The sequence below is a fragment of the Parambassis ranga genome, chromosome 4, assembly GCF_900634625.1.
Source record: "Parambassis ranga chromosome 4, fParRan2.1, whole genome shotgun sequence".
NCBI lineage: Eukaryota > Metazoa > Chordata > Actinopteri > Ambassidae > Parambassis > Parambassis ranga.
In genome coordinates this window covers 19,394,432-19,534,231 of record NC_041025.1, presented here as the reverse complement: position 1 = coordinate 19,534,231, position 139,800 = coordinate 19,394,432, and the positions used below count along the sequence as shown (strand labels likewise).

The following is a 139,800-nucleotide window of genomic DNA, read 5'->3' as shown; positions in this document are numbered from 1 at the left end:
GCAAACGAAAGCTGTTGTGTCTGTCTGGTGTAGACTCAAAGGATTTAAAGAAACAAATGTCTGCACAAAGAAAGGAAGATGAAAAAAACACAAAACCTCAGTGGGGTTGTTAAGAATTAATACTTATGTGTAGGGTTACAGATTTTTCCATTAAATAAAATAAACTAAAGGGAGAAAGCTTTAAAGTTCAGTCTTCAAGTTCATAGTATTCGCAGTGTGAACTTAAGTGGGATAAATTAAAAAACTGTGAGAAAATAAACATCTAGAAATCAAACTGAAGCTTCAGAACCTACCTAAAAATCATCAGTCAGATCCTTGTTTGTATGACTATAGCTACACTGTAGAAATGCAATTAAGTTACATAATATTACAAAATATAATTGTATTGTGTGTTGGCAGGTATTTTTGCAATGCATTGTGGGTAGACAACTCTGTCCCGAACCAGTCAGACTACGAAGGACATCAACCTGCATCGCTATGATTATGCACATATTATGATTTTTATTGTGCTCGGCCTGATTGCACATTTACTGAATTAACTGCTTGTGTACGTATTGTTGATTTCATCATTGTTTTTTAAGCTTAGATATGATTTGTACAGACACTGTGACATTGTATTACTCCTCATAAGTTGTATATTCAAAGGCAATTATGTTCAAGTACCAAACACATGATGGCCATTTTGTTAGACGTCACTTAGCTTATTCAACACCATGCAGTGCTGGTGACAGCTAATCCAGCTACAGAAACACTGCAGAGATGACAACGATGTGTAGCAACACAGGAGGTCATTTCTGCAGTAATTATTCATTTAGGGAGCAGATAAATAGACAGAGATGTAACACACTACATTTTAGTTTAGCTACAGCTGTCTGTGATGACATGAAATGATGATAAGTGAGAGTCTGAGGACCTTTTTCTCTTCTTCTTCTTGTTATTGTATGATAGTGAATGCCAATGAGTCAGACACAGCTTTGGTATAATGGCTTGCTTTATTAAGCAAAACCTCAACAATAACAACAAAGCTGGATACTTAACAGATAATCCAAAGTAAATGTCAGCTGTGATTGGTTGCTATTAGCAACGAGATGTCCAAATAAGAAAAAAAAATACAATTTATTTGCCACAGATTTTTTTTTTAAAAGCCTCCGGAGACACGTCAATGAGCCACTATTGCACTTACTGTGAATTATCCCACTCAACAATCTGCAGCTAAAAATAGTCCCCAACAAACATTTCAACACTTGTAAACATCAGACAGGTAATAACACTTTCATAAAATAGTTTTTTGTCAGATTTCCCTACCATAAAATACAAATTAAGATTATATCCCATTTAAAAGTAATTAAACTAAATAGTAATAATCCAATAACCGGAAGGTTGGTGGTTCGATCCCAACTCCTCCCTAGTTTTCCTGCTGTTGGCGCTCTTTGCTGGGCTGCTTTAGGCAATTTCCCCATTGTGGGACTAATAAAGGTTTCTTAATTTAATTAACATGACACTGTGCTAGCTAAAATAAAATATATTTGAAAAAAATACAAGACAATGTTAAAATTGGCAGAACAATTCAGCAGTGACCCAGAAAAGATTGATTGACTGTCTAACAGAGTGGGGACAAAGCTGCTCTCTGTCAGAGTGCAGGACCTACAAAGCACCAATGGAGGTTCAGCACCTTGGACAGCAACCCACACACACACCACGGTTCCCCACATGGGAAAGCCGGACGTGCCTGCAAACACCTGCAGGCCCGGACACAGCCGGTGAACCGCAGACAAAGCAGGGGAGACCTTCCAAGGTGAGACGCAGCGAGCCCAGCCAGTGTGAATGCTGCTCTCACCATTGTTGAATGTCCTCCACGCTCAGGCCCCAGCTGATGTGCAGGGCGCTGCGGTCAGCTGTGCTGCCTGTCCATCATCCACTGGACTCCCTCGGCGTCCTGCACGCTCCACCGGTCTGTTCCAAGGACTTATTTTTTTTATTAAGTGTGGGTTGCTGTCCAAGGTGCTGAACCTCCATTGGTGCTTTATTAGTCCCATTTTTTATTAACTTCTCTCTTTTATTTTCACCTGAATAAGGTGAGAATTCCTGTCGTTGTTTAGTAAAAGCTATTCTGAGAAGACAATTACCGCTCTTTCACACCACGACAGCAGGAGCTGCTTGTTTTTTAAATGCCTGGTTAATTTAACACTGCATTTATTAGTCAAACTAGTAAAATGCTTTCATTTCATTGAAATGATTTTTTTTTCCCATACTTGTTTCTTACAATGACATTGAGGTACACAGAGCAACATGTATATGAAACCCTGTGTCACATGTCCAATGCACATGTCCAGTGGTAGAAACTTCGCTGCAGACAATACCCAGAGTTCAACTGCAGGTTTGTGTTCTCTCTGTGTGGTCTACCTCTTCTTCTCCTTCTCTATCCGGCCAGCTATTAGCAGGAAGGTTCTCCCTCATGAGCCGGGTCCTGCTCAATGTTTCTTCCTGTTAAAAGGGAGTGTTTCCTGCCACTGTTGCTCTTAAAGGGGTTCATGCTCTTGGTTTCTGTAAAGCTCCTTAAGACAATTCTGATTATAAAAGCTGCTATATTGATGAATTAATGGGTTTCTCAGTGTTAAGCAAAAACAACTTCAGACAAACAACAACATATCATTTTTTTAGTGTGCAATTATTTTTTATCAAACATTAAGCCAAAAAGACAACAGCATGAGCATGATTCAATAACTTGTAGTGCCACCTTCAGTAGCAATAATACTTTTTTGGCCTTTTAACATGTCCCACCCTAACAACATGCTACCCATGGACTGTATATAACTATCGACAGACTGTCTGTGGCATCACCCATAGGTTCCTAAAGAGCCCTTATGAGACCTTATGTCCCTTTAGTCATTTGATTGGCAGCTCTTCCTTAACTCCAATACAGGCAAACAGGTCAAAGTTGCACTGGCTGTCAGCACCCACCTGTCACTCTATCTACATAGACATGTAAACTGTAGAGCTGTAAACATGATACCTGCATGTTCTTGATTTCTCAGCCTGCATGTGTGGTTGCTGCTGATTTAACACAGATGACTAAATATTGATTGCTGCTGCGTGTGCAGAAGAAATAACCTAAATGCTTCCTCTTACACGGCATGTATTGTTGTAGGTAAGTCAAGAAGTACTTAAGGATGTGGATTTTATTGATATTAGCATAATATTGTTTCTTGCGAGAGAGAAGAAAATATACATACTAAAATGTTATCCTCATGTTTTTTCTTTAAAGAAACAGATTGTTTGGAGGGAGACAGGCTGCTTTAAAGCCAGAGCACACTGGAGCGGATTTGAGGTGTCGTGTAATTGCGAAAGAATGTAAAGCCGACCTCGTATTGTCTGAGAGAAAAATAATGGCATCGCTGACACACAAATCCACTTGTTTGGCGGTGCAACTTCAGCCAGGAGAACATCCAGTAAATGTGCGTAAAAAAGGCCACCTCTCCTTCTTTCACCACAGGCTTGTGTTTACACACACATAGACACAACACAACACACACACATCTGCTGAAACATTCTCATCCCTCTCAGTTAGGAGATTGTCTGGATCTTGCTTATTTCATGGATTAGTTGCAGGAGGGGGCTTTAAAAATTGTATCTGAGTGAACATTTTCAGGGGAAAACCTCTGTATAACCTTGCCGCTTCCACACTGTCTGGCAGACTTAGGCTCATCTTCTCTGTAATAAAGGCAGACACAAAGGAATATCCTTGCTCCTGCACTGTATGCTGAGAATGCTGCACTTCTTTTCTTTGTCCATCACTTTTGCCTGTGCTGTTTGGGAGACATTTTTTTGGGGGGGGGGTTTTGCAAAATGTCTAATTTGGTGTGACGAGAGCTGTGAAAAGGACAGAAAATGTCATGCGTGGAGTATAGAAAAGAATAAATGATTAGTTCTTAAATGGAATAATGAATTAGGAAGGAATGGAATGCATGGAATGCCATAAATATGGCATTGCAAGGCAGAAAATGTGAAATATTGATTGCAGAAGTGCAAAGCTTCTAACTCCATCTGACATCCGTATAGGTGAGATAAAGTTCACACCTTTCAATCTTTAGATTTTTAGGAATTTGAAGCAGGATATATAAATAAAAGGAGATTATTTCTCACAACCAAAGTTCTTGGTGTGCTCAAAATATGGCTGCTGGAACAAATATTAGCCATTAAGCACATCCCCTGTCACGACTCCTGGTTTGGTTTTTGTAGTTTTTTGCTTTTTGAGATTTATTTTCCTTGTATTGTAAAGCCTTGCTCCCTGTGTGTGTGTTTGCTTTTGTGTTTCACTCGTTAATTACCTGATTGTTCTCATCTGTGTCTTGTTACCCCTTTGGTATTTAAGTCCTGTGCTCCCTTGTGTCTTCTTTGTGTTTTTGGTCTAGTGGTTCCACCATGGTGCAGTGCTTACCACTGTTACAGCGAGAAGGTTCCTGGTGTGATTCTGACTTGAACATTTGCACGTTCTCCCTGTGCCTGTGTGGGTTCTCTTCGGGCACTCCGGCTTCCTCCCACATTCTAAAGACATGCTTGTTAGGTTAATCGGTCACTCTAAATTGCCCGTAGGTGTGTGTGTGTGTGAAGGGTTGTCTGTCTGTGTGTTGCCCTGTAATGGACTGGTGAACTGTCCAGGGTGTACCCGTAGATAGCTGGGATAGGATACAGCCCCCCTGTGACCCTGCACTGCAAGACAGAGCGGGTTCACAATATGGATGGTTCCACATTCTGGTTTGTTCCTGTTTTATTTTTGTATCTCTTTTCTTTTACTTTAATAGATTTATTGCCCTTGTGGCTTTTGTTTGTCTAAGATTTTCAGTTTTTCATTGTTTGCGTTTGGGACCTTCAAACCTGACTCAAATCATGGACAGTTGCCTAGGGTGCCATCTGCTGAAGGGGGTCGGCGAGAATTGTGGGTTCTGAATTGCCATTTTTGTGCCCTAGACTAGATTATGATTTTTTTTTTTTTTTTTAGATCTGACTGCTTTATGTGGCTAGAATGTAGGAGAGGTTTGAGGTAAGAATACAAAAAATAAAACATCTGATCTCTCATTAATTAATAGTGAAGTGAACATAGCCAGTAGCTTTCACTTCAACATCACTTTCATTTAAAACACTGAAATCTGACTGCAGGTGAATTTCTGAAACTGGCTTCATGGCTCCATAAAACATTTTTTTTTTTTTAAATGATGAAATGTCCCAAAAGCTGCCGTTCCTCGCCCGTTTATATTTTAAGAATCAAGACACTGCTGCTTTAATGTACATCAAAAGAGTTCTTTGTTGACAGAGATGCGGTAACATTAAAAATAGATGTCCCTTACCTTTAATGAACAAGTACAAGCCTCAGGGCTTTCTGTTAAAAAAAAAAAAGTCTCACTTCAAAGTTTGCCGGCCCTGTTATGAAAGAAAACCTCCAGAACTCCTCCCGTCCTGCAGGACTTCGAGTCAGTTCACCTTTGCAGAACCTGATCACAGAGCAGAACACATCGAGAGGAGTTAGATTACGGAGCCCGATGTTTGAGTGATAATGAGCGATCACTTCTTGAACTGAAGGTTTATTTATTGTTAACTCTTTTGCCCTGGAGTGCCAATTATAAGCTGCTTCTTCTGAATGTCACTAATTATCAGTGATGAAGAGGAGGGGTTGGGCTGAGGTTTGGAGGGAGCAGACTGGCAAACAAAAGATTGCATAAAAATCAAATGGTAGTCAGAGAAAACAGAAGCTATGCAGTAAAATGTTTAAACGGTCCTATAAAAAGGAATGGACTGTAATGTACTGGGTGAGTTATAAAAGGACTCCTGCAACATTACGGTATAAACCTCATGTTATTATATTGAAGCCATTCCCAGTGTATTCACTTTGAATGGAATCCTATTAAATACGCCTACAGTAGCAACAAATAGAGCGTTCTATTACAAGACTCCTGCAGTATATCCTCCCTCTGTGAAGGTTGCAATGTTTAGAGATGTAACTGCGTGTTTTTAATCAAAGACACAAAAAGCTACAACCTCAAAAAAAACATTAGAAAAAGCCAAATAAACTCAGTTTAATGTGCTCTGCATACAGATTAGGTTTGAATGTCTTACAAGAGAAGAGAAGATGCAGCGTTCACCATGCAGTGTAGTTAACATGAAATGTAACATGAGAAACTTGTGTTTCTTTCTACAATCACCCAAAAAAAACAACAAGTATGATGGGCTGCTTGTTGAGCTATCGGTTTAGCATCACCTGATGTTAGGGTCTATACATAAATGCAAAACACACAACATAAACACAAAAAGCTGCACCACAATAGTAACGTGTCGGTCACGAATGTTTTATTCAATATGAACTAATCTTTTATATGACTTGGGAGTAATGAGTCATGTCAGTGAGTGACTAGTCACATGACAGGAAACAGAAATGATTGGGTCCTCATTCTTTTGTCACGTGACAGCCTGCACAGGCTGCACAGATTCGTTCACGTTCATTTGTTGTTCAGATGCTGAGCCCACAATCCTCTGCCTCCAACATGAATGAACAGAAGAAATTCTGAACATTTGAACAATGTTGTACCGTATAAGTCGCACATTTTTTCATGCTTTGGCTAGGTATGCAACTTATACTCAGGTGCAACTTATGAAAAATATACAATTAGTTAGCCTTGTGTCCTGACGTCCCATTACAAATATAATGGCAGCTGTTCTGTCCCTCTCCTGACGGTTCTCTTCCACCTCCAGCTTGTCCACACTTTGCACTCCGAGCATAGGTGACGCGCACCTTCATGGAACGTGTGCTGGCAGCTGAGCCGATGTCAGGTCGCTAATAGTCCGGTGTGACTCTGTGACTTTTTTTCTTCATTACGCATTTTTTGGCTGATGCGACTTATACTCTGGTGCACAAGACCACCTTGTGTCAGGCAGAGATGCAGTTCTGTGTGGTGGCACTCATTTCACTAGTTTTAGGCTACTGGTGGAGTAGTGGCTCATTTCTGCTGTCATGTCTTTGCTCAGTATAATGATACAAAAATGCACAAAAGAATAGGATAGAATAGAACCACAAAATTTGACCTATTAATTATCTCATTTTGGAGGCCAAACCAAGCAAATGTGTATTTACAAAGTTGGTTATTGGAAATCTCTTGTTAGTTACGTTTGTACATAAAATATGAATTTAAATTTTACATCACAGAAAGTGGGAATGAATGTTTCTGAATGAATAATTTCTCTGATTTAGCCTCATAATTCGCAGATTTATTTATCTGTTTATATGTTTCTGAGCTTTGACCGCAGAATGATCACAGCAGCTCGGGGAAATCTGCTTTGACTCAAGAGTTCAGCAGGATCAGCAAAAAGGATAGATGTATTTTTTTTTTCTTTTTATTATTATTTAGATCTGCCTGAGCCTTTAGAAATGACAGAATAACACCTGTGAACAGCCACATATTTAAATCAAATCCCCTATTCACAGCTGTTGTAGCTTGCCACAATATAGTTTTGAGAGCTGGAAAATATGAGTACCCTGTAAAAACAGACAGCATTCCTCGCACAGTCCCAGGCTGCTGTATCCATGCCAGGGTTTTATCGCTCATACTTTCCCCAGGGCCCTTCCTTTTATCTCTGGCGGCGCTCTGATGGAGCCCGCTCACTGAAAGCAATATGCAGAGAATGCACTTCTGTTTTTTTTCTTTCTTTTTTTCTTTTTTAAAAAATGGACTCCTGTTTACCTGAGATGACACTGGCTGACGTTTTAGCTGCCAGCCTGTCTTGGCTGCTTGTTAAGCTGAACACCATGCTAGGTGTTAAACAAGCTAACAGTCTGCAGATGGCCACACTGTGCAGAGCTGCCATGCAGTTCAGGTAAACTGTCTCAGAAATGAACGACTCCTCTGCAGGAGCTGGCTCCTAAGCACACTAGTGTTTGTGTTGTGTTACAGTTGCTCTCATTACTGCTTCTTGTATATTTGTCTGTGTTTGCAAATCTCAAATTTTGTATTTATGTCTGTGCAGCAGAGGTCAAAAGCCCCAAAACACACATGCACTTTTGCATCAAGACAGCAGCTCTGCTACCGCTTGGGATGCTGACCACCACGGTAGTTCCTCCTTTTCAAGCCAACAATAACAAATTAAATACAAGTGTGACAAAAACTAGCTAACATGTCATAAACCATCACTGGGAAAAATTATTTTAGTCGATTATTTTAGTTTTTAGGAGCTATGTCCCATCCACTAACATCGAGGAGGCAAGGTTTATAAAGTATACTGCAGCCAGCCACCAGGGGGCAACTAAAGTGTTCTGGCCTCACTTACATAGCATCATAGCGTCCATCTACTGCTTGTTTGTTTCACTGGATTGTAGTTTTCCCTGTGGCCTCTAGGGGCAGATTTCAAAAGTGATTTTTTTACACCTCCATGTTAAAAACTTTACAGGGACAAACATGTCTATTTAGCTTATCATGAAAAAGGCAGCAGTAGGCTCCCACTGCTATTTAACAGAAACAACAGCATTGTAGAGTCGACGAAGAATTAGAATCGGATATTTGAGCTGACAGATGTGGAAGTTACATCAGTCATAAATCAGTCTGCCAACATGACGGTCAACTTAAAGTCATCTGCTTGACTTTATGTTCACACATTTCCTGTCATTTGCTGACATGTATGTCACCCTATAGTGCAGCGCTATGTGTCAGTATCAGAGGACCAGACGGAAACACTACTGATAAAGCTGCGCCAAAACTAAAGAATCACAGGTAAACAGATTAACCTCTATAGTTATTGCATGATTTGAAATATGTTTCCCTGCATGCTTTTGTGTGTATGGTTAATGCTGTTGTGTGTGTGGTTATCACTGAATGACAGGCGGTTGCTGCCCCGCGTCAGGTGTTATGAGTTTATTGCTGCCAGTATTGGTGAATTAACATCATTGTAACAGATGCCAATTTCAGCAGAAAATACCCAAGGCTCTTTGGAAGCGGGCTGAGTGCAGATTGCATCAGATAACTGGCTTAATTCTAAATGAGTAAACTTGTTCCAGTGTAGCAGCACTTTGTTGTTTTATTTGCAGTGATGATCAGAAAAGCTTTTCTTCTTTGTGATTTACACCTGGATTGGACTAGGAGATTTGTAGGGTCGGTTTTTCTGTTAAAGAGGGCTGTGTTTTGGTGAGATTAGCTCACAGTCATACAGTTTGCTGTCTCATCAATGGTACATGTATACAAATGATTACACAAGCCCGTCTCTGGCTCAGAAATATAGTCAATTTCCATAGGCCTCGATGTCAAAATGTTCATCTTAATGGCAGAAATAAGACATTTACAGCCTTGTTCATGATATTAAGTAGTTTATATTACAGTAAAGTTATGCACATTTATGGCATGGCACGCTTTGAGTGACATTTTTGGATTAGCTTGTAGTCAGAAAGATACCGGTGCTGCCAAGGTTGCGTCAACTTCTGAAGGCTCCTCAAACTGTGTGCACAAACCGTTCCTGACATCACTGAAGGTTTGTGAGTTTTTGTTTACGGTCCAGACTCTTGTCAAATATTGATGTAAACATGAATTTGATGCCACAATCATTACAATGTTGCTAGATAAATATCATATTTTACCAGCTTGTAAAATTCAGTAGGCTACTGGCAGTGCCGTAAAACTGCAACCCTCCTTATGAGAAAGTTTTGTAGTAGAGGCCACATGTTTCCATTCTTCATTGTACACACTGTAAACCCCTCCCTGATGCTCTCTGGATCATTAGAGTGTTCTGCCCCTGAGGCAGCAGACCCTCTGGGAACAGGTACTAAATTTACACACTCAAAATGTTCCTGGATTCCTGGAAAGTTTCCTGCTGTTCCCTGTCTGTAGAGCGCCCAGTCAACTGGGTGGCAGTGAACTACCCGTTGCCTGATCAAAATTCATGTCACACTTTTGTGGAACGCGTAATCGTTCAGCTGTGCACTCTACAGGTCAGGGTCTGACTCCATGCTGTCTTTATAGTCGTAACCTCAGCAGGGTCGCTGCTGAAAGAGGACCAGTTGAGCACACATAAAAGAGGCGGCAGTGGGGTGGTGATGAGGATCTCTGACAGTCGTGGCCCAGCAGTTGTGAAATTTAGATAAGTCTGAACTTTTTGCTATTAAAACAATTTTGCACTGAGGTGTGTGAGTAGAGATGTCAGTACTTTCTTTTTTTGCCTACATTGTTATTTGTATGATCCATGGAGCTCGCAGGTTATCAGACTACACGAATAGAGACATGTATTCACCACAGATTACATGACAGACTGCAACATGATTGACTGCACTGCAGGTTGTGCACAGATGTGTCTGTGGTTATTTTTAGGCCGACGGTAAATCCCCCCCTGCCCAGAGGTAGGTAGGTATATATACAGCGTATACCTGCCTGTACGCACTTACACTTTGAACTTAAAAGTTCAAAGGTCTGTGGACGAACCAAAGATCGCAACTCCGACAAAAATAAACCAAACTATCCACAGTCCCTCAGAGCTCAGAGCTCAGACCTTCATGTGATAGCTTGCAGTGATGATTAGGGAAGAACAGATCTGTTCTTTGTCATTTACACCTGCTGGACTGGAATTACAGATTTGTAGAGCTTTAGTATTAGAATTAGTATGTAGATGAAGACTTTCTGTCATCCAGGTTATTTTCATTCATCATTCATTGTGTTGATAAAGTGCATTTTTAGGACCAGACTTGACAATCTGGCCTCCATTTGTTGGTCTATTTGTCGGCTGTATTGGCAATCGGAGATGTTATATAGTGTTGTCAAAATATTACAGGGAGACAAGCTAATGTGTTTTTTCATTTACATTCCGACCAGTGGCCGACCAAGTTAACAGCCTCACTATGCTGCCTTCCTCCTGTCTCCCTGATCCAGAGAGTAAGCAGCTATAAGCCAAGCTAGCAGGAGAAACAAGTCCCTTAAAACCAGAAAATACCCTCTTGCGGCACGGAGCCACAAGCTTGGGCGTGTTGACGTAACGACCAATAATACACATTACATTACTTACATTATTTACATGTGCATGTATAGATTGACATGTAAATATATTTTAGACCACGAATAATAGACCATTGTTTCAAATGTATTTCATAGAAAAAGAAACTCCTACATTTGGAACAATATACTGTCACATCAATCACAGCATGCTGCATGGAAGAAATACTCATATATTGTTGATGAAGATTCTCAGTCATCCAGGTCATCATACGTAGAGAAGAGCAGCTTCATCAGTTCTAACTGTTTGTCACCAAACAGTTAGAACTGATGAAGCTGCTTGGATGAGCAGCGAAACGTCTTCTAGAAAACTCTACAAGTCCAGACGCCTCGCTTCAATCTTCTCTACGTATGATGACCTGGATGACTGAGAATCTTCATCAACATGTTGCCAATCACTTTGGGAAGGACACCCTACGATTGGTGAGGGAACATGAAAAGACCTCTAGGAAACTGGCAGACTACAGGAACCACCTACGCTTCAGCCTGAGATGCAGACAGGAAAAGTTAACCCCGAAGAGCCTACGTCTCGGATCCACTGTCAAGGGCCACAGAGCAGACACCATCCTGCAGAAAGCCCAGAACCAACTCCTCAACGAAAGGATCAGACAGATCAACTTCACCATAGACACTCTCATGGTCACCACGGAGCAGACAAGATCACAGCTTGCCACCCTCCTACCCAGCGAAGTCATGGATGAAGTCATCAAACTGACTGAAAAAGTCCAGACAGCACAGCACACCAGGGGTAAGGAACGACAAAAACGCAAATTCCATAAATTGAAAACTGTTTTCTCTGTTAAAAATGCAGCTAACCTTCACACATGGAGGAGGGAAGACCACTCACTGCCACAGCAGGACACCCAGGACAAATGGGTAAAGAACCTTTCAGACAGACAACTGAGCCAGCCGGAAAAAGACGTGTTGGCCAAAGGACTCAACTTTGCCATCTCGCCAGAGCAGATTCCAGTGGTGGACCTCATCACAGCCACAGAGTCAGCCATCAAGAACAACAACCTGACAGACACAGAAGCTGAGCAACTCCGCTTGAAGGTCACAGCCACACTCTCCACTGCTAAAGCACCGCCATCCAACATCTCCAGTGATGAAAGGAAGGCCCTGATTGCACTACAAAAGGACCGGGACATCACCATCTTATCAGCAGACAAAGGAAGATGCACAGTGGTGCTCAACACACAGGACTACCACGCCAAAGTGACAGAACTCCTCAGTGACACAGCCACATATGAGACACTGAAGAGGGACCCCACCGGAAACTACAAGAAGAAACGATTGTTTGATTCACACCACCCACTGGAACACAAACTGGGAGTCATCAGGACCCTGCAGCACAGAGCACAAACTGTACCCACCAGCTCAGAGGGAAAGAAGAAGGAGCAACACCACATCAGGAAGGCCCTGCAAACATGTGGATACCCGAAGTGGGCACTCATCAAAGCCACAAAAACAAGACCCCCCAACAACAAGAAGAAGGACAACACCAGGCGGAGAAAGAACATCTCCATTCCATATGTGTCAGGAGTATCAGAGAAACTCTGCAGGATCTTCAACAACCATGACATCCCGGTCCATTTCAAACCTATGACAACACTGAGACAGAGACTGGTTCACCCGAAGGATCAGATTCCCAGGGAGAAACACAGCAATGTGATATATGCAGTCCAGTGCAGTGAGGAATGCTCTGATCTGTACATTGGAGAAACTAAACAACCACTCCACAGAAGAATGGCTCAGCACAGGAGAGCCACCTCCTCAGGACAAGACTCAGCTGTTCACCTCCACCTCAAAGACAAAGGACATTCCTTTGAGGACAACAATGTTCACATTTTAGACAGGGAGGAAAGGTGGTATGAAAGAGGAGTCAAGGAAGCCATCTATGTTAAGCTGGAAAAACCTTCCCTTAACAGAGGTGGTGGCCTCAGACATCATCTTTCTACCACATACAATGCAGTGATTCCATCCATTCCCAGGAAGTTTGCACATACTCACAGCAAGAACAAAGGACTGTCAACCAGTCCACCTCCGGCAGTTTCATAGTCGTTAGCCAGTCATTAGACACACCTGGCCCAGTCAGCCAGAACATCACAGGTAAGTATGGAAACATTTAGTGCTATTGTTTTTAAGTTTTTTAAGTTTTACCCAGACCCACCCACATAGGTCTGCAACCACATATAAACCATGTTTCCCCACCAAACAGTTAGAACTGATGAAGCTGCTTGGATGAGCAGCGAAACGTCTTCTAGAAAACTCTACAAGTCCAGACGCCTCGCTTCAATCTTCTCTACTCATATATTCTGACGACCTAAAGATATTTGGCTTGTTTTGAAAACCTGCAAATCCAAAACTGGAAGCTCACCTGTCAGTGAATGTTTGTTACGTGATGTTGAGTTATTTTGACTGAAGGAAAAAAAGAAGAGACAATTGCCGCCATCTCTTCATCAGTTGCTTGTTTGAACACAGTTTCGTATTCAGCCTTAATGTGTAATTTCACTAATTAAACAGGAACCCTTTTAAGATTTTGTTTCACAGAATCAAATCAGAGAGGATTGTTTTCTCCTGTCAAACCAGGATTTTTTTATTTATTTATTTTTTTTACAAAATGACAAATAATACATTTGTTCCTAATTTGGCTCTGATGTGACTGGAACACTGATGGCTGTGTGTGTGACTGGCTCTTCAGTGCCCACGGGGGTCTGCTTGCCTGTGTGCATTTCAGCAACCAAGAAATGAGCGTGTGTGTGTGTGCACTTTTGTAAATATATGCTAAAGCTTTGATAAGCTTGGAGACACACTGGGGAGCCTCTCTCTTTTCCTGCGTCCCTCATTCTGGCAGTGATCACTGATTAGAGATGCGTCCGTCTCGCCGCGTTGGAAAGTTTCTCTCCTGGTACATAAAACACGTCTCCTTGTCTGAGCTGTCGAGAAGAGTTTTATACCAGGACACAGAGTTCCTAGTGAGCCTGGATGTGTTTGTGAATATGTGCTTGTTTCTGTCACACAGATACAAAAGTTGGGTAATATCTTGGAGGTCAGAAGCTCAATTTGTAGCTACAGGTATGGATGAAGCTCCTGTGATAAGCCATTTTGAGTCTCTGACCATCATCGTTGTTGGCTGCGTCACAGTCTCCCTAAACTCCAAGTACAGGCACACAGGTGGAGCGTGAGTGGAGCTGGTGTGGGTTTCTGCTTTTCAGTTGGTTATTTTAACATACGTAGGAGTCTATGGGGATTGACTCCTTTTTGGAGCCAGCCCCTAGAGGCTGCTGAGTGAACTGCGATTTTTGACACTTCATGGATTTCATTTATAGCCTGTCCTCACTGGGAAAATGTAACACGAGTTAATTAGTTAATTGCAGTGATGTTCCCTAGACTAGAACAACGTGCATGTGTTTGGTATAAGGGAGGAAGCTGGAGTACCTGGACAAAACCTCACAGTCATGGGAGGAACATGCAAACCCCACACAGAAAAGTCCAGGAGAGTTATGATGATGTGATGACACAGAGTGACCCTTACCTTTTGCATTATTAATTAATCAACATCGTTATTGTCTGCCACTGTTTATCCAGGATCCAAGGCAGCAGTCTAACTAAAGAACCCAGTCTGATCAATTCCTCCAGCTCCTACTGAAGGATCTAGTTGCCCTTAGATTGTTCACCATTGTTGCAAAGATTGTGATAAACATGAGTGTATGAGCAAGATTTCTAGAAAATCCTCTGAGCAAAGAACTCAGTCCTAACCTTTAGTCCGTTCATCACAACCAGTATCTCCACCGCTCTCAGGACTGTTGTGTCCCTTTTTACTGATGCAACAGTAAAATTCCCTTAGAGACTCTTTGACTGGACACTGTGACATTTATCAATGATCAATAAATGATCTCCTAATAAACTGCTCTGTAGGCATCCTGAGTATTATTTCAACATCACATACTTATCATTAACAATGTCAGCTGACCTGGACTTATCAAAGTCAAATGTGTCTCCTCCATTGACGACATTGATTATTTTTCATTAAGGCCTTTAACAAAACGGACTGAAACCTGTTGTTGTAGGTCAAGACACCCGGTGCATTCATCAGGGGGGTCAAGTCGCAATTACCTCAAATCTCCTGGAGCCAAAGAGAGATTTGTCTTGGACCCTCTATCATTTATTATCAGCACGTCTGCAGAGCTCTGTAATAAATATGAGATTAACTACATTGTTAAATCCTTTTGAGAATACCAGTGGATTTGATGGATGCAGCAGTTGTTGAGATAAACCACTGATTGTTCAGCTAACATTTAGCCCCCTGACCCTGTGGTCAGAAGTCCCAAGTGATCGACTAAAAGTCTTTTATTAAAGCACAAGGAGCCATTGCAGCTGGACTCTGAAAAGACATTGGTCCTTTATGCTTTAATAAAAGGCTTAGAGTGGCTTGGGCCTCTTGGGGTTGGTTGTTGTGACCTTTACAGCAGCCACTTCCTCCATTTCACTCTCTTGCTGCTCTTTATTGTTTTAGACCCATGACAGCATCTTTAGACAAGCACCCAAAGGATGGGTCACCATCAACACCATAATGAGGTCAGTTTGAAAAGTTTTTTTTTCTTTTTCTTTGTTTCTTTGTTTATTTTTTGTTGTGTTTCGTTTTGTTTTTTTTAGAAATAAGAATTCTTCCTGAGAGGTAAATGAGAACTTGATGCTACTTCTGTGTTTATTTCATTCCACACAGCAGTCTTTTCATTTCAGAATTACTTAGAATGGTTCTTTTTTTTTCTAAGCTTTTACAAACAACACCTGCTCCTAGCACCTGCAGTACTCCTTTTAACCTCGTCATTGGCTGCATGGTCCAGACGGCTCATTGGGCTTTATGAAGATTACCTTTTCTTATTTTCCACAGATGTCTGCAATTTGAGGGGCAGTTTTCAGGTATTAGTCAGGGCCCTCTGGTTTCGGTGTGTGTAAATGACATCTCATCACCTTTTAATGTTGATCTGTATTTGAAGGTTAGATAACAATGTACATAAATACATGCATTGCATGTTAAATATTAATGGATATGTTTCCTTTTTATGTTCCACACAGTTTGTTTCCTGTGATATGTTTTGCTCCGGGTTTCTCTCTTTCTTCTCTGTATTCGGTGTAAGTTGCTTCCTAATGACCTATCCTCTCATGCATATTTTATGTAATGTTCTCATTCACATTTGAAAAGAGACTAATTCACAGCATAAATATTTGATATGGACCTTTTATATTCCCACCTCCCACATTTCAATTAACTGTAAAATGTATCTCAGGGCTCACAATTCAAAGCTTTGCTCTCCACCCATGGAAACGGCACCCCTCATTACATTTATGTTCGTTATGCCTCCATAAAGAAAGAGGCAACACAAAGCTTTAGAGCAATCCTATTTCCCCATTGATTAACCTTTCAGAGGACACACTGAACCGTCCCTGTTGAGCACACTTCACAGACCACTTCGAGTTTCCGATGATGCAGAGACAAGTGGTCACTGTTTTCTAAATGTCGTGAGGTGCCCTCACTTCCTACAGTAGCACCTGTGTTGTTTTCACAGCACAACACCAAAGGCGTATAAGGAGGCCGCAGCTCCTCATCAATCAAACCGGGAGTAATCAGACACAGATTGCTGCAAATCGCCCAGGAGGATGGGAATCAATGTAAAGCAAAATTAACCGAGGGACAAAATTGATAAAGATGAAACAACTGGTACAGAATTGGATATGAATTCCAATTATGATAAATACCACGGCTCGAGGCGTAAGGGCTTGTCTGCTGGCACTGGATTCTTTTAAGGATGGCAAGTGGAGCCGTTCTGCATGGCTTGATATATATTACAGCGTGGTCTTGGTGGCATGTAAGTCATAAAAATATACATGTTCTTCTTGGAAACTGGATCCCAGTTTTGTTTCTCAGCACCTATACACAAATCTGTCCTGACCTGGTGTTCTGTTGGTCTTATTTTCCATTTAAACCCTCAGTTCCTCGTTATTCTTGTATTATCGTGGCCTGTTTAATTTTTGTATTTATTGGATTGTATTTAGGGTTTTATTGTGGTTGTTCTGTACTTTTCTGTTTCCTGTTTTATTTTGAAGGCTGTGTTCTCTTTCTGTCTTCCTTCCTTCTGTGTCTCCCTTCTTGTTGATTACCTGCCCTGCCCTAATGTGTCTCACCTGTGTCTCATTGTCTCTCCCTCCCTAGTGTATATCGTGCGTGTCTTCCCTTCACTCCCCGCTGCTTTGTCTTGTCAGTTACCCAGAGTATTCTGGTGTTTGTACCGAGCCTTCCAGCTATTTCTAGGTTTGAGTGTGTTTGTTTCATGTGTGTTTTTTCTTCAGATTACCTGAGTGATTGACTGTAGTTTGTTCCTTGACTTTACCAGTGTTACCTCTGTATGACTACTGCATGTTTGACCAGTCTTAGCTTAGCCCCTTTGTACCTTAGCCTGTGTCTTCTGTGTATAAATCCAGCGTGCCCAACCAGCCTTAGCTTAGCCCTTTGGTGCTGTTGCCGATCTTTTGCCTACCCATGTATCGACCCTTGGATTGAAATAAAGGACTTTGTTTTTGAACCATGAACTGCCGCCTCCTTTGAACTTGTGTCCATCCACAAAACCCTTAACAAAATCAGCTTGGTGGGCAAAAAAAAGGAAGAGTGAAAATAGGGGAGAAAAAATCATGTATCCCTGACAGTTGTCAGAAAAATGGAACTAATGAATCGACACCAGGCTGTGGCAAGAATTGTGTATTTCAGCTGGGGAAAAAATGTCATTTTTTTGATCGAGGTCTATGGGAGTTGAATCACTTTTGGAGCTAGCCCCTAGAGGCCTTTTTGTGGAACTGCAGATTTTGACATTTCTGCTTCATTTCTCAGCTCCGGCAGTTGCCCCTTGCCACAAGCTTAATAATTCACCTCTTATTTTAGGCTGAAGGCTGCAGACAAAACACAAGGTGTTTAGCTGTAGAGCTGAAAGCAGAAAAACGTTTTAAAATAAGACCTCAAACAAGCAAATGATCCATATTTAAATAACCCTGGGACACAGAATGCAATATACCGCTGTCTGATAATGAAATTTTTAAAAAAGCCAATAACTGTCAAAATTTCCACACTGTTAAACGGAAGCTTTGACAGGCGTCTAAAGCCTGAATGGAGCCGAGCCGTCCTCTCTATCTGTGACAAGCCACTGAACCCCGACCAGTTTAACTGATCCTTTCTAGAGCCGAGTTCTGCCGCGCTCTTATCTGAAGGAGTGTGTTGATGTGACTGTGTCATGATAATGAAGTTAGGGCCACAGAAGCCTGTCTCAGTGACTGAGTGATCGCCTGGGGGCTTCTGCCACCACCCTCATTCATCACAGTGATGATAGTTTTCTCTCTCTCTCTCCCCCTCCACCTTCTCCATCTGTCTCTCTCTCTCTCTCTCTCTCTCTCTCTCTCTCTCTCTCTGTCTCCTTCTCCATTCCCAGACCGTGCATTTGCATTCGCACCCTTTCAGCTGTTCATTAACACTTGATAAATGCTGCTGTGTAAAAAAGGTTCCCTTAAAGTCAATTAGTTTGTGAGTCATGCATATTTTCTGCACACCCCCAATGCACCCATCATACACAGTCATTTTCTGGCTACACTGCCGCAACACTGGTTTAATGCAGGTCATCTGTCAAGACTTCTTTTCCTTATTTTCTATTACATCTGTAGAGGTGGCACAGACCTGGATGCTAGAAACGTGAAACCTTTGACTATGAATCTCCACGAGATTCATGTGGACTGACTCCTTGTACTGTACATCTTGTCCAATCATTCTTACCAGTGCACACACAGGTCAAGAGCAGAAGGGGTCGCTGGGGTGGCAAAGGCCCCCTGGTGCGTCCCCTTTCAGAGTCATTTGGCTTATTAGTATCCTGGACCGAAAACTCAACAGGTCTGATGGTACAGGCACAATGATTCTCAACTACATGAGGCAGCTATTAGAGACGATATAACGTGAAGAATGACATGAACAATACAATACATGAACAACCACAAAGTGCTGAAAAGTAACTAGAAACACAAAAAGACAAAAACTAAACGTATGGAGACAGAAGGCCCATGCTTTTCCTGCTGTCTCTGACATTTCTTTCCCTCATCCTCACTTATTTCGCCTCATACTGCTCTTTCTCCTCATCTGCCCTGATTTTGCACTTTGCAGCAGCCATTAGTCTAAAGTAGTGTCTCTCATGCATTAACCATTGGCCCACATTGGCTCCCATTAGATGTGCCGTCTCTCATGGAGAGAGGAGGAGAAGAAGAAGAAGAAGAAGAGGAGGTGTTGCGAGACAGACTGAGTGCGTGGGTTGGATGCTTTTACAACAGCGCCAAGAAGGCAAACTATTCCCTGCTTATTAACAGTCTCCGTCATACCTTTACACAAAAGTTAGAGCTCTCATATTAGGCGACGACAGGGGAACAAGATGAAACATTTTCACAAACCTAACAACTCATACGCTAAATGTGATTGGCTGATTTGCAGATGGAGCACTGATTAAGGGACCGAGGTCTTTTTTTTTTCTTTTTTTTTATGCCAGGAGTATGAATGTTAAAGCATAATCACATCAAAAGTGACCTTTACAGCCCTTCTGCACCTGTTGGCTCTGTCATTAGCAGCATGTTTTGATGTTTGACTGCATGTAAATAATTTAAATCTTCACTCCGTGTCTACCTGCACTGCCGGCACATCGTTTGTAGAGCCTGAGAGCTAAATGTTGACTTATTGCTGTCTTATCTGCAGCACTGGAGTTTTATCGCATCGCATTGCTGTCTGTCGGAGGAAATATCTGCATATCAAACACAGCCAGCAGCAGGGCCATAAAATAAACTGCATCAGGATGATTTTTTTAATTTGTTTATTTTTTTTTTCTATACACACACTGTGGCACCTGACATCTGACAATTAGCGCTCCATTGTGCGCCTGCTGGTTAAATGTGCAGCAGGTATCAATTAACTCCGATAAAGGATAGATTTGACACAGTTGTTATGAAATTAAGTGCAGGTGAGTGCCTGTGTTTTATCAAAATGGTGCATTGTAATTACTCATTTTAATCATTTGCTTAAACACTAGCTGTGTGTGTATTCTCCTAGTCAGGTGCTGTTTGTGTGGCTCTACATGCATTTTGCATTTTCTCCAATCACAGTAAACACAGGAAGTGGGAGATGTTATTCGCCTTGATCTGGCGTCCGCACGCAGCGCGTCCTCGTCAGAAAAACTTAACGTAAGGTCTGTTATCACATCCTTCCCTGCAGCATCTGATCAGGGTTGTTGATTTCCTGGTGTGTTTAGGCCATTTCCGGTTTTATTTTGAAAGTCACTCACCTATTTCTTTTTTTCAGACAACTTCACTTCCTGTCTTTGTGTGTTTCCCGCCTTTGTGATTGTCTGGTGATGTGTTTCACCTGTATTAAGTCTCGTTGTTCCCCTCCCTCTGTGCCAGTTTGTCTTTGTATCCTAGTGACTATTTGTTCCAGCCATCTAACAGTGTTTAGTAATTCTTTTGACCGTTGACTCTGTGGGGTTGACAGATTTAAACACACCCAGGAGCAGTTGACTTGTTGAGATGTGAAAAGTCATTGGGTTGTTGACACATTTCAGTTAAACGCAGATAGCCAAGCTTACAGTTAGTGAGGAAATCCTGGATTCATGAGCCCCTTGCTCATGAGAGAGTGGATGTTTAGTAAACTGAAATTGACAAAGATGTTGTCTAACGCTGTGGTCAATAACCCGGCTGGTGCTACATGGAGGGCGACAGGAGCTGGACCCACAATGGCAATACAGTAGAGGGATGTCCGGGTGGAGAAATATTGCCGAAGGAGCTCAGTAGCTGGGTACTGGTGAATTCCTGTCACAGCTTGGTGGAAGAGTGCCAGGAGAGACCAGACGAAAGCGGACCAGGACCAGGACAAGGACTCGGGCAACTTAGATGGCCAGGTGAGCAAACTGGGTGAGGGCTCGAAGCTGGGGCAGAGCAGGTAAGCTAAGACCACCTCAGGAGGCAGTCTCAGTACGGTTCGCTAAAAAGTCAGCGGTATGGTTCACCTAACCCAGTGCGCATTGTGAACACAAAGCACCGGTTTAATTGTGACCGTTTCACTGTATTAAAACCTTCTTCACTTGCCGTAGATTGGTCACATGACTGTTCCCGGGGAAAACTCAGCAGTAGAGACTTGTCGCAACAAAGTTCTTCTCTGCCATGCCAGTCTTCTCTGTAGTCTCCTCAATCACTTTTTGTGCTCATATGTAATATGAATAAAATAAAATTTTTCCTATGCTAATTTAACGAGAAAATACAGGAGGGCAAACATGTTGAAAACTACCCAGAATTCAGTGCAGTGGGGGTCTTGTCATAGTGCCACCAGGTTTCTGGTATTTTGATATATTTGCCATAGTGCGTTGCTTTTGGGTGCAGCGGTGAAGGTTTAGATCTGTATGGGGCATTTCTGTAGAGAGTTTGCACATTCTCCCCCTGTGGCGTGTGGGGGGTTTTGTCAGGGTGTCAAAGGGTCAAAGGCATGTTTGTTAACCTGGGACTCGAAGTTGGCCATTTGTGTATGTGAGTGGTTGTTTGTCTCTTTGTGTTGGCGTGGCAACCTGTCCAGGGTGATGGTCCCCATGATCCAGAATAAAACCATGTAGAAAAAAATCTTTTGTGGAAGCAGCCTTTGACAAGGAGAGCGGATAAATGTAATCATTGTTGCTGAGCGCACTTCTGCAAATCATATGGAAACTTGTGTTTTGGTAGCATTCTCCACAAAAGCAAACACAGCTGCAAATTGTGTCAGTTTCCAGCTTTTCACTTCCGTCATGGAAACCTATTCATAACAAAAGATAACTGCAGAGGTGTGAAAATGTATCACAGAATATCATTAATATATTTCTGACCTGTGATTCACAGAGGAATGCGCTAGCATATGTGCCTGTGAGCAGATGGATAAACTCAGATTTAGACTTTAATTGCTTTTGATTTCTTGTTAAAAATTTGATGTTTATCTCACAGTCTGCATTGATAACAGACACTAAAGGCCCCAGCTACGATCACAATTTATAATAACGGCAATAATAAATATGTCCCCAAGGATCAACTCCACAAAATCCACAAAACGGAGTGTAAACCAGACGAGATTGCACTTCAGGCTTTTCGTAGTTTCACATTTTCCCGGTGTGCCTGCTTCATTTAACATGTTGGATTAAGCACAGTGACCCTGCAGCCAGCCATGAAACTCACAGTGGGATGAGATATACAGACAGCTTTGGCACTCTTTGGATTCCTGCTTCATCAGAATATTTTAAACCCAAATCAGTTTGCGGAAACATTGCGAGCGTCTTGTTTTTGTGTGTGATGTCAGTGGGGTGGTGGGAGTGGAACGATGTCTCTATTTTGAGCTCTTGGTGCACTGCCTTCCTCGTGAGGAGGATGTTTGTTTTCCCTTTGCTACTAAAACAGTCTCTTTGAATCCCCGCAGGACTTGAAGGCCTCCACTCTCTCTCTGCCTTGATATTGATGCAGTTTGATGTTCACATCTGTGTATCTGCAAGGCATTTTTTTTCCTCCTTCTCTGGCTGGTTTCTTCAAGCACAGTATATACTTCAGTTTTCCTGCTAGAGAGATGATATAATTGGCCCCAACACAGTTCTGGTTGCATCCTTTTGCTTCAGCCAATCAGGCATCATTAGAGCAGGTTACCAGAGAGGGTTCTGTGGAGAAGCTGTGCTTGTTTTCTGTCTCTTAAGCGGAGGATCAAGTCTTCGGTTCGTCTTAAGGCGACATTGACTTGCACGCACGCGCACACACACAAACATAGTGTCTGAGTCAGATAGGCTGTTGACCTGCTAGCAAATGGGGGAAAGGATGAGTTTGCAGATGCTTAGATTCAGTGGAGGAGAAAGTATCTGTTTGGTTACTCTGTGGCGCAGAAGAGTGTCTTTTAATGGTAATTTATCTTAGCAAAATCAACAAAGCATTTTGTAATGTTAACCCTGCATATTTCACTTCCTGATTTATATTTAGTTACTGTGCAATATAAAAGTGTCCACCTCTATGGACAACACAGTCATGGCTACAGATCTGAAGACATTTAAGAGATGTATATTTTTGTGAGTGGACCAAGACGTTTTTGTCATATCAAGTTTAATGTTGAAGTAAACCTAACCCAGCAGCAACTTAAAATAAAATGAAAATAAAGTGACAAAATATCCTGCAGCCTGAAAGACCTGTTATCATCCTTTTTGCCATTAAACAAGCTGAGCTGAGATTAACGGTGATAGGAAGAGAAGAAAAACAACTTTCCGAGTGTGGATGCTGTTTAATTTGTTCAGTTTATTTGGCCTTTGCACCATTTTTTTATTAGACTCTCAGCCCACATTGGATCAGCACATATTGTTGTGTACATACAGCAGACCAAAGTCAAATAAACACCCCGGATGTGTTCCAGTCCAGTGGCGGTCAAACACACAGACACAGGAAGGTAACTTGGTGATGGCTGAATGCTGAAGGAGGAGGGGATGAAAAAATGACCATATTGTTGGATAGTTTTTGGATTATCGCAGGATGTCAACATGTCCGTCCATCTTGTAGAGGAGGTTCTATAAACATATTGGATTTGTTGATGAGCGTCAGGGCCTCTAATGAAAATTAAACATCCCCTGAAGTGTTTATGGGCTTGGGCTATATTCTATCTTATCCCAACAATCCTCTCTCTGTTTTGGAAACAGGGGGGAGAGGCTGATTAAGGAGACAAAGGAAATTCTGGCCTGATGACAATGAAGCTAATCTAATCTAGAACTAATCCCTTTTATTCTCTTCCTCTGAGATCCAGCCTTCCTTTACTGACCCATCACTTCCTCCGTTCCCTCTCCTTTTTTTTTCACACCACTCGAGTTTTAATACCAATTCTCAGAGGCCTGACTGTGCATATAACCCTCCACGGCTTGATAAGCCCCTGATAAGCAGTCTGTCTCCTCTCCCCAAGCACCCTGGGTTTGAGTTTTTCTTGCTGACCTCGCTTTGAGGTCCAGGTTTCCTCCCTGTGGAGAAGCCAGGCCCAAAGCTCTCATCCGGTGACCCGTCCGAGAGAGCTGCTCAGAGCTGACAGGATCAAAAGCGGAGGCATTGAGCTCAGGGAATAGAAAGCTCTTTACATGCTCAGACTGGAGAGGAGGGATGAGAATCACCACCGCTTTATGTTTTTTTTTTTTTCCCTCCTTCCTTCCATCATCTCTCGCTCTCTTATGGTGAGCGTTACTGTGTACATGTCCACGTGTCCGGTCGTGCTGCTGCATACAGATGTCTTCAGCTTTCTGCAGCTTTCTGCGTTTTGTTTTGTTGATGTTTCCTAGCAGAGGTGTGACGGGCTGACTACAAGATGTTAGCAGGTAGATGTAAACAGAGGCACTGAACCAGAGAGCGAAGTGGACGTGTTCTCCCACAAGGCAACGCAGACTAATCACATGATATTGTAGACAGCTTCCATTGGATCCCACAGCGGCAGCTGCTGCAAGAAGAATTACAACGGTCTGACACAGGCAGTGGAGCAACACATGGATTTCTGGATTTTAACTAACTTTACTTGAGTTAAAGAGCCAGTTTGCACTGCTGCAGTGCTCATCTGTTTCTGATGTAATAATTGTATGGTATATGAAAGATACTATATAATTATTAATTGTAAAAAAATGCAGTTCCAGGCCATCTCTAAAAGCAAGTCAATCCCCTCCATGTTAAAATGGCGGGGGGAGGTCCAGGGTGTTTTGAGCCTTTTGCCCATTGAGTGCCTTTCGCATCTTAGACTCTTGCCTTACAAGCTCCAAGCCCACACATGGAAATCACTTGATCCATTAGAGCAGCTGTTGACACACACTCTCATGACAAGTCTTTCATGCCGCTGAAGACGGCATGTTCAAGGTATTCAGAAGATACGACCTGGCAGAGACTTGCTCGACCCAACTCTGATGATCACCAGCAGCGAAAAAGCAGATAAGGAGTGACAACACAGTCTCTAAGATAACACTGGTCGGATTTAGGTGACAGCAACAAAGGCTCTGGGCGCTTTTTCTTTTTCAGTTTCAAGAGAGAGAGAGAGAGAGAGAGAGAGAGAGAAAAATGAAAGGTCAGAAGATAAAATGCCAGCATTGGAAGGGGTGGGCGGGTTTGACCCAAACTAGGGCAGCAAATGTAGACATAACGCATAGTGTTTCTAAAAAAACTGCAGATCTATTATTCATATACACATGCAAAGAGTAGCTACAACCATATACTAGATTTAAAGTGTATATGAATCAAGAAAACCAGGTACAAACAACAATTTACAATCCAGAAAGCATGCAACAAATCGGCAGCAGTTTTATTGACAACTAATTCATGAAAGAACAACTGAAGCCTCTTTGCAAATTAAAGTGAACAATAAAGCCAGGATGCCAGCAGTCTGGCTATGCTGTATTTTCGTTCCCTCCTCAGCACGACGTTAGGTCAAACCAGGAGCGTTTCAGAGGAGGAGCGCTCTCAAGCACGAAGCGGGGAGTTTCTTCTGGGACTCTTCTGAAACATGCCGCACTGCATGTGTTGGGAGTACATGAATTGCCTGAAGTGGCGGCAGGTGATGTAGCTGCAATGCACTGCAAATGCACCCAGTGGAACCAAAACATTTACCCCAAGATCTCTGACCTGCAGTGCTGTTCGTCCAACTACTTTATTTTGATGCGAGTTGCAGAGCGTTGAAGACATCAGCTATGTCTGTCTGAGGCTGTTGACCTGCTCAATTTCATGCAGGAAGTCCTGTCTACAGATCTGCACCACTGCCTAAAAATAAATATGACTGAACCTTAAGTAACTTTGTAGGTTTCTGAAAAGCTGGTTCCCCGCGTTACTGGATGGGATGCGGCCCAAACTACAAGCCCCCCTAAAATAACTGTTTCTTGGAGACGTTTTATGGTGTTTTATCTGAACCTTATGACACTGATCTGTGTTCAAATACTCGCTTTTTCAAAATGTTCTTATTTGACTTATGCAGCAGAGTTTGAATGGAACAGCTCCACCTCTCGACCTCTTCTGCACAGACTCTGGTTCCAACATTGGTGGAGATGTGTTGTGGAACATAGGACCTACACTTGCCAACCATGCTGCTGCAGAGAAAGAAGCACGCAGCATGTCAGTTTGAATCACTGGCAAGCTATTCTATTAGTCAACGTGACGTATGACATGATGTAGCAAATTATGTTAACATGGAGTCACATCTCAACGTCTTTCGTCTTGAGATGAACAACAAAAGAACAGTTTTTGAGTTCAGATTAAAATACCTCCATGTGTCATCACCTCGGATGCTCCATCATGCTCACTTCAATCCCTAAGCGCCACACAGGAGCAGCACAGCTGATGACTTGAGATCTCGTCTCCTGCCTGGGCTCATTAACAACAACTTCGTTAAGGATGCATGAACATATATACATGTGCAGTGACCCGGTTTAGCTGCTGTTGCTGCAGCTGAATGCGATCGCAGGGCCATCTATAAATAATATTGGCGCATCAGCGAGTTGGCTTTATTTTCTTCTGACCCCGCAGAGTGACTGATTTTAGAGCGAGTCTCCAAGGGGAGCCACTGAAACCGACTTCAGGGAGTCTGCAGAGTCCGCCCTGCGAATGGGGGTTTAAGCTGGATCGCTACAGTGGGTTCCCAGTTGTTCTCATGGGTACAGTATGATTTACAGCATTGAAGTATAATACTCTCCACTGTAGTCTTTTGCATGGGACATTAAAAATAACTGTTAAGTGCCAGTATTAGTTTCTGTTGTGTCTTATTCTGTCCAGGTACCGTGTGCACTTCCAGTGAACCAAGTGAATTGATCGCAGCTGCTTCCACTTTTGGTTGTCAGAAGCATGCCTATATAAACTGGCAGTGTGCACATGGCCGGGGTCAGGGGGCCAACTTGCGGGTGCTTGCGCGACGTGTCTTTGTTCCATCCAGTGGGACACGAGCATGACGAACAGTACTGATCCTTTCTGCTGTGCTTTTGTGCTTGCTTTGTTGTTTTGTGATTTATATTATTAAGTAAACATAAATCACGGTCACCGTTTCCATCTCCTGTCTCTTCCTCATGCCTGGGTAACATATACTGTTGCTTCCCCTCATCCCCCTGGACTAACCTGGGGAAAGTAACAATAACACTGTTTCACTGTAACATTCACAGTTAGGTTCAAACTCCTGCTTTCAGAGCAGCTGACAGGTTAAGTGCCTTGCTTAAGGGTATTATGAAATGACATACTAGCTGCTGACGGAATATAGAGCAATACTTCTCACTTGTGAGAAAACAAAAAATGGACACACAAACAATTTGTAGGGATTTCAACAGCACAGTGTAGTATTGGATCAGCCAGCAAGAACCCAAGGCTGATACCAGCACAAGGTTAAACTGTGTTGCTTTATCAAAAGCATAGTGCTGCATTATAGAATAACTGATAACAATGTTGGGCATGAACATCAGCTGTTTTTTGCTGACAGTTGAAGTTCTCAGCTTGCAGCAAGGATGTAGAAATCTCTCTCAACGATGTGGACTCACATATGAGTGCGCCGAATATGAAAAGATGTTTAAATCATCTGTTTTTATTTTCTCCAGCTACCCTGTTGTTGCCCGAGGTTATTTTCCACCTTAAAAAAAAAAAAAAAAAAACATTTTTATCCAATAACAAAATAAGCACAAAAACCTCACCCCACATAGAAAATTAAATTTTTATAAACTTGTATGTAGGGGCTGGAAAGCTATCAGCATCTTGCTCTGTGGATATTTAACTGGTTTCTAGGAGCACAATAAATCCACCGAGTGCAATTTGCCTCAACTAGGTGACAAAGCTGCAATCTTACGTAAGTCACAAGTGTTTCTTAGGGATATATATGAGGCATTCATCACATATATCGGGGACAATGTTATTAAGCTCAGTGGGAGAATCACACACAGCAATCCTTTCATTTCCTTTCAGAGCTCTATGAACTAATGAAGAGTTATTACTGAGGGTAGTGGACCACAGGAAAACCCTGTCGCCGTACCTCTCACTGAGGAATTAAACTTAATTGACTGTACCGGGGATTAGGTGTGGGCCAAAAACCGAACCAGTCCGTCGTTTGAGGTGCAGAGTGTTCCCACATCCTCAGATGGAAGAATTAGATTCAGACAATGCAACGCCACTGTCGTTTGAATTGTTGTCACTGCTATAAAATGAGCTTAGACCACAGAAATCCCTCCATTCTTTTGATTCCAGACTTGCATGATTCTAGATGGCAACAATTAATTATTGATCCCAGCTTTTCTTCTCCTGTGTTACACTGCAGACTGCTACTAATACAAGACTGCTAAATTAAAACAGTCATAGTTTGTGAGGAAGCCATACAGGTCACATGGCTGATTTTTCCTATGGGCCGAATGCAATGGCAATACAAGCTAAGCTCAAAATGGCATCACAACTACTTTTTTTCTGTAAAAGTTTAAAAAAAAAAAACATTAAAGGTAGGGTAGGAGATTTCATTCTGATGCACTTTTTGTTAAATTAGTGTAACTTCTCTTTACAATCCGATAGCAACCAATTAGTTTGGCAGTTTCGCTTTAAAACAAAGAATATTAATCATCTTTGGAAGCTATAAAACACTAAAAACGTATAGTTGGCTGGTTGTCACTCTCTTCCTGCTCTGCGCGCACCACAGAGGTTCGTGCATGATCGCCGAAGTCACAGACTGGTTGGGAGGCGTGGCTTCGGGGTGAACTCCGAGAGAACGGGGCGTGTGTTTACTTTCAAAATCTGGCTGACTCTGACTGAGTTTTCAAAATCTCCTACCCTACCTTTAATTGGCACTGCTGTGCAACAAGGAAACCATGATTAACTCCGACATGACCAACAGTTGCATAACAAATATGTAGCTAAACTGCAGGCTTTAGAGTTGATGTTTGTAACAACAATACACATTACATATTTGGCGTGAATGAAATGCAACTCTTGAGGAAAAAAAAGATAGATTGAGCTCTCAAAAACTGCTTGCTTAACAATCAAGTAGCTTTTTTGAAACTACGCTTATAGATTTATTTGAAGAAATATAGTAATTAAGACTTAACACACTGAACTAGAGATAATATAGATGATACTGCATAAAATAAAAGCTCTCATATATAATCATTTTAGGCATAATAAATCATGCTGTGTTACTTGTTCAAAGACTCGATCAGTAGACTATAATAGAAGTTCTTCCCTCTTGGACTGAGTGAGGATCCTGTTAGAAGATGGTTTCCACTTAGCACATTATATTAGCTTGTCACATTAGCAAGCATTATCCCTGTTAGTTGTCTGCTCTGCTGCTACATTCATAAGGCAGCTATTACTTTATCCTCACGTCCTGGAGTCACAGCTATAAATATTTATGCTCCAAAAAAAAAGGACCTACTTTGATTTTTACAGCAAACAACATCGATCCACATCATTTTCAAAGCAATATGTCCCCACAGAGTGCATTTTTTTTCCATCTGTCAAAGCACATGCCTTTGGGGAAATAAAGTTCATTTGGTTACATCAGCTCATTGTGATACATTGTTGAATTATTTCTAGACTGTGAGCTTTGCCATTTTTTTTTAAGATCCTCAACTGCTGACAGAGCAGAAAGACAGTGGAAGACACACACTCTGCCTCCACTGATAGGGGATTTTGAGGATGGATTTGTAGTATTTTTATACTCCAGTCAAGTTGTAAACAGTTTGACCCTTTGGATTATATAGTTTCTTTTCTGCAGTGATGTTCTCTTCAAGGCAGGAAACCCTGTTAAAAGCACCAAGCAGACCATGTAAAAACTCCAACAACATAAAGTTTACAGCTCCTTTTACTTTCATTCAGTGCTGGAGAGTAATGAAATATATCCACCATGCTTACAGAAAGTACAAGCAGTATTTGAGCATTTCTAGTTTATGTTACTGTATAATTCTATTACTGTACATTTAAGGGGAGGGATTCACTTTTTTTTTTCTCTGATACTCTTCTGCCAAATCTTTAACAACCCTGACATCCCGGTCCTGAGACACTGAGACAGAACCTGGTTCACCCAAAGGAAAAAACTCCCAGGGACAAACACAGTTCAATCATGAGAGACTCAGCGACCTGAATAAGAAAGATTTATTAAGTACAAAGTTTGAATGTGATTGGTGTTCTAGACCACATCCGAAAAGGTGGGAAAACACAAGAGGAGAGGCCGCTGGATCAGAAGATCCCCCCAAGGTCTAGACGTGGTGATGGTGGAGAGCTGGAGGGCAGGAGATAGGAGGCCTAAACTGGCATGGATCTGTTGGTGCTTGGTGGGTGGAGGAGGGTTGCCGGGTTCGATCAGAAGAAAGCTTGAGAGGAGATGGAGACTTTTAAATTTCGTGCTACGCTGTGATTGGTCAGGAGAGGGACGGAAAGCCACAGCTGATTGGTGAGGGAGGTGCTTTCTATTAAGCACCTGACTAAGAGAGCGGAAGAGAGGGGGGGCAGTGGAGTGAGGGATAGAAGGAAAGAGATTAGGAAACAGATAGGGATAAATGGTGAATGATGGGAAACAGAGTCTTCCTGATTGAACTTACGCTAAGAGCTACATTAATGTCATATATGCAGTCCAATGCAGTGAGGAATGCTCTGATCTGTACATTGGTGAAACTTAACAACCACCCCACAGAAGAATGGCCCAACACAGAAGAGCCACCTCCACAGGACAGGACTCAGCAGCCCATCCACATCAAAAAAAAAAAGGATGCTCTTTTGAGGACAATAAATTTCGCATCCTAGACAGAGAGGACAGATGGTTTGAAAGAGGAGTCAAGGAAGCATCTATGTTAAGCTAGAAAAACCTTCCCTTAACAGAGGTGGTGGACTCAGACATCATCTTTCTACAACATGCAATGCAGTGATTCCATCCATTCCCAGGAAGTTTCACTTCAAGTCACATGTTCAGCAAGAACAATGGGCTGTCAACCAATCCCGCTCCGGTATACTTGTAGTCGTTAGCCAGTCATTAGACACACCCGACACAGTCAGACCAACACAGGTAAGTATGGAGACACTTAGAGCCAAGTTCTACACAGATCCACCCAACCTCATGACAGAGAATCTTCATCAACATGTAATCTGTATTGAAGTACATTTGAAGAGTAACCTGTCCAACTCTACACCTTTCTATATTGACATAAATTGCTGCTTCAGAAGTCAGCTCTATTCTCCACTGTCTTATCTACAGGTTTTCCATAATTAATGTTGCCAGTGCATTGACAGACCGCGTTCTGGCTTTTTGAAACAAGGGGCTGAACTCTGTAGCGACCTCCTGTTTCATCACTCTGAATCATTCATTATTCCTTTGTGAGCAAAGCAGGGGGGAAAAAGACAAAGATATGTTAGACTTGAGTCGGTCAGCCGTGTGTTTTAAGAGGGCTTCTTTTCCTGACAGTCAGCTGCAGAAACATAAGGATCAAAGTAGGAGAAGCGACGCAACATAAATGAGTATCGACTCCAAGCTTATCGTGACAATCTGTCATTTTCACACATCAGTCTCTGCAGTGTAAAAAAAAAAAAAAAAACCTCAGCTGAGGAACACTCAGTTCGTTAACCTGTGAAATAATTGTCTCGCTTACTGTATATCATTAGCATTAAGCTGAACTCCTCAGGGAGGGCTCGACTGTTTGTTTGCTGTGGGCTCAAACATTCATGCTCATCCTGCTGAATAAACAGGCTCAGATAATCCTATCCTAACATGCTAACTGCATTAACTTCAAACAGATCCACTCAGAAAGGCAGCTCATGAGAAGAGGCACAATATTTGTTCTCTGTAGCAGATACATTAGGCCAGCTCAGAATTATTAATGGGACGATTTTAGGTAAATTATGTTTGATAAATTATTTACATTTCTAGAACTCTTGTGCATCATGTATATTTTATAATACTAAATTATGAACATGTCCAAAACTGTCCTACTTTGAGGTAACAGTCAAAAATCTGGATGTTAGATATGGTCACAGTGACTTTTAGCCATGAACATTTCTTCAGTTCATCCTTGAGCATAAGCAAAAAAAATGGGAGGTATTTCATTAAGGCATTCCTGAGATGATGACAGTGACTTCATCACTAAATAACCAGATCCTTTTAGGTGCATGTTTGTGCCAATGTTATGTGTGTACACACACATACACACACACAGGGGGATTAATGAACATGCTCCATTCTTTGTTGCAAAGGTTTTTAATTTGAGCATAGTGAGAAGCAAAGTGGGTACAGTGGATAATAATAATAATGATAATAAGCAAGGGAGGAGCTTAGAAAATGTGTAAAGGTCAGGAAGCAGGCGTCGCTTTCCCCCCTTTATGTACATTTCTCTTAATGTGCCTGTAAATCAGCAGGCTGAGCAGGAAACGGCAGGTCAGAAATAAGCTCACTAGAAGTAATGACACCAACTGGTCTCCATTTTTTTTTGTTCTTCTCCAACCATGCTTTAATAATAGAGACTGTAATTTAAAAATATTCAAATTGATTTCTTGTATTTTTTTTTATTTAGTTTTTTTTCAATAATTCCCCTGCTCCACTTGCCTCTTCAGCATCCTTATGGATCACCTCTGCCCTCTAGTGGAGAAATAAAGGAAGACATTTTCTTTTCATCACACATTGATGACAAACCTGTGTTTATGCTTTTACACATTTCTTTAAGTTATGAGCATTTACTAATCCTTTTACACTGTAGGTGGATAGTTTTAGCCAGTGCACATCCCTGCAGTAAAGACCTCCATACATCTCGCACAATGAACCCCTGTGGGACCTGGGATGGGAGGTGTAGGAGGTCCAGTGGGATTTGAAGCCTCCATTTTCACAGCTGTGCTATGAATAAGAATGACCCACAAAAACAATATCAACTGATTGATGTGTTTTATGAGCTCATTTGTTTTCCACATAGAATTTTCCACAGATCTATACATATCTATTTAATAAAGTCCTACAACTCTTTATCTCCAGTTAACTAAAACTCTCCACATGCTGGCAGGAGAACAGTTCCACTCTTACACCTCTGGCGTAGCAACAATGCACCGACAGGCACTCCTCTGGCACAGCTGAACTCGATGAGTGCATCATGAATAAAATATTTAGTGCCACTGGATTTTAAAGTGACATTTTGTCGGCTCATTCTGTCTCTGTCCAAAAAGCAGGGTTCTGCAAGAGGACAGAGGACAAATGGTGTTTCAATTACACATAATGACACACTTGTCAATATATTTTTTTTTTTTACTAAAATGTTGTAGTTGCATAATTCATCAGTCCTGTTTCATAGTGGAATGATTGTAGTAGCTATGCATATGGATGCTTCTCAAATGATGTGCATATACAAAGCTGCTCACTTGTTCACTGGTCCCTGATGGTGCACTCATCAACATTACCATCAGCTAATGGAGCCAATGTTTATTAATATTTCTGGATTTATATTTTTTATTAATCATTTTTGACTTATTCTCTGTTCTTCTCTCTCTCTTTCTCAGTTCCCTATACAGCTAGTCTGAGCAGCCGATGGTCAGAATGCAGAATGCAAAATTGCGCTGTCATTTTTTTGTTTTTGTTTTTTTGTCATTTTTGTCATTTTTTGAAGAAAGCCAGAGCTGAGCTAAAAGGCAAGGCTCTAATTTTTGATCAATCTGCATTCCTATCCTCAAATTTGGCCCTGAGCAGCCAAAATGAGTTTCCTCTACAGGGTGGCTAGACTCTCCTACAGAGACAGGGTTAGATGTTCAATTAGCCAAGAGGGGGTCAGAGTCACTGCTTCTCTGTACTGACAGGAGCCGGTTGAGGTGGTTTGAGAAACTGGTTCTGATGCCTCAAGGGTGCCTGTAGCTGATTTCACTATATGGATTCTAAGCACTACATGAGAAAATATGAATATCATGATTATTGGGGTCCAGCCTGAAAATACCTCTGTAGCCCACATTGCAGCCCACCTTCACTTGTTCTCCGTTAGCGTAGTTACATTACGATTTGCATAATATAGCGGCCCATTTATAAACTGCTAAACAAGAGTGCGCTCTGTAGGACAAAGCAATTCATTTTAATCATTTTCAAAGTTTATTCCAACACCAGAATAATAAATTAACAAGGCCGGGGTCTTACCTCGACTTTTTCATAAAGGTCAAAGTCTGCATCCACAAAAAGAAGATGCAGGATTTGGTTATTAGATGGCGATTTTATCGTCACTGCTATCCCAAACCACTAAACAGGTCACTAGGTTAAATATGTATGCTGAAATAGAGAGAGAAAAGCTCACTGCTTAGTGATTTACACAGATCTGTTCCAGCCAAATCAACAACTAAGATAAATGCTAAATCATTTTCATCATTTTTTTTAATGCACCCATGTGGGTGTAGTTGCCAATTCAGCATAATTTACTTTCCTGGAAATCGTTTACAGGATCCAAGAAAGTAAATATAACCCACTGCAATCCAGTCAGCTGGTCAGGGTCTCCTTTCCCCTTAAACATTGAGTAATGTCTTTGTTTATTTGTTTGTTTGTTTATGGATGGGAACATTTTCCCATGATGCAATGCACTAAGGAAATTAAGTAGAAAACGGTTCTGCCAAAAAAAGCATTATTAACTAGTTCTTTGCAACATTTCACAATTAAAATATTTTGTTTGATGAACTTATTTGCCAGTGTTTTTTCATGCCTATCCTTCCAAACAATGCCTATCTTTTACCTCAAGAGGTCACTGCTGAGCCACCTCCTGAAACAACGAGTGTCTGGTAAGACCAGAATAAATAATACATATTGACCAGTAAATAGTACACAAAAACAAATACATGGACATGCATACACATGCCAGGTAAACTGACTTAATCTGTATACAGCTTGTGAAGTCATTAATAAACAACAATGTAAGTTGTGTGTTTCACAGCATTAAGTGTGTTAAACATATTCTTTCTTTTACAGGTAGAAACACAACAAACACATCTCAAAATATGAGTACAAATATTTCTATTTATCCTAATTGACAGAAAACGTTAGCTTAAATAAAATCATCGCTTTGAATTTTATATGGCATATATATTCTGTGCCTTCATATTCTTCAGATTCAAGAGGTTTATTGTCAAATGCACAGCAGAGGTTACACTGAGCAATGGAATTCTTACTTTGCGAGTTCCCTTTACATCACTTTGTATATTATACTGGTTATGACACCTTCTTTCTGAACTATGGCCTCCAAAAGCCTTATCACTCGAGCATTACTTCACATCTCTCTCATTCTGCTTTGTCAGCAATGGGGGGGGGGGTCCAGTCTACTGTCATAATCCTCCAACAGTCAACAGAAGTGGCCCGACAGCATAACTGTCAGGTCCCCATCTGGTTGTGAAGGGCTTTTATTTTGATTATATTTCCTGTTTTATTTTGGTAGTTTCTAACTCTCCTCTCGTTTCAGGTGTCTTGTCTTCCTCTCCTCGTGTGTCCCGCCCTAATGTGTTTCACCTGTGTCTGATTGCCTTTCCTGCCCTTTATTTATTGTCCATGTCCCCCGTCACTCTTGGCCAGACCGTCCTGTGTCTTTGTTCCGAGCGTTCCAGCCTTTAAGATTTCCAGTGATTTCCTTTGGGTTTGACTGTGGATTACCGTTTGCTTGCTCCCTTTTGGTACCTTTACTGCTTTACTTTGTTTTTGACCAGTTTTGCCTCCTGACTATAAAAGACGTCTTTCCCTTTTGGTACTGTTGCGCTCTTGGTTTGACTGCAGCATACCGAACTTTGGCCTGGACCTAGACTCTAAAGACTGTCTGCCTCTTTTCTGCCGTTGCCCTGTTGGACTGCCTTTTTTATGTACCAAACTCAAGACTAAATGAAACAGTCAGTTTCGAGTCTTAACCTTCTGGTAAACCTGACAATAATAACTAATAAAAAAAAGGGGAAAACTTTATCATAGATGTGTCATAGATAAACAAAAAGGCAAACGTACACTGTCACTCCTCTGTTTTTGTGCCAGTTGTCTTTAGTGACGCATGTTCGAAATGCGTTTTACTATTAATATAAAGACATATTGAGAAACAAAAGCAAATCCAGGGTTGCACAACAGATTTTTTTAGTCACATTGTTTATTTATTAGGCTAACCACCACAAACATATTTACAATGCCTGAGGAGACCCTGACCAGATGATTGGATTGCAGTGCATTTTGTTTGCTTTGTTGATTTTTACAAATGATTACCAGAAAGGCAAAAGCAAATAAAACCTTTACCAGTAATGCTTGATAAATACAGTAAGCACCTTAAAAATATCCAGCAATGTTCTTTTGTTGAAGCAATTTCCTTTCATTAATCTTTAAGGGGACATTCTGGTCTTTTTAAGGCGTTAGGAGTTCAGTGTGTGATTTTATCACTTCTTTTTTTTGCTGTGTCTCTCTCTCTCTCTGTCTGATCTGTGGGGGCTGGAACAAACTTGAGCAAATCATTAAGCAACATTTCTCTTTTGTCCCCCCGCCCCTTATGTGACATCCAAAGTTGCTTGTGTGTATAATAGTGTTTCATTGTCAGAGTGTGTAGTTCTCTTTAGTGGTTCTGGGGTAATGACGGGAAAATGCATCTAATAACCAAATCCTGCGTCCTATTGTTGTGGATGCAGACACTGGGCTTTGTGAACAGCCAAGGTAAGATGCAGATGTTTGAGTTGAGATGATGATGAAATAATTTCAACGTATTCTTTTTGTCCCCCAGATTGCACTCTCGAACAGTTTACTTCAAGCAACTTGTACGATACAAATTTTGACATAAGTAATTTGGCATCAAGCTACCGTCAAGGAAAAGAAGTGAGAGTGCCCTGCATTGTTGGCTACAGTGGGTTTTTCAAGCTGATTTGTACTGAGAACGGATGGCAATCTAGAAGCAAAAAATGTGAACGTAAGTGTTTTTTTTTATTATTATTTAATTTTTTTGTGTGTGAAAACTACGGAAAGCAGCTTTAGCCAAAACAAAAAATAAATAACAGTTATTTGTTATTATTTATTTAATGACACATTAATTTCATGGCTTTCCATTCCTAATATACAAAAACAAGGATAAGGTTAAGTCCAGACCAAAGAGGCTGGTGCAGCCATCTTGTTGTGGAAGCAATGTCTAACAGAGACGGTTTTGACAGTGACCACCAGGCTAAAACGGGATATAAGGGCATTAAGAAATAAATATGGCAGTACATAACTAATATGGTTATTTATGTATTTATGAAGCAGCTTTCCCTTTAAAACAGGCACAAAGATTAGCATTTTCTTTGGTGGCATACAGTGCGACCTATCCGTCTAGACTGTTTTGGTATGAGATGCATAGTTTTGGTGATATTTTTTCCTATTTATTAGAACAACATGTCAAACAGCTTTTGTAGGAGAAGAGTGAAGAGAAATGTGAAAAGTTATGGGTGATTAAAAAGTAAAGTTTTTTTTGGCTCTGTTACTTTAGCTGTCTAAAGACATAGATTTGTTTTAAAACAAATATTCATCTCTATGTCTTTATGAAAATGTCACTTAAGAAAACCCCTACACACTAAACTCTAGTGTGTAGGGGTTTTCTTCTTTAAGTGACCTCTGGATTATACTCGACCAAAGCCAAAAGTCTCACCACCAGATATATAGCTGCGAAGCCTCTGAGCCAGGACCAGCAGACCTGCTCCTCTGCCCCACCTTCCACCTCCTCCCCCTACATAGGAAGCCTGACAACCCCCCCCCCCCCCCCCCCCACCCCACCCAACCGCCGTTGACTTTGAACTGTTTGTTTAACCCTCAAGCGTCATTGGGGACTTTTTTGTCTACTTGGGTAATTTTTGCCTCTTTACCTGGCCACTATTTAATCTGCGTTGGTGCATATGGCACAATTTTTTGTAACAAAGACTCTCTCTAGACACATTTTAGAATTCAAATTTAAATTTGTCAAATACATCACCAGAACATGGTGAAACAAATTTACTACCCTTACACACTTATCACCCTTACTATCATACTTACAAAAAACTGCTTTTTTCTGCATAAATATGTTGAACAACTTCAATTTCCTCAAAATGATTTAATGTTTGGTAGAAAAAATATTAAGCAGTTTTTTGGAAGTGGTCATTTTTGTCCACAAATGATACAAAAGGGTAGTAAATTTTAAAACTGCTGCTACACAAAAACTAATAATGCATCAAACTCAATATTTTGGCTAATCTTTGACATATCCATGACAGATTAAAAAATAATGCCTCAGCCACCTACCTTGTTTTGTGGAAAATAACTAATTTTTTGTGTTTTCTTCATAAATAATTACTGTGACATTAAGTAATCAAAGTTTTTTGGAAGTGGACATTTTGTCCATAAATTACACAAAAGGGTAGTAATTTAGAGCGATGCCTGAGAGTTAAACATGTTGATCTTCCACATTTGGCACTGAGGTAATATAAAAGAATCCACATATGGTTCATTTGTTTATAGCAAAATCGTGTGGTCATCCGGGCGATGCTGACTTTGCAGACTTTAGTCTTGAATACGGAGATGATTATGTCTTTGGGTCACGAGTTGTCTACACCTGCCACAAAGGGTATGAAAATAACAATCCCTATAAGTATGTATTTGGAACCTTTTTTCCTCCAAATTTGACTTCTTCTTATAATTTATTGCTATTGTTTATCTTCAGTTTTCATATGGTCAGTCGCAAAAACTACCGGCGCTGCATGGCAAATGGCTGGGACGGCAAGATTCCAGTTTGTGAAGGTAAGAGTTTGAACAACAGGGATTTCTTTATGATGTTTTGAAACTAAAAAAAAAACTAAATGCATTGTATTTTCTTCATGTTTTTTTCCCCTGCAGCAAAAAAGTGTTCAGCGATTAAGCTTGGTGACCATATCATAGTTTCTGGGGATATGGAAGAGGCGAACTATGGAAACGCGCTTCGATTTAGATGCAGAGACAGCAATCATGCCCTGTACGGCAGTGCAGAGATAAATTGCAAAGAGAACGGAGAGTGGAGTGACAGTCCTCCTGAATGCAGAGGTATGGCACACAATAAATTAGAAAATACTTTATTTATCCCAAGCTAGGGAACATTAAACACTAAAATGAGGACTGTGTGCCAAATAAGATGTTCTTGTTCTTTATACGTTTCCTGTCTGCATACTATAATTACACACACTGTGCCACATGTAGTGTAGTATTGTAAACAATGGAGTAGAAGCATGCTCTACTTAGGCAATGGTATCATGGATTGTGTTCTGTGCACCAACACAGACTCTAGTGTTAATACTGTAACTGTTTACTCTTTAACAGGAGTCACATGTAGCAGACCTCAGATCCAACGTGGACATGTGACTGGAGATACACAGGTGTACAACAAAGATCAATACCTCACCTTTGAGTGTGATGATGGATATCAACCTGTTGAAGACAGGCCGTCAAAATGCTCTAAAGTAGGAAACAGAGCCGAGTGGAGCCCCACACCTATGTGTGAAGGTAAGTATCACAAACAAAGTAATTCTGTTTTTGGCCAAATTCATCACTCTTACTATACAAAAACAGATAATGTGCTTTATTTCCCAACAAATACAGGAATCAAATGCAAAGTGAAACTGACACAAGGAACACAATATAACCCCCCTTACAAAGATGTATTTTTACCTGGTGAAACATTAAGAGTTATGTGTGGAGAAAGAGAATGGATTTCAAACCGTCAGACCACTTCAGCAGAGACCACATGCCAAGACGACGGACAGTGGACGATAGACCCAGTATGCAGAGGTATGAAACTGCATTATAAGATCATTGTTCTTTTTTTCCACCACAGTAATCAATAAATCGAACAAGTCTTTGTCTCATTGTAGAGGTTACATGTAGCCGTCCACCGGACCGATCTCTGCAAAGGTGGGATGCTAATCGTGGACAACAGATAAAGCTGGGTGACAGTATATGGTACGACTGTAAACAAGGCTACAAGAAACCATCATATAACACTTGGGCTACATGCACCAGAGATGAGTGGACACCAAACCCACTCTGTAAAGGTATTGTGATGTTACCTTTGTGTTTCTCGTAGTCTGACTGTTTTTACAAGAATAGCTTTACACTGCAGCGTTACAACTTCCAATATAAATATCTGAATGATTGATTTACTAAACTTGCTGAATCAAATATAGAATATCGACTCTGATATGAATCCTGCTTTCACTATTTTATATTCCTTAAGTAACTATATCTAATTGTTTTTCCAGAGACGACTTGCCCCAGAAAAGTCTACCCACGTGCAGAAATTGTTGGAGACATTCAGTCTGAATACCGGTACAATCAACGTGTCGAGTATGCTTGTAACAATGGGTTTGAAGGAACATTTACTATAACCTGTAGGGATAACGGCTGGTCTCCTGCGTCTCAACAGTGTAGAGGTAAGAAAATATTATCATCTGTTTGTAATTGAATTTTTTTCAAGCATACTCCACAGATAAAGAGATTTTTAACCTCATGGTCACCAGGTGGTATGACAGATAATGTTCCTCTCACCATCTTGCATTTCTCTCTTTTCTTAATATTAACAGTACATTTAATCTGAGCACTCTTGCTTCTGTCAGAACTCCAGGACAACATACGGTACCAGTTGTAGATTGTAGACTATAAAAGCTGTAGCCCTACCTTGTGTAACATCATGGGTGTTTTATTGAGTCCATGTGGAGGCACGGCTCGAGCCCCTTTCGAGCGGTTAATATGACTGAAAATGAATTTCTGCAGTTTTTGGCACTTCATTGTTAACTTCATTTCAACTTCAACTTCAACTTCAAGTTTTTTTTTTGAATTAACAAAAACTTTTTGATTAACATTATTAAAATTCACAAAATGGTCAATATAATTTATGTATACTTATAGATATAACTACTACTTTTTACTTTGAACATATTTCAGTTATTAATTTGTTTCTTTCTATTCGATTTTCAAGTTTATGGACGGTTTTGTGTATAATAACTGTTCAATTTGTTTTGTTTTGGCTTTTTTTCAGTTATAACTTGTAACAGACTTGACATCGAAGATGCCACCAATTTCAACCCTAAATCAAAATACCAACACAATGAAGTAGTCACTTACAGTTGCAGGGTTGGTAAAACTTTAACTCTTACCTGTCAGAATGGTGATTGGATTGGGCCAAAGGCCTGTTCAGGTGAGTGTTCTGATCATCTATTCATCTACAAATTATCTTCAGTTATGTCAAATTTAGATTGTATTTTTAGTGTGATCTGATGAATCATCAGTTAGATTGTTTTTCGAGTGATGCAGTGTAAATGTATCCTCCTTCATTTCTTTATTCATAACACAGCATGTCCAAAAGCTACTATTGAACATGGATTCATTGCTGGCCCATACAACGACTTACTGTACTTTGCCTGTGATGAAGGCTATAAGCCTTTCACCAAAGGCTGGTGGGGTGAGGCCAAATGTAAAGACGGTCAGTGGTCTGGACTCCATAACTGCATTGGTAAATAACAATCATCTATCTCCAGCTTTAGAGTGCAGAATACCAATCTAAATGCTTTTGGAAATTGATAAATGTTGTGTATTTATTGTTTTGTGTGTTTAGCAAACACAACTTGTGGAGAACCTCCTCGGATTCCTAATGGGAAAATAAACTCTACAAATGGAAGGATCACTTGCAATGAAGGATACTCTACTCACACAACCTCTTTAGAATGTCATGAAGGAAAATGGAATTTAATAAACCCAAAAATCTGTCAACGTGAGTCTGTTTCAATACGTGCTTTTCTATTTCTACTTTTACATAAATGACATCACCACCATTGGGTACTTAAAGCCAGTATGTGTGTGTGTGTGTGTGTGTGTGTGTTTAAGAGTTTTTTTCTCGTATGTATTGTATTTATTGTTCTTTGATAAGCTACTACTACAATACTAAAACTGCTACATCCTTTTTTTGACTCATTCATTCAAATACATCCAGACTAGAGACTAGACCATCCTTGTTGATGTTCTGGTTTGTTTCATGTCTGTTAATCATGGTGTAAACCCTGTTTTTAGGTGGTATATGAATAAAATCATAACTAATGGTATCGTATGTGTTGCAGCTATCAATATCCTTTGCGATCACCCACCAAGGGTTAAGAATGCTGTTGTTTCTGGGTCGTATAAGAAGAAATACTTGGCTGGCAGTTTAGTAACTTATCAGTGTCGTGATAAGTACAAACCAGAGAGGGAACACAGACTCAGATGCATAGCTGGACAGTGGGAAGAGAAGAACATTAACTGTATACGTATGTACTTTGAATTATTACTGCTAATATGTATATATGCATTAATATTTTAAACCATTTTCTCAAATGGCACATTTGGAGATACTAGATTATGGACATCTTTAAAAGCAAAATAAATAGAGTACAGGACAGGACATTAGCATTGTTTTCTTGTCTTTCCAGCATACTGTGAGAGCCTCAGAGATGAGAGGAAGACAATGATCTTCACCACACAGAATCGGACGTATGTGAATGGTGATGTCATCAAATATAAGTGTTTCGCATCTGAAGAGGAAGGCAATGCGACATGTATGGACAGCGAGTGGATTACAACAGTGACTTGTAAAGGTAAGGAGGAGTATGAGCAGATACCTGATCAATAGAGGCAGTTCAGTGTGATAATCCCTCTGCTTATACTATACTTAACAGTGACCTTGGACTGTTACATAAACCACACAGAATAAAGTCTCATTTTCATTGCTGTTCAACTTTGTTTTGTTGGTTTCATCAAGTTATGTGCAGATTTTAATTAAGGACATGATCATGATCTTTTCCTCTTTTTTTTCTTTTTTCAGCAAAGACATGTGAGGAACCTGAAATTTTTAATGGCTACCATTATAGTCTCAATAATAGTGAACTGATTTATGGAGTAATTATCAAATACGTTTGTGACGACAGGTATGTAAATCTATAAATTAAATATTTGCACATTCACTTTTCAATAATCATTTAGTCCAGCAGGCAGGGACCATATGGATCCCCTCTTCGTGGAAGTCTGTGGAAATTAGTCCACAGCAATGTACAAAACCTATATGGCTACATCTAACATAGCTCAAAAACTAAGCAAGCACCTCATGTTTAAAGCAGTATTGTGCATACCATAGTAACGGTACAGTACAGTTTTTTTTTTTCAAAATGGAGAGCTTTATCATAGTTTTCATTGCAGGTATAAAATGGTGGGTGAAGGTGACACCAATAAGTGTTTATTGGATGGATGGGACAAACCTCATCCCACATGTCAACGTAAGTCTTCATTTCGGCTCCTCTTCATTTCTATTTTAATGCTCTTCATGTAGAGTACTTTAATAATAATAATAGTATAATAGTAGTATAGTATAATAGTAGTATAATAATACTAATAATAATTTAGAAATAATTGTGTGAAAGAGATGAAAACCGGACACCAGTAACTCCCCCTATGTCTCTGAAATCATAGAAGAATCTTCTGTGAAGTCACCCACAGCTTTCAGAGAAGTGGGGTTGAATTCATGTGGCCAGCAGTTGGGCTGTAGGCCCGAGTCTGCTTCAACTCCCTGTTAATCCAAATACAGGCATAGCTGTGGTTATAGATTATTATTTATGACAAATAATAATCTTCTCTTCTGTAAGTGAGTGATGGGCAGGTGCCAACTCACACAGACCGTACACAGATCACCACCTTGCAGCTTTCACCTCTTTACCAACATTTGGATTAACCAGGAGTTTAGGTGCCAAAATGGCCATAGTCAGAGCCTCCCACAGAGACTTAAAATGACCCTTCAGAAATCTCTGGGTGATGTCATAGAAGGTTCCATATTTATTTACACTTTAAGGATAGAGGGCAAAGTCAAAGGTCACCAGTGCTGTCAAAGTAAACTCACAAATAACACATTAATGAAAATTCAAGTTTAACACCATTCATTTATTTGAAGCATGATTACCCCCCCCCCCTCTCTCTCTCATTCTGATCTGAGAGAGACAATGAGAGAAAAGATACAGTGTCTGTACTTGTCTGTACTTGTGTTCCTGTTGTAAACATGATGTGACAAGGGGAGAGAAGATACGAATGAGTTCATAAATAAATGTATATATGTATATGAGAAATAGCCCCAGTAGTGGCAAAGAAGAGAAATGTGATCACAGTTATCAATCATGTTAATTGATTGACAGCACCAGTGAATGATGAGCCCATGTTTTCCTCCTTATGCTCACATTATGACGTACTTGTAAGGTCATGACTTGAACCATGCTGTTTTCATTGGTTTTGCATTATTTTCAGAAATCACTTGTGAACTCCGTGCTAGTGACCCAAATCTCAGAGTAAATCCCCAACCAGATGATAATGAACCCTTCACAGTTGGACGGAAGTTGCGGTTCTCCTGCATAGATGACCTTGGCCTGACGGGCCCTTCAGAAATTGAATGCTTAAACACTGGGCTTTGGAGTGATGACGTCCCAACCTGTTCTGGTACGTTCACCTTAATGCTTTACTTTGTCTGCATAGGACAGTAATTTGGATTAGAATTATTTGAGTCTAAAATATTTCAGGTTTGTACACTGTGAATATCATCTTAAAACAGACTCTCTTCAATACAGAGAAATGCCAAGTCACTAAACCACCACAGAATGTCAACGTAAACCCCCCGGAGGGCTCTCGACTCATGAAAGGAGAACAGTTAACTTTTTCTTGCCGTCAGCGTGGACAGGTTATTAAAGGGAAGACAACGGTTGAGTGTTTGGAAAATGCACAGTGGAGTGATGACTTTCCAACTTGTGGTGGTAAGTCATTCTCTGTCAGTGTGAATGGTGGGTAAATCCACATTTGTCTTACAGTGTGACAGCTGTCACCTCCACGTGTCCACATCCTCCTCCTCCTCCTCCTTGTATAGTGACATGCATTGTAACTTTTCATCATCGTACAATCTGCATGCATCAAACTTGACGTCGTACCAAAGCTTATTAGATCCACATTGCATAGTGTGTCATGCAATGGTCTTATAAGATTGATAAAAGTCGCACAGAGTATAGAGACCATAAAACATTAGCAGATTAAAAGAAGTCCTTGGAGAGAACCTGATCAAACTGATCCACCTGACCCATATATGACCCATATATATATGACCCATATATATAATTTATTATTTTTAGAAAATGATTGAAGATTAGACGTGACTGCCAAAAGTATGTGAACCTTTGCTTTTTGTATCCGCTGTGACCCTCTATGCAGCAAAAAACAGCAACTACATATTTCCAGTAACTGCTGATCCACAACAGCTTAGATGAATTTTAGCCCATTCCTCATTCTGAAATATTTTGTTGTCTTGCTGCATGACCCATTTTCCTCTTAGATTCAGATGTCATGACTTTTTTTCATGAAAATTTGCTTGTCTAGTTTAGAAATCAATTTTCAGTTACCAGAGGAACACCATTCCAGACCAAATGCTTTAAAGCAGGCCCATTATACTACCACCACCATGCTTCACAATGGAGACAAATGTTTTCCTTTTTTCATGTACAGATCTGTAAATACATAAAACAGAACCTTTCACCATATCAAACGCATTTCATCAAGCATACCTTATCATCATTATCACCACTCTTGGCTACCATGGTTACGAGTCTTAACAATACATGCAACCTGAACTAGGCAGGAGGTTACCAGGCGTTAAAATGGTGACTCGTGATAATTTTCACACTCTAAAATATGTACTTTTTTTGTCATTGTCACATTCTCATAGACCCTTCATATTGTGGGAAGCCACCACCTCTTCTAGATGGAGACACCGCTACAATAGTTTCCAAATCACAGTACAACCATAATGAGAAGGTTCAATATTCCTGTCAGAGGTTTTACATAATGCAGGGTGAGCCATACATGACATGCCTCAATGGTGAATGGATTGGAGAGATGAAATGCCTCCGTAAGTCAACGTCCACATTATATATTTTTCATTGTGCATTAATAAATAATTAATTAAATAAACCTGCATAACACTTTTATAACCAACTTCCTGTATGAAGCTCGATCTTTATCGCTGTCTCCTGCAGAGCCCTGCACTGTGGATAAAGCGGCCATGGATGAGCGCAACATTCGATTCAGATATACAGACAGAGATAAATTGTATGCACCTCATGGAGATCATCTCACATTCTATTGTACCAGAGGGACGCCTGATGACCAAATACCTATGCGTCAGATGTGTAACAATGGTGTGATAACTCTGCCCAGGTGTATGTAAAAGTTTGTCCTTTTTCACCTGCAAATGATAAACGCAAACACATAAGATGTTATACATGTTAACCAGACTGAAAAGTATACATGTACTTCAATGTGTGATCATTTCAATAAAAGCATGTACTCTCTGACGGTCTGTGTTCTGTGTCTGTATATACAAATACAGAACTACCACATACTATAAACACTGCAGCATGGTCACATGACTACAAGGTCACCACCAATTTCTAAACTTTCAGCTCTTCAGTACAAATTCTTTGCAACAACAAAACAAGCTTCACTGGCCGAGATGAGGTTAACATGCTAACACTTTTTAAAGTTTTGGTTGTGATGCTGGTCTCTGGGAAGGAGGTAGAAAAGATTCAAGGGTGTGATCAGAGCCGTCGCAACACGGTAGGCAAACCAGGCAATTCCCTAGGGCCCCGAGCATGAGAGGGGCCCTAAGACGGACAGTCAGTTAGCCCCACCATTCAACTACAGCTGTTTTGGCCCAGCGCAGTGACACATTCAAACCCCCCCCCCCCTCGCCCCGCCCCTACGGGGCCCTGTGTCAGCAGAGAGGAGCGGCACGTTCAAAATAAAGGAGGAGGAAGCACAAAGAAAGAAAGAAGAAGAAAGAAGAAGCGAAACGGGAGAGAGGTAAGAGTCTATGACACAGCGGAGCCTCATCTTACTCCACCACTGTTTGTCTTTTTTCACATTGTATCACAAAACACTTTTAGAGACGCAGGCTTCACGTCACTACAGCCTCCTTTATACTGCAGCCTGAATGTTCACTGTGAGTCGCTCTGCGTACAAACGTCTGCTAAATGAGTTACAAACGTCAATATAATGACGTGATATAAAACGTAAATGTATATAAAAACGTAAATGAAGCTGTAAAGTAGCTTGTTAGCTCATGCAGCAACAGTGTGTAGCTGCTATGCTAATGATACTTTAGCTTGTTTAGCATTAAGCTAAGTGCTGCTGTTACAACTTACTGTTAGAGTTAATGACCTCTAAACCACAGCAGGAAAAACTAATGTATATATTTAGTAAATTTAGTGTTTATTAATGCTCAGGTGTTTCTCTGTAAATGACAAGCTAGTTAATTATTGTCATGTAGTTGTGTTATTTTATGGCTTTTTAAAATTATGTTTTTTATCAGGTGCTTTGCTTAAACACCTGTCTGTGTCTCCTCATGAAGATGCCACAACCTCCACAGATGAAGGTATGTGCATTATGAATAATCTGGATTATTTACAGTGTTAATTATCAGGCTGATCATTATGGTCTTATACCACACAGGTCATGTGGAGCCCTGTGAGGAAACTCCAGAGGACGTCCCAGCAGCAGTCAAACACCTGAGAGCCTCCACTCCTTCCTCTGCTCCTCCAGCACCTGACCTGGTAACAGAGGAAGGTTCTAAGGTGTCCAGGTCTCACTGATGATCCTGTACTGTCCTTCCTGGCCTAGCTGGGGGGGTGAGCGTCATTCAATGTAGCTACACTAAGATAATAAAATCATTTATTTGGTTAATTTACCTTCACCTTTGAAATCAGCAAATACTCAAAATGCTTTTTTAAATTTAGGGGTAAGGGGGTAAGAAAGCTATGTGACAGCACTGTGACATAAATGTAGTTTTTGTTGTTTCTAATGCCATCATACAACTAAAGAAATCAGATATTGATGTTCACCTAAGTAACAATTGGATGCATTGATCTGAAGTTGAGGTGAGGTCTGCCAAAGGTACAGTGGGTTACCTCCTGCCAGTAAAAGCTCTAGCTAACTGGAAGTGATGGACGACTATTGTGAATCATTAACAGGAGGTCAACAAGCAGTGCAGCAGTGGAAAAATTATGATGTTTAGCATTTTCAGGTGGCTGTTTTACCTTCTAGTTTTAATCACATCTTCATGTTTTGTAGCATCTTGTGTGTCACCAAATGTTTATGATACTTAGATGTTTGATTTAGCAGGACAATCCAAACAAATAAACACCACAGTCATCATTTGAATGCCAAAACACAATACTTAGCTGTGCTATGAACAAACTACAGATGATGTCAGCTGATGTCAACACATGTTTACTGCTCTTATCATGTCAACATAACGCTGTAGAATGTAATGGAACATGAAAATCAACTTGTGTTAACACAGACCTTATTTCAGGCATGTTAACTAAAACCCACCTACTGTGTGTGTTTGAGAGAGAGAGAGGGAGGTGGAGAGTATAAAGAGAGGTGCTCATACTGCTGTATGACATCTGCATGCATTTCTGAGCACACCGATGTGTTTCCAGAAAAATCTCTGGATTTTTCATGATGAGACTCTTTCACCCTCTGTGGTTTTTCATTTTGTGGCTGAAGGTGAACTGGTCTGCACAACAGAATGGTAAGAAGACTGTTGTTAAACAGCTGTTGGAAACAAAGAGAGAATCCCAAATTTGCTATAATTGGTATCTCATAAATATATATTATTTTCCATTTAATAAATAACTTGAATAAATCAGTATGAATATTTGGGATTTTTCAGAGTACATTTAGAATTCAGTTCAGTTTTTTCCAGTGACTTGCTTGTGTGTATTTTTTTAACCTAAATTCCACTGTTTTCATGTAGATGACATTAGAAAGAATTATGTTTGGATAACATTAGTGTCAGTGAAAATGAGCATAGCCTTGCTTTAACCACAGCCTGTATATAAACTTGGACTGACAGCTCCCCAAAAAATGACACTTAACAAGCTCTCATTCACCAATATCGAAGAAGAAATAATATAATAATATAAGCAGACTCTAGTATAAATAACTGTTTACACTTTAACAGTTGTCACATGTGGCAGACCTCAGATTCTACATGGATCTGTGTCTGGAGATACACAGGTGTACAACAAAGATCAATACCTCACCTTTGAGTGTAATGATGGATATAAAGCTGTTGAAGACAGGCCGTCAAAATGCTCCAAAGTAGGAAACAGAGCAGAGTGGATCCCCACACCTATGTGTGAAGGTAAGTATCATAAACAAAGACATGGCCACACTCGTCACTCTTACAATACAATAACAGATAATGTGCTCCATTTCCCAAAAAATACAGTAATCAAGTGCAGAGTGACACTGAAACAAGGAACACAATATGACCCCCGTTACAAAAATGTATTTTTACCTGGTGAAACATTAAGAGTTACGTGTGAAGAAAGAGAATGGATTTCAAACCGTCAGACCACTTCAGCAGAAACCACATGCCAAGATGGCGGACAGTGGACGATAGACCCAGTATGCAGAGGTATGAACTTCATTATAAGATCATTGTTCTTTTCTTCCACCACAGTGATCAATAAATCAAACAAGTCTTTGTCTCATTGTAGAGGTTACATGTAGCCGTCCACCGGACCGATCTCTGCAAAGGTGGGATGCTAATCGTGGACAACAGATAAAGCTGGGTGACAGTGTATGGTACACCTGTAAACCAGGCTACAAGAAACCATCATATAACACTTGGGCTACATGCACCAGAGATGAGTGGACACCAAACCCACTCTGTAAAGGTATTGTGATGTTACCTTTGTGTTTCTCGCAGTCAGCATTATGTTCACTCTCTCTCTCTCTCTCTCTCACACACACACACACAACCTTGTGTGTTTTTGTGAGGACATTCACTAACGTAATGCATCTCCTAGCCCCTTATTAAACCTTAACCACCACAGCCATCCAAACCAAATCCCTCATCCTCATAAATTTAATTCAAACCTTTACCCTAAAACTGAGTCTCAACCCATAGCTATTTAAAATAGTCTAAAGAAAAGTGAGGGAATCCAGCTTTCACTCTTTTATATTCCTTAAGTAACTATATCTAATTGTTTTTCCAGAGATAACTTGCCCCAGAAAAGTCTACCCACATGCAGAAATTGTTGGAGACATTCAGTCTGAGTACCAGTACAATCAACGTGTCGAGTATGCTTGTAACAATGGGTTTGAAGGAACATTTACTATAACCTGTAGGGATAACGGCTGGTCTCCAGAGTCTCAACAGTGTAGAGGTAAGAAAATATTCTCATCTGTTTGTAATTGAATCTTTTTCAAGCATACTCCACAGATAAAGAGATTTTTAACCTCATGGTCACCAGGTGGTATGACACAATGTTCCCCTCACCATCTTGCATTTCTCTCTTTTCTTAATATTAACAGTACATTCAATCCTGCTTCTGTCAGAACTCCAGGACAACATACAGTACCAGTTGTAGATTGTAGACTATAAAAGCTGTAGCCCTACCTTGTGTAACATCATGCGTGTTGTGTTGAGTCCATGTGGAGGCACAGCTCGAGCCCCTCTCGAGCGGTCACATGAGGAGCTGTGCATTTTGACCCTTTACTTCTCCCAAAACGTTGCCTCTTAGTACCAATATGATGTCTGCACAGAACCTCACCCGAATGTGTTTGCAACATTTTATATACTTATTACAATGAAATCAATAGCATGTTAGTGATCGTTCACCTGGAGATAACAAAGGCCAAAACTGTAGTCTGTAAACAAAGATAGCTGAACCATCTGTGACATTGCCCATTGGTTTCCTCAAGAGGGATTTTAAGGCTGTGTGTTGGGAGCGCCTGAGTGTAACTCCCTGCTATCCAGTAGGTGAAAAGCAGCGGACCTGACCTTTTTAATGCATTTTTTTTTGTCCCATGCTGTAAACATTTCTGGTGTAAAGTGTGACATTTTAACATGGAGGAATAATGATAATAATAATAATAGGTATACTCGAATTTCCCGGAGGGACCTTCCCAAAGGGATTAATAAAGTATATTCTATTCTATTCTATTCTAATGACTGAATTGCTTCTAGAGCTACCCTCAAGTGGTCTTTTGACTTTCTGCGGTTCTTGACACTTCATTATTAACTTCATTTTTCAGCTGCAGAGCTTGGCCAAAACAATCAAAGATAAATAGCTTGTTGATTAATATTATTAAAATTCACAAAATGGTCAATATATTTATATAGTTTTAGATATAATCCATACTATTGACACATTAAGAGGACATTTTCTAGTTCAAAAAAGGAGAAGAGAATAGCTCCCTTTTGTGTTTTTGCTTTGAACTTATTTCAGTTATTAATTTGTTTCTTTCTATTCGATTTTCTAATTTATGGACAGCTTTTATGTATGAAAACAGTTCAATTTGTTCTTTTGTATTTTTTTCAGGTATAACTTGTAACAGACTTGACATCGAAAATGCCACCATTTCCAGCCATAAATCAATGTACCAACATAATGAAGAAGTCACATACAGATGCATGGATGGTAAAACTTTAACTCTGACCTGTCAGAATGGTGCTTGGATTGGGCCAAAGGCCTGTTCAGGTGAGTGTTCTGATCATCTATTCAGAATTTCAGTGTGGGAAAAGAAACTCTAAAACTGGAAGATTCACTTGTATTGAAGGCTACTCACATTCAATCCTTAAATTGTCATGACGGAAACTGGAATTTACCAAATCAAAAAATCTTTCGATGTGAGTCTGTTTCAATACATACTTTTCATATTTGTACTTTTACATAAATCCCCCCCATTGGTACTTGAATTGGCTGTTGACCCTACAACAGTGACTTGTAAAGGTAAGGAGGAGAAGAGCAGATACCTGATCAATAGAGGCAGTTCAGTGTGATAATCCCTCTGCTTATACTAACAGTGACCTTGGACTGTTACATAAACCCCACAGAATAAAGTCTCATTTACTTTGCTGTTCAACTTTGTTTTGTTGGTTTCATCCAGTTTTTACGTGCAGATTTTAATTAAGGACGTGATCATGATCTTTTCCTCTTTTTTTTCTTTTTTCAGCAAAGACATGTGAGGAACCTGAACTTTTTTATGGCTACTACCATCATAATCTCAATGATAGTGAACTGATTTATGGAGTAATTATCAAATACGTTTGTGAAGACGGGTATGTAAATCTATAAATTAAATATTTACACATTCACTTTTCAATAATCATTTAGTCCAGCAGGCAGGGACCATATGGATCCCCTTTTTGTAGGGTTAGGTTTGTAGAGGTCTGTGGAAATTAGTCCACAGCACTGTACAAAACCTGTATGACTACATCTAACATAGCTCAAAAACTAAGCAATCACCTCATGTTCAAAGCAGTATTGTGCATACCATAGTAACAGCACAGTACTGTATTTTTGTTTTCAAAATGGAGAGCTTTATCATAGTTTTCATTGCAGGTATAAACTGGTGGGTGAAGGTGACACCAATGAGTGTTTATTATATGGATGGGACAAACCTCATCCCACATGTCAACGTAAGTCTTCATTTCTGTTTTAATGCTCTTCATGTAGAGTACTTTAGATTAAGAAATAATTGTGTGAAAGAGATGAAAACCGGACACTAGTAACTCCCCTTTGTCTCTGAAATCATAGATGACTCTTCTGTGATGTTACCCACAGCTTTCAGAGAAGTGGGGTTGAATTCATGTGGCCAGCAGTTGGCACAGAGGCCGAGTCTGCTTCAACTCCCTGTTAATCCAAATACAGGCAAAGCTGCAATTATAGATTATTATGTATGATACATAATAACCTTCTCTTCTATGAGTGAGTGATGGGCAGGTGCCAACTCCTTCCAGCTTCCACCCCTTTGCCTAGATTTGGATTAACCAGGAGTCTAGGTGCCAAAATGGCCATAGTCAGATGACCCAGAATGACCCTTCAGAAATCTCTGGGTGATGTCATAGAAGGTTCCATATTTATTTACACTTTATGGATAGAGGGCAAAGTCAAAGGTCACCAGTGCTGTCAAAGCTAACTCACAAATACCTCACATCGTCGATGAAAACTGAAGTTTTTATTTGACACAAGATTACCCCTCCCTCTCTCTCTCTCTCTGAAAGAGAGACTATGAGAGAAATATACCGTGTCTTGTGGTCCTGTTGTAAACATGATGTGACAAGGGGACAGAAGATAAGAATAAGTTCATTATTAAATAAATAAATGGTCAGAAATTATACTTTTATGTGTTTCTATATGTGGGAAATAGCCACAGTGCGGGCAGAGAAATGTGATCACAGTTAATAAGTTGTTAAAGATAAAGCAAACACATATGTATTCACTCTATATTGATAAAAGTATTAAAAACTCGCAAAATATCAATAAACTAACTAATCAAACATTTTAATTCATTGACAATACTAGTTCACCAGCGAATGATGAGCCCATGTTTTCCTCCTTATGGTCACACTATGACGTACTTGTAAGGTCATGACTTGAACCATGCTGTTTTCATTGGTTTTGCATTATTTTCAGAAATCACTTGTGAACTCCGTGCTAGTGACCCAAATCTCAGAGTAAATCCCCGACCAGATGATAATGAACCCTTCACAGTTGGACGGAAGTTGCGGTTCTCCTGCATAGATGACCTTGGCCTGACGGGCCCTTCAGAAATTGAATGCTTAAGTACTGGGCTTTGGAGTGATGACGTCCCAACCTGTTCTGGTACGTTCACCTTAATGCTTTACTTTGTCTGCATAGGACAGTAATTTGGATTAGAATGATTTGAGTCTAAAATATTTCAGGTTTTGTACACTGTGAACATCATCTTAAAACAGACTCTCTTCAATACAGAGAAATGCCAAGTCACTAAACCACCACAGAATGTCAACGTAAACCCCCCGGAGGGCTCTCGACTCGTTAAAGGAGAACAGTTAACTTTTTCTTGCCGTCAGCGTGGACAGGCTATTAAAGGGAAGACAACGGTTGAGTGTTTGGAAAATGCACAGTGGAGTGATGACTTTCCAACCTGTGGCGGTAAGTCATTCTCTGTCAGTGTGAATGGTGGGTAAATCCACATTTGTCACGCGTCCACATCCTCCTCCTCCTCCTCCTCCTCCTCCTTGTATATTGATGTACATTGTAACTTTTCATCATCGTACAATCTGCATGCATCAAACTTGACATCGTACCAAAGCTTATTAGATCCACATTGCATAGTGTGTCATGCAATGGTCTTATAAGATTGATAAAAGTCACACAGAGTATAGAGACCATAAAACATTAGCAGATTAAAAGAAGTCCTTGGAGAGAACCTGATCAAACTGATCAACCAGACCCAAACCTGGGTCACCTGACTTCACAATGGAGACAAATGTTTTTCTTTTTTTATGTACAGATCCCTAAATACATAAAACAGAAACTTTTACCATATCAAACACATTTCATCAAGCATACCTTATCATCATTATCACCACTCTTGGCTACCATCGTTACGAGTCTTAACAATACATGCAACCTGAACAGGTGTTAAAATGGTGACTCATGATAATTTTCACACTAAAATATGTACTTTTTCTGCCATTGTCACATTCTTATAGACCCTTCATATTGTGGGAAGCCACCACCTCTGCTAGATGGAGACACCGCTACAATAGTTTCCAAATTACAGTACAACCATAATGAGAAGGTTCAATATTCCTGTCAGAGGTTTTACAAAATGCAGGGTCAGCCATACATGACATGCCTCAATGGTGAATGGATTGGAGAGATGAAATGCCTCCGTAAGTCAACGTCCACATTATATATTTTTCATTGTGCATTAATAATAACCTGCATAACACTTTTATAACCAACTTCCTGTATAAAGCTGGATCTTTATCACTGTCTCCTGCAGAGCCCTGCATTGTGGATAGAGCAGCCATGAATGAGCGCAACATTGGATTCAGATATAAATATGATGATAAATTGTATGCACTTCATGGAGATCATCTCAATTTCCTATGTACCAGAGGGACGCCTGACAGGCAAATACCTATGCGTCAGATGTGTAACGATGGTGTGATAACTCTGCCCAGGTGTGTATAAACGTTTGTCCTTTGTCACCTGCAAATGATAAACACAAACACATAAGATGTTATACATGTTAACCAGACTGAAAAGTATACATGTACTTCAATGTGTGATCATTTCAATAAAAGCATGTACTCTCTGACAGTCTGTGTTCTGTGTCTGTATATACAAATACAGAACTATTACATATTATAAACACTGCAGCATGGTCACATGACTACAAGGTCACCACCAATTTCTAAACTTTCAGCTCTTCTTCAGTACAATTCTTTGCAACAACAAAAAAAGCTTCACTGGCCGAGATGAGGTTAACATGCTAACACTTTTTAAAGTTTTGGTTGTGATGCTGGTCTCTGGGAAGGAGGTAGAAAAGATTCAAGGGAGTGATTGGAGTCTGGTTAAGGAGAGTGATTGCACCTGTGGGTGGGTTTTTTTGAGAAGGCAGCAGAGGAGTGAAAGGAGCAAGGAGAGTGGAGCCTGGTGAACGACACAAGGCAGAAGACCAGCTAGGCCGGGCTACTTATGCACTCATTCCTTGGGGGTGAGCGTCATTCACGTGCTGTTTCGGGCTGCCGATGGTGAAGATAGCCAGCAGGAGGGAGAGGTTCCTGTGATAGGCAGGGCTAAGGCGGAGAGGGTGGAGTTAACTCTTCGGCTGGTGGAGGCCCCCCTGCTTTCTGTGGAGATACCTCACAGCACTGGACAAATGGACCGAAAGCTCAGACGCTGGGGGAGGATCATGAGTTAAGTGTTTTTAAGATGTATTCATTTATAGTCTTTGTCTTGTCCTGTGGAGACCAAGTGTAAGGGGTGGGGGAGTTGCAGCTGTGGGAGCTAGGACCCTACCGGCTTCTCCAAGGGTGCCTTAAAGTTTGCAGTGACTGTATTGTCATGTGACAATTTTTTTCAATTAATCAATGAATTCTATCTCCATGTAAAAAGGGGATTATCCGGGGGGGGGCGCTAGTGTGCAATAATGGAGTAAGACGTGTTTTGCTGAGCTCCGTGTCAATTCCCCTCAAGTGGCAATTAAACCACTGCACCCGACCGCTACTGTGCATTTTTTGATTCCTGAGCTACTTTGCAGATTGCTGTTTCATTATGCCGAAAAGGGAGGACAGCCAAAGCCAGAAATCTGCCTCTCATCACGGTGGCTCCGCGGCTGTTAGCAACGAGGATATCCTAGCCGCCATTACGAAACAACGTGCCGAGCTAACTCTCTACACTTATGGACGATTTGAAGAAGTCCATGGAGGGGCGTCTCGACTCAATTGAAGCATGCTTGTCTACACTACAAAATAAGCACACTGAGACAGAGCGCCGTATTGGTGACATGGATGAGGCTCTCTCCACTGCTGACCATCGCATCACAGCATTGGAAGCTACTTGCAGGGAGCTACAAGTGGCTAACGGTCTCATCAAAGCCAAGGTAAATGATTTGGAGGGACGCTCTCCCAGGCTGAACATCAGGATCGTCGGGATAAAAGAAGAGTCAGAAAGCGGGCGCCCAACTGATTTCGTTTCAAAGTTACTCCCGGAGCTGCTTGGCCAGGATAATTTTAGCAGACCCATCAAGATTGATAGAGCGCACCGCAGCCTGAGACCTAAGCCTATGCCTAACGAACGGCCACGGGTTATTATCGCCAAGGTCCACAACGACCGTGATGTGAGTGATATTCTCCGTCTCAGCCGACAGCATGCTCCACTTTCGTACCGCGGAGAGAAGGTTTGGATTTTTCCTGATTATACAGCGGAGGTGTCAGCTCAACGGCAAGCTTTCAGTGCTGCTCGGAAGAAGTTGGTTGACGCAGGACTTAAGTGCTACCTGCGCTTTCCGGCTAAACTCCAGGTGGTGCACAACAACAAAGTCAGTGTGTTTGAGTCACCAACGGATGCTGAGCGTTTTGCTGATTCTGTTGTGGACACAGCCTGATTTGTACTGTTTAACCGGCTGCACTACTGTATACTTTTGATTGAGAAAGGTCTTTACCTTTTGTGATTTACATTGTTTTGTTTTTGCTAAAGTAGCTGCTGCAACTCATAGCTTTTGCATTCTTTATATGCTTCTTATCACGACGTTTGATAGGTGCAGATAGTTTATTTCATCTTTATGTCTTATAAATGGGGAACACACGGGCTGTCAGGTAGAGTTAAAGAGTCGTTTTAGCTCAGCTGGCTCCGTTATCCGGCAGCCTCCAGTACAGTATGTGGGATCTGCCGCTTTGTTCTTTGTTGCAGCTTTGGGTAAGTTTTGGGGAGGATGTTGTTTTTGTTTGCTGTAGTACTGCCACTTTGTCAAATCTCATGTCGGTTTACATTTGTTATACTTTTGTTTTAAATACTGGATAAACAGTCTCAGTTGTTAGGAGCAAGCCCCATCACTTTTACTTCATGGAACTGTAAAGGTCTTGGTGGTGCCTTAAAGAGGGGCAGAGTACTCGCACATCTTAAATCTCTGTCTTCTGATATTATTTTTCTACAGGAAACCCACATTCAGCCAACTGAACGGGGGCGTTTAAGAGCCTTATGGATTTCTCAAGTATATCAGTCTACCTTTTCATCCAAGGCAAGAGGGGTCGCTATCCTCATCCGTAAAACTGTCCCATTTGTTTTCAAGTCCATGGTTTCAGACCCAGGTGGGAGATTTATTCTTGTCACAGGCTCTATTAATTCACTTCCTTTAGTTCTGTTAAACATCTATGCTCCAAATTCTGACAGCCCTGACTTCTTCTGTAAAACATTCGATTTTATCTCTGAATATACTGATCATAATATACTCATTGGAGGGGACTTCAACTGCTATTTTGACCCCCTCGTAGACCGATCTTCAACTAAACCCCCCACTTCTTTAAAATCTGTGCCGGTCCTCAATAGTTTGATTGACTCTTTGGATGTGGTGGACATTTGGAGGCTTCAGCATCCCACTGAGAAGCAATATTCTTTTTTTTCTCCTGTACATGGTAGTTTCTCTCGAATTGATTATTTTCTGATTAGCTCCAGCTTAATATCAAATGTAATCAGCATAACATACCACAGCATCCTAGTCTCTGACCATGCCCCTCTTTCACTTAAGATCAGTTTCAACATCAGGCCCCCTCAGCACAACTGGAAATTTAATCCTTCTTTATACTCGGACAATGTTTTTTGTGACTATATTGTTACTAAGATCTCAGATTTTTTATCTATCAATGACAATGGTGCAGTTTCTGATTCGACCCTTTGGGAGTCTTTTAAGGTGGTACTGAGAGGTAGCATCATTTCGTACCAGTCATTTGCTAAAAGAGCTAGGCTAAAACATCTGTCTGACACTGAGACTAAGCTTGCTGCTTTAGAGGAATCATATCGTATTTCGAAAACTGAAGATACTCTTAATGCCATGTTGAAAATAAAATACGAATATAACCATATGCTGGGGGAGCAGGTATTAAAACATATTCGAAAGCTTAAGCAAGCACACTTTGAGTTAGGTGATAAAGCTGATAAACTGCTTGCCAGGCAGCTAAAAGGAGTTCAAGCTGAAAGAGCGATCCACAAAATTTTTTCTTTATCTGGACAGTTATTAACTGATCCCAGTCTGATTAACGATACATTTTTCCAATATTACAGTCAGCTCTATGCTTCTAAATCAGATGCCACTGATGATGACATATTTACCTTTCTCAATTCATTGGAGATTCCAGTTTTGAATGAATCATCTAGGCTTGAATTGGACTCTGATTTTACTCTTGAAGAAATTAAATCTGCAATTCGCTCCCTGCCTAATGGCAAAGCTTGCGGGCCAGACGGGTTTGGAATTGAATTTTATAAAACTCATATAGACACTATTGCTCCACTCTTACTCCGGATGGTAAATTGTTCTGTGAAGGAGGGCGTATTTCCAGGAACATTATATGAAGCACAAGTTTGCCTCCTTCTAAAAAAGGATAGAGATGCAACTAATGTTGCCTCATATCGCCCCTTAAGTTTACTAAACAGTGATCAAAAAATTATTGCAAAAGTTCTGACTAGTAGGTTGAGTAAACATATTGGTACCCTAATTCATGCTGATCAGACAGGGTTTATTCCTGAAAGATTTTCCTTTTCTAATACTCAACGTTTGTTAGATATTATGTATTCTACCAAACTTCCTCATTCAGCGGTTATATCCCTGGACGCACAGCAAGCCTTTGATCAGATTAAATGGAATTACATGTTTGCTGTACTTGAAAAATTCGGCTTTGGCAGGAGCTTTATAACCTTTCTAAAAATGCTTTACGCTTACCCTAAATCCACTATATTGACTAACCACAATAGATCCCCCACCCTTTTGCTTCAACGTGGAACTCGACAGGGGTGCTCTCTCTCTCCTATGAGCTATGAGTTTCCCTAGAAACTCAAAGCTGCTGTTTAAGTTGGATTATTCGGAGTTGCTGGAGAAGGTCCGGAACATGATTGATAGGTGGAAACTCCTCCTTCTCTCCCTAATTGGCCGTGTTAATATTATTAAAATTGTAGTACTCCCTAAATTTCTATATCTCTTTCAAAATATGCCTATATTTCTTACATCTTCTTTTTTCAAAGCATTGGATTCCATGGTCATGCCCTTTATTTGGGCTACCAAGCCTCCCCGCATCTCTAAGGTGCACTTACAGAAACCCACTGCTGAAGGTGGACTTGGCTTGCCTGTTTTTCGTCATTATTATTGGGCGTGTAATGCTAGAACGTGGGTCTTTTGGAATGACACCCCACCGGGTCTAAGTGATCGTTCCAAACCTAGCTGGCCACAGATTGAATCAAGTAGAGCATTAACATTGACTGGAGCGTCATTAAAGGCTATTTTGTTTTCTCATCTAAATCCACCTACGAAACAACTGAAGGCTGATTTCATCCTCCGCAATTCATTGAAGATTTTAAAACAGATCAGGGGAGTTCTTGGCCTTCCACAGTTATCTATTCACTCGCCTATATGTCAGAACCCCTGTTTTAAACCAGGGCTTATGGATGCGGTCTTTGTACAATGGTCAGAAAAGGGTCTGTCTGTAATTAAAGATCTTTACATTAACAAAAAATTTGCATCTTTCACACAACTTCAGACTAAATTTAATCTCCCCCCTGGGCACTTTTTCCGGTACTTACAGATCAGGCACTTTGTTAGGCAGTCAGTTCGTAGTTATGAAACCATCCCCTGTCAACATGCTTTTTATGAGCTTATGTTGAGGAATCCCAACTCTAAACATTTAATTTCACATTTTGTTTCCCTTTTTCCACTGGCAACCTCCTCGCTACACATTAAGGAAGCATGGGTTAAAGAAATGGGAACTGATATTCCAGATGACTTGTGGACAACTGGACTGAATCGAATCAAAGCATGCTCCGTGAATGCTAGACTCCAACTCATCCAGTTTAAAGTTATTCATCGCCTGCATTATTCAAAGACCAAACTTAACAAGATCTTTCCTTCCATTTCTCCTACGTGTGATAGATGTAAATCGGATGAGGGTACTTTAACTCATTTATTTTTGACCTGCACTAAGCTTGATAAATTTTGGGCTGATATTTTTAATTTGTATAGTACTATTTACAATAGAAAGTTGACCCCTGACGGCCTATTGGTGATATTAGGATGCTCCAGTGAGTCATTATCTCTTCCCCCCACTCTGCAGTATGCGCTAATGTTTGGATTGGTTATTGCTAAACGAATTATACTAAGGGAATGGAAATCTGCCTCTTCACCTTGTTCTAAGAAATGGCTGAATGAACTGGTTTCCTGTTTGTACCTCGAAGAGGTGCGTTACAAACTTTCTGATACTTACTCCAAATATCATGCCATTTGGGGTCCCTTTATGGATCACATCAACAAAGGAGAAAGACATTCTCTACAGACAATTTAAACAGACTGGAGCACCGGGCCTGGCATGCATCCATATCACTTCTGCTCCTCTATGGTGGCTTAATCTTTGGGACTTGCTTTTAATTTATTTTTTGCACACTTCATTCTGTACAGACATGTTGAATTTGATTTGGTTTTTTGTGATGGCAGTACTGTTGCTGTGTTCTTGTTTTTTTTTTTGTTTTTTTTTCTTTTCTTATTGTATCTTATTTTAGGTGTCTTACTGTTGTTGTCTATAAAAAAGAAAACTTTGCATAAATAAAATGTTTAAAAAAAAAAAGGGGGGGATTATCCATTATTTATAATTTTGAAACTGTGCCTCCTCAAAAAAACTGTAACTAACTATATTTTTACAGTTCAGTGTGCTGCCGACTCAATGTGTACAAAATCTCTTCTCACAGAAGAGGATTGTTATGTTACATAAAATACAGTGTGTTGTTTGGGAAAAAAAAAATATTTTATGTATTTTTAACCAGTTCATAAAGAGGAGAAAGAAGTAATACAAGAAAATCTTGCAAAGCAACAGAAATGTAGCTACACTAGGATGATAAGATCATTTATCTGGTTAATTTACCTTCACCTTTGGAATCAGCAAATACTCAAAATGCTGTTTAGTGTATTTAGAGGTAAGGGTGAGGAAGTTATGTGACAGCACTGTGACATAAATGTAGTTTTTGTTGTTTCTAATGCCATCATACAACTAAAGAAATCAGATATTGATGTTCACCTAAGTAACAATTGGATGCATTGATCTGAAGTTGAGGTGAGGTCTGCCAAAGGTACAGAGGGTGACCTCCTGCCAGTAAAAGCTCTAGCTAACTGGAAGTGATGGACGACTATTGTGAATCATTAACAGGAGGTCAACAAGCAGTGCAGCAGTGGAAGAATTATGATATTTAGCGTTTTCAGGTGGCTGTTTTACATTCTAGTTTTATTCACATCTTCATGTTTTATAGCGTCTCGTGTGTCACCAAATGTTTATGATACTTAGATGTTTAATTCAGCAGGATAATCCAAACAAATAAACACCACAGTCATCATTTGAATGCCAACACACAATTCTTAGCTGTGCTATGAACAAACTACAGATGATGTCAGCTGATGTCAACACATGTTTACTGCTCTTATCATGTCGACAAAATGCCGTAGAATGTAATGAAACATGAAAATCAACTGGTGTTAACACAGACCTTATTTCAGGCAAGTTAACTAAAACCCACCTACTGTGTGTGTTTGAGAGAGAGAGAGGGAGGTGTATAAAGAGAGGCGCTCATCCTGCTGTATGACATCTGCATGCATTTCTGAGCACACCGATGTGTTTCCAGAAAAATCTCTGGATTTTTCACAATGAGACTCTTTCACCCTCTGTGGTTTTTCATTTTGTGGCTGAAGGTGAACTGGTCTGCACAACAGAATGGTAAGAAGACTGTTGTTAAACAGCTGTTGGAAACAGATAGAATAGAGTATCCCATTTTGCTATAATAGTTATCTTATAAATACATATTAATTTACATAATATAAATCAATGTAACATAGATCAGTATCAAAATTTGGGATTTTTGGGAGCATAGCAGTCCCCCGCCTAAGGTTGAGAATGCTGTTGTTGTTGGAATCTGTAAGAAACAGGACTTGGCTGACGCATGTATCAGGGTCGGTTACAGAGCAGGTTACTGAAAAGACATCAACCATCAGGTAAACAGGCAGATTACTAAGTGCTTTTTTTAATCTCACAGGTGCTTCTAACACACAGATACACTTCAGAAATGCATCCAGTGGAAATAGATATTGTACTTGTGACACTTAAGCTTACATGTCAGTTACACGGCTGTAAATCCTGGGTGAGAAACAGAAAGAGACAGTCATCATCATAATAAATGTGATTTGCGATAACTATGAAAGTTAACTATGGAAATGATGCAATTTATCACCAATAAACATTTTAATTGATTGACAGCACCAGTGAATGACAAACTCATGTTGTCCTCCTCATGGTCACACTATGACGTACTTGTACTTGAACCTTGCTGTTTTAAAGTCGTTGGTTTGCAATTCATTATTTTCAGATATCACTTGTGAACTCTGTGTTAAGGACCCAAATCTCAGAGTCACAGTTGGACAGAGGTTGCAGTTCTCCTGCCTGAATAACTTCAGCCTGAAGGGCTCTTCAGAAATTGAATGCTTGAGTACTGGGCTTTGGAGTGATGACGTCCCAACCTGTTTTGGTATGTTCACCTTAATGCTGCACTTTGTCTGCATAGGACAGTGATTAGGATTCTTCGGTTCTAAAATATTTGTGTTTTGCACACTGTAAATTTCATATTGAAACCGACTCTTCAAAAGAAATGCCAAGTCACTGATCCACCACGGAACGTATTATTTAAGAATACACATGTGACTAGTAAAAGTAGGTGATGTGACCTCCCTATGCGGCAAAAACAGCAACTAGATATTTCCAGTAACTGTGGATCAGTCATCCAACTGCATGGATGAATTTTAGCCCATTCCTCACTCTGACATGTAGGTGGTTTTCCTCAAAAACTGTCAGGGTTTGAGCCAGGGCTTTTATTTTGGTAGTTTGTTTTCTGATTGCATTAATTTGAATTTTACTAGTTACTTCCTGTTTTATTTTGGGTACTTGTCCTTTCCCTTGTGTTTCAGGTCTGTTGACTTCCCCTTCCTCATGTGTGCACCCTTCCCCCTTCCCGTGATTACCTGCTCCTCCCTAATGTGCCTCACCTGTGTCTCCCCGCCCTCCTGTGTATACAGTCTGTGTGTTTCCTCCCTCTTGTTGCCAGTTTGTTTTGTAAGTATTCCTAGTGACGCAGCCGTCCAAGTAGCCTTTCCGTGCTTGTGATTTTCCCTGCGAGTTTTTCAAGTGAGTTTTGGATTTCCTTGTGAGTGACCTGTTTTGGATCTGACTACTGTTTTTGCCTTTGCCCTTTTTGATACCTTTGCCTCGCGGACTGAACTCTTGTGTACCGACCATTGTTTTGGATTTGACTACTGCCTTTGCCCTTTTTGATACCTTTGCCTCGTGGACTGAACTCCTGTGTACCGACCATTGTCTGTACTAAAACACTGAGATTTGCCTTATACTTCCAGCTCTGCTGCAGCTGTCTCCTCCATCTTGTGTATGTCCTGACAAAAACTTTCTTTCTTTTGTAGAACCACTTGTGTAGCAAATGCAGGTCTAAACCATTATACTACCACCACCATGCTTAACATTGAAGACAAATGATTTAGATCCCTAAATACATAAAACGGGGATCTCACAAACAGAACCTTTCACCATATTAAACACATTTCATCAAGCATACCTGATCATCATTCTCACCGTTTGTGGCTAATGTCGTTACGAGTCTTAACAATACATAAAACCTGAACAATACAGACTCTACAACAGGCGGCGACTCATTCTGGTGAAGTCAGGATGGTACCAGGTGTTAAAATGGTGACTCGTGATAATTTCCACTAAAATATGTACTTTTTTTGTCATTGTCACATTCTTATAGACCCCTCATATTGTGGGAGGCCACCGCCTCTTCTAGATGGAGACACCACGGAAACAGCTTCCAAATTATGGTACAACCATAATGAGAAGGTTCAATATTCCTGTCAGAGGTTTTACACAATGCAGGGTCAGCCATACATGACATGCCTCAATGGTGAATGGATTGGAGAGATGAAATGCCTCCGTAAGTCAACGTCCACATTATATATTTTTCATTGTGCATTAATAATACCCTGCATAACACTTTTATAACCAACTTCCTGTATAAAGCTCGATCTTTATCGCTGTCTCCTGCAGAGCCCTGCACTGTGGATAAAGCGGCCATGAATGAGCGCAACATTCGATTCAGATATACAGAGAGTGATAAATTGTATGCACCTCATGGAGATTATTTCACATTCGTATGTATCAGCGGGATGCCCAACGACCAAATACCTATGCGTCAGATGTGTAACGATGGTGTGATAACTCTGCCCAGGTGTATGTAAACTTTTGTCCTTTGTCACCTGTAAATGATAAACACAAACACATAAGATGTTATACATGGTTAACCAGACTGAAAAGTATACATGTACTTCAATGTGTGATCATTTCAATAAAAGCATGTACTCTCTAACAGTCTGTGTTCTGTGTCTGTATATATTAATACAGAACTACTGTGCACTATAAACACTGCAGCACGGTCACATGACTACAAGGTCACCACCAATTTCAACACTTTCAGCTCTGGGAAGGAGGTAGAAGAGATTCAAGGGAGTGATTGGAGTCTGGTTAAGGAGAGTGATTGCACCTGTGGGTGGCTTTGTCTGAGAAGGCAGCAGAGGAGTGAAAGGAGCAAGGAGAGTGGAGCCTGGTGAACGACACAAGGCAGAAGACCAGCTATTCCTGTGATAACCAGGGCTAAGGCAGAGATCGTGGGGTTAACTCTTCGGCTGGTGGAGGCCCCCCTGCTTTCTGTGGAGATACCTCACAGCGCTGGACAAATGGACCGAAAGGTCAGACACTGGGGGAGGATCATGAGTTAAGTGTTTTTAATTTATTGTGGAGTCCTGTGGAGACCAAGTGTAAGGGGTGGGGGGAGTTGCAGCTGTGGGAGCTAGGACCCTACCGGCTTCTCCAAGGGTGCCTTAAAGTGTGCAGTGATTGTATTGTCATGTCACAAGTTTTTTTCAATTAATCAATGAATTCTATCTTCATGTAAAAAGGGGATTATTCATTATTTATAATTGTGAAACTGTGCCTCCTGAAAAAAACTGTAACTATATTCTTACAGTTCAGTGTGCTGCCGACTGTACAAAATCTCTTCTCACAGAAGAGGATTGTTATGTTACATATAATACAGGATGTTGTTTGGAAAAAACAAACAACAGAAAAACATTATTTATCTGTATGTATGTATTTTTAACCAGTTCATAAAGAGGAAAAAGAAGTAATACAAGAAAATCTCGCAAAGCAACAGAAATGTAGCTACACTAGGATGATAAGATCATTTATCTGGTTAATTTACCTTCACCTTTGGAATCAGCAAATACTCAAAATGCTGCTTAGTTTATTTAGGGGTAAGGGTGAGAAAGTTATGTGACAGCACTGTGACATAAATGTAGTTTTTGTTGTTTCTAATGCCATCATACAACTAAAGAAATCAGATATTGATGTTCACCTAAGTAACAATTGGATGCATTGATCTGAAGTTGAGGTGAGGTGTGCCAAAGGTACAGTGGGTTACCTCTTGCCAGTAAAAGCTCTAGCTAACTGGAAGTGATGGACAAGTATTGTGAATCATTAACAGGAGGTCAACAAGCAGTGCAGCAGTGGAAGAATTATGATGTTTAGCGTTTTCAGGTGGCTGTTTTACCTTCTAGTTTTACTCACATCTTCATGTTTTGTAGCGTCTCGTGTGTCACCAAATGTTTATGATACTTAGATGTTTAATTCAGCAGGATAATCCAAACAAATAAACACCACAGTCATCATTTGAATGCCAACACACAATTCTTAGCTGTGCTATGAACAAACTACTGATGATGTCAACACATGTTTACTGCTCTTATCATGTCGACAAAACGCTGTAGAATGTAATGAAACATGAAAATCAACTGGTGTTAACACAGACCTTATTTCAGGCGAGTTAACTAAAACCCACCCACTGTGTGTGTGTGTGTGTCTGCGTGTGCGTGTGTGTGTGAGAGAGAGAGAGAGAGGTGCTCATGTGGTACTGCTGTATGACATCTGCATGCATTTCTGAGCACACCGATGTGAGCGTTTGCAGAAAAATCTCTGGATTTTTCAGGATGAGATTCTTTCACCCTCTGTGGTTTTTCATTTTGTGGTTGAAGGTGAACTGGTCTGCACAACAGAATGGTAAGAAGATTCTGTGTTGTCTCTTCTGTGAGATAGAGAACATAGAATCCCTAATTTGTTCTATTTATCTTATATATATTCATTAACTAGATGTCACGTAGAGCAGTATCATGATTTGGGATGTTTCAGAGTTTATTATTCAGTTCATAGTATCATTTTTTTTGCATTCTTTTCCATTGACTTGTGTTTTCTTTTGTTTTTTAATCTATATTCCAGATGCTAACACAAAATGCTTTGATGATTGTTGGTGCAACACATAAAAATGCATGTTTTGTGTCATGTGCAAACAACCAACTTGGGGTCTTTTGAACAAACCTTATTTTAAGCATAACGACATATTCCCTTAAAGCCCAATAGATTATTTTCAAGAGGTGGGCCACCCCCTTAACAGCTGTCCCAAGTGGCAGAGACACTTTTTAATGTCCTTCCACAATCCGAATTAATTAATTACATAATTAATATACATAAGGATACATGCATAAGGATGGATAGGTCTACGGTACATGTTTTCTGTCTAAACTTACCATTGATGTTGTTATACAGTACAAATACCTCTTCTGTACACTAAATAAACAATGTGACTTGTCATTGAGATGATGATGATGATGAAATAATTTCAATTTATGCTTTTTTTTGTCCCCCAGAATGCACTCTTGAACAGCTTACTTCAAGCTACTTGCATGACAAAAATTTTAACATAAGTAATTTGGCGTCAAGGTACAGTTATGGAACACAAGTGAGAGTGCCCTGCAATGTTGGCTACACTGGGTTTTTCAAGCTGATTTGTACTGAGAACGGATGGCAGTCTAGAGGCAGATGTCAACGTAAGTTTTTGGTTTTGTATTTTTTTAACTTCTTGTTTACATTTATTTTGTGCGAAAACTACAGTAAGCGGATTTAGTCAAAATGAAAATGAATAAAGCTATGAAAATTAATAGACATTTATTTATTTATTTCATGCCACTTTTATTTTATAAATGCCACATTTGTTTATTTAATTTTATATTTATTTGTTTCATGACGGCTATTTCATAACGCCACAGTTACTTGTTACTTGTCTTATTTATTTATTTAATGACACATTTATTTCATGGCTTTCCATTCCTAATATACCAAAAAATACTTTCTCCAGGCCAAAGAGGCTGCAGCCATCTTGTTGTGGAAGCTTGAGAGAAGCAATAGCTAACAGGCAGAGAGTTGGTTTTTGACAATGACCACCAGGCTAAAATGGGATATGAGACCATTACGAAATAAATGTGGCAATAAATAAACGGTTATATTATTTATGTATTTATTTATGAAGCAGCTTTCCCTGTAAAACAGGCACTTTGTTGAAAAAATATTCAAATTTTCTTTTCTGTGGATGATTGTGGGTGATTAAAAAGTAATGTGTTGGCAGCCGCTTTCACCAATCTAGATGAATAATAAGCTCAGTGCACTGAGGTGATATAAAAGAATCCACATATGGTTCATTTGTTTATAGTAAAATCGTGTGGTCATCCGGGTGATGCTGACTTTGCAGAATTTCGTCTTGAAATCGGTGATGATTTTGTCTTTGGGTCACAAGTTGTCTACACCTGCCACAAAGGGTATGAAAATAACAATCCCTATAAGTATGTATTTGGAACCTTTTTTCCTGCAAATTTGACTTCTTCTTATAATTTTTTGCTATTGCTAATCTTCAGTTATGTTATGGTCAGTCGCATAAACTACCGGCACTGCACGGCACATGGCTGGGATGGCCAGATTCCACTTTGTGAAGGTGAGAGTTTGAACAAGAGGGCAAATGCAAAGATGTCTTTATCATGTTTTGAAACTAAAAATAAAAAAAACATGTTTTTTTCTTGCAGCACAAACGTGTTCAAAGATGATGGTTGCAGACCATGTCTTGGTTTTTGGAGATATGGGAGAGGCAAACTATGGCGAGGTGCTTCGATTTAGCTGCAAGGACTACAATCATGCCCTGTATGGCAGGGAAGTGATATATTGCAATGAGAACGGAGAGTGGAGTCACAGCCTTCCTGAATGCAGAGGTACAGTACACTAAAATGTGGACTGTGCACCAAATAAATTCTTGTTCTTTGAAATGGGAAACAATAACGCAGTGACAAAAGCATCACATCAGCCATTACAAGAGGAGAACTCTCATATTTGGTACTGTACTAAGCCTTATGTTTGACATACTGTATGTCACTTGTAGTGCAGAAGTGTCAAAACTTGTAGCTCACGCTGCAACCGCTGGGGGCTGGCTCCAGAAGCATGTTATTTCCTATAGACTCCCACGTTAAAATGGCCAACTTCACAGCAGAAATGAACATGTTTACAGCCTGGTACAAAAAGAACATTCTGGTCTCAAATGATAGGTTCTCTTCTAGTGACGATTGTGGGGGGGGGGGGGGGGGGTTTAGACTTAAAATTACACATAATTATGGCTGTTGCCTCTTTAATTGACAGCCGGTTGTTGTGTCACAACGCAACGCATTTTCTCCACGATCGCCCGACCTCCTCAACTCCGCTCGTGCTTCCTCTCTTTGTCCATATTTGGAGTTTTGGCGGACTGTGACGCTACCAACAGGGTGGTCAAAGTGTGTCCCGGAGCCTCTGCGTGAGTCTTAAAACAGCTCTTCAGAAACAAACGGGTGATGTCATGGAAACTTTGTCCATAGTTTTATTGTGGGTGGCTCCTATACAATGGCTGGTAACACCTGTATTCCGCTGGGCGATCAAATGTCAGTTATGACCCATTTTGTGTCATCTCATTTACTGGCTTTGTAGTGCATCATCAGCATAGATTGTAAATATGGATGAACTGTTGGCCGCATATGAGTCCACCTAAACTCCAATTTGATCCAGATACAGTGAGAAGAAGCCTGAAGAGAAGACAGCTCATAGTCAGAACCTTGCCTGTGACCTGTAACTAACATTTGAACATTTTCTGAAGGCAAACTTGAGGTCTCCCACACATTCTTGGTTACTTTCTCAGTGTCACTTCTTCGTATACATTGTAATGGTTCCGATAAGTATCTCTAAGGTCAGTACCACATCCTGAAGTGTCTCAGGTCGATTCAAAAATCAGAATTGGCAATATGAATCGATTCAGCCTGGTAGTCTGGACATAGCCTACCATCCCACATACGTCAGAGTGATTCACAGTAACATAAAGTTATTCATTATTACCAGCTTTGCTTGTCTATTACCTGTTCAAAATAATAATCACTAATCACTAGTAATCACTGGTTACTTTTCATAGTGTTGATGATAATGTTGATAATTTGATGTCTGCATACTATGATTATTATAACATTCCACAACCTTTGCCAATACATACTGTATGCTGAGCTGTAAAGCACACTGTGCCACATGTAGTGTAGTATTGTAACCAATGGAGTAGCAGGCTCTATTTAGGCAATGGTATCTTGGATTGTGTTCTGTGCACCAACACAGACTCTAGTGTTAACTGTTTACTCTTTAACAGGTGTCATATGTAGCAGACCTCAGATCCAACATGGACATGTGACTGGAGATACACAGGTGTACAACAAAGATCAATATCTCACCTTTGAGTGTAATGATGGATATCAACCTGTTGAAGAGAGACCGTCAAAATGCTCCAAAGTAGGAAACAGAGCAGGGTGGATCCCCAGACCTATGTGTGAAGGTACCATAAGTATCATGAACGGATTCATTCTGTTTTTGGCCACATTCATCACTCTTACAATACAATAACAGATAATGTGCTTTATTTCCCAACAAATACAGAAATCAAGTGCAGAGTGAGACTGATACAAGGAACACAATATGGCCCCCGTTACAAAAATGTATTTTTACCTGGTGAAACATTAAGAGTTACGTGTGAAGAAAGAGAATGGATTTCAAACCATCAGACCACTTCAGCAGAGACCACATGCCAAGACGGACAGTGGACGATAGACCCAGTATGCAGAGGTATGAACTTCATTATAAAATCATTGTTCTTTTCTTCCACCACAGTAATCAATAAATCAAACAAGTCTTTGTCTCATTGTAGAGGTTACATGTAGCCGTCCACCAGACCGATCTCTGCAATGGTGGGATGCTAATCGTAGACAACAGATAAAGCTGGGTGACAGTGCAAGGTACAGCTGTAAACCCGGCTATAAGAAAACATCATTTAACACTTGGGCTACATGCACCAGAGATGGGTGGAAACCAAACCCACTGTGTAAAGGTATTGTGATGTTACCTTTGTGTTTCTCGCAGTCTACATTATGTTCACTCTCACACATACACACTAACCTGTACAGCTTTTTTTTTGCAATGCATTTCCTATCAACCAAAATCCCTCATCCTGAAATAAATTTCATTCAAACCTTTACCCTAAAACCGAGTCTCAAGCCATAAATCGCCATTTGAAAGAGTATTAAACACACACGCACACCAATCCTTTCAGTTACTAGAATGTGCCCCAGCAGTGGCGAGTTAGCTTTACACTGCAGCGTTACGACTTCCAATATCTGAATGATTTATTTACTAAACTTGCTGAATCAAATATAGAATATCGGCTCTGATATGAATCCAGCTTTCACTGTTTTATATTCCTTAAGTAACTATATCTAATTGTTTTTCCAGAGATAACTTGCCCCAGAAAAGTCTACCCACATGCAGAAATTGTTGGAGACATTCAGTCTGAATACCAGTACAATCAACGTGTCGAGTATGCTTGTAACAATGGGTTTGAAGGAACATTTACTATAACCTGTAGGGATAACGGCTGGTCTCCAGAGTCTCAACAGTGTAGAGGTAAGAAAATATTCTCATCTGTTTGTAATTGAAACTTTTTCAAGCATACTCCACAGATAAAGAGATTTTTAACCTCTCGTGTTCACCAAGCAGTATGACCTTGATTTTCTCTAGTACTTATATGTTTTCTATGCGCAATATGTCCATCAGGGGCATCTAGTAAATCTGGGTAACGCTGCGTAGTCTAGCTGTTTAACAGGCAACAAGAAACCATCTATTAACAGGCGATATGTGCCGAAGATAAGTGGACACCAAAGCAACCTGTAACTACTTCAGTGTCATTCTTTTTTTTTTCCAGAGGTATTTTGTGACAGACTTGCCATTGAAGATGCCCAGATTTCTGGCAATGACAAGGCAAAATACCAACACGGTGAAGGAGTCACTTACACATGCGCAGACTCCGGTGAAGTTTTAAATCTGACCTGTAAGAACGGTGACCTGACCGGTAATAAGACCTGTCCAGGTAAGAACACCCAGCTGTAAACGTTACAGTTTGAAGTGTGGTCATGTAGAACTTCAGTTCAGTTTAGTTCTTCAGTTTAACTGCAAATGCAGAGATGGAACAGAGATGGTGAAAATGAGCGGAGTGGACCAGCTCCACCATGCAGAGGTATAGTAGGCTGTAAAAAGCAAAGACATAAAGCACAATTACAGTCCTCCAATCGGAGGTCTCAGGGGTTAACATGTAAACTCCAACCTTTTAAAGGGTAGGAGATTTCATTCTGATGCACTTTTTGTTAAATTAGTGTAACTTCTTTTTACAATCTGATAGCAACCGATTAGTTGGGCAGTTTCGCTTTAAAACGAAGAATATTAATCATCTGTGGAAGCTATAAAACGCTAAAAACATCAGCCAATCCTCCGGGTGGACCCTGCGCGGAAATCAGAAGATGACTGCCAACAACACCTTAAAAACATAAGACTCAAAACTCTACCTCTACAAAGAAGTAAGTACTGTTGACAAAATAAACCCATTATGTTATTTTCAGTGTTCCCTCCTTGTGAGAGGCCACCGGGCCTTGAAGATGGAGACACTAAGTACTTACTGAAAAGCAACTACAGTCATAAAGAAAAGGTTGAATACGTATGTCAGCTCTACTACACCATGGAGGGAGATCCCTACAGAACCTGCATCAATGGTGAATGGACCGGCCACATAAGATGTATAAGTATGTTATGCTTCTATCGGTTTCATATTGACCATTAGCCCTCTTCAGACCAGGTTTTAACATGCTACAATTGTGTGTGTGTGATCCCATGACTAGTAGATGGCTGTAAGTAGGTCAGATCACACCGGACATTGGAATATGACCTATATGCACAACTAATTGCAAATATGAGACTATAAACGAAAACAATGTAGCAACAACGTTTGAATTGCATGTGCACACACTGACAAGTCTGTCTTTCATTTGAACACCATTTGCCTTCTGTGTCTTGCAGAACCTTGCATTGTGGATAAGGACGACATGAGGCAACAAAATATCCTTTTAAAATCTAGCAACACAAAATACTTCACTCATGATGCACTAATCGAGTTCAGGTGTGTCAGAGGGGTACCTATGGGTGCAGCTCTGAGTCAGAGGTGTAACAATGGAGTTTTTTTCCTCCCAACATGTCAATAGTTTTAATTAACTAGAAGATATGGATTTTTTTTAAAAAAAGGCTTACGCTTTATTAGTTAAGTATATTAGCTGTTTTTAACTGCACAGTATGTACCTATCATTGTTTGCCTTGTAACAATTGACTGCAGTTCACTTTGAAGCCACAGGTGTCACTGTGAGCATGCCAGAGTTCTTATTAAACACGCTTCAGGTAAATATATCAGTACATCCAAATATCAGAGCAGTGAGCATGTGGCATGTGATGCTTACATTTAGAAGTAGTTTGTAAAAATGCAGTTTAGGAGCACTAATGAATGTCACTATATTTGATATAGTGTCTTGTCTGTATACAAATATAGTTGGTAGAAGAAGAGGAAAAAAATCATGTTAATGGTTAAGAAAAATAGATCCAGTTAGAAACATCCTAAAAATGTATTTATTAAAATAATAAAAAAAACAATACAAAAGAATATTTTCAGGGGGGGACTTGTTTTTGTCATTGTGGCATTATTTACAAAACAATGGACAGTGCGTCTGACACCATGTGAATGGCCCTGAGAGGATCCACAATGTCTTTGAGCTTGTCCTTAGCGAGGACCCAATCCGGTGCAAACCTGGGAAACAAAAAAAAAACACAGCAGAACTTCAATTAATGCTGCAAACAAATAATCTGTGTAACGTACAGCGCTGTGTACAAACACGTACTTTGGCACAGGACGAGGTTTACGAGGCGTTGCGGGAATAAAGAAGCTCCCATTTATTGACGCGTTCATCTTCTGTTTGACGATGGTTCTATCGGCATCCATCTTGTGTTTGCGAGCAGTCAGCCGGTAAATGCTGCGTATCCTATCCAAGACCTTCGGCAGCTTCATGACCTCCTGCAGAAGACAAAGTTAGCATTTTCCTGCCTGTATTTACCCATTTGTCAAATCAGTATATCAAATCAGGTACAGACCTGTGTGCGGTGCTTGTCCTGCAGTAGCAGAGCAAGAAGGAAGCAGGCCTTAGTGAAGATGCTCCCGCCCTTCTCGGCTACTTTATCCCCTGCCTTCTCGCGGTATCTCTGCAGCAGGTCCAGCAGCGTCTCCACCGAATTCTCCACCAAATAAACGGCCTCGACGGTTTTGTGGTACTGAGAGAGGAAAAAAAAACAAACATGAGTGGCAGAGAAACTATTACGTGCACCACCATGGATAATTCTGGCATTTAACACCGGCTCTGAGACATTTTGATAACCATACGGTGGATTTGTAGAGGCTGGTTTTGTGTGTGTCCATACAGTAGAGTTTAGTCTAACAGACAGTTGTTAATCATAAAACTGCAGTGTTACCTAAGAACCATGAGGCAGAATTGAATGAATTGGTTTAAGTATGCACTATTTTCACCGTGTGCAGGTAAGACAGCAGAGATGCAAAAAGAATATATAATAGAATGGCTGAAACTGCTCTACCATCATGTTCCCTTTATGGTCTACAAAATCATTTTGCAAAAGGAGTAATAAAGTCCAGTAAGATAAGTGAGAACTCAGTACATAGATTTATGATGTGAGTGGCATGCCCAGTCAAATGGGAGGACAAGCTACAGAGCAAAACTTTTGTCTCCTCTTGCTGGCTGTGAGTTATTCTGCAAATGCTATAAACTTGCATGCCTACAAACAGCTGAGGAAACCCATTGATTTGTCTGTAGAGGCTGTTATATACTGTATATTTATATATCCAGTTTTTAAGGTACTGATTCTTTACAAAGTGAAATTAGTAGTGCTGTCTGGTAGCTACTTCCTACTTCATCACCACTTAACATATGTGCCTGGGATTAATAAAATATTTCTGATTCTGATGTAATGCCACAAATGTCAGCCCTCAGACTGAACTTTTTTTTTTTGCAGAAGAGGAACTGAGGCTGAACGTCAGCAGATAAGAAAGGAACAGAAAGTTCGCAAGGACATGAGAAATGAGAGCAGACAACCTAATCTGAACTCGGGTCACACAGAGTACAGTACAGTACTGCAACTGTAATATAGTAATAAGTAATACACTTTAGGTATTAGTACTTGTGTGGCTAAAGGTGTAGTTTGGCAGTTCTAGCTAAGAGCAGCCAATGCCTGTCTGTTAGCTAAAAGAAGATTAGTGTAGCATAAAATCTGAAGACAGGAGGAGACGGCTAGTTGTGCAAACCAACATGCTTTTTTTGGTTATTCAGACCCTCAATCAAAGTGTATTTTATACACTGTGCAGTCAAAAGTAAATGGACACCATATGCAGCTTCAGCATCCTGCTGGTCTGTTTTTAGTTGAAAAGGCTAAAATTGTACCGATGCAGTCTGATGATCGTTTGCATTATTGATTAATCAATGTATTCTGACATTTTATGGACAAACGTCCTAACTGTTTCAAACTTCCATTTGTTGCAGCGTAGAGCATATGAGCATTTAGATGATACCTTTGCTTGTTTGTCGGCACAAAAAAACCCTCAAAGAACTGATCTTCTCAGTTTAGCGTAATGCCCGGTTTACACGTGCGATTTTGGGCTCGCAGACTAAAGACGAGCATCATAGGAGAATCGTGGCGATATCTTTGGTCGTGGCTCTAAATCGGGGGTCTTAGATCGCACTGTGAGACAGGTTCCACGACAGCCACTGTCATTTATTTAGAAATTTAGGATGACTGACTCAGAGTGTGACAGCTGCTACGACCTGTCACCCCGCATCTACGCCTTCCTCCTCCTCGCATGTTGACGTACAACGTAACCTGTAATCGCCTGCGATTTAGTGAATGGTCATTGTACAATCTGCACCCATCAAACTTGACGTCGTACCAAAGTTCATTAGATAGCCGTTGAATAGTGTGTCATGCAATGGTCTTATAAGATTGCTAAAAATCGCCATGTAGAAAGACCATTAAAGAATGTGCCTGTCCTGACATTAGGGCCTCCCAACAACTGACCCCATCACCCTTCATCAGATTTTACATACGGTATGCTTAATGGCCTACATGGGAACCAGAAACATGGAGGGCTGGGTGTCAGACTTTTGTCCATGGTGTGAAGTTTTATTTAGTGTTGCCCGTTTACATTATAAGGCAGCAGCACATGTAAAATGCCACATTACCTTGGAGAGGTTGAGGAGGATTTGGATGGAGTAGGTGATGATCTCCATGCAGGGGACGCTCCTGTTGCAGCAACGGATTAGTGTGAAGATGACGTCAGTGGCTCCGCTCTCGACTAGCCGCTCACAGCACTCTGGGGACAGCCTGGTAGCGGTTTCTGTGCACGTAAACACAGAGATATATAGATATCAACAACTACGCTGAATGGAAATCAAAAACATCAAAGCATAACCATTCCTTCCATGAGGCACACACTTTCTGTGTTTTAGGTAATTTCTCAGATAATAAAGTCAGCATAAGCTTTTTTTGGACTTTCGACACAAAACCACAAACAGAAAAAGGAAGTTTTTCATTCATGCTTCCTCAAAATTTTGCCCTTTTCTCATGCCCAAATCTGTGACAGATTTCACAATTACAGTATGTATACAAGTCAGCAATATGTGAGACAAAAACAAACATGTCGTACCAAGGTTTTTCAGGGCCTCGAGAATGTGATAAAACTGTTTGTATCGAAGGAGGTAATCCAGCGCAGATGAGGTCTTGTTGCACAGTTTGTCCTCCTCTTGGACGTTAGCGGAGACTTTGCGTAAGCGGTGCCTTAGCTTCACAAGCTTGGGATTGTCGTTCAGTCGGCGGGAGCGGTGTCCTCTCCACAGAGCCTGAGGCACAAAAAGACAAATATGTGGATGTCAAAATATTTACAGTTTACCTGCAAAATTCCACTCCACTGTGTCATACAGTAATACTTTCCCTTGCCTACAGATGCTCTGCATATTCATGAATGCCATACCTGAGCCTTGACAATGCCCTGCTCGACCCTCTTCTGGCGCCTACGAATGAGGAATTTCTTAACGGCTTGCTGGATGACAGATGCGGCCTTGTGGCGACGGTTGAGCCAGGACCTGACCACTCTCTGGGCTGTCGCCACTTTCCTCCTGTCCTCCAGATACCGTCTCCTCTGCTGCTTTGTTCTCACCCATCTCTATGAAAAGGCAAGAAAATTGTTTTCAGATGTTGTTCCGTGTTCTTCACCAGGATTGGCACCGTGTGCTTGGTGTGGCTGTACCTGTATGGTGATGACATAATGGATTTCTTTTTTAGCCGACTCCAAAGCCCAGTGAGCTCTGAGAGCTCGCTGGATCTTCATGGCACTGAGATGATGGAAAACCGCAGACGTAAAACGGCGCCTCCTCTCTGCCTGAGAAGCTTCATGTGCCTAAAACAAAAAAGCACAACAAAAGAACTGCAATTAATGTGGCTAGTTTTGTCCCATGCAGGCAGGTATCTTTAATTTCAACATTTTTTTCCAGTATTTTACATTACTCCAACAATCTATAAACATTACCTGCTGTCTTGCAATCCAGGCTCTGCAGTGTTTCTGAAGTGTGATGGCAGCTCGTCTCATCCGAATGAAGTTGTTCCTCTCCAATCTGCCGAGCTGCATTGCCCGGACCTTACTCTGCAGTTTCACCGCTGCCTCTTTCTTTCTCTGGAAGATACGGCGCTGCACTAAACATCTCCAGCATGACTGGATCGTTACAGCTGCTTGGTTTTGTTGGCTAATGTCCCTCCTAACACACCAGCCTCTAAAAGCTGCCTGAATGATGATGGTGGATTGTTTAAGCATCAGGTACTCTCTTCTCTCTCTTCTTTGACGAATTTGTGACCGATAGCGTCTCTGGATGATGATGGCTGCCAGTCGCATGGCCTTAAATTTGACCTCCTCTCTGTGCTTTCTGAATGCAGACTGGATCACAGTGGCAGCCTGATGCCACAGAGCAACCTCCTTTCTGACGTGCTGTCCCCTGAATGCAGCCTGGAGGATGGTGGCAGCGCTGCACATTTCCAGGTATTGTGCTCTTTGAGCTTGAGCTGCTGCAGTGGCTCGATATTTTCGCTGAATTGTCAGCACAGACGCCTTCAGTTTCAGATAGTGCCTGTGCTCGCAGTGGGCTCTGTATGCTTTCTGGATGGTGCTGGCAGCCTGGTGCCTCTGCTTGATGGTTTGTCTGGATTTCATTCCACGATATGCAGCTTGTAGGACAACAGCTGCTCTTCTAACCTCTTGATAATGTTTGACCTCGAGGTTTTTCTGTCTCTCAGCTCTGAACCTCTGCTGCAGGACACATGCTGCCCAGCGTTGTCTCCTAAAGGATGACTGCTGTTTATACTTCCTGAAGTTTGATTGAATGACAGTTGCGGCCATGTGCTTCTTGGCAATAGTATTTCTCACAGAATGACCTCTGAAAGCAGCCTGAAGCACAACAGCAGAGTGCCTCATTTTCAGGAAGTTTTCTCTGTCTCGTGTTTTAAGAATCTGAGCCCGGTAGCGTCTCTGGATGATGATGGCTGCCAGTCGCATGGCCTTGAATTTGACTTCCTCTCTGTGTTTTCTGAATGCAGACTGGATCACAGTGGCAGCCTGATGCCAAATAGCAACGTTCTTTCTGACCTGCTGTGCTCTGTAGGCAGCCTGGAGGATGACTGCTGCTCTGCAGAGTTTTTGGTATTTTTGCATTTGTTCCTTTGCAGCTGCAGTGGCTCGATATTTTCGCTGAATTGTCAGCACAGCAGCTTTCAGTTTCAGATAGTGCCTGTGCTCGCAGTGGGCTCTGTATGCTTTCTGGATGGTGCTGGCAGCCTGGTGCTTCCGCCTGATGATTTGTCTGGATTTCATTCCACGATATGCAGCTTGTAGAATAACAGCTGCTCTTCTAACCTCTTGATAATGTTTTACCTCGAGGTTTTTCTGTCTTTGAGCTCTGAACCTCTGCTGCAGGACACATGCTGCCCAATGTTGTCTCCTAAAGGCCAACTGCTGTTTAAACCTCTTGAAGTTTGATTGAATGACAGTTGCAGCCCTGTGCTTCTCATTGATGGCATTTCTCACACAATGACCTCTGAAAGCAGCCTGAAGCACAACAGCAGAGTGCCTCATTTTCAGGAAGTTTTCTCTGTCTCGTGTTTTAAGAATCTGAGCCCGGTAGCATCTCTGGATGATGATGGCTGCCAGTCGCATGGCCTTATATTTGACTTCCTCTCTGTGTTTTCTGAATGCAGACTGGATCACAGTGGCAGCCTGATGCCAAAGAACAATGTCCTTTCTGATCTGCTGTGCTCTGTAGGCAGCCTGGAGGATGACTGCTGCTCTGCGGATTTTTTGGTATTTTTGCATTTGTTCCTTTGCAGCTGCAGTGGCTCGATATTTTCGCTGAATTGTCAGCACAGACGCCTTCAGTTTCAGGTAGTGCCTCTGCTCGCAGTGGGCTCTGTATGCTTTCTGGATGGTGCTGGCAGCCTGATGCTTCTGCTTGATGATTTGTCTGGATTTCAATCCACGATATGCAGCTTGTAGAACAACAGCTGCTCTTCTAACCTCTTGATAATGTTTTACCTCGAGGTTTTTCTGTCTCTGAGCTCTGAACCTCTGCTGCAGGACACACGCTGCCCAACGTTGCCTCCTGAAGGATGACTGCTGTTTATACTTCCTGAAGTTTGATTGAATGACAGTTGCGGCCCTGTGCTTCTTGGCAATAGTATTTCTTACACAATGACCTCTGAACGCAGCCTGAAGAACAACAGCAGAGTGCCTCATTTTCAGAAAGCTTTGTCTGTCTTGCCTTTTAAGAAGTTGAGCCCGGTAGCGTCTCTGGATGATGATGGCTGCCAGTCGCATGGCCTTGAATTTGACTTCCTCTCTGTGTTTTCTGAATGCAGACTGAATCACAGTGGCAGCCTGATGCCAAAGAGCAACATCCTTTCTGACCTGCTGTGCTCTGTAGGCAGACTGGAGAATGACTGCTGCTCTGCGGATCTCTTCATATCGTTTCCTTTGTTTCTTTGCTGCTAAACTGGCTCGATACCTGCGCTGAATGTTGAGAACGGAGGATTTTAAGGTAAGATACTGCCTGTGTTCACAGTGGGTTCTGTAAGCTCTCTGGATGATGCTGGCAGCCTGGTGCTTCTGCCTGATGATTCGTCTGGATTTCAATCCACGGAAAGCAGCCTGTAAGACAATGGCAGCTTGTTTCTTGGCACTCAGGGCGTGCACCTCTGCCCTCATTTCTTTGTTTGCCCTGTAACGTGCTTGCACAACACTGGCAGCCCAGCGGAGCCTCTTATAGGTTGCTCTCTGCTGGCACTTTTTGAAGTGAGACTGAATGGTCACAGCTGCCATTTGTTGAACACGCAGCTGCTTTCTAACTTCATGACCTCTGTAAGCTGCCTGCAAACAAATGACAGCCCTGCGCTTTGACAGATAGTCCAGATGGGCTTTTCTTGCCAGGGTCGTTGCTCTGTACTTCTGCTGACAGACCAAAGCTGCTGCTCTGATGGCTAGGAACTGCTTTCTATCTCGGACAGTCAGAAACTTTCTCTGAATGATTGTAGCAGCTTGGTGCATCTCTGCGAGGTGCCTCCTGGCCCTGTGGCCGCGATATGCTGCCTGGATGACCACAGCTGCCAATTTCATTGTTCTGTACCTCTGCATCTGTTGGTTCCTGAACCTTTTGGCTCTGTAGCGCTCCTGAATAATAATGGCAGCACACTTTGTGGCAAGATACATCATGCGTATTCTGTACATCCTGAACTGAGCTTGGATCACTCTGGCAGCATCGTGCTTCTTCTTCAGCTCTCGCCTTACCATACACCCCCGGAAGAACGCTTGTATCCGTGTGGCCGCCTGCTTAAGATTTCTGAATTCATCTTTCTGCAACCTGCAGAGTTTAAGAGCTCTGTATCGGCTCTGGATGATAATTGCTGCACTTTGAAGAAGAAAATATTGTTTCCTGCATAAAAACATCCTAACAAAGGATTGAATGACAGTCGCTGCCTGGTGTCGTTTCTTCATCTCTTTCCTAATGCTCATGCCTCTGAATCCAGCTTGGAGAGTAACACATGCGGCTTTCTTCTGTAGGTATGCTTTCCTCGTCTCGGTTCCAGACACAAATGCCCTGTATTGACGCTGTATGACTACGGCTGCCACCTTCTTGGAACTGTACTCTGCTTGCGCTTTGTGGCGGCGATAGTAAGCCTGTATCAATGTCGCACACTGATGCCATCTTTGTATCCTCTTCCTGTCGACTCTGCCTCTCCAGTTTGCCTGTACAGTGAGCACGGCGTTCCTTAGAACGTCATATTTACTCTTAGTCCTACGAGCCAAAACTGTTGCTCTGTACCTGTGTTGTAGGACAGTTGCAGCTTTTGTCAAGGCTCTGTAACGCCCTTGGGCAGCATACTTTCTGAAAGCTGCTTGGATCACTGTTGCGGCCTTATGCTTCTTTTTCAGTGACTCTCGCGCCACTCTTCCACGGAAAACTGCCTGTATGGTGACAGCCGCACATCTCATCTGTACAAATGTTTTCCTTTCTGCGTCTCTCGTCACACAGGCCCTAAACCGGTGTTGAATTATGACTGCAGCCCATCTCATCTTTGCAAGCTGTTTTCTGGCAACATACCCTCTGAAAGCACTCTGGACGATGGTAGCAGAGAAGTGTTGCAGCTTCATCCTCTGAAAGCGGCGCCTCTGTGCATTGCCTCTGTACTGGGCTTGGATGAGCACAGTGCTCCTCTTGACCTTTCTGTATTGACGGAAACACATCTGCATTCGGCACCAGGACTGAATCTTTATGGCAGCAGCGGATCTTTCGGCCATTTTCCCCTTGTACCATTTCTTGATTGCAGCTTGTATCACTCTGGCGGCACAGTTTTCCTTTTGAGTTTTCTGAGCTTTCCATCTCCTGAAGCCTCTCTGTATTCTCACAACAGCAGTTTTGAGAACAAGATAATGTGCCCGATCTCTTCTTGAAAGAGCCCATGCTTGCGAGTACTTCTGAATCACTGTCACTGCCTGGTAGATTTTCTTGTAAGCAGAAGCCGCCATCCTCATACGCCACTGTGCTTGGACAACAATGGTGTAATACCTGAGACGATGGTAGGCCCTCATGGCTGAAAACATCCTCCACTGGGCCTGCAGAGACAAGGTAAGAACCATGACATAAAACAGTGACGTAAATTACAAACCTAAATCTCTCACACACGTTATGGAAGTATTAACACTTACCTGAATAACAGTAGCAGCATCATGCTGCATAGCACGAAGCTGAGCTTCTTTTTTCAGCCTCAGCCTGTTGCGGGTCACATAACCTCTCCAGAATGACTGGATGATGATGGCAGCATGATTCTGACTCTTAGCTCGGCACCTCTGGAGAAAACTCCTCACTAGGGACTGGATTTTTATAGCAGCCACATTCCTCTCCTTAATCAGCAAAAGAAAGAACAGAAACATTCTTCATATGTGTATTTTCATTTTTTACTGGGGTAACAGCAATCTATAGCCACCGAATTCAGCGAAAGTCCAAATTTTAATAGTGATGCAAGTGGATTTAAAGAAAGCAAACTTGGACCATCAAGTATATAATTCAGTCACTGATGTCAACTATTGTCATTTTTAATGTCGGACTTGACCTGATTTTTACAGCACGTTTGTATTCACTGACAAATAACTTTTACTTAAATCCTTACATATAGAACTTAAACTGAGTAATTGTACAATAAACAAATCAGAAACAGCTGTAGTCAGATTGATGCCCTCCATTGACTTTCAAGTTTTGTAATTAAATCAAATAAATCATTAGACGGCACCAACCTTGTATAGCTGGAGATCTTTCTTTAGTCTGTATTTCCTCCAGGCGCCCTGAATGACCCGGGCTGCTCTGGTTTCGTTCCTCAGGTCCAGCAGACGAGCGCACAGGAAGGACAGGTAGGACATCACAACCTAGGAATTAAAACAAAATCAGTCTGTTTTTCCATGAAGGTGATGCCTAAAATGCTAAAACCGTCTTGTGCAAAGGAGCAGCGGCGCCTCTCAAACGACTGTAGACAAGGAAGGTACGTTGCAAAAAACAGATGAGTACATATGACACTGTGCTGTAAAACCTCCTGTCTGGACTCACCTTTTCATTGGGGATGGTGTTAGACATGTCAGCCGGGTTGATCATGGCAGGAACTCCGCCTAAGAAAGCCACAGCAGTGTTGACCAGTCTGAAGTTATTTTTCTCGTTCTCCAGAAGCTCTTTGAACTCTGGTGATGGAGAATCTGGGCCTGTGAACAAAAAAACAAATACAAGTCTGTCAATATCTCTAATTTTGCTTTACTATAATTTTATACGTCTCTGCACATTTTGGCTATTTTTATTGGACGTATCTAAACAACAAGCCTACACATACTGCTTAGGCCAAATGGCAAGGAGTCAAACGAGCTGTCAGAGTCGCTGGCTGAGCCGCTGAGCTCCAGTCGGCCCCTCGGTGTGCACTCGACCGTCTGAGTGGTATTGTGACTGATAGACGTGTTTGGCAGGAGACCTGGGTGGTAGTGGTGGATCAGGTAGCAGAGGACGCGGCCATCCGAGAACGCCACGGTGAAGTTCTCCACCTGCACAGATGCAATAAGATGTTTTTATTTTTCTTTCTTAGATCACAACCACTCCACGCCCAAACGTTACAATATTTCCTTGGCCTGAGAGTAACACTTCACCTTCAGTTTGTAAAAGTCACACACAGTTCGGACCCAGTCCATCAGCAGGGTAATCTTAGTGCTGCTGTGTTTGTATGCCACCCTGGTCTTTGCAGGGCTAGGCTGAATGCCCCGGTCGGCCCTCAGGGATGCCAGTCTCCTTTTGGTCCTCAGTGTTCTTTTCAGAAAGGTGATCTCTTCCCTGAGCTGATCCTCATCCAGAATCACCTCCACCTTAAAAATTTGATAACATCATTTCAATTAATCAACTTAAAAAACAAATAACAGAATTTGATGTCAACTTTAACAAAAAGAGACACGAACATGAAATGCAAAGATGATTTTCCACAGGAGGCTCAGTGTCTTTTCTCTGTGTCCATCCACAACGTCTCTGGAATCAATTGTAGACCCTGAAAATAAGGATACAGTGCAAGCATTAGGCAATGTGCTGGAGCAAGGAAGGAGCCATAATAATATAGAATTCTAAATTCAAACAGGTGCAGTTGTACAAAAAAAACAGCCCCAAGTGGCCACTTGAGGAACTGCAATTCATTTCTCTAGTCTATACCAAGGAGATTGTGGGTTGCTCGTATGTGCTTTAAAACAAATATCCTTTTGATGCAGCTCAAAATGACCCTAGAGGGCAGAAATTTCTTCAGGTTTTCACAGCATTAATTTATCTATTACCGTGTTCATCCTTGAGGTCGACTCCTTTGCTTTTGAGCACCTGCAGAGTGATGTCGATGTTGTGGACCTTCTGCAGGCGGCTGATGGCAGGCAGACGGAGCTTTGTCGACAAACTCCAATCCTGGACGAGGAGCTCCATCACGCGCCTGGAAGCAAAAACACCATTCATTCTTTGCTAATCTTGTTACTGATGAGTAGATTTACAGTTTTTGTCTTTGCATACAAGAAGTAAATACACAAAAAGGAAGTCATAAACACAGAACGCAGACGTTAGCAGGCATCCTGTTTTAGATCATGGCATTGGATTCAAATTCATAATATGTAACTCACACTAGACGAATGCCGCATTTTAAATCAACTGCCAAATTCTTCACAGCGAAGTTGAACTCATCCAGCGGCTTCTGTACATGGGAGACGGGCAACCCAAGGTAGCCGAGGTGCCGGGGCAGGATCCCCTCTCCACTCAGGAAGTCCCTTGAGAAGGCCAGCAGCAAGTCTTTACTCGCCTGCAAAAGGAACAAAGCCACATGCAGCATGGTACCAATTCAATCCATCTTATTATTTTTTCACATTTTTTATTCTATTATATTCTTTTTGTATCTTTGTACTGTCTTATTACATGGCACAGTTATTCATTTAGCTCTGTGTTGTTGTCTACAGGGTGGAGGCGCCTTTGCTTACCTTGAACTCAGAATCCACACAGAACAGACAGGGGTCGTGTTCGATTAGCCGGGACTCTTTGGCCTTGTCCAGGAAGCACACCAGCAGGAGCAGCTTCTTCAGAGTGAAGCGAGACAGTGCCTCCTCGTGGCCTGACCGGGAAAAGGCAGGCAGGCTTTCACATGGGTTTAAATAACACAGCACTAATTGTAACAGTTCTCAAACATTTGGTTTCTTTGTTTCAGTTCAGGGAAACAAAATGAATGTTTCCGAAATTGTATTATGAATGAATTAGTAACATATTCATTAAATAAATCCACAAAGAAAACTATTAAAATAGCAGCTCCTAATCTTGCAGCATAGTTAATTACAGTGGACTGGTTGCTGTGAGTGTGGAGATATCTGCTGAAAATATTATTTTGCCGTCAGCAGAAAAACAAACGTTTGTGAAAACTATATATACACTTGCAAATATGTATGCAGCACAAATATCTTTTGTGATAAATTACCATCTTTGTACAGGTGAGGCACTTTGGGGTGTCTGAACTCTGCTGCGATGTCGGGATTCCAGAGCAGCCGCTGGAGGATGAACATAGCCAGACCCAACACGTCGCTGTTGCTCTCGAGGGAGATCAGCTCGCCGTAGATCGTCTGAGGATGAAAAACAATGATGAAGAAACTATCAAAGGCAACAAAAGCAGCAGAAAACACACATGGAAGTGTCAGAATACCTCCAGTCCAATTCTTAGCCACAGTGGATTGTATGAAAGGAGCCAGTTGAGGACTTTCTTGCGTTCACCTGGAAGATGAAGAAAAAGAGCGAATAGGTCACTTTCAATTTTGTTGAATGGAAATCAGGCATCAGGTATCGCGTTATAATACCAGACCTATGTCCTTCCAAAGATGGCGGTCTTTCCGGACAAGCAACCGCCTGGCTTCCACCTCCAGTTCGAGCCTCTGAATTCCTTTCACCATCGCCTCGGATGTGAACAGCTGACAGGCAGAGCGACGAAGGCGGTTCAGCTTCCGTTTGGCCGTGTATGTGCTGAAAGACATCTCCTCTTTGGTGGGAGCTTTATGAACAATGAACCGGTCATTGCTGCCCATGGCAAGAGACACTGCGTTCGCTAGAGGAAATATACAGGAAAAAAAAAAACTTAGATGCTTCGATAAATCCTGAATTGGTCAAATGATGGTCATGATGTTTACCTTTCGTCACTTCAGTGTTGACTCTAAAATCATCTGGTGTGAGCACGTAGTTGATCCACCATGTAAATCCTGTCTCCTGCTTCTCAATCCACCTCTCATCATAGAACATGTTCTTGGCAGCAAACGGCATCGGGTGTCTCGGTAAAGCTAAAAAAAAGAGTGGATTTTAAGAAAGAAAGAAAGAAAAAAGGCATGACAAAAGCTACACCACGTCCTGCCGTCAAATACCTGTTTGCGCAGGCTTTATAAATGTCAGCTTTGACTGCGCTACGGCAACTACTTTTGCCATCTTCGCAGATGGAGCAGTGGAGGCCTTCAGAGACGATGCACCTGTGAGCACAAAACATGTCAGCAAACAGTCAAAAAGTGGATGAATATGAAAAAAAATGCACATTAGCCCCACGTGGAATATTCACTGAATACCTCGTGAGACAACTTTGGAGCTCTGCTGCTTGGCCTGAGCAGGAACCGCAGGCCTTGTGGTCCGTAGAGATGATGAAGTCACTGAGCGTGCTGAACCTGAGAAAGTAAAGTTTTTAATACACAATTTTTATTAACATTATTTATCTGAATATGTCAAACCAGGGTGTATTTATCTATATAGCACAGAAAAGCCACAGGTTTTGCTTATGTATCTTCATACTGTGTAGACATACGTAGATCTTATGTCTATGTAGGCGTGCATCTTGCGTCAACAGCTTGCACAGCATGACAATAGACTTGAACATAAAGAGCAACACCATACAGTGAGTCAGTTGAATTGACTTTTCCTTTGCTCACCTGCTGTTCTGTGTCTCCTCTCTGGAACTGGTCTGGAGGGCTCAGTTTTTCGAGTTAACCCCTTGCTCCTTTTGACCGGTTCCGTCTTTGCTGCATCCTCGATTTTCCCGTTGCTTTTCAGATACTCCTCACTCTTCCTTTTCTTGCTCTGCATTGCCACATGAACCGGAAATGACTCCTCCTGAACAGAGGGGTTCGCTGAGGCAGTCGGGCGCTCATTAGAGTTTGAAAAGAGTTTGCAGTGAAGAGGAGAAGATGACCCCACGGGTGAAGTAGAGGTGAAGGTAAAAGCAATGGGAGCGGGGACAGAAGGAGGTGGAGAAGTGGCGGAGAAAGAAAAGCGAGAAGGAGCCATGGGCGGAGGAGACAAGACAGGAAATTTGACAGGTGCAGGCGAGGTACCAAACCCAGGAGTCGGGCTGGAGGAGGTGAACTCTGGGATCTGAAGTCTGTCTTCACATGAGGGGGTTCTTGCATCAGAGTCTATAACGGGGAGGCTCGGTGTGCCCAGACCAGACTCACCCTGACTGCTGCTATCAGACAACTCAAGAGTTTTCTCCAAGAGCCTCCGTCGTGACTTCTTTATTTTCCTTCCACTCAGGCTGTTTGTCTCAACAGGAGCTTTGCACTTTGTCACTGTGGCTGATGTAAAAGAAGGCTTTGTGACCTTTTCTGTAACTTCATCAGCCTGAAAAACTGCAACCTCACTCACAACAACCTTTTTGCTGACAAAGAATGTGAGCCTCGGCTCGGTGGAATTGGTCAGCTCCGGGCTGTCGGGTAAAGGTTTGAGGACATTGTTGTCAGATCCACAGCCATGATTTCCACTGTTGGATTCCAGTGAATCTGAAAAGTCACAACCTGAAGATGTGTCTCGAGGACTGGTGTTAACCTGGCTCAGGTCAGAGTTAATGAGGGCCAAGGCGTCTTTCAAAGAGAGAACTGGGGCAGGAGAGTTTACGATAGCAGGAAGGGGACTTTCTGACTGAATATGAGGCATCAGTTTTTTAAACTTCTCTGGTGTCCCGATAGGTGACAGCGTCCTGTTAAGCATTTTGCTTAGCTCTTTGTTTTCAGGCTTTCCTGCCAGGGCGTCTGGGCCAACCAACGTGTTACTGGAGTCCGTCAGCTTTGAGGTTGGGACAAGTAACACAGGAGGAGAGCTCCTCTGAATATGGAAAATATTCTCCTGGTCTGACAAGGCCAAAGACTCTTTAGGATTTAAAGTGTCCTCTGTTTTTATGCCGAGACTGTCAATGAGGCCAGGCTTCGTGAGGGACCTCTCTCTGACAGTTTTTCCCTCGTTAAGAGAAGCAAGGGGGCTGCGCGGTTTGTGCCGTTTGTACTGCGGCTGTCTTGACACTTGGAAGGTTTTATTTGGTGCCATCTTGAGAGGCAGCTGCATTTTCTTTCTTCTTGGTGCGGCTATTTTTTCATCCCCTCTTTTGTTTTTAATAGTATCCCATAAGCTCTTCTGAAACACAAAAAAAAGCACATGTCAAGACCATGATGTAGACAACTTCCCCTCACATGTGCCTGAGCAACACAGATATGGTTGAGTGCATGTAGACAGTTCAACCTGGGGTAAGTAACCTGAATAAAACCTTATTCTTGTTTTGAGTATCTTAGACATGCAACACAGTGTTGTCTGGCAAAAAAAAGGGATTTTTTTTTTAGTAAAGAAAGTTTCAAAAAAGCAGTCTAACATCTATAATCTTTACGATATAAATGAATTTTAGCAGCCTAAGTTTACTACCTTTTTCTTTTTTGGTGCTTCTGCTCTCCCCAGCAGGACAGCCTGGTGCTTGATGACCCCGCAGACATTGAATATGAGGAGCTCCCTGATCCCACCGTCCTCTGCTGGAGTCCATGTTACTGTCAAACTGAACGAACCTCCAGGCTACAAACAAAAAGTACAAGAATTATATTAATTTTAGACACCGCAATCTGACAGATTGTTTTAATTTGTGCCACTTCAAGCTTGGTAGCTTGTTAGCTTAAACACACCTGGATCGTGAAGCTGTTGTGGTCCACAGAGAAGCCTTTACTTGAGGGGATCTTGTCAACAGTAACCTCCGCCTCTGCCTCCTCTGTGGGGTTCTCAATTCGTAGGACAGCCGACTTCGAGGTTCCCACTTTTACGGATCCAAATGTCACGAAAGGAGCTTTTGAAAACTGGATCAAACTCAAAACAGGAACATCATTCTCCTTATCAGCGTCGTCTCTCCTCACCGGACTGAAGTCCAGAAAGCCTCTTCTTTGTGCCGGAGTTACCGTTTCAGCCATTCCTAATTTAAAAAGATAGCACCAGCGTATTAACTAGCTACATGTTACTTAGTTCGCGTTTGTTATTTTAAAAATATTTAGTTCCGTTCAGCCTGTGACACTACCCAACTACAAGCAAACGTTTCAACACGCTTACTTCCACAACACACAGTGACGAACTAGTTTGAAATTCGGTCGTGTTGTTTAATCAGCCAATGACAGACGAGAGCTTGCTGCATCTTATCCAATGAGCAAAGAAAATACAGCCGTCCGGCGACAATGCACAGTTATCGACCAATCAATGGCCGACTTGATTTTAAACTTCCACAAGCCACGCCTACATTCAGAGATGCAACGAAAGTAAGCGGCATCACCGAAGTGTTATTTTGAAAACAAATCAGTACTTTATTTATTCACTTATTCGCTTTTGAATATATTCCATATATAATTCCACACATTTAAGTAATACTACAGAGAGACAATATTTAACTGTTTACAACTGATTTAGAGTTTAAATGAATGGATGATCTATTTCTTCATACTATAAACCAGAACGCAGCCCAAGTTTTTAGACGTAAGCAAGCATCCACCCATATATACGATCTTTGCTACGATGATAACTCCGCAGATCCGTCGCAATTAAAGGTGATTAAAATCATCCTAAACGTCGTTTTCTCTCGGAATTGATCGTGGCCTGCTGTTTAAAATAATTTTCAACTAAAATAGAGACATGTCACGGGTACCATCGTGTCGAATGTGACTTGCCTTCATCCAAAGTATGGCTTGCCGTGATCGTATAGTGGTTAGTACTCTGCGTTGTGGCCGCAGCAACCCCGGTTCGAATCCGGGTCACGGCAGTTCTTTTAGACAAGGAACAAAAGTTCATTTCAAAACTGTAGTAAAACATAAAATTGATGTTTAAAGTTGATTGTTGTCTTAAACCTAATAAAAAGTCTAATTACTTTCAGGATCCAAACAAAATGTGGTCCCAATTTTCAGCAGCTGGATAATAAATCCCCACTGCAACTAAGATTCAAATACATTAAAAAAAATAATTATATAAAAATTACAAGAAACATGTCTATATATATATATATATATATATATATATATATATATATATATATATATATATATATATATATATATATATATATATATATATATATATATATTGCTTTTAATTGATAGACATGTTTCTGTGCATATAGCATAATGATGGCATACATCAAGGAAGTGCTGATGATAAACAGTATAATAGTCAAATTCAGTAATAATACAATACTGGAATCCACCAGGCAATGGCATTGGACAAGAGTCGAAGAATAAAGACAAACTAGCTACATACAATATTTTCCTACTGTACTTTAATACATTAGAGTTGGTCTAGTCTAGATTGGATAAGCAGAAAAGCAGGATTTATAATTGTTAGTGTTCTGTTTGCAGACATTTGCATGTGACAAGAGTCCCTTGCAGATCTATTCCTTTGAGAATGTCTCTAACCTCCACTTTTTTCAGCCCTACCACATTGAAACTCTGCCTTTAACTGATTTTCCTCACAAAAGGCCTGTTAAGTGATGTTAATGGTAATTCCATTCTCATGTATCTGAATGGAAAAGAGCTTTCCCCCCAGTTGCATTGGTGACAGTGCTCTCTGTATGTACTCTGGGCTGCTACTACAAATAAGACATATTCCAGGCAAGGGGTCAGTTCATAAATAAATATTTATTAGGAGCTTCTCCACCTGTGCACTAATCACTTAAAGGGATGTTTACAAATATCAATCACTAATATGTATTTTAAATAGCCTACATACACACACAGACACACACAAATTGTGAATATAACAATGGTCAGAGTGCCCACTGAGTATTACTGGCTTCTCATTTGTAGAAACAATATGATTATAAACATGTCAAAGAGCTTAGAGTTGCCACTTAAAGTGTCAGAAAGATTAAATATTATATGAGAAAATGGAATTGTTTGTAGTGACCTGAGTTTTTGTTTTGATATTCCTCTAGATCCCCTTCTGTTAGAGGCTGGTCACATGATCCGCCCGCCGTCCAATCAGGTGCGAGAACTCCACGGCTCGTAATTTTGAACAGACGGAGAGCAGCCAGCGGTGAGCGACGGCTCAGCTGCTGGTAGCAAAACACACATAAATATTTCGTCCTGTTGGCTAATGGATATTTTTTTAACGTTTCATATCGAATGAAGTAAGAACGCCAGCGCAGCATTTTTATGTGTGATAAACATGAGTTCTCATCTTATCACTCCTGGACCGTACCGAGCCACGAAACTGGTAAGTTCACAGTAGTGTTCTAAGCTAGCAGCTAGAGCTCATTATGATCACCAACCGAAACGAAGCCGCTCAGCTGTTAGCCACTTTAAAGAACGTTTGTCTTATTACCGACCCTACCTGAAACTAGTTATTGAACCGCGTTGTATTCTTCTCAGCCATGCAGAAGTGCTCACTTATTCTTTTGTGGCACAATTTGACACAAGTTTTCTGAAGATTTTTTTTTCCTGCAACTTAATGTTCTCAGTATCAATAGCTTAAAAATGTACCAGGTACTTTATTTTAACAGGATACCAGAGCAAAAATGTAGCTTTAAAACCAAAAGGGGTACAGTTTCTGTATTATTTTTCAATTATGTTCATGTCCTAATGTTGGTACTCCTGATTAATGATAATTCCTTATCCCTGCAATAACTGTTAGATCTAGTATAAGCGGACAAGTCAGGTGATTTTCAGAAAAAGATAGAGGGAAATTGTTACAATAATTAAATTCAATTGAATAGAATACAAAATGTAAAAAGTAGAGTTGCATTGTCTTGAAATGCACAAGATAAAGATATGTACACACATACACAGAGTTGGAAGAATAGTAAATATGTGTATTTGAATACACATAGAAACAACCATATGTAGTGTAACAGCTCTATAATCAGAATCACTTTGTTTATCCCTGAGGGGACATTCATTTTTGTTACAGACAAATAGAAGTCAAAGATAAATTGAAATATGAAATAGAAATATATAATAAATATCTAAATACCTAGATAGCATTTAAATCCCTGAGTTGTGTCTAAAGAAGAAGAAACATATTTGCTATTGTATAAAAACCTTTGCATAGTAAAGAGCATGACATGAATGTACCAGTATGAATGTACAGTGTCTGAGTGACTGTTACAATTCAGAGTTCAGTAGACTGTAGACAGTGTCCACATTCTTACTCCAGTCCAGTTTGTGGTCCAATTACATTCCCAGGTATTTGTACTCCTCCATCACCTCCACACTGACCCCTTTGATGCTGGAAGGGGCTTTTGTCCTCCTCAGATCCACCACTAGTTCCTTTGTCTTTGTCACATTGAGCAGTAGGTGGTTGCTCTCGCTCCAGGAAAAGAGCTCATCTCTGTGACAGATACACAGCTGTCGTTCAAAACAAAACATAAAATCATGTAAACCTCCAAGCAAACTGAACTCTGCATACTAAACTCTAAGTCTGTCCTCTTTCAGTGGAATGAGGTGACCCGTTTGTTTCGGGCTGGCATGCCCCTAAGGAAGCACCGCCAGAACTTCAGACACTATGCTTCCTGCTTCACTGCCTCTGCTGCTGTGGATTGGCTGCACCAGCTTCTCTGTAGCAACAGCAACTTTGGCCCAGATGTCACCAGGCAACAAACGGTTCAGCTTCTGAAGAAGTTCCTTAAGAACCATGTAATTGAGGATGTGAAGGGCCGCTGGGGAAAGGAGGATCTGGAGGACAATAACACACTATACAGGTATGAAATTTGTTGGTACTCTGCATGCAGACATAGATGTAAAATTAAAGTTGTGTTTTTCTTCTAGATTTCCTTCCACTTCTCCTCTGAAGCCCATTCCATGTCCAGCTGCTCCGGGTTCCAGTTCCATAAAGAAAAGACCTTCACTTAAGGACAAGGAAGGCTTCTTTAAGTTCAGGAGCATCAAGAAGCATGAGAAGGAGACCCAGGTGAGTTTAAGACCCTTTCACTTAGAAGACAGTTCGCAGCAGAGACTGAAGCCACATTCTCTGTCCTCTACAGGAAAATGTAGATCCTGCCCTTCATTCACAACAAGAGGGGGCAAATCAGCTAACAGAAGAGCAGCAGATGCAGAGACGAGAGCTGACAGCAGAGGATGAACAGGACATCTGGAGGGACATCACCCTGACCCAGTAAAAATACACCAAAAATCTACGACACATTTGTCACAAAACACACAAGAAGACAGATAACGGCAATACATAGAACCCTTTGTAACGAAACCTTTTGTGTTGTGTGTTCCAGCCTTCAAAGGATTCTGGGAGTTGCATCTGTTGATGGAGTTTTAGACCAGCGCTACATAAACCCACAGAACATCATCCATAATATGACCAAAGTCAACAAACATGGGGTAGTCACTCTGGATGACAAAACAAGTATGTTTTTTTTTTAAATCAGCAAAAAAAAAATCCACAAACCTTCGATTTTCATGTAAATGAGAGAAGGCCACAAGGCTTAACAACCCAAGACGTTGTATATTGTAGCTGCCAACGTTGTTATCTGTCACTTGCCTCTCTAGATGACCTTCCACACTGGGTTTTGTCTGCCATGAAGAGCCTGGCTAACTGTGAGTAGTAGCATCTCTCAAAGGAATAGTTCAATCCAAAATTCATTCTCTTTTTATTTCATCCATATAGATTGTTTAGTGTGTAGATGCAGAGTTTAGATGATTTCTGCTTCTTCTTGTTAAGTTGTGTGGTGCTTAAAATGCATTTGAAAAACTTCGATAGCAATGTCTTTTTCGAGAATTAATACTGAGGCCACTAAAGGCTTAAATAAGAATTGTTATACAGTAACTATTTTAAATTGCTGAGACTGACCCGTCCCTCTAAGGTGTTTTTCAGACTTGTGATATCTTGCTGTTTTATTTCCAGGGCCGAAGTATGACAGCGCTCAGCCATCGTATCCCGGCTTTGAAAGAGACGTCTTCAAAACAGTGTCTGATTACTTCTACAGTCTTCCTCAGCCTTTGCTCACATACGAACTATATGAACTTTTTATCAACGTTCTGGGTAGGTTTGCAGATACTGCTCTGCACTTCAGAGTTGTTGATATAATGCTGCAGGCATATGTATGTTTTTTTTTCAGGAACATGTGACGTCAACATGTTGTGCTTGACCTCTAACCGTGCCTTTTGATTCCTAACAGAGGTTTTGGTTGAATCCTAACAAGAATGAGAACAGCTGTACTTGTTGTTTTTGTTGTCTCTGTCCTGCTGATGGTTCTTTGTGTACACTTAAAAGTATGAACTAACTAAACGTTCTCCCGTCCTTTCACTGTCTGCTTGCACTCACACTCTGCCTGCCTCTGCCTTTGGCTTTTCCTCCATTTATCTGCTTTCAGTGTTTTGTGGGTACGTGGCTGCGCCCGCTAAGCAGCAACGTGGGAAACGCAAGAAGTCCGATCTTCCCTCAGTTCCCCCTCCAGCTAAGTCATCGTTTCGCTCCACAGAGTGTTTGCTCCTGTCACTGCTGAGACAGGGTACATGTGATGAGACAGAATCACCCATGAGAGAAGTGCTCGGTGGGAAACTGGCTGCCCTTAGGGGAGTTGTGGATGGCACAGGTGCCGGTCAGTTAGGAGGCAGCTGCATGAGCTTGAACACAGCTGGTTCCTTAAGACCTCAAACCAGGAGCTGCTCACTGGAAACCATTCTTGATGATTCTTCCCCTATGACCCAACAACAGCTGTTTCTGTCCAATGACAGTCTAGCATCCTGTGCCCATAGCAACGGGAGCCAGAGTGATAGCTCTGCCATCACAACACCACTGACTCAGTCAGACTTTACAACTGTGTCTAAAAGGACCCCTGTTACTAGTGAAAGTGTTCCAACCAGAAATAGACTGTCTGTAGTGTCCATGGCTAGACTTTCAGCTGCAAAGAGGTCATGTTCCTTGCGACCCCGCAGTGTAGGCAGCTGTCTGGACATTGTCATCGAAACCAAGGAGGAAGATATAAAAGAGCTCAAGTGGCAGGGTCGAGCGTCCAGCTGCCTCAATGTGAGCACCCCTGCAAGCCAGCAACACTCCTCCTCAGCTTCGCGCCCCCCCTCACTGTCCTCCTGTCATCCCTCCTCCTCTTTTTGTCATCCTTCCTCCTACACTTTTACATCTGCTGCAACCAAAGTACAAGGGTCCAGTGGTGCCACTGGACATAGTGGGCCCAGACCCGCCTCCAGTACCTCAAATCTTTGGACGCTTCCTGCACCTGTTGTTGTCCGACGCTGCCTCAGCTCTCTGGATGTGTCCAAGCCACCGCCTCGACCTGTTTCACTGTTCAAACCACCTGTCTGTGTGCCCACCAGCAGCTCCCAGCTCCCCCAACCCAAACCTGAGCACAGTAAGACCTTCTCACCTCTACCTGTCTGTCTGTCTGTGTCTGCTTCTCTGTGGATGTCTAATCACATTAACCTCATCTAACATCTAACACCTGTACTGGTAAAAAGGGTTTGCAGAAATGACCTTACTGTCTGTGTTATGAATTATTAGGATATATTTTTAAACTATCCTGTCAGGAAAAAAAAGAAAAACAAAGTAGAGTTCTATGAAGACCACCTGTTCATGCTACCTTTGTCTTTCTTTAGTTATGTCCCCTCAGTGAGGTGAGGTCCAGTTGGCCTTCTCACATTTCATGCACTTAATGCCTCTGCTGCTAGCAGCCTATTACAGTTCATACTGTGATAGGCTGCTGTTCAAAAGTTAGTACCTTCTGCAGGTCTGCGAGGAGAAAAAAACTCCTTTTTTAACAGGAAGAAACCTTAAGCAGGACCTGGCTGATAAGGGAGAGCCCTCCTGCTGATAACTAGCTGGGTAAAGGAGAAGAAGAAGAGGTAGACAGTACAGAGAGAAAGAAACAGAATTTAAAGAGGGGTACTAACTTTTTGTATTATGTAAATTACTCTTAATTTTTGTAGTTTGTAGATTAATCTTCTCATTCATCCATTCATTTGTCTAGTGAATGTAGCACTGATGGATGAATGTGGTTATATGGATGATTCTACCGCTCATATTTTTTGTACTGATTGTTAAACAGATTCACCTCGACTGTCATTGTGTGTGTGTGTGTGTGTGTGTGTGCTTATGTAGGTGTTCTTCAGCCGCAGTGTGAGCGTGTAGCCATCGAGGCCCTGCAGCTTTGCACCCTTCTCCTTCCACCGTCTTCTCGCAGGAAGTTGCAGCTCCTCATGAGGATGATGTCACGCATCAGCCAGAATGTGGACATGCCTCGCCTGCACCCCGCCATTGGAACCCGAACACTGGTGAGGAACCAGCAAACAGAACTTGTTTACCCTGTGCCTGACATTGTTGACCCCTCAACATGTATTATTTTGTGATTCACAGATGGTTCACACGTTTTCAGGCTGCGTCCTGGGCAGCGCTGAGGAGTGTGATTTGGATGAGCTGTTAGCTACCAGACTGGTGTCATTTCTAATGGATCATCAAGAGAGCATCCTGTCAGTGCCGCAGTACCTGCTCAGCGCCATCACTGACCACGTACAGTACCTGCGCACAGTGCAGGTATTCATTTAATCACTACCTGCATGCACAAACACTACCTATGCAACACTTTTAGGCTTGTGAGCAGTAAGTTTGTATTTTTGGTTATTTTGAGAACATTTTATAGATCTAGAAATTGAGAAAGAAATAAACCAGGTCCACATGGTTGTTTCTAAAATGGCTCCATCTGCTGGAATGTCTAAAAATGGCAGTACAGGCATACAGATGTGGTTTTACTTTTCTGATCCCAGGTCCCGGTCGACTTCCCCTGCAACACTGACGATGCCGATCCAGTTTGCGCTCCGGTGCCGATCTATGCCTTCTGTCGTCAGATTAGTGGTGCTGAGTTTGAACAGCAGAAACTGGAATCCTCTCAGAAGGCCATGGAGGAGCTGCTGGAGGTGCTGCTGACAGACCAGAACATAAGCGAAAAGGACAGACGCAAAAAACTGAAGCAGGTAAGAAAACTTTTGATTTTGATACTTGACCAGACTTTTGTTGACATGCACTAAAATAAAAATCAGTGTTAGTGTGTCATCTTCATGTCTGAAAAAGGGCACACGTTTCTGTAAAGGTTACAATATGATAACAGTTTAATCTTGCAAGTCTGGCAAACATACCACACATATTGTGCCTCTTTCTAGGTGTTATTCAACTGCAGGACCGATGCAGGGTGGTACAGTCCTTTAGGTCATACATGTCAAACTCAAGGCCTGCAGGCCAAATCTGGCCTGCTGCCCCTTTCTATCTGGCTCACACCCCGATGTCCAAAACATATATAATCTGACCTGAATCTTGTAAATGTAAGATTTTCATTGTTTTATATAAACCTTAACTACCCACAACACTCCACTGAATAAATCCACATTCCTACTAACTAGTTTATTTTGTACAGCAACAATAAAGGCAAAGATCAAAGGTTTTTTGCTGTACGGTTGTGAACAATAAAGGTGTTACTAAACCTAAAAGGAAAGTGAATAATGAACCCAGTTTTAAAGATGGATACAGGAATATCTTTTAGGGAGTTCGGTAGAAACAAATCTCCCCGATGTGCGAAGTAAAAGTCCCTGTTCTAAAGAAAAAAAATCTCAAGTGTGCATAACTCTTCTAAACATGCAGAACATAAGGATCAAGGTGATGAGGGAAAAATGAGCCACTGGATGACTGAATAGGGCCAAAATGCACACCAAGGAGTCAGAAGTAATGACCTGTTAGTCCTTGCGTTCAAAAACACCTCTCGCTCATGATGTAGGAATGTCGCATGAATGATGCCATCACTTCAACAGACTACTTAAACAAGCAGTGTCCCATGTATGAAAGAGGTTTTAATCCTCTGCAACAAAAACATCAGACAGGCTGTTGCGGTTCAGAAACAATAGAGTCTCATTCTCTGTACTGGCATCTTATCTTCTTTGCTTTAGTTTCAGAAACAGTACCCAGACATCTACAGGCTCCGATTCCCCTCCTCGGACAGACAGAACACAGCTGAAAACAAACCAAAGATCAAGCCTCCACTCCTTAACATCAAGAAGACCAAAGCTTTCAGCATCAGGAACTAAACCGGTGTGTAGAAGCTGCAGTGTCAAGTTTAACGCCAGGTTTACTGCACTTTTACTGCACTGAGTCTTTCTCCCTTTGCAGCCATAAACGTTGTTTGTGTTACTCTGGAAACGCTGTTATTGTGTGTAATTTATGTGCAAGTCAGTACAGATTGGAATTCCTTTTGTGTATATATGTGTGTGTGTGTGTGTGTGTATTTGTGATATGTGCTGACAATAACATGAAGGCAGGTAGTTGAACAGTTGAAAGGTTCACACACGTGTTTTTGATTTTTCAGATCAGACGGATTGTCTGGTACCGTGTGAGTGTGTGTGTGTGTGTGCACGCGCGCCTTTGGGAGAAAATATGCAGATCACTGGTAAAGCTGGGAATGATTAGTTTAGATGATACATTAATTTATATGAATGGTAACAGTGGGAGCAGTGCTAGTTGTGTTCGGCGTGTTTCTTGTTATGTTAACCGTGTTATATAGGAATCTTAGATCGTCGAGCTTTACTTGAAATGTTCACAACTTAGAAGTCTGATGTTCAGGATTTTCTTATCTTTTCTTTCTTTTTTTTTGCTTCCATTTGTGTGTTGTGTTTTAAAAACATTTTTAATGTGACATTTTTGATTTTCAGGGTCCCGGGTTATATCTTCATGTCATTTCTTTTCGTTCGTCTCATCCATGCTTTGTTTATTTAGTAGAGGACCTTTTGCACTGGGTTTAGGCAGCAAGCTTTTGTCAATCAGCAGAATAGTTAATTTATATGTATTTAATGTGTATTACACTTCCTAACTAAGCTTTTCACTGGATGCTGTCTTGGTTTGGGTAATGACATGCTACTAACAGGAATGTGAGTGCATTCCAGAACCCAGATCATAACAAGTGTTTGAAGAAAACTCAAAATTTAAATCTTTGTTTTAAATCCTAGCCTATATGAAGTATTAGATTTACCCTGTTTATAGAGTACGTTTGTTCATACCTCAGATTAAACAGTGTGTATGTGTAACCATACATGCATTCGTCAGCAGTGTTGTTTGGATTACAGAGGTGTGTGTACTGTGCACCTACAGCTCTGCATTTCCTCTGCATTATTTACTATGCAAATTCCTGGGAAATAAACCTCTTCAGCTGTTTTTATATGACTTCTGTTTCTATTGATTTTGTATTTACATCAGGTACTGAACACATGTCAAATCATTGTTTACATTATATTGGTAATGGGAGCCTCAGATTAGCTTCTCAGCTGTAGCTGCTGCAGCTGTTCACAGCATCATTCTAATCCATGTACATATGCAAGTAAATGTGGAGGTTAAAACTGTTATTTTGCCTGAGAACGATTTACGTTGTTTTTACTCTAGCAGCTCCCTTGGGCCAGATTGTCAGTTGTATGGTACTTTTTCAGGTGGGGGGTAATTAGCTTGATATATTCATTGTTCCCAGAGGATCAAGTCACTTGAAAATGATGAAGTTTTTACAACTATAACATCTCATTTATCATCTATATTTGGATGTTTTTTCAGTAGTGGATTCTTATTATAAGGTTGAAAAGTTGATACTAATATTTCGTGGATCAAGTTTGTTCAAATGTTTATGTAAATCCATCAAACAGTTGTTTTTTTCTAACTAAATTATTTAAACATTTTGCTTTATTTTCTTACAGGCCTTCATCAGTGGTTCATTCTGTAACCAGATGACAGATTACTGCTCTGCCTGGCCTTTTGTAGTACAGCTATTCTTCCTCTGTGCAGTCTTCATTCATCAAGATGACAGACTAAAGGAACAGAAATTATTCACTGACTTTTTTTTTCTGGTCTTACTCCCTTCCTTCCAGAGAAGCTGAGTAAAACTGTTTCTGAGAGTTTGACTGTCTGGAACTAATTAGAAGGGATTCTTTCTTACAGGCATATCCACCTTCCAACAACAGGAACACACTGCTGTTTAAAAGCTGATTTTATTAGTTTGACCCACATCGTTAGAAGGTGTGCGAATGTTTGTGTTCCCAGGTTTACAAAAAGCGTCTTTAGGTGGCCAATAGAAAATTCTGCACGGAGCCGTCAGGGGAAGACGGCTGAAAAGGAGCCAAAGACAAAGCTGGTTTGTTCAGATTGGGGGGAGGGGGCAAAAGGCATGAAAGGAAACAGGAGCAGAGGAGAAGAGGGAGTGAGGTAGGATTGAAAAGGGGAGGGCAGAGTGAGAGGAGGGAGGATGGAGGCCCACTTTCCATCCCTCACCACAGGAATTGTGTGTGTTGTTTATGTCCAAGCCAGAGTCTCCTTTCCAACCTTGTGTGTGTGTGTGTAAAGAGCATACAGCAGCATGGTCAGCCGGTGAGTAACGCTTTACCCTTATTTTACTTAGATGGTTGTTGACGACTTCTCAAGCTTCAGAAAGATTGTTTCGTAGGAACAAACTGAGAGAAAGCAGCTGGCAGATGGGCTTGTTTTTCTGCAAGAGAAAATATTTGACGATGAGTCAACTGACACCATGATGCAAAGTTTCCCACATGATGTTTGTCGTTCAAAATGCAAGAAAAACAAGTAAAGTTTAGAGTTTTATCATAATATTTGAGTGTTAAAACTTGTTTTTGTGCTGCAGTGTGTTAATCAAGAAAACGGTTTTATAACATGCCTTTTAGCAGATGACATGCAGTTGAGCTTACACAGATGAAGAGGCGATAGAGGAGTAGAAAATGGGATGCTGGGAGATATCAAGCATAAATAGAAGCAGGTTATACTGCTTTTAGTAAACAGGAAGTAACATAATAAACCCACTAAAAGCTCCTAGTAATGGCTGTTCTGGAGCTTTTAATAGTGTCGCACCTCGGCAGATGCACATACAAGTTTGTACCTCCATGTTTTTTGTGCTTTTTTAACATATAAGCACATGTTGACATATGTTAAGATCATTTAGTCAGTCCATCAGCTTGTTATAAGCGGCTGTATGAGAACGCACAATTCTAAGGTACTGTAAGTCCAGATTTTTGAATCAGGTCAGACAAAATCTTATACTGATACTTATGTAAAAATGCACATTGAACAGTGTAGCTAGTGATGTAAAAACAGCATAAATGTATCTGTACCACTTGAACCACATCAATCAACCCCTGACATACATGTGTATTCACTATGATGTGTGTAGAATCTGTTAGAAAAGTAAAGTGCACATGAACCGATGTCTTTTTTTTCCTCCTAAGTGTGGAGCATCCCGCTGCAGGCTACAAGAAACTTTTTGAGTCAGTGGAGGAGCTGAATGAACCCATACCTGCAGAAATCAAAGGTAGGAGAGAAAATGAATTTCTTTAATTTCCCACACATACATATGATCTCAGCCTTGAATGGCAAAGTCAGCCAATCCAGAGGATGAACCACTATCCATTCTCTGCCCTTACATTTCATCTAGCGCCGTCATTACAACACCAAAGACCCAAAATGAGATTTATAGTGTGAAGAGATTATTTTCTAGTTTCTAGCTACTTTTTTGCAATGTTGGTGAAATGTTTGTGTGAAGCTGCACAGGGAGAGACACTTCTCATCTGCATCCCCAGATAATCTTTTGACCTTTGGCCACTAAGTTGTAGTAAATTCTTCCATGAGTCCGAGTGGCTGATTTCAAAGGGAATTCCTCTGATATCACACAGAGGAATGCATCATTGTGTGTCGTCCTGTGTGTGTGTGCAGGGGTGATCCCGTCATGGCTGGGCGGAAGTCTGCTCAGGATGGGTCCAGGTCTCTTTGAGATAGGAGACGAGCCATTCCACCACATGTTTGATGGACAGGCTGTCATACACAAGTTCGACCTGAAGAATGGTCAGGTGACCTACTACAGGAAGTGAGGGCATTTCTCTTTTTTATTTTACCATTTGTAAAGTGTGTCTCTTTGGAAGGTGTGGTAATTGATTTTGAAAGGGGCTCCTCACATTTATCTCCAAATCCAGATACAGATATTTTATAACATCAGAGTGGTATATAGTTCTTTGCAGCCGATTAAAAAAACAAAACATGTCCCCATATAATCAGACATCAGAATGGCCAGTGCGTTGTGTTTAATGGCTGTGTATAGAACATGGTTGGTTTGTGTATTCTTTGTACTTAGGTTCATCAGGTCAGATACGTACGTTCGTGCCATGACGGAGAACAGGGTGGTCATCACAGAGTTTGGAACTGCAGCCTATCCAGACCCCTGCAAAAACATCTTCTCCCGGTAAGATCATGCCTAAGATGATATCTTACACTGAAGCTAGGGCCAGGAGACAGTTAGCTTAGCTTAACATCCAGTGTTCCTGTAGTCAGAAGGAGCACCATGGTGGTCGCTATTCCCTCTTAACCCAGTAGCTTGGCTGCTCCGTTGGCTGTTGACCCCAGTGTTACTTCCTCCTATGGGTTATGACCTATGCTGCAGAGAGCCACCAGGGGGCTATCAAGATGTTTTGACCTCACTTTTGGGGAGCTGTCAAAAGTCGTCCATCTTTATTTACAATCATAGGACTGACTCACTTTTGGATCCAGCCTTGAGTGACCACATTGTGATTTTCAGCTACAGTCTTGATGTTCTGTGACTACAGAGAGCCAGGTGGTGTGTTTAAATCCTGTTCCTTCCTGCTTGTGTCCTTTCAGGTTTTTTACTTACTTCAGAGGCATCGAGGTGACTGATAACTGTTTGGTGAATATCTATCCAGTCGGTGAAGACTTCTACGCCGTCACTGAGACAAATTACATCACCAAGGTGGATCCTGATTCTTTGGAAACCTTAAAGAAGGTGAAAGCTGGAATTAACAGAGCATCTGAACGCATCACAAAGTCCTACTTTGATGCTGGCATTGCATTTTAATACAAGTGTGTGCCCACGTTTGCACTGCTAGGTGGACCTGTGTAAGTACCTCTCAGTGAACGGGGTGACGGCCCACCCCCACATCGAACCAGATGGTACGGTCTATAACATCGGTAACTGCTTTGGCAAGAACATGAGTCTGGCCTATAACATCGTCAAAATCCCACCTGCTCAGAAAGGTGAGATTTTTACCCCTTACCTTTTACACTTACTTACTTTTTGTGATGTTTAAGTGTGTCTATGTGCTTCCAGATAAGTCTGACCCCATAGAGAAATCTGAGGTTGTGGTCCAGCTGCCCAGCAGTGAGAGGTTAAAACCCTCATATGTACACAGGTACAGACTCATCTGATGAATACACACCACACACATGCACATTTGATGTCTGTTTTGGGTTTTAAGCTTTACCATTAACACCCACCCTTTCTGTCTTTTTATGTAGTTTCGGTATGACGGACAACTATTTTGTGTTTGTGGAGCAGCCGGTAAAGATCAACCTGCTCAAGTTCCTGTCAGCTTGGAGCTTCAGAGGAGCCACATACATGGACTGCTTCGAATCCAACAGCAGCATGGGGGTAAGCAGGGGTAGGACGAGAAGAGGGGGGGAACTAGGGGAGCCACATTTATTCATCAATGTGAAAAATGTGTAGATATTGATTATTGCCAACGGTGTCACTTAGAAGAATGAGTCTTTCCATGACTGCCTATATCAAGTGAAAACTAATTAATATGTAAAGGAAATGCTGTTTATGCTTTCTATTGAGTGCCTTGCCTCAATGTACGACACACTTTGTAGCTTGTTAGCTATGTTATGCTTAAAAGTCGGCGTTTTATTGGATTCATCCAAACAGCTGGGGCTGATCAGGATGATTAGCATTGCAGCCAGTGATGCCAACAGGCTGATCAAACTGATCAGGAAGGCTGACCGTCACTGGCTGCAGACAGGTGATGTTTGAAGCAGTGGTGGAGAGGAGGACACTGAACAAACTGTCATCAATCATGGATAACCCCGATCACCCTCTACACCCTGTACTGGACAGACAACAGAGCGCCTCTTTTGAAAGGCTCAGACAGCTTGGTTGTCATATGGACTGTTACAGAAAATCTCAACATACAATAATCGCACACAAGCAGTTGGGAAAATATCATATAGAAGTGAGCCAATCAATGCCCTGGATGCTCATTTACACACATTTTCTGATGATGTAAGAAACATGCTTCTGACTGAAGTTCACCTAATGGCCACAGGTATCACTGTTAACACATATTTTCTGACATTTTTACTGATGTTACAAATGTACCTGTCTACCCAGAATCTGTCAGAGTTTAGTTTCATTAAACTACATGTGTGTGTTTGTGTTGCAGACATGGTTCCACCTGGCCACCCGGGACCCAGCAGATTACATGAGCAGCCACAAGTTCAGAACGTCAGCGTTCAACATCTTTCATTGCATCAATAGCTACGAGGACCAGGGATTCATCGTTGTCGACCTCTGTACCTGGAAGGGGTGAGCATGGCGGTCTGTGTGTATGTGTGTGTGCCTGTTCGTGTCTTTTATGTGTAACCGTCTCCCTGTCTCTGCGCAGCCATGACTTTGTGTATAACTACCTGTACATGGCCAATGTAAAGGAGGAATGGGAGGAGGTAAAGAAATCAGCGACACGAGCTCCTCAGCCTGAGGTCAGACGATACGTTCTGCCGCTGGATATTCACAGAGTGAGTAATAATATCGTAAAAATAAACTGTGTACGCACACATGATGGCAACACGTATCCATGATACCCCTTGCTATCCCGTTTGTAATGGTAGCTATGGCTATAAGCTCACCTACAAGTGTGATTAGTAATCTAAACCATCATGCTTTTCACATAAACCACACTTTTCTCCTGTATCAAACACACCGGCATGGTTCAGCAGTCAGTGTGTGTGTGTGCTCGGTTTTGTGTGTCCTCAGGAGGAGCAGGGCAAGAATCTGGTGTCTCTGTCCTACACTACAGCTACAGCTGTTCTGCACAGCGATGGCACCATCTGGCTTGAACCTGAAGTCCTGTTCTCTGGACCAAGACAGGGTAACACAGACTGTACATGCATACAATGCACAGCAGTAAACAGTACACACAACAATCCGTCTTTCTCTGTGTCCCAGCTTTCGAGTTCCCACAGATCAACTACTCTCGGTGTCGTGGGAAGAAGTACTCATTCGCCTACGGCCTTGGACTGAACCACTTCATCCCCGACAGGGTAGGAGTTTTCGTTAATTCGTAAAATGTGTGCAAACCTTAAGAGGGTTTGTCTACGTTAGTGTTGACAGCTGCTGGTTGTTGATGCAGATCGTGAAGCTGAACGTTCAAACCAAAGAGACCTGGGTGTGGCAGGAGGAAGACAGTTACCCATCGGAGCCACTGTTTGTTCCCACGCCTGGAGCTACCGAAGAGGATGACGGTAGGACACAATCATCACACACTGGTCTGGTAGTTGTTCTGTCCTTTATAGCCACTGTTGCATCACCGTTGTCCAGGTGTGTTGCTGAGTATTGTCGTGAAGCCGGGTGCAGACAGACCAGGGTCACTGCTGGTGCTGGATGCCAAGAAGCTGACAGAGCTTGCACGGGCGGAGGTCAACACAATGATCCCCGTCACTCTGCACGGGATTTACAAACCATAAGACGTGAGATTTGAATCTACCTAGGCCATGAATTATTTCCATTTATCTTATTAAGAATACCTTTATTAGTCCCACAATGGAGAAATTGCGTATCAGCACACACAGCCTTCTTTAGTGCAGGACAATAATCTAAATAGCACCTGCATGTTTCTGAAATCATACTTGTAAAGCAATTTAATACAAATATGTTATTACTATCATATTTAGTCCATTTTCTACAAATAGAAACAATCCATTGTTTGTTGTGACAAGTTACTGTAAATAAATGAATGTATTAAAGCTAAAGGTGCTTCTTCTTCTGCCTGTTTTAGAAATGAGAAAAACAGAATTAATGCTTCATGGTTGTACAACATTATGTTAAGTTGACATTTATATGTATGTCATTATGTAGGCCTTTAATAGGAGGAGGCCTCTAACCCTCCATTAGTGTAATAGATTTTCCATAATTAGCATATACATCCTTGAGTTACATCCAAGGTTATACAGTAAAGAACTATAGAAGCAGCTTATTGTAGCAGCTCCTATTTATTTTTTTCTGATTATTTAGTAAAAGTTTAATTAGTAAAATAATTAAGTAAAAAGAAACATTTTTGATTTTAAAAATGTTCAAATTTTCATTTATTCAAAAAACTATTATTACTTACATTTGTAATTACAGAATGATTATTTTCTTTTATTAAATGACATGTTGTTCAAGCTCCTGACAGGTGCTTTCAGACAGTAGATTTAAGGTTTGTTGTGAATAATTAATAATTCACAAAGAAAACAATGCCAATAACAATAATAAACTAGAAAATTTCACAAGAAATTTTGAGTGGGCCAATGCGCGCTCGCCCACACTCTGCTGCCGGTCCATCCATCCCACTTGCCAAAACCATAACATTTTGATTCAATAAGATAAAGGTCAACTACTACTGAGTTGTCTAAAGTTGAAATGAATATTCTGTGTAGAGGCATGCCAGACTGATAAGCGTTCAAAGTTGAGTGGGTTTTGTCAGGGATCTGACCGGTTTCCCATTATTTCCTATGAGGAGGGTTAGGTCAGCTTAAGCGGCTTGCCTGTAAATATGGTATGTGGTACAGACATGGCGCCTCAATATGTCAGAGGTCTAATGTTTACCTACATTTTACATTTTGAATGAAGGTTCTGTGGGACAGCATGCCCAAACGGCATGCGTTCAAAGTTTGACAGTGATTTGATGCCTGTGGGGAGGGTTGATCGCAGTTTTTCGGGATTTTTTCGGACACCGTTTGTCCGATCGCCACCAAACCTCAGAGGGTAGTAGTCCTGACCGAGCCGGTCGATTTGATGTATAATTTGTAGGGGTGGCTAGCGCTAGTTAGCTCTATAATGAATTTGGGGCTTTTATTTTGAAAATCAGTGTGTGTCTGTGTAAGTGTGTGTGTGTGCGGGGGTGGGTGGGGGACACTCCCCAATGCATGTTAAAACATGTTTAAGTGTTTTATTTTGAAAATCTGAATGTCAGCCTTTTCCTGTTATTGTGCAGGGTCTTTTATTTTGAAAATCCCTGTTTGTGTGTCTGTGTGTTGGCAGGTGTGTATAGTGTGTGTCTGCATATTTCTGGGTGGCTTGTGTGTAGTTTGCCGGGCCTAGTAAGGTGTGTAATGATTTGGATGCTTTTATTTTGAAAATCAGTGTGTGTGTGTGTGTGTGTGTGTGTGTGTGTCTGTGTGCATGTGTGAGTGTAGTTGTGTATGTTCCTGTATGGTTGTGTATGTGTGTGTGTGTCTGCCTGTGTATGGATCAACACAGTGTAATTACATTGGTTTGAATGAGCCCAATGCATTGTTAATGGGAGCGGCCATCTTTGCTGATGTCATCAGAGAAGCCTCCAAGTCAGTTGGAGCATCTGTGTAGGTTACCATGGAAACGGCTGCCTCAACCCCCCCAGCCCCCCTTCTGTTGCAGAGGTGTGTGTGTCTGCCTCTGTATGGATCAATACAGTCTAGTTACATTGGGTTGAATGAGCCCAATGCATTGTCAATGGGAGCGGCCATGTTAGGTGATGTCATCAGAGAAGCCTCCAAGTCAGTTAAAGCACCTGTGGAGGTTACCCTGGAAACGGCCCCCTCGGCCCTCCCACCCCCCTCCCTTCTATTGCAGAGTGAGAGAGCACAGACTCTGTAGCTGCTTCTGAGAAAACTCAGAGGCAGCTAGAAAAAGCCTCCCAAACAACTTCTTTTTACTGGACAACGAAAAGTCACAGAGAAAAAATTCTTTCACCGTGAGCGCCAGGCACTTGTCTACTAATGCCATTTTCAAATTCATGTGTTTTGATCGACGTATGTGATTTTTCTGGCAGGTTAGAAATGCCTTGCCCATCAGGATTTTCATCTGAAATCTTGGCCAAGTTTAACATGGGAGCGGATGGGAGGAGGGAGTGGCGCTCCCTTCGCTTGAGGGTCACCTGACCAAAAACCGTGGGTCACATGACAAAAAGGGGCGCACCAGCTTGTCCGGGACAAAAATCCCTACGTTTTGATAGCATATTTATGTATGTGGAGCACCCAGTGTGGCCACAAATTGAAGTAGTTTACCTTTTTTTTCTGTTTTGGAAAAAACAGGGAAAGTTAGAGTGCGTGACATCATCCCACTCTAGCGGAGAGAGAGAAAAATGTTCCAAACCCACGTCAAAACGTAAACTGCCAAATCTCCTAAACTAAGCAAAATTCAAGCACACATGTATATAGAAAAGATGTAGGTCTACTTGTGCTGATTCCTCTAAACCGAAAATCATGTCTGTAGGTGACAGTATGCCGGCGCTATGTGGACTCAAAGAGACCCCGGTTTTGGGGTTTTTTGCCTTTTTTTCTCGCTCTCCCCATTCACCGTCTATGTCGTTCGCCCACTGGTTTTTCGCGAATAACGCGAAAACCGTACGTCGGAACGGAAAGAAAAGTCATAGCACACCATTCCCGATATGGCCGGACGTTCTGTGAAAGTTTCAGGTCGCTGGCGCAAAAGCTGCGGGACTAGTTACGCGCCGAAAAATTGTCCAGAAGAAGGAGAATAAAGAAGAAGTATTTACAATAGTAATAGTGGAACAATGCCCTAGGGCAGAGCCTATTGTAAAGCCTGCGGCTTTACAATAGGCTCTGCCCTAGGGCATTGGCCCACTAATAATTAATTGGAGCCATTTCCTGAACCAGTTTAAGGCCAAAAAAAGCATGATGTGGCACACTTTCACATTTCTGAGTGAGGACAAAACAGCTGAGGCACTTGGAAAAATAAGACTCCTCTACATGCGCAGGAGTGCTGATTGCAGTTTCTCTGTAGACATCTGATACTGCTGCTGTCTAATAATGTCCAAGCAGTCTCTGAGAACCTGTGGACAAAATGGATCATTCAAAAACTGCTCTCGCACGCTTTCCAAAGCCCCAAAAGCCACTTTATATCAACTTTAAAACGTGTTTACCTTCCTGGTGTCTTGCGGCAGAATTACCCCGTCGTCCCACATCCTGCCCGAGGAGTAGAAAGCCGAGCTCTCCTCCTGTAACTTCCTGTTCAGCTTCTGCTCGTCCTCCTGCTCACTATCAGGGGGGAGCAGAGAGCCAGCGTGACCTGGAGCTGTCACTGACACTCTGGCGTTGGGCCACAGGAACAGGAAATTAGGATCAAATGCCCGCCCACACTGGAGATGAACAGGAACACAAGATTCAGGCTTTTAATGCAGATTTAGTTTTTTTTTTTAGACTGGTGGCTTTAAGACACCAATGGCTTTAGATCTGTTAGAAGAAGGGCTGTTTGATGGCCACACCAAGTGAAGATTATACTCTTAATATAGGATACGTGATTTGTGGCCAACCTGTCCACACCAGTTTATTTCTGTAATATGTGCCAACAACCATCTCGTAATATGTAGAAAAAGTGCCACATCCAACACAAATCAAAAACAAATCAAACTATCCCTTAAAAAAATCTTAAGGGGTTAAAAAAATTCCTTACCATAGCATAGCTGTCGGCTCCATGGCAACCACCAATCACCACAGTGATTTTGGGGACGGCGGCACATGCCACTGCTGACATCATGGAGCCCTGAGCCTTCAGGTGGTTACTGTTCTTCTCAGCCTGGAAGAGAAATACACATTCTCAAGTTTTGAGTCCTGTGGTGTCCCAAAACATCTCAGTAATTTAACCTGTGAATACCTTTGCGATGGATTGTGTCAATGCTGCTGTAGGTGCTGTGTTCTGGAGGAAGATGAGTGGGACGTCTCTCTGGTGACACAACTGGACAAAATGGCTTCCTTTCAGCGCAGCCTCATAGGACATTTCTCCGTTATTGGCTACGATTCCCACCAGGTGGCTAACACAAAACAACATGTGCTATTCCAGCTGCCTGAAGCTATAGTCTAAGCATCAATTCAATTATGTTTATGTGTATGTTGTGATGCGTGGCAAAATCTGAAAATACATTAGACAGTCACAGTTAGCTTTGCTAATCTGATTAGGATACTACTAAGGGAAGATGCTAATGTCCTTCCTTGCAGCACTCTGACTGGTCTTTAGTCTGGCAAAATAAAATGAGTTCAGATGTTCCTGTTAATAGTGTCCGATGAGGGTAGAGTTGTGTCTCTTGTTTTTTTACCCATGTATCTTAGCGAAGCCAGTGACGAGTGTAGTTCCATAACGAGCTTTAAACTCCTGGAAGCGGCTCCCATCCGTCAGCCGGCTCACAACCTTGACAGAGAAAGAAACCGCTGCTTGTTCATAATGTTATACCTCGGTGAGGTGACAGCCACAAACACAGGTATGTTTTTGCACCGCTGTACCATTTTAACATCCAGACTGTTGTTGTAACTCTGTGGAGCGAGTCCCAGAAGCTCCTCTGAACTGTACAGCGGCTCCTCCTCTGCTTTCCTCTTTGCCGTCTCCTCCCCCTCTTCCTCGGGTAGTTGGAAGTTGAGGGTGGATATGATGTTTCTAGTGTAATCAAACGCCTCCTTCTCCTCCCAGGCAAAATGGTCCACACAGCCGCTCACCCTGACACAAGACGATGATGTTATTCATACATCTGCTCCTGTTATTGTTTGGGGTTAGTTTGATTTTTGACCTACTCCGCATGCAGCCTGGCTCCTCCGAGGTCCTCTGGTGTCACCTCCTCTCCTGTAGCAGCTTTGACAAGTGGCGGTCCTCCTAAGAATATAGTTCCTATCCGGTGCACCATCACTGCCTCCTCTGCCATAGTCGGGATATAAGCTCCACCCGCCGTGCATGAACCGCACACCACCGACACCTTTTAACATAATCACTTGCATGTTTTTAGATCAACGCTGCACTGAGTGTGTTGTGTACATACAGAATATATCATATTATGTGAAAGCATTCCTTATTACCTGGGGGATCTTCATGGCAGACATGATTGCCTCATTGTAGAACGTTCTTCCTCCCTGGTTCTTGTCTGGAAAGATCTCTGACTGGACATTTGTACACAAACAGAGAACTAGAACCCATAATAATTAAACCAGCCTTGAGGTGTGTATGTGTCTGTGTGTGTGTGTGTTTTAACCTGCAGCGGTAAGAAAGCTCCTCCGGAGTCGACCAGGTAGACACAAGGCAGGCGGTTCTGGATGGCTATTTCCTGCGCTCGCAGCTGCTTCTTCACTGTGATCGGATACGCTGTGCCGCCTTTCACTGTGGCATCGTTGGCAATGAACACACACCACAGGCCATTAATTCTGCCAATACCTGGATGATACACACACATTAGCATTAGCAACAAGTTAAAACTAAGGTAATGCCATAAGCAAAAAGCATTTAGCTTCTCAGATTATTCAGACTATAGTTTGTACCAAAGATACAGGATTGCAGCGAGTGGTTTTCTGACCAGTCAGGCAGCCGGCTGAAGAAATGTCCCCATATGGAAGACCTAAACCAGCAAAAGGTGAGAGCTCCAGGAAGTCCTCATCATCCAACAGGAGGCGAAGCCGGTCCCTGACCAGCAACTTCCTGTTTCTTTTAGTGTGTCTGGCTATGGCGTTCTCTCCTCCCCCTTTCCTCACCTTCTCACTGCACTCTGTGTATCTAACAGACACAGACAGAGATAAAGAGTGGCATGATGAAATGGATCAAACTTGAATATATATTACACACAGCACGCAGAGCAGCACCTACTTCTTAAGGCAGGCGCTGCTGTTTCGGAGGTTTCCTTCATACACGTGTCTCTGGATGGGTTGGAGAGGCAGGTCCAGCACTGGGAAAGCACTACGCAGAGCTCTCCTCCTCCCAGCTGCTGAGCTCATCCACCGGACAGAACATTTCCAGCGCTGTTCAGCAAACCTGTTTACAAAACTGTTTACAATTTTGTTTAATATTGTAGCCATCACAACACTCACACTGAAGCTATTTTCTACTCATGAAGTAGTCACAAATTCACATTTTACTGAAGGAAAAACACCTGAATACTTGTGACAACAGTGACAAAATAATAATAATAAAAATAGCACATTTGACAAAACGTCACCAATGACCCCTGCTGGTGGGATTGTTCAGATACAACACCCCCAAAAAGACCTTTTAGAACCTTTAAATTCAGCCAGAGCTGCTAATCTATTTTAGATGTACCATTTTAAAGAGATAACCCCATAGAAGTTTAAATACTGAAGCTTATTATTAACATTAGCTGCTACAAAGTGCTTCACTGACATTATACTACTGATAATTAAAAAAAAAACATGGGCTAGTTTATATGTTAAACATATTTTATGTGTTATGTTAAACATGTTTAATTCAATAACAAACACATTAATGAGAATTCAGTGAGCTGTACTGACAGTGACATATAATATAATCCTTAGCTAAGTGTGTCAAAGGTCGCCTCAATACACAACTGTAGGTTAACTGTCTTCGTGGAAACCTTAAACGTGACCGATGACGTCCGAAGCGGTTAACCTCTTTGAATGAATGAACCTATACTGGACACAATTGATGAAGTGATTTAATACTGCTTCATTGCTTTATTTGGACATCAGTAGTGGAAGAAATATAAAACGTGTCCTACCTCAACATGCAACGCTGCATTGTGTCTGTATCCGCTGTATTACAGCTGATTATAGGATTAAGCAGCAAAAATCGAGCACAACCACAGAAATAAGTTACTCCATCGCCATTGAGAATCTCTTCCTGTAGGTGTTTGTTGTTGGAAGGTCGCCCGCTCAAATGTACACTACCGCCTCCTGCCGGACAGGATGTAGAACTGTATCTTAAAATATGATGAATACGACAAGAAAAAGGAAAAACAAACGAACCAAAAAAATTTCTTTTATTATTTTATTATTATTATTTTATTTTTAAATGGCATCCAGCTATTTAATATTTATAATAACATATAAATAATGAATAACATTTTACTTTACTGCTCTGGTAGGTTCAACCCAAATTTGCGTCATCACTGATCTGATCCAATCATCCGCCAGCATGCTCAACCAATCAGGCGCCTTCTTGGTTTTAAAGTCCAAGCAGTACTTCTGCATCATGCTACGCTGCTGCCGTGTGGGGGTGCTGAAAACTCTCCAGTGAGTTCTGTTTTCTTCAGAAAACGAAGAAAATATGTTGTTCTAGCCTGCTAACCTCTTGCTAGCGTTAGCTAGCTACAAGTCCTGCGTCAAATGTACCTGTCGAGAGGTATCACGTGTGTTCTTCTGCTTCTCACAGACAGGTTATCCTGAATACATTTGCTTGGCATGTCATTTATTCCACGCTAACGACAGTGTTTATATTCACGAGCAAAGCTCCTCTGGTTACATAGGTTAAACAGGCCACACATCATTTTTTTCTCCACCTCTGGCTCCCCCTGTTCATATCCTGACATGTTAACGTTTAATGCATTTAGTGGTTGTGTCGTACAGTTCTGGTGTAACATAAATAAAGGCTCGTTTGTTTCCAGAGGTTCTTGGGTTGATTAAGCTTGGTTAACGCTACATACTATTGCCAGTGCTGGCCAGTTGAGATTGTCTGTATTTACTTGAGCCATGCAAATCTATTGCTGTGTGTGTGTGAAAATGCTGATACTTAATGCCATCAGCTGTGTGTTCTCTTATGTGCTTCTCTCTCTCAGTGCGTCTGTGCAAGGTTATTTTATGCATGTGTGATTGTCCTTTTTTCAGAGACAGGTGTTTGTTCATTAGCCCACATGCATTTGATTAAAGAATTTCATTGAACCCACAGAATGTACCTGACAGCATCTGGACGGCATCTAATGACAGAAGCAGGAGGAGCCCAGTCAAAGTGAGTCTGATGTCTCATGTCTCTTCTGGACTGGTTCATTTTGTGAAGCTTATCTCTGAACTGCACCAGTGCAATGATTCAGATGTGTGTTTAATGGTTGACTTGCCTGCAGCTTCAAATAAATATATTCATTCAGTTTATAAACTGTTTTATATTTCTGTTTGTTGATGTTTGTATTGATGTATGTCTGAGTGAGTGCATTTTTCTCTCTATGCAAACCAAACTACACCGTGTTGTGCTATCGGCTGTCTGAGGCTACTAGTTAGCTGTGTAAATATTAATGTCACTTTGTACGCTGTAGTGTGAATCTCTAAAGGGACCTGCAGTTTCCACAATGAGCCAGAAACATAGTCAATGCATTTGATCATGAATGTCATTTTTAATTCACAGAGTGGACCTGATAGACCTTCAGCTAGGAGCTATCCTTCATCACCCATGCAAAGAGAAACTCCAGTAACTGGTAAGTGAAGGGGGATCATGAGCAAGTTCCAGGTCTATTTGGTCATAAGTCTGTGTTGCTCCTTAATAATGTTACAGTGAGGGAACATAACATATTTCCACAGACATTTGTACATTTATTTTCCCAGAATGTTGCATTCATTTTGGAAGAGTTGGACCATGGTGTGTGATCGTTTCATTTGTCCCTGTAGTTCCTGCTACTCTGACCTGCTCAGTGTTTACTGCCTACATGCGTCCTTTTTACTATATACTTATATCAGCTGCCGTCAAAACCTGGATCTCTATACCTATAACATCTTTGTAATTCACACACGTATCATGTTTTTGGTTGTTTATACATAATTTTATAGCCTGTTAATTAATTTCATCAGTCAGTGGAAGTACCAAAATAAGAGCTTAACAGATAAATCTGGCAGGCTTCCCCTTTAGTTTTGAAGTAGGTGTGTGTCTCGGACAAACTTGCTCTAATGTAATTTGTCAAAGATCGCTTGTTGCATGTCTGGATTTTACTTCCCGTTGGTGAATGTTTCAATGTTAGGCCCCATGTCATATGGGATCCCACCCAGAGCTGTCAAACGTTGCTCCACAATAAGCATCAACTGCAGTTTTAATCCCCTGTGTTCTTCAGCAACTAATGGACAGTTGGAACTGATGTCTGATGTCTGCTTAGAATAGAATCAAATATCTTTATTTAGTACAAGTAAAGTACAATGTCCAAAATGCCATCAAACACACACATTCTACCAAGACAAGAAAAAAGTAAAATCAATGGTCCGCCTTTTGGATCAGCAATACTTTTTGATTATTCATGTCAGTGCATCAAATTAGTACTATTATGGTTATTGTAGTGTTATAGAACTAAAGTTTACTGAGCATGCTCTCATAATTGAGGAAGTATGTTCCAAAGATACATATACCGTATATTATAGATATATAATATATTATATGGGGGGGGGGGGGGATCCATTTACATGGATCAGGATCAGAAGACCAATAAGAAGCCACAGCAGCACTTTATTTTTTGGGGTGGTTTACAGATGCAGGCTGCACATTGACAACACCGGGGGCTTTCTTGCGATATTTCAACTCACGATGCATCTGACACCAGGAGCACCACACACAGACGCAGGAAGTGGCGATGTCCTTACAGTGGGAACCCTGCAGATAAACAGTTACAGCTTTGACTATTCCTGTGCCGTTATTCATTGTTTTTGATGAACATGAGATTAGAACTTTACCTTGATTCCATATCTGTGCCGCATGCCAGTCCTCAAAGACAAACCAGCGGGAGGCACGAACAGAGGGATTCCCAGGGATGACAGCACAGCAGGGCTGCATATGTCACACAATGGGAGACAGCGGTTCTCCCCAAAGCTTCCTGCAACTGTGCAGGCAAGGCATGGGCAGCACCAGAACCCATAGCAGCCTAAAAATCACAAGCAGTTTCCTGTTGTAAACTGACATTATGTAACATGAATGAGTAAATGTAAATATAATTCTTACAAGAACTTGCGTCTGCACAGCAGTCAAAGAGGCCAGTGTTCCAGTCTGTCACAGCTGGTGCTGCCATAGTGAACGCTTACCCACTGTGATCAACCTGTCAACATACAAAAACCACAAAAGCTGAATTATTTTCTTTGCACACACTTATTGTTAATTATAATTAAAACAGAAAGGAATTAGACCCAATTAACGGCTGGCATCTAATCTGCCCTAGATTAAAGGATTATGGGAATTCAACCTGTGCAGAGGCCATGGAGACTTGATGCATTTGTGGAATTCTTCCACAAGCAAACAGTGCCCCACCCAAAGGAAATGACCTACAGCCGCAACAGGAGGCTCTGTAAAGCTTTGTGTTTCACCATGCTGAAGCCTTTATAAAGCTCTCATCACTGCAGCTGCAGTTTAACTCTTTATACAGAAACTTTAGGGGTTTTGGTAGCTAAACATTACAAGTTTGTGTTTCCACATCTACACAGATGTGATGGCTGCCATCCAGGAATGTGACTCTAAGCTCATCCAAACCCTTTCAGACTTCTTCTTAGAGACGAGGAAGGCTCAGTTGTTTTAAAATCACTCTCTGGAAGTCTAAAATACTGATTGTTTCAAAGAAGGGTGTCAGCGTCTAGCTAAAACGTCTTCCCCCGACTTTACAGAATCAAACCAGCAGATAGTCTGTATCACTGTCAGCCTACTGAACACACTGTATGCTGTTAGTTTTCATTGGTCAAAGTTATTTAAAATTCTTTACTGCTGACTTTTACATTCTTCAGTTGATTTAAGAATACAATATGGCATTAAACCTTAAGGCTGTGTAAAAACGGTGCTGGGTGTCTGGACTGCAAATTACCAAATGGCTGATAGCTTTCTATGTAGTTCTGATGTGTCCCTGTTGTCTTTTGTTTATCCTTTTTTTAAGATTTAGGCATCTGTTACCGTCTGACTCTCATTCTATTTTTTATTTTTCAGTTCTGATGATAATTTCTTTACACTCAGTAAGAAGCTTTGCGTAAATTTGTTCTTCAGCAGCAATCTGTGTCTTTTTCTGATTTTTAGTTTAATCTGGTTTCAGAAGCAGATCCTCTCAGCTTTTGTTTCATTTTGGGTAGAAATATTCAAATTCTTTTTAACAAACCAAAAACAACAAATCTTCTTACCTGGTTAAGCTGCAATTGTTGGTGTCACCTCAGAAATCTCCAATAGTACATGTCATGTGTGGAGGAGTGGCATTTGATCAGAACCTAAAACATGCTGCAAAACCAGAACTCTGTGTGTGTACACAGCTTAAGCAACAGTCCTCACTCTATAGGTGGTACGTCCAGATTTCATGCAGGGTGTGTCAGACGCTACATTACAAAAAACTCAGGACACAGACTCAGAAAAGCTGCAACAGGTGTGCGTCATTTTCAGGTTTTTGTATCCATACTTTTTTCCTAGCGTTTTGTGTCCAGCATCATTTCTCCTACATAATGTCTGTCTGCTCAATTACTGACCCTGAAAATCACACATATGTATATAGATAACATCATTTTTCAGTTTCAGTGCAGCTTCACATCAATGTAAAATATTCTGACTATGACTTAATAAAATGAAGTATAGCAACTAGTAAGGGATGCTTCTATGTTGCCACACCCACACCTTTGACTTGACTTGGCTTCTGTTCATGTTCACCTTCAAACAAAGATTGGACAATGATAAGACACTTTCATAGAGAGACTTTCATACTTCAGAGAGCTTTAAAAAAAGGCTGACAATGTGGCGTAGCTACACTGCTTTCACTCACACAAGTAACATTAAGCTGATAAAGTATTTTTGAAATGGAAAGCTAGCATGTAGCCAGAGCAGGTTTTATGAATTGGATGTCATCATTCACTTGAGACAGTGTTTGGTTGTTAGTATCAATGGGCTGCAGGGATATCTTTTAAGTACCATTCATGGGTTCCTTTTACAAAAAGCCAATGGAGGGGGGGTAATTATTATATTATATTAATATATACAATTCTGACTGGGGCCATCTGTGTGGAGTTCTCCCTGTGCCTGCGTCGGTTTACTCCGGGTTCGGCTTTCTCGACACATTCTAAAGACGTGCTTGAAACTGATGTGTGAAAAAGATTAACCCTTAGGGGACAATAAAGATTCTTCTTCTTCATGTTAGGTTAATCGGTCACTCTAAATTACTCGTTGGTGCGTGTGAGTGGTTGTTTGTCTGCACGTTGCCCTGTGATGGGCTGGTGACCGGCCCAGGGTGTACCCCGCCTCTCACCTATAGATAGCTGGGATAGGCTCCAGCCCCCCGTGAACCTGCACTGCAGGACAAAGCGGGTTCAGATGATGAATGGATGGAGAAAACCTCACAAACGACAGTGATAGAAACATGAGTCAGACTGGTTTTGATTTAATTTTAATTTTTTATTAAATATATGAATTATACACATCTTAAATTCAATTTGACAGTTTATCTAGAAATTAAAGAAATTAAAGAAATTAAAACGCTAAATGAAAAGCATCAATGCTGATATTTTGCAAACTGAATTTTACAGTATTATAGCCGTAGACAAAAAAATTATAAATTTACACATGTGCACAAACAAAACAAAAGCACCATCACTTTAAATAAGGGATGAATGAGAAGTAGTGCACCTATTTTTATTTTCTGTTTGCTTAGTTTTTCATTTAGAGCTCATTTAATGATTTTAATTACATAATGCCAAAATAACCCAGCACCAAGATCAGCATTAGTTTTGGATGACATGCTGGGTCACAAAAGCAGTTGGAGGTGCCTGCATGCTCATAAAACCAGCTGAAGGTGCTTGCATCATCATCATCACCGGAGCAGGCTGCATGTTGACAGTAGTCTGTACGTTGACGACAGTGGGTTCTTTCTTTAGATGTCTTAACTCACGATGCATCTGACACCAGGTGCACCACATGCAGAAACAGGAAGCCAGTATGTCCTTGCAGAGCGAACCCTGCAGAGAACGTTAGTTAAACACGGCTTCACTTTTAACTTAATGATCTCACATGATCGTACGTTGTACCTTGATGTTGTATCTGTTGCGCATGGCAGCCCTTAGACCTATGGTTGCAGGAGGAGCGAACAGAGGAAGTCCACAGGCTACAAATGTAGCTGGGCCGCATATGTCAAATAAGGGGAGACAGTAGTGCTCTCCAAATCTGTTTGAAACAGTGCAAGCAAGGCAGGGGCAGCACCAGAAGCCATAGCAGCCTGAAAATCCAACAGAGATACAGCAGAAAGTTGAAGCAAACCCAATGGATGTGTTTTTCTGTTTGTTGCTTTCGTGCTTCAGTGCTGCCTCTCCCAGGTCGCCATTGTAAATGAGAACCGGTTCTCAATTAACCTGTTAAATGAAGGTTAAAACAAAATATTGAAAAAAAAAACTTATGTGTCAGTTTTATTCTTACAAGTTTGTATTTCCTCAAAGCAGTCAAAGAGACCAGCGTCCCAGTCTTTTGTTGGTTTTTCTGCCATTGATGGTTGAATTTGAGTTGATCCAGGGTGGACAGGCACTGCCATGGTCAAGATCTTTAGGCATCAGTAATAAGAAGCAGAAAATAGTATTAAATAAAAGAGTCTGTTCAGTAAAGTACTAACACAGACACAGAATGTCTTACCTGCTCTATAGGACACCTGCTTGGCACCTGTGTCAATGGACGAATGAAAGGATATATATTTTAGGATGAGGAGTGGTGTTAGGGTGGATCTAATGAATGCAAGCAATGCAAAGCCTAATTATAACAGCACAAAGAAATGAAAACTGAAAGTGTACAGTGTAGGAATAGGAGTTATATTTTCCTATGCGTATTTAATTGTGTGTCAGTGTTTCAGGTCACGGGTCATTTTCTGTCATTACAGTTAAGTTAACGATTATTTGAACCCCTAATGATTTTGTAGCTTTGCTCACTAACAAAGAAATGATCAGTCTTTCATTTCAATAGCAGGTTTATTTGAACAGTGAAAGACAGAACAATAATAAAAAAATCCATTTCAAAAAAGTTATACATTCATTTGCTTTTTATGAATGATTCTATAGAATTGCTGATGATTCTATAGAACATTCTATGGAATCGCGGATGATTCTATAGAAATATATCTGTGGATGCTCTCATCCAGGTCATTTCCAAGAGTTTAAATCGAGGCAACTGGACTCAAGGATTGTTTTTTGAAGACGTTTCGATGAAGTGGCTTCTTCAGTTCTTGGAAATTCCATAGAAATGTTCTATAGAATCATCAATGATTCCGATTTTATAGGGCCCTTTACATTTACTCTTCTGCATAGATTAAAATCCCACAATGAATGTTCTTCCTGGTAGCTCTACTACAAATTTACTCTAAACCCGGCCATAACATCAATATATGGAAAAAAGATCCTATCTTGTCCAGACTTGACTATCCTGTATGAAAACTGGAGAAGCACCCAGGGCACAGTATGCTATCAAATCTAGATGAAGGACCTTCCTCTGATGACCAGTACATTCTTGATGATGTGACCATATTTATCTCTAGAAATGTTTTCATTTCAGGATTTGTCAAGGCCAGATTTGTTTTTCCATTTTGGAGTGCATACATGTTTATATTCTGCACAATATCAGTTTCAGCCCCTATCCAATTGGCATTCCAATCCTGCTCTTCTTTTGACCACTACAGACAATAACAACATCAACATTAATGTTTCTTTCACAGAATGAACAAAGATTCTCTTTAAAACCAGCGGTAGATAAAGATTTTGGTGAGCATAAAGTCCTCCGTCTCTCTGTAGTCTCGTCTCTGCTCTTCTCTTCTTCTAATTTCTACAAACTTAATCCAGCAATCTCATAAGGTAAGGAGCAAATGTATATTTTGTTACGGAGACACATAAACACAAACTCGCTTCCACTACAACCTGCCTTTGTTTACTCACGTGTTCTCAGAAGGCAAGGGTCACCCCGGCGACAAAAGAGAAATAATTTAATCATGTTTTCTCATTTTTGGAGAGCAAATGTTTTTTGCCAGAATAATTAAAGGCCTGCCCCAAATAGTTGCCTTCCCCTTTCCCCTGATTTAGGCAAATAAAGGCCCGAAAATAAAGTTGAAGTTTTACGGTACAAGATTGTAAAAGAATCCCGGGCACCTGCTAATTTTTTCTTGTGTCTCCTAATTGATTAACACTGCTTAATCAAGCTTTTATTTCTGCTGTGTAAAAGTCTTCTGATTGTGCACTACCTCACAACATCCACCAGACTTACAGAAACAGCTCAGAGAATTTGTATCTGATTTGCAACTCACCTCACAGCAATAGGGTTCCTGGTTCAATTTCTGTACTCTTACTGTACTTATGACACCATCACTGTGTCAGTTTAACAACGAAACACTTTCTGAGTATGAATACCTGCTATGTAAACAAAACATATTGCCGAAAGGTGCAATGACATCATCTTGTCATAATTTCCTCATTAGTTCAATTTCTTCTCTGTTACAGTCCTTGGTTTTCTGTTTTTGAAGTAATCGGGTTTTGTTTCCCTACTCGTGGCTTTGTTCAGTTTCTTGCAATGTGGTATAGTTGACTTATGTTTAGGGTCTAGTCTTGTCTTGTGTCCTTCCTGTTCTATTGTGAAAATCCATGTGGGCCTCTGCTTTACTTCCTCTTGTTTTCCTCTGTTCTCACTGCATGCCCCACCTTAATGTTTTCCACCCGTGTCTTTTCACCCTTTCCAAGTGTATTTAATCCATGTGTTTCTTTATTTGTCCTTTTCAGTAGTCTATGTTACTTCCTGTGTGCCTTACCCGAGTTTCTTTGCTCCTTTGCTCTGTACGCTTTTTGACTTCCCAGAGTTCACTGTCTGGATTGTTTTAGTTGAGGTGTTAGGGCTACTTTATTATATCTGTCTTCTTCTTTAGTTTGGTCTTTCAGCTTGGAATTAAGTAACTTAGTTTTGAGTGTAAGGGTTAGTTGTGTCAGTTTTTTTTTTACCTCGTCAAGGCAATTATGAGTTTTTTTTATGGACTCGTAATTATAAGCCTGGTCTGAATGTTTTTTTTTTTTTTTTTTTTATTTCGGCTGTATAAACTCTCCTAAAGCCCAACCGATCGCCTGTTTAAGCCAGTTCCACCCTGCGCAAAAATTGTGATAGGTACTGCTTGCTTGACATCCCTCCAGAATTCATTCGCTTTTTTTCTATTACAATATCCTTTTGTTACGCTGTCGGCAACAACAGACAAAAAGTTCATGACCTGTGTATCTGTCTGGATTCAAAAAAGGTCCACGCTCCTTACTGATGTCCACAATCAAGTTTATTTCTCTGAAGATTCTTGGAACACCGTGAAAAACTAAAGAAAATAAAACGTTTCAATAACAGCATCAACAATAATGTTTCTTTCACAGAATGAACAAAGATTCTCTTTAAAACCAGCGGTAGATAAAGATTTTGGTGAGCATAAAGTCCTCCGTCTCTATGTAGTCTCGTCTCTGCTCTTCTCTTCTTCTAATTTTTACAAACTTAATCCAGCAATCTCATAAGGTAAGGAGCAAATGTATATTTTGTTACGGAGACACATAAACACAAACTCGCTTCCACTACAACCTGCCTTTGTTTACTCACGTGTTCTCAGAAGGCAAGGGTCACCCCGGCGACAAAAGAGAAATAATTTAATCATGTTTTCTCATTTTTGGAGAGCAAATGTTTTTTGCCAGAATAATTAAAGGCCGGCCCCAAATAGTTGCCTTCCCCTTTCCCCTGATTTAGGCAAATAAAGGCCCGGGCTATCATTTGAAGTTTTACGGTACAAGATTGTAAAAGAATCCCGGGCACCTGCTAATTTTTTCTTGTGTCTCCTAATTGATTAACACTGCTTAATCAAGCTTTTATTTCTGCTGTGTAAAAGTCTTCTGATTGTGCACTACCTCACAACATCCACCAGACTTACAGAAACAGCTCAGAGAATTTGTATCTGATTTGCAACTCAACTCACAGCAATAGGGTTCCTGGTTCAATTTCTGTACTCTTACTGTACTTATGACACCATCACTGTGTCAGTTTAACAACGAAACACTTTCTGAGTATGAATACCTGCTATGTAAACAAAACATATTGCCCAAAGGTGCAATGACATCATCTTGTCATAATTTCCTCATTAGTTCCATTTCTTCTCTGTTACAGTCCTTGGTTTTCTGTTTTTGAAGTAATTGGGTTTTGTTTCCCTACTCGTGGCTTTGTTCAGTTTCTTGCAATGTGGTATAGTTGACTTATGTTTAGGGTCTAGTCTTGTCTTGTGTCCTTCCTGTTCTATTGTGAAAATCCATGTGGGCCTCTGCTTTACTTCCTCTTGTTTTCCTCTGTTCTCACTGCATGCCCCACCTTAATGTTTTCCACATGTGTCTTTTCACCCTTTCCCAGTGTATTTAATTGGTGTGTTTCCTTATTTGTCCTTTTCAGTAGTCTGTGTTACCCTTTTTGACTTCCCAGAGTTCACTGTCTGGATTGTTTTAGTTGAGGTGTTAGGGCTACTTTATTATATCTGTCTTCTACTTTAGTTTGGTCTTTCAGCTTGGAATTAAGTAACTTAGTTTTGAGTGTAAGGGTTAGTTGTGTCAGTTTTTTTTTTACCTCGTCAAGGCAATTATGAGTATTTTTTTATGGACTCGTAATTATAAGCCTGGTCTGAATGTTTTTTTTGTTTTTTTTTTTGATTTCGGCTGTATAAACTCTCCTAAAGCCCAACCGATCACCGATCAGGTAATTCTGATAGGTACTGCTTGCTTGACATCCCTCCAGAATTGATTCGAAGAAGATTGTAAAAGAATCCGGGGCACCTGCTAATTGTTTCTTGTGTCTCCTAATTGATTAAAACTGCTTAATCAAGCTTTTATTTCTGCTGTGTAAAAGTCTTCTGATTGTGCACTCCCTCACAACATCCACCAGACTTAACAGAAACAGCTCAGAGAATTTGAATCTGATTTGCAACTCACCTCACAGCAAGAAGGTTCCTGGTTCAATTCTGACTGGTTCCTTTCTGTGTGGAGTTTGCATGTTCTTCTTAAGTCAATTGGGGACTCTAAAAGGTGTGGGCGTGAGTGTGAATGGATGTTTGTCTGTGTATATGATAGACTGGTGACCTGTCCTGGGTGCACCCTGCCTCTCACCTGTAGACAGCTGGGAAAGGTTACAGCCCCCCGTGACCCTGCACTGCAGGACAAAGTGGGTTCAGATGATGGAGAAAACCTCACAAAAAACAGTGATAGAAACATGAGTCAGACTGGCTCTGATTTAATCAATTTTATTGACTATATGAATTATATGCCTTACACACATCATAAATTCAATTTGGCTGCTTATTTTCTAAATAAATTGCATAGGCATCATCGTTGCCACTAAAACAAACTAAATTTCACTAACAATTACAAATTTACACACATGCGTGGTATCAGACTCTGCAAATGAAGGCGCACTTTTAGTGTAATTTTCTTCTGCTTTAGTTTGCTCAGATTTAGATCTCAGAGGGAAATTCTTATTCATGTAACTGAACATACGTTTTATGATTTGCAAAATAACTTAAATAGCCAGCACCAATGTCAGCATTAATTTTGGATGACATGTTGGGTCACAAAAGCAGCTGGAGGCACTTGCTGCATCATCATCATCATCGGAGCAGGCTGCATGTTGACAGTAGTCTGTATGTTGATGACAGTGGGTTCTTTCTTTTGATGTCTTAACTCACGATGCATCTGACACCAGGTGCAAGTCATGCAGAAACAGGAAGCCAGTATGTCCTTGCAGACCGAACCCTGCACAGAACATCAGTTAAACACGGCTTCACTTTTAACTTCAGTGTTCGAATTACGGGGGAGCTAAGGGGAGCCGAGCTCCCCTGAAAAGGACGTGAGCTCCTTGAAAGCCTACTTTGAAACATTTAGGGGAAGCTCTGACTTTCTGTACAGTCAGGTATTTAAAATAAATAATGTAAAACACTTCAGTGCGTGTTTATTCGCTGTCTCTGTTAATAAACACAATGCGGCGTCTATTGTGTTGCCGACCATGACAGGCGGGCCTACGTAAATCACTACGTTTTTAGTGTTACGTTGCTTCCTGAATTTCTCTTCACTTAAGTGGTGCGGCCATAGACATATGTATATACCTAGACGCCGCATTGAGCGATAAATCTCGTGTCAACACCGCCGCCATCTTGCATGTGGCAAAAAGTGGAGCGAACCCCTGTATAGATGTGTGTGTGTTGATATGTTCGGAAATGTTCATCAATGTCAATATAAAAACGATTTATAACAACGGTAATCATATTACATACAATAACAAATGTTATAACAATGTTGCCTTTGGTGCTTGTTTGATTTCCAAATATATTATTGTTATATTATTATTGTGTGCGAATGGATCAATGACGGACAGTAGCTTAAACGCCTTGTAGAACGCTTCATTGTCCATTTCATTGTATTAGTTTAGTGATAAATTTGCCACATCCAATATGGCGGTCACGCTGACGTACCGCAGCGACGGGCCAACCTGCTCAATGAAGCGTCTACGTAGGCTATATGTCCATGGGTGCGGCTGCAGGGCTCTCAAGTCTCACGCACTGAGTGAGACGTACGTGCATTTTCTTACACTTACACGCCACACATGGCATTTCTCACGGGAAGACTAACTTCATTGCACAGAAATTCCTATAAACAAGTCAAAGGCAGAAATACTGCACTGGTACAGCTGTCTGGAATTAGCGACCTATCGACCAATCAGAAAATAGAATTTCTTGTTGCCGGGTATCAGCTGCAAGCAGGCGATCCATGAACGGGCAGCGTACGTAAACTATGATAGATGAGCTGGAGGTGGAAGAGAACCGTCAGGAGAGGGACAGAACAGGCCTGACGGGACGCACCCCAGCAACCCCCCCACTCCACCGGCTCCCCCGAAAGTCCCTGTGTAATTCGAACACTGTTTAACTTGATGACTTTACATGATCGTATGTTGTACCTTGATGTTGTATTTGTTACGCATGGCAGTCCTTAGACCTATGGTTGCAGGAGGAGCGACCAGAGGAACTCCGTAGGGTGCAAATGTAATTAGGCTGCATATGTCAAACAAGGGGAGAAAGTAGTTCTCCCCAAATCTGTTGGAAACAGTGCAAGTAAGGCTGGGGAAGCACCAGAAGCCATAGCAGCCTGAAAATGTAACACAGAGATACAGCAGAAAGGTGAAGCAAACTAAATAAAAAAAACACCTCTTGAATGCTAATCTGTCAGTTTTATTCATACACGTTTGTGCATCCTCAAAGCAGTCAAAGAGACCAGAGTCCCAGTCTTTTTTTTCTGCCATTGATGGTTGAATTTGAGTTGCTTCAGGGTGGACAGGCACTGCAATGGTTAAGACTTGGAGGCATCAGTAATACGAAGCAGAAAATAGTATTAAATTAAAGAGCCTGTTCAGTAAAGTACAGAGACACAGAATGTCTTACCTGCTTTAGTAGGACACCTGCTTGGCACCTGTGCCGATGGACAAATGAAAGGATATACTGCATATTTTAGGATGAGGAGTGGTGTTCGGGTGGAAATACTGAATGCAAACAATGCAAAGCCTGAAGATTAAGGCACAAAGTAATCAAATATACACAGTGTAGGAATAGGATTTGCATTTTCCTATTTGCATCATCTAAATAACAAAATGATTGTTTGCATGTCATGCAAACAATAAAAATAATAAACATTTAAAGGGAATTGTTCTCTTTCTCTCTGTGTTTAATTGTAAGGTGTTAGTGTTTCAGGTCGCGGGACATTTTCTGTCATTTACAATTATTTGAACCCCTGCTAATTTTGTTTGGTTTGCCCACTAACAAAGAAATACCCAGTCTATAATTTCAATGGTAGGTTTATTTCAACAGCAAGAGACAGAACAATAACAAAGGAATCCAGAAAATTGCATTTCAAAAACGTTATGCATTTTCTGGAATGAAATAAGTATTTGAACCTCTATCGGTGTACATTGGGAGCACTCTCAGCTTGTTACCTGTATAAAAGAGCAGGTCAACAGAGCAGTTAATAATGTGAAGTAGTTCCTAATGACTTTTGGAACAGCCCTGCACCGGTACCTGTCCAGGGTGTACCCTGCTTATTGCTCATTGGCACCTGGGATTAGCTTCAGCCTCCCCATGACCCAATACATGACAAAGAAAATTAAGGATATGGATGGCAGGGTGTGTCTTTGGAATAAAAACCAGTCCATTCAGAAGGATAATTGAGTTGCAGTTGTTGCATTTCAACCTGTAGAGGGCAGTGATGGCACATATGTTACACTACAAGTACAATTCAAGTAATTTTATCACAAAAGGAACTGACATATAGGAACATGCCCCCTTTTTTCTCAGAAATCACAAACATTGTTACAAAGATTTTCATTTAGACAAATATGTCCCTTTTCTTCCCGTGTTTTTTTTTAAATCTTCTGTGTCACTTGCCTGCTCCACCTGCTTGTCATTACCCTTACAGTGTGTAATTGGGCCGCATGGTTCCCCTGCGCCTTTTTTTTTTATCCACTTTGTGTTTTTCTGTTTGTTTTTGTGTAGTTTTTTCCTTTTTTTTTTTTAGTTTTACACAGTCAAGCATCAGGATTGTAACATTTTCAAACAAATTCTTATGAATTATTGTACACTCTATGTGCTGGTGGTGGATTTAAAAACACTGTATTACAGGTAAAAGATCAACTCTTTACACTCTTAGTCCTGCACCAAAATATTATTAATAATATATGCACATTAATTAACAGTAGTAGTGGAGAAAGTTTTCAAAATGTTGAGTTAAGTAAAAGTCCCACACTCACAAATAATGCAGTTATTGTACAGACTTCACATCATGTTTGTTTTCAAAATACACATTTTAATGCAAACTAAGTGATAGATGCTATTGATTTATTGTAATATAAAAAATGAGATTTCTAAAAAGAGCTTGCAGAAGAATAAAGAATCAGAAAATGACAACACACTTCATTAACTCGTCTCAGTTACTTTGTGGCTGCAGGTTGTGTAGTCCTGGGCTGTTGAGAAGGTGTGCCAGCACTGCGGTGTTTCAGCTCTCGGTCCAGCTGACACCAGACACAAGTTGCAGAAGCAGGTCATGATGACATCATTACTGATAGAACCCTGCAGAGGAAACAGTACTTTACTTTATGTGCATTAAGCATAATCACACATGCATGATGGGGATTTAACAGACATCATACCTTAATTCCATATTTCTGTCTCATGGTGGTCCTCAGAGAGAGAGCCACTGGAGCTACAGCCAGTGGTATCCCCATCATTGAAAATGCTGACATGGTGCACATGTCGACTAATGGGAGTAAAGGGTGCTCTCCAAGTTCTTTTGAAATTTTGAAGGCAGGCAATGGCCAGCAGCAGAAAACAAAGCAACCTGAAATGCACGCATCATTTAGTGTCTGTAACATACACACATTCACACATGTTAAGTTGAAAAAAGAAACAAGGTGTAATTCTTACTTGAGGGTAAGTCCTGCTTGCAGTCAAAGACTCCTGAGCTCCACTCTGATGAGGCCTGTCCTGCCATTGGCTGCATCTGATGATTATCTGATTAAATTTAAACACAACATTTTAAACAAAACATTATGAGGAAAATCCCTGAAATTGATTCTTTATCTAATATTTTATAAAGAAAGTGAAATGAACTTTATCCTTTTTGTATTTTATGAGATATAAGGGCCCTGAGAGTAGCTAATGTCCAGCATAGCATTCCAGCCTATAATAATGAACTATACATACACAAACACACACAAATATTTTCATTGTCTTTTCAGATTTTTTTTAAAGAATTAATGTCGATGGTTCGTAATTACCCGATTAAGATGGAAGCCTTGTTGTCACCTCTGCAGCTCTGAAACGATGAAACTGTTCACACAGTGTTGGGGGGGGGGGGGCTTAACAAATAAGAAGGAAATGTAAGATGACACTAAGTTTCTGTTCCACTTCTTCATACCCAAATATTCTGTTTGTTAACCCTTTTTTATATACATTTGTTTTAATCCAAAGCTCTGAATGGAAACTTGGAGCAGGATCTCCATCTACAAATCTCATACAGTGCATCACAATATGAACTGAGATGCCTTAAAACCATTTGGTCAAACCACAGCCTTCTTAACTTTAAGTGAGAGTCAGATTTTGTTGCATTGGAGTTGTATGTTGGCATGTTTTCAATGTACTGCATCTTAATCATAAATCAAATGAGGTCATAGTTTTGTAGTTTGTGTGGACTGAGAGTTAAATGCATGGCATAAGTTAAATCTCAATAGATGGAGACAATTTGTTGTAGCACAAAGTGAACTCAGTCAAAAAACTCAGTGGTTCCATTCCCTTGTAAACATTTCATCAGACACCACTAAGCTGGAAGCTTGTGGGTGTTTTTTTCTGCTGTAATGTTGATCTTATCACTTCAGACAGAAAGAAGTGAAATAAAAAGTACTTGTCAAACACTATTTACCATGACATTTTAATGTTTTTTTAAGTACAAGCAAAACACAATTACATAATTTTTTATCAACAGAGAACCACTAGATAATGCAATGACACAGTAAGGGTAATGCAGTAGACACAATGTTGTTGCATTGTATATATTATAGGAGGTATTGAGTTGTGTACATGTATGATTCTGTTCAGTCTGTGTGAGCTGACAAGTGGGGGGAAAGACAGGAAATATTATAAGGTAAAAAAGTTTTTAAAAAACACAAACATGCAAACATACACATGCACACCTCATACTTGTAATGTTTTATTATAGACTACTTTCTAGAAAACAATTCACATTGACTCAACATACCTTTAATCACACAAAGACCGTCCCTTAAGTGTGTTTATTATTAGAATTTTGATATTTAAACATGTGTTAGGTGAGTTAATGAGACTGTGATGTTTTTTTTGTTACTTCAGCCAAACAGGTTCACATCTAGTTTTCTTTGGAAGCATGTGAAAGAGACAGCCCAATCATTTTAATCTTTTGTTTTGTTTTTACAAGTATGCCGTGTTGGAAAAGAGCCCATTGTTTTGCTACGGCTCTGGGTTTGAAGCAAGCTGGTGCAGAGGATTCAGCAGTTTCATTGTAGAAAAAACACACACACACACACCTCCTCTTGTTCTGTAAATTGAATTGAACATTTGCTCTGTCAGTAGCTCTTCACTCTAATAATAATCGATTATTGTATAGTGACGGTGCCAGGCTGTACACTTTACATGTTAGTAATTAAAGTACTCTTTTAAAACACAACACATACAGGCCCAGCTTGCTATATGGGTGAGAGCTAACCACACAAACCACAGCATAGTCAAACTCGGATAGATGCAACCAATTGTTTATTATTTTATTTTATTTAGCTCTGAAATGAATGGCTTACTTCTGAATACTAGTGAATTAAATTTCTTCTCTTTTCTTATAGTACGATGCAATACGATGTGATAGTGCTGGCCTGTTGTGTGTGTTTTAGAGGTGTTATATCAATAGGGTAAATGCATCTATATACTACTTTGTGTCAACTGGTAATTATGAGTCTGACCTAACTAAGATTACATGCGAGGTTCCTCAGGGGTTCATTCTTGGACCACGTCTGTTCTGGATGGGCCAGAACTTTCTCCAGCTCAATGCTGACAAGACAGACGTGATTGCTTTTAAGCCCAAAACTGAAATGTCTAAGATCAGACCTTACCTTGACTCCATGTCACCAAGGGTTACAAACCAAGCCATAAATCTTGGTGTAATTCTTAACTCAGAGCTGAATTTTAACACCCATGGAAAAACTATTACACAGTCTGCCTATTACCACTCGAAAAATATTGCTAGGATCAAGGGCTTTCTGTCCAAACAAGACAAGAAGAGAAAAACTTACTCATGCGTTCATTTTCCGTAAGCTAGATTATTGCAATGGCATCCTCACATGTCTTAACAAAATAATCAATCTGGCAACTGCAGCTGGTCCAAAACACTGCGGCTAGAGTCCTGAGTAATATCAGGAAACTGGAACGGATTACACCGGTTCTCAAAGCATTGTGCTGGCTTCTTGTGAGTCAAAGGACACATTTCAAAATGTTACTCTTGGTTTACAAAGCACTGAATGGTCAATGCTTTAGTATGTTGCTTTTATTTTGTGATGTCCTCTGTACCTTGCTTTGCCTTACATTGCAACTCTTTACATGTGACTTGTATGTTTGCACCAGAAGCAAAAACAAAGTACACAAAGTAGGCAACATTTTAATGATGTATAGCCCTATCTGCTGGGACCCTACATTGGACACATAGACACTTAGCCACATCATAAGATATAGGGTAGATACACTATTGTGTATAGTTGTCAGGTTTCCATAAATAACCCATCAAAAAAGTAGTTAGTGCTGGAAATATCACAGTTTAGAACCCAGTTAAGAGTACAGATAAGACTTATTACTTTAATCTGTGAAATGGTGCCAAGACATTAATTAATGACCTTTCTCATGTGCCTGTGTATCTATTTAGTTTTATTCAGGTATATGAGAAAGACCTTGCCACCGGCCTCCTCTTAGCCAACTGTTTAGGCACCACAGTTTCCAGAAGCCTCCTCACCAGGTCTAGCCGCCCAGTCCTGATCAGAGCCCGGGATAACTCTGTGACCTCGGCTGTGTGCGTCCTGTAAAGACACCTCAGCTCAGCCTTCACCGTGTCCTGGCTGTACCTCTCCTCTGCTTTGTGCACCCACAGCTCCAGCTGGGTGATGGCAGGGTTTGAGTCAGAGCCTTCCTGCATGAACAGAGCCAGGAGGGCCTGTAGAAGGCAGCGCAGCGCTGTGGTGTCCCTGCTCCCCGGCCTCTCTAACTCCACAGCCTGTTTGAAGCAATCTGCGGCGTTCTGTTCCTCGCCTCTCAGAAGGAGGCAGCGTCCTCTGAGCACGTGTAGGTCAGGCAGGGTGGCCCCTTGCTCAAACTGTAGGGCATGTGACAGACTCACCAGGGCACTGTTCACCGCACCCTCATCCACCAAAAGGCTCTCCTGGAGTGCATCTACACCCATGTAGTAGTACACCTAAAACCAACAACATGAATCAGAACACCATTTTGATTAAATTAATGTTGGTTTAGTCTATGCTTTACCTGTGCAATCTCCAGATGAGTCCGCAGACATGGACGCACACAGAGCACATTGTCCAAGTCTTTTCTAGCTTCTGTCAGCTTCTGTCGGTCTGGAATTCCACCGTCTCCTTGCTTTGCCTTCTCCAGGTCCCTGACATAAAGAATCATGTTGATCTAAAGGGAACACAGTTAAAAATATGGGTTCTCATCTTATTAAATATATGAACGTTTGTGTGCCTGGCAGTAAATGATATAGAGAACAGAAATAACATCTAATTTGTCAAACATGCATTTATCAGATACTACAATACAGAAGCATAAAATGGATGTGTAATGCACTTTCCTAACACGCTACAGCTGCAGTACCTTGGCACGGGTGCAGTAAGCCTGCCAGTTGAGCTCCGGGTCTGGCAGCACATTTAGAGCCATATTGCAGATCCCTGTGGCCATCTCATGTTTGCCCAGAAGAAAGAAGACTTTGGCCAGAAGGTTCAGGGTGAATGCATCATCACTGGCCATATTAATAGCCTGAAGACAGACACATAGATTATTATTCATTTTAAGTAAGCCTGCTTCTGTAATATTCTGTGTTTCCTTGTGAAAAGTGAAACACAGTTTAAGGGGTAAGGCTTTAATAAAATCTGATTGATTCTTTTGGTCACATCAGCAGCACCAACTAAATTCTCTTAGAGGAGAAGCATGAAAAAAAGTAATGTGATACCCTATTGGCTGCTTCAGTAAGGTCATTTAAGTTAAAAAAAAAAACCCTACTCACATTAGACTACTTAGCTACATCTATAAAAATCCTTCACAAAGGCACAAGCTAAGATAATTCTTCAGCAAAGCATTAGATTTGCATACTGTGACCCTATGTATCACAGTCTTCTTGCACAATGTGACAGTTTAGACACACTGACCTGCTGATAATTGGCTCCATGTGTGTCCAATCTAACAGCACATTACTGATGAGGTGCACCTGCAGAGTAAGCTACATATAGGACTCACCATGGCAGGTCTCATTTCGCACTGAGGAAAGTCCAGCTGAATCGTTTGCTTTCTGAACTCTAAGCTTTCTCTTTGACCGTTTTATTTGTGTGGGATGATGTGATTGTGTGTACAAAATTTGGGATATAAATATTTAAATTTACTCACAGTTCCATAGCAGGACAGGGGATCCGAGGCTGAGTAGCCACAATCGTGTACCGACATGGGCACGGAGGAGAACTCGTCCTTCCTCTCTAACATGATGCCGATGTAACACCAGGCTAGAGCTGACAGCAGACGTTACAATGACATTTCTTTTTTTGTATTAGTTTAAATAGTCACGCTGAAATCCCCCACAGACACAAACATCCCCTCTTTACCTTTATTTTGCATTTTTTCTGATTCCAGTGTTTCTTTCAGAAGCTTGAGTCCCTTATTGTAGTGAGAAAGTCTGGAGTATTCAGAATCCTCTTTGGTCTTTACGATGTCGTCCAGTCTGATGGAAGAACATAACTTCAATATTCTCACACTTGTAAGTCGTATTTGTGTAAAATCTTCCTGGGTGAGTCCTTTACCTTACATAGATGGTTGCCATTTTAAAATACCAGTTTCTTTTTTCCTCTGTTGGTATCTGGAAAAATGACAACAGCATTGATTAATTTAACTATTTTGCCCAAAGATGTTTTACTGTTTTGCTGTTTTACTGCTGGCTTAGTGTCCCACATCCTCAAACATAAAATTTTAGAGACACAAGTCATAAAAGGACAATAATAAGAGGGCACATAATTACTAGCAGTACACACTATAAAAACACCAACCTTGAAACGCTGGATGGTTATGAGTCACAGAATCATGTGTTACCACATCAGTGCTCCACCTTATAGTTACACAATTTTCATCAGTCTTTACTATGTATTTGTTTGCGCTTCTTACCAGATGACCCCCATAATCCAGGGCTCTGTTGTAAAGTGTCAGTGCTGCCGTTAGTCTCTCTCTCAGGTCATCCTCACTGTCTAGCTCCACATCGTAGGGATAAACGTAGGCCTGCTCGGCCAGGCAGCGTGCAGCCAGCAGCCTGCTCTCCTCCTGAGAGGCCTCTCCACCGTCTACACCCATAAGGTGGGACACTTTGTCCACACACTCCCCAGCTTCCAGCTCTCTCCCCAGCTTGTCGTACACATAGCCCAGGTTGGCCCAAGCGTTGAGGTTTCCAGGGTCTTCTTTACAGATGCTCCTAAAAGAACACACAACCCAGGGAAACAGGGTTTGATGGTGATTAATAGATTTTTTAAAAATTTACATTTCTAATAACTTTCAGTTGTAGTTTTTGTTCAGTGCCATAGGGCAAACATTTACAGGCTACAAGCAACATCATTGTGAGGGTGTTAGCATTTAGCCCAAAGCTAGCATGAATACTGCTTAATGTGTCTTAAATCAGTAGGTTTGTCATAGACCTTTACCACCAGGAAACCAATGGCAACCATCATGGCACCAAAGAGGAAGTAAAAAAATTTAATGCATAGTTTAGATAAATAAAACTTGGAAGTACAACTGTACTGAATGTATGTATGAATGTACCCAATGTGTCAGTTTTAAAGAATGTGAAGCACCACCTACAAGTTATCAAACAAAATATTTTGTTGAATCAGAACAATCAACATTGTAAGAAATAAAGTAAGTGTTCAGTATCTTGTCTGCAGGTAGCCGTGTAAAACAGGGTAATAATGGATTAAAATTAGCCATGATTAGATGTGTGTGATCACCTGAATATGTCCTCGGCTGTGTCCAGCTGATCCAGGTGAAAAGCAAGCAGGCCCAGAAGATTTTGCACAGCATATTGTAGATATCCAACTTCAGCCTCCAGCTCAGCTCGCAGGCTCTCCTGTTTTAGATAAGTGTCCCGCAGTCGTAGCTTCGCAGGTCCAACAGGATCACAGTTCAGGTTAAGTTCCAGGTGGAAGTGACCTGGGATGTAGTCCATGTCCTCCATGAGAGACTCAAGGTCCTCCGTGCTGTTTATTTCCATGGCCTCTTTCTATAAAAATATACAGTAATAATCGCTTCCTGGGTCTGAACTACAGGGGAAAACACCCAGTACTGTTGCAAGTGGCTCCTGCTCTCCAGGTGCAGACGAGTTGAACAGGTTGGGTTTGGGAGTGACTGAGGGAGTGGATGTTAATGAGATACTATGTGTAAGCATGCTTGCACTGAACGCTTTTTGTATTAGTTTTCCCTTTTACTCCTTAGTCCTGTATGTTTAAACACATCAAATTCTCTATATCCTGTGTTCTGTTTTCAAAAATAATCTGTTTTGTTCTGATTTGACTCTGTGATAGAACAACTAATTGACATTCTTTGGAGTCTGTCATGACAGCATGACTTTATTTATGTCTGTAATTTGGTTAAAAAATGGTTTTGGCTCTCTGTCCCCCTGTGTTACCCAGAACCCACAGAAGAATGTGACCCATCAGGCTCTGTGTAGCTGACATGCGACACAACCTTTTTCTTTCCTCTTACGTAAAAATTAAAAGTGCTTTTCATGCCAAGTATTCCTAATCGGCACCAAACAAAAAACATGAGATTAAAATAAGTTGTTGACATGTTAAGCAAAAACTTTCTGGATGGCACAATGCTGTCTTAGTAGATCACATAAATATGTGGTGAGCACATTCTTGGTTTGAACACCATTTTTCTTTCTCTCTCTCTCTCTCTCTCTCTCTCTTTTCAGATAAATCCAAACTCTTCCACCAGAGGGTAAACTTGTATCAGGGCAGAACAAGCGTGTGTCCTGTGCAAGCAAGCAACACTGTGTCCTAATTGGTATGACTGGGTCTGCAGAAGCCGTGGCACTTTGTGTAGCTTGAGAAAGACACAAATCGATAGCAAAAATGGCCCTCCTTTGACAGTTGGGGTGTATCTGGCAACAAATTGAACAGAAATTTTTAATGACTGAATTTTTTTTTTTTTTGATAGACCCTCCTCTCTGATACTGCAATGCACAGAGGGACTGAACAAGTTTCTTACAGGTGTGAGATATTTGAAGAAAGAACTTGTTACTATTGGCTGTTTTCTTTATTAAATTTCTCAGTGAAATTAAAAAATGTATGGCTATATTTTTAACTGTTTACACTGTAGGCATGTGCACCATATATCCAGTTTTTTGTCTAGAGATGCACAGTTCTTCAGTTCAATGGTTGTTTCATTATTTAGTTTATATTGTGGGCCTGCCCTACAGAGGGATGAGGACTGGAGGCAGCGTGCCTGCCTTCTATTGCCCTCCTGTAGACCTGCTCTCAGTCTCAGAGGTGTGCTTGCCAGATTTCCAGAGTCACACGTCCAGAAACTTGAAGAATACGTACACAAAACACATTTATGTATCAACAGTAACAGCTTCAATGTGCAACTATAAAAGTAGCACTTGCAAAGAGGAGGAGTGTGTTTTTATGATGTCCAAAAAGACAGCCTGTCTAATAAGAAGGATGACGCAGAGACATACAGGTCAATGGAAGCAGTATTCTTGATTAAAAACACAAAGGTTTGTGGTAAATTTAAATCATGAATACCCACACATGAATGTGTCAGCCAGGTTTGAACAGTGCTGCTGCCTCTGAACCACTTGGATAGATAGATAAAGGTTGTATAATGTGGGTTTGGTACAGTAGATCTGCCTTAGTGGGCAGCCCTTTTCCATTTGTACCATGTGGGTGTACAGAAAGCAGAACATTTCCTGCTCTCGGCAACCGTTGCCATGGTGGTCATCATGGATACCAGGCTGATTGCATGGTAACACTTAATGATTACAGATGCTTGTGTGTATGACACCCTTTAAACCAAAAACAGGATTTCAAAAGCTCATGAAAGGTCCCGATTTAAACAATAAATTCTATGCATTCCAGCAGCTACGAGACAAAACAATGGTATTAATGGTGAAGAGGTTGACCCCTAATAATCCATGTAGCTTTCACAGTTCACTCCCCTCTAAAGTGGGATTAGGATGTGTGGCCCACATGCTGGTAAAGGTTCTTTTGCTTTTAAACTAACCCCTTGTTAACCTACTTAATTGTTTTGTTGTCTGTCCTAATTTCTGGTACAACCTGTGTATTAGTGTCCAGATTAATATTGATCCACGTGATGATACAGAACCTGTACCTGCAAAGTTTAACATAGATTTCACCCGAAATCTAATTGGTGAAATCTATGGAGACATAATATGCATACACAGTTCTTCCCTCTGTCTGAACACGCCATTATAATATCTAGCCCCTTGTGATGTCATAAGGGGATGGGCCCCACCTTCTGATTCAAACATGTAAGCATCTACATTTGAACTCCTGTGTTTTCAGCCATGTTTGTTCTCCTGCCCTGTATCAGTATTAATGTTCAGGCCAGATATGCAGGTGGTAGCAGCTCATTAGCATTAAAAGCTACAGACTCAGGCATGGTATGACAAAGTGTGCTGTGCACACTGTGAGATATGATGCAGTCCCATTCTGGATGCATATAAAGCTTTGTCTTGTTATAAATGAGTGCTAAAAGAGATTGTTAATTTGTATTTTCCTCTGTCCTCCCTGTGCAAATGCAGGTTAATTAGGAGACCATGCAGCAATCAAGCATCAAAGTTCTCTAAATTCAGCTGAGCAGAGACGTGATGTCCACACTAACAGGAGAGAAGCTGGGAAACTTAGAACCCCTCTATGAGATGTGACAGTGAATACAAAGGATCATAGGATCACAGGAAAGCCTCATTAATCCAGACTTTATACCTTCCTATCCCCTCCCCTTCAAGCTGAGCTCTCCTCAGCCTTTGTTATCAGGGCATAACACTGGCCTAGGCCATTGTTAAGAAAGCATGGACTTAACTTTTCCTTTGTGTTATATGTTCTCCTTTTCAAAATAAAGAAAAGTGGCCTCATCACATTAAAAATGCAAACGTAGAGAGATGAAGATGGACTCAGAACTGTACCACAGCATGCAAAAGGGACGAATAACAGTTGATGAAATTGTTAGAATGGTTCACTGAAACTGAAAATTTGTTTGTCATACAAAGCAACTATTTGGTTGGTCAGGTATTTTGGCAGCTTGAGAGTTCTACGCAGTATCTTTGCTTTTCCAAAGACTGCAGTCTTCTAGACAGAGATCTCCTTTTTGAGGAACCTTCAAAGATCAGGATAGAAAGAACTTCTGTTAACCGTTCTGGATGGTCCCCTCCCATCTTAGGTGCTTCACTTGTGCGGGCAGACGCTCGTGGTGTGATGTCAGCCTCCTCAGCCATGTAGGCATGGATCATGTCAGGGCCTTGTGACGTCAACTTGGATTTAGTTATGGATGTAATCCTGAACAGTGCTTGTCCAATTATTCCTTAGCAACTACTATCAAAATCATAGCATGAATTCATGATAACATTAACCAAGATAACTCTAGAATATAGAAAAATAATGCCATTGGTCAAATTCACCTTCAGCTGATTAATGTATATTTAATGTGTTTATTTAGTATCTATTTAGCTTAGTCTTCATGCCACATAAGAAATGATGGGATAGCCCTAATCCACTTCCACTTCTGAATCCAGCTTTAAAGCCATTGTGCAGTATTGTTACTTGATACCCTCCACACACACCTTAGAGGCTCCCTACTTATCCCTTTTATTCCCCGGAGACAGACATGCACATTCAATTAGTGCTTATATTTGAAAGCCCCTGCCTTTAAGTCACTTCACCGCTGTAGACTGTATTTTCACTCTTCTCACTGGCAGCCTGACTGCTGGCAGCCTGACTGCTGACAGTGAGAAGCTTTTCCCCAAAGGCCTGATTCCAAATGACACCTCCGAATGTCACTGAGATATACGATTACAATGCGACTGAGGATCTTTACCAAAAGTGAAGAGAAACAAAAGGCTTTAACAGTACTCATAACACCTTGGCAGCCATGTTTTCCTTGGACAAAAACAGTCTCCAAATATAGATTTGTCTCATGTCTCTGTAAGGAAAACACCAGGGGGAGAAAATGAGGCTGGCCATTATTACACAGTACACTAGTCCGGTAACCACAAGCTATAACCTGACTTATAATCTCCACCACAGTTCCACCTGAGTAGGTCCAGGCCTGTAAAGGAAAAATCTGACTCGTCTGTGCCGGCAGGAGAGTGAGGTATCATGTAGATATGTAGGCTGTGAATAAATGTGCGAGTGTTACGAGGAGTAATGTGGCAGTCTCTAGTAACACACATCTTTTGCACTAGACTCTTCATTTAGTCCCAGTGTATCCACTGATTACATGTTGCTTGATGCAAGCTGTTTTCAGTTGTGTTTTCCTGGAATATGTGTGCATGAATGCAGCATTTGGTATGTAATACATACCCAGGTGTATTACTGTGCCTGCTTTGTGTGCCACTGATTTGGTTTGATTTTTTTTGTCTGCTGTTTGCGTTACTTTGCCTTGCCTAAAACTTACTGGGTATAAATTAACGGAACATGATCTCGTGCATACTATG

At 41.1% G+C, this 139,800-nt stretch overlaps 12 protein-coding genes, 1 long non-coding RNA gene and 1 other non-coding gene across 20 annotated transcripts; 7 read left to right on the top strand and 7 right to left on the bottom strand.

Annotated features, from left to right (window-relative positions):
• The first annotated feature begins 36,538 nt into the window (after positions 1-36,538).
• On the top strand, positions 36,539-46,415 carry LOC114434205 (complement factor H-like). Its single transcript, XM_028403221.1, has 20 exons — positions 36,539-36,699; positions 36,767-36,949; positions 38,506-38,611; positions 38,708-38,784; positions 38,881-39,063; positions 39,337-39,519; positions 39,616-39,804; positions 39,888-40,067; positions 40,275-40,445; positions 41,051-41,209; positions 41,366-41,524; positions 41,627-41,782; positions 42,126-42,311; positions 42,474-42,638; positions 42,866-42,968; positions 43,237-43,313; positions 44,329-44,517; positions 44,646-44,828; positions 45,788-45,970; positions 46,098-46,415. The coding sequence occupies exons 1-20, from the start codon at positions 36,630-36,632 to the stop codon at positions 46,286-46,288; spliced, it is 3,093 nt and encodes a 1,030-aa protein (XP_028259022.1). The 5' UTR covers positions 36,539-36,629; the 3' UTR covers positions 46,289-46,415.
• A 2,082-nt stretch (positions 46,416-48,497) lies between these two features.
• Positions 48,498-55,235, top strand: LOC114434208 (complement factor H-like). The gene is made up of 12 exons (XM_028403229.1): positions 48,498-48,655; positions 49,088-49,270; positions 49,358-49,546; positions 49,629-49,808; positions 50,130-50,300; positions 51,459-51,617; positions 52,093-52,198; positions 52,482-52,558; positions 53,556-53,744; positions 53,874-54,056; positions 54,620-54,802; positions 54,916-55,235. Exons 1-12 carry the CDS (start codon positions 48,583-48,585, stop codon positions 55,104-55,106), a joined length of 1,884 nt encoding a protein of 627 aa, XP_028259030.1. The 5' UTR covers positions 48,498-48,582; the 3' UTR covers positions 55,107-55,235.
• Positions 55,236-62,206: 6,971 nt separating this feature from the next.
• Positions 62,207-65,089, top strand: LOC114434209 (complement factor H-related protein 3-like). Its single transcript, XM_028403230.1, has 4 exons — positions 62,207-62,377; positions 63,024-63,182; positions 64,473-64,655; positions 64,769-65,089. The coding sequence occupies exons 1-4, from the start codon at positions 62,308-62,310 to the stop codon at positions 64,957-64,959; spliced, it is 603 nt and encodes a 200-aa protein (XP_028259031.1). The 5' UTR covers positions 62,207-62,307; the 3' UTR covers positions 64,960-65,089.
• Positions 65,090-66,643: 1,554 nt separating this feature from the next.
• Positions 66,644-77,216, top strand: LOC114434207 (complement factor H-like). 3 transcript variants are annotated; one of them, XR_003670475.1, is made up of 13 exons: positions 66,647-66,832; positions 67,477-67,656; positions 68,316-68,421; positions 68,518-68,594; positions 68,683-68,865; positions 70,308-70,490; positions 70,592-70,777; positions 70,860-71,039; positions 71,441-71,611; positions 71,910-72,074; positions 72,601-72,780; positions 73,055-73,426; positions 77,081-77,216. XR_003670475.1 is itself a non-coding variant. In XM_028403228.1 (12 exons), exons 1-12 carry the CDS (start codon positions 66,679-66,681, stop codon positions 73,234-73,236), a joined length of 1,917 nt encoding a protein of 638 aa, XP_028259029.1. In that variant the 5' UTR covers positions 66,644-66,678; the 3' UTR covers positions 73,237-73,687. The 3 variants fall into 3 exon arrangements, 2 of the variants coding, with proteins under 2 accessions (XP_028259029.1, XP_028259028.1); XM_028403228.1 differs by lacking the exon at positions 77,081-77,216 and having other exon boundaries at positions 66,644-66,832; positions 72,601-72,750; positions 73,055-73,687; XM_028403227.1 differs by lacking the exon at positions 77,081-77,216 and having other exon boundaries at positions 73,055-73,687.
• On the bottom strand, positions 73,694-89,589 carry aspm (assembly factor for spindle microtubules). Its single transcript, XM_028403231.1, has 26 exons — positions 89,175-89,589; positions 88,924-89,067; positions 87,168-88,641; positions 86,811-86,906; positions 86,616-86,717; positions 86,388-86,534; positions 86,066-86,305; positions 85,910-85,977; positions 85,688-85,829; positions 85,200-85,330; positions 84,849-85,024; positions 84,519-84,664; positions 84,156-84,241; positions 83,853-84,065; positions 83,546-83,750; positions 83,272-83,420; positions 82,965-83,093; positions 82,380-82,574; positions 77,664-82,286; positions 77,385-77,534; positions 77,109-77,300; positions 76,785-76,977; positions 76,321-76,475; positions 74,171-74,347; positions 73,921-74,093; positions 73,694-73,829 (listed from the first exon to the last, which is right to left on the bottom strand). Exons 1-26 carry the CDS (start codon positions 89,451-89,453, stop codon positions 73,727-73,729), a joined length of 9,888 nt encoding a protein of 3,295 aa, XP_028259032.1. The 5' UTR covers positions 89,454-89,589; the 3' UTR covers positions 73,694-73,726.
• depdc1a (DEP domain containing 1a) lies at positions 88,960-99,681 on the top strand. Of its 4 annotated transcripts, none has more exons than XM_028403224.1 (14): positions 88,960-89,080; positions 91,454-91,503; positions 91,650-91,734; positions 92,952-93,217; positions 93,285-93,426; positions 93,500-93,630; positions 93,743-93,873; positions 94,017-94,064; positions 94,372-94,509; positions 94,841-95,836; positions 96,583-96,755; positions 96,838-97,014; positions 97,245-97,451; positions 98,415-99,681. In XM_028403224.1, the coding sequence occupies exons 3-14, from the start codon at positions 91,687-91,689 to the stop codon at positions 98,550-98,552; spliced, it is 2,595 nt and encodes an 864-aa protein (XP_028259025.1). In that variant the 5' UTR covers positions 88,960-89,080; positions 91,454-91,503; positions 91,650-91,686; the 3' UTR covers positions 98,553-99,681. The 4 variants fall into 4 exon arrangements, with proteins under 4 accessions (XP_028259025.1, XP_028259024.1, XP_028259027.1 ...); XM_028403223.1 differs by having other exon boundaries at positions 91,454-91,554; XM_028403226.1 differs by lacking the exon at positions 94,841-95,836 and having other exon boundaries at positions 91,454-91,734.
• Positions 90,218-90,289, top strand: trnah-gug (transfer RNA histidin (anticodon GUG)). The gene has a single exon. It is a non-coding gene; the product is annotated as a tRNA-His (tRNA).
• Positions 99,682-100,729: 1,048 nt separating the features above from the next.
• LOC114435085 (retinal Mueller cells isomerohydrolase-like) lies at positions 100,730-106,314 on the top strand. The gene is made up of 14 exons (XM_028404624.1): positions 100,730-100,866; positions 101,733-101,815; positions 102,217-102,367; positions 102,632-102,739; positions 103,153-103,294; positions 103,398-103,545; positions 103,619-103,700; positions 103,807-103,939; positions 104,730-104,872; positions 104,952-105,081; positions 105,320-105,434; positions 105,512-105,606; positions 105,696-105,807; positions 105,884-106,314. The coding sequence occupies exons 1-14, from the start codon at positions 100,856-100,858 to the stop codon at positions 106,027-106,029; spliced, it is 1,599 nt and encodes a 532-aa protein (XP_028260425.1). The 5' UTR covers positions 100,730-100,855; the 3' UTR covers positions 106,030-106,314.
• Positions 106,315-109,103: 2,789 nt separating this feature from the next.
• On the bottom strand, positions 109,104-113,193 carry LOC114434475 (methylcrotonoyl-CoA carboxylase beta chain, mitochondrial). 2 transcript variants are annotated; one of them, XM_028403754.1, is made up of 12 exons: positions 113,049-113,193; positions 112,163-112,339; positions 111,876-112,072; positions 111,558-111,736; positions 111,385-111,465; positions 111,106-111,284; positions 110,821-111,031; positions 110,637-110,728; positions 110,198-110,354; positions 109,997-110,119; positions 109,467-109,682; positions 109,104-109,376 (listed from the first exon to the last, which is right to left on the bottom strand). In XM_028403754.1, exons 1-12 carry the CDS (start codon positions 113,066-113,068, stop codon positions 109,290-109,292), a joined length of 1,719 nt encoding a protein of 572 aa, XP_028259555.1. In that variant the 5' UTR covers positions 113,069-113,193; the 3' UTR covers positions 109,104-109,289. The 2 variants fall into 2 exon arrangements, with proteins under 2 accessions (XP_028259555.1, XP_028259556.1); XM_028403755.1 differs by having other exon boundaries at positions 112,163-112,327.
• Positions 113,194-115,681: 2,488 nt separating this feature from the next.
• Positions 115,682-117,432, bottom strand: LOC114434939 (cornifelin-like). The gene is made up of 4 exons (XM_028404403.1): positions 117,391-117,432; positions 116,237-116,330; positions 115,972-116,159; positions 115,682-115,891 (listed from the first exon to the last, which is right to left on the bottom strand). The coding sequence occupies exons 2-4, from the start codon at positions 116,301-116,303 to the stop codon at positions 115,748-115,750; spliced, it is 399 nt and encodes a 132-aa protein (XP_028260204.1). The 5' UTR covers positions 116,304-116,330; positions 117,391-117,432; the 3' UTR covers positions 115,682-115,747.
• Positions 117,433-118,968: 1,536 nt separating this feature from the next.
• LOC114434631 (cornifelin-like) lies at positions 118,969-119,744 on the bottom strand. The gene is made up of 3 exons (XM_028403952.1): positions 119,657-119,744; positions 119,272-119,459; positions 118,969-119,202 (listed from the first exon to the last, which is right to left on the bottom strand). The coding sequence occupies exons 1-3, from the start codon at positions 119,721-119,723 to the stop codon at positions 118,969-118,971; spliced, it is 489 nt and encodes a 162-aa protein (XP_028259753.1). The 5' UTR covers positions 119,724-119,744.
• Positions 119,745-124,597: 4,853 nt separating this feature from the next.
• Positions 124,598-126,736, bottom strand: LOC114434938 (cornifelin homolog B-like). Its single transcript, XM_028404402.1, has 4 exons — positions 126,693-126,736; positions 126,493-126,591; positions 126,212-126,399; positions 124,598-125,013 (listed from the first exon to the last, which is right to left on the bottom strand). Exons 2-4 carry the CDS (start codon positions 126,551-126,553, stop codon positions 124,807-124,809), a joined length of 456 nt encoding a protein of 151 aa, XP_028260203.1. The 5' UTR covers positions 126,554-126,591; positions 126,693-126,736; the 3' UTR covers positions 124,598-124,806.
• Positions 126,737-128,456: 1,720 nt separating this feature from the next.
• LOC114434940 (uncharacterized) lies at positions 128,457-129,122 on the bottom strand. The gene is made up of 3 exons (XR_003670523.1): positions 129,077-129,122; positions 128,724-128,810; positions 128,457-128,637 (listed from the first exon to the last, which is right to left on the bottom strand). It is a non-coding gene; the product is annotated as an uncharacterized LOC114434940 (long non-coding RNA).
• A 2,353-nt stretch (positions 129,123-131,475) lies between these two features.
• On the bottom strand, positions 131,476-135,336 carry ttc22 (tetratricopeptide repeat domain 22). The gene is made up of 8 exons (XM_028404400.1): positions 135,074-135,336; positions 134,244-134,544; positions 133,886-133,941; positions 133,691-133,806; positions 133,479-133,597; positions 132,693-132,854; positions 132,348-132,500; positions 131,476-132,279 (listed from the first exon to the last, which is right to left on the bottom strand). Exons 1-8 carry the CDS (start codon positions 135,334-135,336, stop codon positions 131,743-131,745), a joined length of 1,707 nt encoding a protein of 568 aa, XP_028260201.1. The 3' UTR covers positions 131,476-131,742.
• Between the last annotated feature and the right edge of the window lie 4,464 nt (positions 135,337-139,800).

Excerpts from the sequence above, each read along its gene's own strand:
- LOC114434205 (XM_028403221.1), top strand. The coding sequence starts at position 36,630 with ATGCATCTAATAACCAAATCCTGCGTCCTATTGTTGTGGATGCAGACA. Across the intron at positions 38,785-38,880 it reads CAAGATTCCAGTTTGTGAAG|CAAAAAAGTGTTCAGCGATT; the intron begins GTAAGAGTTTGA and ends TTTCCCCTGCAG. Across the intron at positions 39,064-39,336 it reads CAGTCCTCCTGAATGCAGAG|GAGTCACATGTAGCAGACCT; the intron begins GTATGGCACACA and ends ACTCTTTAACAG.
- LOC114434208 (XM_028403229.1), top strand. The coding sequence starts at position 48,583 with ATGATGAGACTCTTTCACCCTCTGTGGTTTTTCATTTTGTGGCTGAAG. Across the intron at positions 49,271-49,357 it reads CCCCACACCTATGTGTGAAG|TAATCAAGTGCAGAGTGACA; the intron begins GTAAGTATCATA and ends CAAAAAATACAG. Across the intron at positions 52,559-53,555 it reads ACCTCATCCCACATGTCAAC|AAATCACTTGTGAACTCCGT; the intron begins GTAAGTCTTCAT and ends CATTATTTTCAG.
- LOC114434209 (XM_028403230.1), top strand. The coding sequence starts at position 62,308 with ATGAGACTCTTTCACCCTCTGTGGTTTTTCATTTTGTGGCTGAAGGTG. Across the intron at positions 62,378-63,023 it reads CTGGTCTGCACAACAGAATG|ATATCACTTGTGAACTCTGT; the intron begins GTAAGAAGACTG and ends CATTATTTTCAG. Across the intron at positions 64,656-64,768 it reads TGGAGAGATGAAATGCCTCC|AGCCCTGCACTGTGGATAAA; the intron begins GTAAGTCAACGT and ends TGTCTCCTGCAG.
- LOC114434207 (XM_028403227.1), top strand. The coding sequence starts at position 66,679 with ATGTGGTACTGCTGTATGACATCTGCATGCATTTCTGAGCACACCGAT. Across the intron at positions 68,422-68,517 it reads GTCTACACCTGCCACAAAGG|TTATGTTATGGTCAGTCGCA; the intron begins GTATGAAAATAA and ends GCTAATCTTCAG. Across the intron at positions 70,491-70,591 it reads CCCCAGACCTATGTGTGAAG|AAATCAAGTGCAGAGTGAGA; the intron begins GTACCATAAGTA and ends CAACAAATACAG.
- aspm (XM_028403231.1), bottom strand. The coding sequence starts at position 89,453 with ATGGCTGAAACGGTAACTCCGGCACAAAGAAGAGGCTTTCTGGACTTC. Across the intron at positions 83,421-83,545 it reads CTTGCCATTTGGCCTAAGCA|GCCCAGATTCTCCATCACCA; the intron begins GTATGTGTAGGC and ends TTTTGTTCACAG. Across the intron at positions 76,978-77,108 it reads AGGGCATTGTCAAGGCTCAG|GCTCTGTGGAGAGGACACCG; the intron begins GTATGGCATTCA and ends TTTGTGCCTCAG.
- depdc1a (XM_028403224.1), top strand. The coding sequence starts at position 91,687 with ATGAGTTCTCATCTTATCACTCCTGGACCGTACCGAGCCACGAAACTG. Across the intron at positions 93,427-93,499 it reads AGCATGAGAAGGAGACCCAG|GAAAATGTAGATCCTGCCCT; the intron begins GTGAGTTTAAGA and ends TGTCCTCTACAG. Across the intron at positions 97,015-97,244 it reads AGTACCTGCGCACAGTGCAG|GTCCCGGTCGACTTCCCCTG; the intron begins GTATTCATTTAA and ends TTCTGATCCCAG.
- LOC114435085 (XM_028404624.1), top strand. Across the intron at positions 103,295-103,397 it reads CTTTGGAAACCTTAAAGAAG|GTGGACCTGTGTAAGTACCT; the intron begins GTGAAAGCTGGA and ends TTGCACTGCTAG. Across the intron at positions 104,873-104,951 it reads GACCTCTGTACCTGGAAGGG|CCATGACTTTGTGTATAACT; the intron begins GTGAGCATGGCG and ends GTCTCTGCGCAG.
- LOC114434475 (XM_028403754.1), bottom strand. The coding sequence starts at position 113,068 with ATGCAGCGTTGCATGTTGAG. Across the intron at positions 111,737-111,875 it reads TTCAGCCGGCTGCCTGACTG|GTATTGGCAGAATTAATGGC; the intron begins GTCAGAAAACCA and ends TGTATCATCCAG. Across the intron at positions 111,032-111,105 it reads GGAGCCAGGCTGCATGCGGA|GGTGAGCGGCTGTGTGGACC; the intron begins GTAGGTCAAAAA and ends GTCTTGTGTCAG.
- LOC114434939 (XM_028404403.1), bottom strand. The coding sequence starts at position 116,303 with ATGGCAGCACCAGCTGTGACAGACTGGAACACTGGCCTCTTTGACTGC. Across the intron at positions 116,160-116,236 it reads CTGTGCAGACGCAAGTTCTT|GCTGCTATGGGTTCTGGTGC; the intron begins GTAAGAATTATA and ends TGTGATTTTTAG. Across the intron at positions 115,892-115,971 it reads GGCACAGATATGGAATCAAG|GGTTCCCACTGTAAGGACAT; the intron begins GTAAAGTTCTAA and ends GTTTATCTGCAG.
- LOC114434631 (XM_028403952.1), bottom strand. The coding sequence starts at position 119,723 with ATGGCAGAAAAACCAACAAAAGACTGGGACGCTGGTCTCTTTGACTGC. Across the intron at positions 119,460-119,656 it reads CTTTGAGGAAATACAAACTT|GCTGCTATGGCTTCTGGTGC; the intron begins GTAAGAATAAAA and ends TTGGATTTTCAG. Across the intron at positions 119,203-119,271 it reads GCAACAGATACAACATCAAG|GGTTCGCTCTGCAAGGACAT; the intron begins GTACAACGTACG and ends CGTTCTCTGCAG.
- LOC114434938 (XM_028404402.1), bottom strand. The coding sequence starts at position 126,553 with ATGGCAGAAAAAAAAGACTGGGACTCTGGTCTCTTTGACTGCTTTGAG. Across the intron at positions 126,400-126,492 it reads CTTTGAGGATGCACAAACGT|GCTGCTATGGCTTCTGGTGC; the intron begins GTATGAATAAAA and ends TTACATTTTCAG. Across the intron at positions 125,014-126,211 it reads GTAACAAATACAACATCAAG|GGTTCGGTCTGCAAGGACAT; the intron begins GTACAACATACG and ends TGTTCTGTGCAG.
- ttc22 (XM_028404400.1), bottom strand. The coding sequence starts at position 135,336 with ATGGAAATAAACAGCACGGAGGACCTTGAGTCTCTCATGGAGGACATG. Across the intron at positions 133,942-134,243 it reads TGGATTATGGGGGTCATCTG|ATACCAACAGAGGAAAAAAG; the intron begins GTAAGAAGCGCA and ends TCATTTTTCCAG. Across the intron at positions 133,807-133,885 it reads ATGGCAACCATCTATGTAAG|ACTGGACGACATCGTAAAGA; the intron begins GTAAAGGACTCA and ends TTCTTCCATCAG.